Source organism: Hordeum vulgare, chromosome 6H, assembly GCF_904849725.1.
Source record: "Hordeum vulgare subsp. vulgare chromosome 6H, MorexV3_pseudomolecules_assembly, whole genome shotgun sequence".
In the NCBI taxonomy this organism is placed as follows: domain Eukaryota; kingdom Viridiplantae; phylum Streptophyta; class Magnoliopsida; order Poales; family Poaceae; genus Hordeum; species Hordeum vulgare.
Genome location: NC_058523.1, coordinates 97,383,562 through 97,527,740, shown reverse-complemented (window position 1 = coordinate 97,527,740; position 144,179 = coordinate 97,383,562). Strand labels below are relative to the sequence as shown.

Sequence of the window (144,179 nt, the reverse complement as noted above, 5' to 3'; positions counted from 1 at the left end):
AGTAACCATAGACGCATGTTTACTCAAGACCTTAAGATCATTGACGTTTCTGTCCACACAAGCACTTAAATGACTAAGCATACGAGCATTCTGTTCCAATTGTCTGCTAACATAATCATTGAAACTTTGTTGTTTAGCAACAAAGTTATAAAATTCATCCACGCATAAGCTAGCAGGTTTATCTAAAGGAATATCACTCTCATTGAATCTACGAAGAGAATTTACCTCTACTACCTGTATTGGGTTATCAAGACCATGGATCTCTTCGATAGGTGGTAGATTTTTGACATCTTCAGATTTAATGCCTTTCTCTTTCATAGATTTCTTAGCTTCTTGCATGTCTTCAGGACTGAGGAATAGAATACCTCTTTTCTTGGGAGTTGGCTTCGGAGGTGGTTCGGGAATAGTCCAAGCATTCTCATTGCACAAGATATTATTCAATAGGACTTCAGCTTGTTCTACAGTTCGTTCCCTAAGAACACAACCGGCACAACTATCTAGGTGGTCTTTAGAAGCATCGGTTAGTCCATTATATAAGATACCAAGTATTTCATTCTTCTCAAGAGGGTGATCAGGCAAAGCATTCAGCAGCTCGACGAGCCTCCACCAAGCTTGTGGGAGACTCTCTTCTTCAACTTGCGCAAAGTTGTATATTTCCTACAAGGCAGCTTGCTTCTTATGGGAAGGGAAATATTTCTCAAAGAAGTAGTAGATCATATCCTCGGGGCTACACACACAACCAGGAGCAAGAGAAGTGAACCAGGTCCTAGCATCATCCTTTAGCGAGAAATGAAACAGCTTAAGGATATAGTAGTGGCGGATCTTTTCCTCACTCGTGAATAGGGTGGCTATATCGTGCAGTTTGGTAAGATGGGCTACAACCGTTTTAGACTCATAACCGTGAAAAGGATCAGATTCGACCAGAGTGATTACCTCAGGGTCGACAGAGAATTCATAATCCTTATCGGTCACAAAGGTAGGCGAAGTAGCAAACTTCGGGTCGTATTTCATCCTAGAGTTCAGAGATTTTTCTTTCCACTTGAGCAGTAATCTCTCAACATCATAGCTATCCTAACAAGCAAGAAAGTCCTCAGCTATCTCTCCCTCCATAACATAACTCTCAGGCATATCACGCAATTCATATCTAGGAGAGCTAGTTCTAACAGGCAAAATAGCAAGTTCTACTTCAATAGTCTTAGCAGTTTCAGAAGTATCATCACATCTAGCAGCAACTCTAGCAATTTGTGCATCAAGGAATGCACCTAGTGGCAAAGCAGTATCAAGCATAGTATCATCACAAGTATCATGGATAGCAGAAGTAGCATCATCAAACACAGGCGACATATCAAGATTTCTAGCAGGAGGTGGTGTCGCAAACTTACTCATAACTGAAGGTGAATCAAGAGCAGAGCTAGATGGCAGTTCCTTACCTGTCCTTGTAGTTGAGGGCAAGACTTTAGTTCTTGGATCTTTCGGATTTCTCATAGTTACCAGCAGACTTAAATCCCAAGTGACTCAGAGAATATTGCTAAGCTTCCCCGACAACGGCACCAGAAAATAGTCTTGATAACCCACAAGTATAGGGGATCGCAACAATTTTCGAGGGTAGAGTATTCAACCCAAATTTATTGATTCGACACAAGGGGAATCCAAAGAATATTCTCAAGTATTAGCAGTTGAGTTGTCAATTCAACCACACCTGAAAGATTTAGTATCTGCAGCAATGTATCAATAGCAAGGTAGTATGATAGCAGCAGTAGCAACAGTAACCAGTAGCAGCAAAGTGGCAGCAGTAGTAGCATAGTAGCAACAGAGTAACAGTAGCAGGAGTGACAGCAGTAGCGGCAAAGTAACGTAGCAAGGACCAGTAGGAATAACTCGTAGGCATTGGATCCGTGATGGATGATTATACCAGATGCTATTCATCATGCAACAGTTATAACACGGAGAGATAAGTAACTAGCTCCAGTTCGTCAATGTAATGTAGGCATGTATTCCATATGTAGTCATACGTGCTTAGGGAAAAGAACTTGCATGCCATCTATTGTCCATCCCTCCCGTGGCAGCGGGGTCCTAATGGAAACTACGGGATATTAAGGTTCTCCTTTTAATAAAGAACCGGGCCAACGCATTAACACTTAGTGAATACATGAACTCCCCATATTATGGTCATCTCCGGGAGTGGTTCCGGCTATTGTAACTCCAGGGTTGCCGGGTCATAACACATAGTAGGTGACTACAACTTGCAAGATAGGATCAATAACACACATATATTGGCGACAACATAATAGGTTTAGATCTGAAATCATGGCATTCGGTCCCTAGTGACAAGCATTAAGCATGGCAAAGTAGTAGCAACATCAATCTCAGAACATAGTGGATACTAGGAATCAATCCCCGTCAAAACTAACTCGATTACATGATAGATCTCATCCAACCCATCACCGTCCAGCAAGCCTACGATGAGATTACTCACGAACGGTGAAGAGAATCATGGAATTGGCAATGAAGGAAGGTTGGTGATGACGATGGCGACGATCTCCCCTCTCCGGAGCCCAGAACGGACTCCATATCTGCCCTCCATAGGAAGAACATGAGGTGGCGGCGCCTCCGTATCGTAAAACGCGATGAACTCTTTCCTTGATTTTTTTTCGTATGAAAGGGACTAAATAGAGCTGAGATTGGAGGCAGTGGAGCTTCGTGGGCCCCACAAGCCTGCCAGGCACGGCCAGGGGGGACCGCGCCTGGTGGGCTTATGGGCTCATAGCTCGACCCCTCCGGTTGATTCTTGTGCCAGTATTTGTAATATATTCCACAAAAAATCCCCGTAAATTTCCATGTCATTCTGAGAACTTTTATTTCTGCGCAAAAACAACACCATGGCAATTCTGCGGAAAATAGCGTTAGTCCGCGTTAGTTCCATTCAAATCATGCAAATTAGAGTCCAAAACAAGGGCAAAAGAGTTTGGAAAAGTAGATACGACGGAGACGTATCACTATGGTGTGGCAAAAAAGGCTTTCCTAGCGTGGTAGCCCTACGCCACCAATATCGCGCCATTCTTAAAAAATACTGGTGGCATTGGGTCCTACGTTAGGTTATTCTATATGCTGATGGCGTTCCACGTAGGAAATGCCACCATTATAACCGTTCACCTAGTAGCGTTGAATGTACATTGAACGCGAGGAATGTTTTGTATAGCCAAAAAAATCCCAGCACATAACATTTATCATTTAGCATTGCACACGAGCAACTAGTCTAATAATAAAATGCATTCGAGTTAATAATAAGTGCCAAACTCACTAGTAGGTATTAATGATAATCCTCACAAACACGAGCGTAGTTAATAAGGAGTTCATTTTGCACGAGCAAACTAACATACTTAAAGGAAGTCGATAATGATCATCATCCTTAAGACAACATGTCCAACCCGGAGATTATTGCTAGCAAAAAAGTTGCTCCACCCAGCCACACTGGATATAGTGCGCTCATTTGTGTGTAGTGTATGAGCATAGGTTGTGACGGAGCCACTTGTTGGAAGGCGTAGTCCAACAATTAAATACTAAACATAATTAAATACTCAAAATTAGAACCGTTAACAATAATCATGTCCAAAATATAAAATTAATTTTTTTCTATTTTCTAACTAGTATATATAATATTTAAATACTTAAAATACTAGTTTAAGTGGAAATATAATGTCTTGCGTTCAACAATGTGGCACGCCAGCACTAATTAATTATCTACGGCGTGCACAGAAATGCGACGCCACCACTATATTTCAGGTGGTGAGTACAGGTGGGCCAACAGATTTGTAGTGTGTCCAAAAATATCCACGCCGGCACTTACCGCTTACAGTTAGCGTACGAATTTAGCCGACGACGGTGGTATTTGAAAAAAAAGTGATGGCGTTGTACGAAAATGGTGCGCCACCAACAATAGTTGTGGCTAGCCATTTCTCCATTAGTGGCAATGACATGGACGACATCACCAAAAAATGGCACGATATTGCAAGGAAATAGATCTTGAAGAGAAGGATGATAGCCGCAAGGTCTGATGGCTTCGGTGCTGATATCTACACACGCTTCTATTCTTGTAGACTATGTTGGGCCTCGAAGGGCAGAGGTTTGTAGGACAGCAGCAATTTCCCTCAAGTGGATGACCTAAGGTTTATCGAACTCAGGGAAGTAGAGGTTGAAGATGGTCTCTCTCAAGCAACCCTACAATTGAGATACAAGAAGTCTCTTGTGTCCCCAACACACCTAATACAATTGTCAGTTGTATAGGTGCACTAGTTCGGTGAAGAGATGTTAAAAGACAAGTGATATGGATGGTAAAACAAGGTATTGTAAATCTGAAATAAAAATGGCAACAAGAAAACATGAAACAAAACTAAAAGTAAACGGTGTTCAATGCTGGAAAACAAGGCCTAGGCTTCATACTTTCACTAGTGGCCACTCCCAACAACATTAACATATCTAATCACATGCTATTTTCACTAAAACATGCAATGGAGACGTACTCGGAGGTCATTTCTTTGTGATCAAGAGAGGACGAGAATTATGTAGGGCTACAAAAGCACACCTCGGAGTTCGTAGTTCTCATCTATGGATTTCCCAATGTCACCTCGGCAATCCAAAGAGAGTACCATAATCACCACAACGTATCTCAAGGATAGTAAAAAGAAAAGCACCAAGAGACTCTCAATCTTCAATCAATTCACAAAGAGGAAATCACTCATGAAAATATTCTTCTAATACATGTCCAATAGACCGTTATCACCATGGTCTCGGAGATTATACTAGATAAGATCAAGTGAGTACATCAATCCAATACTATAAGAAGGGGAAACATCATGGGATCACCCTAGGTTAACATAGCCTATGATCACAATCAAGACCACATCATGGGAGAGAGAGATAACCACATAGCTACACGTAGAGTCCACAGCCCCGAGGGAGACTACTCACACATGGCCATGGTGAGCAAGAGATTGATGGAGAGGTGCAGCCTGGAGAGGAGATGGCGGCCGACGGCAGCCACTGCGGCGGCCACAACCCTTGGGGGCGGCGGCCCTTGGCCCTCCTTCTTCCTTGGAAATGGTGCTGGTATGTAGGTGGTTCTCCACCCCAAGGCGGCTGCGTGGGAGGAGGAAATCTCGTAGCTCTTGGTGCCTCTAGAGAAATCAGGTTTTTCCTCTCCTTATATGAGTTGGGACGATCATCCTTGGCCCTCCGATGGATGTCCCTTTAATCCAACGGATCTTTGGCACCTCTAGAACCTTCATAAGAACCCCTCTCATCCCTAATGAGGTCCCCAAGTCGTGGCTTGGCCGAATCCATCTAATATGGTAAGTGTTGGACTCAATCACGTCACCGATTCTCGTAATCGTGTAATCAGATATTTGTCCTCCAGTTAAATGGGCTTTCTTGGAGTGTCCTCACTCCAACTGAGCCGAATTGTATGTCTAGAATTATCAGAATAAAATTACCCACAACTTTCGAATCTATTATTTTTCCGTTTGACGTCATATTCAAGGCGAAAACAGACGATATCTAAACTTTGTAGGGTGGACAGATTTCAGGAAAGTCACAGTCCCACTACAACAAGGTTTTCTCTTCTATTTTTGATAGTTCCTACACATCAAAGTGTAAAACAAGATCATTGTTCACTTTTGCAACTATTAGTAGGTTACTGCAAATAAATCATAAACTTAATATAAAAACAATTATCAAAAGCATAAAAGTAGCATGAAACCATAGAAAATTATAGATATGTTTTGGACGTATCAGGTGCCCGCGGGGGAACGGGTGGCGATGGTGGAGAGTGATGATGTTGACGATAATGGTCATGGATGTGATGGTAGCTTCGTTGACAGTAGTGGAGATATATTACGATGAGGAAAATGGTGGTTTCTTTTGCATGACTGTTTTTTGCGTCATGGTTGAAAACTATGGTTAATTCATGCTCAAATTATGTTTAGGTGTTTAAATTTGAATTGTCAAATTTGATTTATTTTTTTTGGTTTGCAGGCTGGTGCGGGCTTCAGAAAAACAAAGCGAATAGTCTATTTTACAGTTCTGCGATACGGGGTTTGTTCGGCCGCACCCCGCACCAGCCTACAAAACACGTTTTTAGCGAACTCTAAACGCATTATAAGGGTTCACGATATAAGGGGTCTGCTAGAATTGCTCTTAGATCAACTCTAGCAGATACAATATATTGGTCTTTGTCTAGAATGTAAAATAATCGCTCATATAATTATAAGGTGCCGAGAGTTTCGAACATGTATCGTATATCTGCCCGACTTGTAAAAAAGTTTAGCAGGAGCTTTCAAAATCGGCCCACAGTCGCTAAATCTCCCGTTTCCCCTCTTCTTTTGGAGATAAATACACACACAGTCACTTAAGTTGTCACGGAAGCACGATACGGTCACTGAACTTTGAAATACGCTCGTTAAGGTCACTGAATATGATTTGACGTGAAAATATGATCACTAGCACGTATGCGGTCGGTAGACCTCTAGTTTGACCGACTATTGACCGCCACATTGTGCTCTCTGATTTGACCACTTTTGCATGGAGGAGTTTTCTATAAAAAATCCGAAATCCCCAATTCCCTCAAATCTCTAACACTCACTACTTCGCTCCACTCTCCTTCCTAACCACCTTGCTCTGCTCCCCCACCACCGTCGCCGCCATCGAATCCGCTAGAGATCCACCATCGTCGGAAGTTCCTTCCCCTCTGGTGGTCACGTCTGCGGCAAGCTCCTCCTCCTCTGCTATCCGCCGCCGGGCGCTGGCGCTTCCTCTGGTCCGCTGCCCTTCCTACAAGGAGAAGGTGCGCATGAACATATCCACCACTGAGAAGCACGACGGGTGGGTCTTCTACAAATGCAAGAAGGATGGGGTTAGTGGTTCTCTTCGATATATTTACGTTTTATGGTTGGTTCTTGGGTTTTGGATCTAAAAATTGGAGTTTTTTTACCTTGGCATCTGCACTGGTTTTGTTTGGGTAGGTGAATTGCGATTTCTGGCACTGGGAATTGGAGTACGTGCAATAACTCATTGACAAGCACTATCTCGTCGGCGATGCTACTGTGGATGCTATTGGAGCGGCGGAGGAATGAAGGAAGGAACTTCTCAAAGCGCAAGAGCTTACCTGCATGAATGGCTCAACTAGATAGAGGAAGACTCTGAAAAATGAGAGTGCAAATGGGCTGACAAGGCAGCAAGCTGTTGCACTCATGACCCTTGGGAGAGAGCTGTGACCCTCATGAAGATGCTTGTTGGTGTTGTGTGCTGCTAGGTTGTGATGCATTGGTATTGATCATGTTCAAGATGTGAAGTTGGTGTTGATGGTGAAGATCTGCTATGTTGATGCTGAAGGAGTGAAGATGATGAAGTATCTCTTTTGGGAAATGTTGTTCTGTCAGTCAGTCCTTGTGGTGTTAGTAGTACTTGTAGTGAGTTTGGTTAAATGTGGTGTTAGTAGCACTTGTAATGGTGTCAATGATGTAGTGGCAATGCTATGTTGAACCTTGGAAGCTATGGTTTATCAATGAGACTATTTATCAATCTGCATTTCTTATATTTACTTTGGAATGCCAGTACTGACTAAAATAAAACATTGCATAATAAGAAGAATCCAACACATGATCTTCAAAGTACATGACCACTATATTTGAAACCATCCACCAACAGAGTTTTTAGGAAAAATAGTAACATGGCACCATACATGATCATTGCTGCACAACAGATAACATGATCATGGCAACGACTTGAAGATATCAAATATTGATGTTTTTGCAGCCTTTTTTGGACAATCTCCTTGATTCTGCTTGATTTCTTTCTTTCTCCTTGATTCTCCCTGCTTAGCTCCTTTGCACTCTTTGTAGCAGCTTTCATCCTTTGCTTCTTTTTTTGCAGCAGCAAACTTTTTCTCCTCTTCTTTCCTTGCAGCAAGTAGCTTCTATTCCTCTTCTTTTCTTGCAGTAGCTTGTTTCTTTTCCTATTCCCTTTTTGAAGCAACAATCTCTTCTCTTCCTCCTTCTTCTGAGAAGATGCTTCCCTTAGAGCTCTCTTTTCTTCCTCCTTTTTAGCAGCAACTTTCCCCTCTACTTCTTGCTTTGCCTTGTTCTCCGCAGCTATTGTTTTCATTGTTTCTTGGATGATTTGTTTGGTCTCAGCTTAAGCTCTCTTGTTTACTTCTGCTTCTTCTTTCCTTTTGGTAGCTCTCTCCAATGTAGCCAATCTTCTTCTCTCTGCTAGTTCTCCTTTCTTCTGTGCTACCTCATGTCTCTTCCTTGCTATGTTTTCAGCTTTCTTTAATTCCTCTTCTCTGCTAGATGCAAGAATTGTCTGCTTCCTCTGCTCTAGTTCCATATATTTTTCTTCATTGCCTTCAGCTTATGTGCTAACTCACCTGGCCTGATGGTGCTTGAGCTTGCCTGGCTTCCTTGGCTAGCATGAGCCTGGTTGAGCATCTCTGGGGAAGCAGTGAGAAAAATTGAAGATGGTAATGGCCTTTGTTCAACAACCCTTGGTGTTTGCATCTGCAAAAGTGTCAAACATGCACTAAATATGTCAAACATGGACTACACATGGACTAACTAAGCAGTAGTAATGCACTAACTTGTACCTGGGCAATCAAGTTGTCCACCAGTACATCTTCAACCACTGCAGAAGATTCTTGTTGTGTTAGGACTGGATGATCTTGAGTTGATGGAGCTGTGGGTGACACATTGGAAGCATTGCCTTCATCTGTGGAAGCAGCATTGCCTACATCTGGAGCTGGCACATTGGAATCAACATTACCTACATCTGGAGCTGGCACATTGGAAGTAGCATTGCCTACATCTAGAGCTAGCACATTGGAAGCAACATTTGCACTTGGTGGTGGAAGTCCAACCTTCAAGTACTGACAGCCCTTCTTGTTGTGATCTCCCTCGCCACAGTAAGAACAGTGCATAATGACACCATGCCTTGTGATTTTCTTCCCTCCTCTTCTATGGTCAACCTCTCGAGGTGCTTGCCTCATTGTAGTGGAAAGCCTTCCAACATGCTTCTAGTAGAAAAGTGGCAAGATTGGGGGCCCACAAATGTCCTCCCATTCTCCCAAAGACCTGCCCAACATGGAACATTGGCCTATGAAGATGCTCTGCTCTGAAAGATTAGAATTTTAGCTGCAACTCTTCATCATCAGAATCATGTGCCCACAAATCTTCACCCTCACACAAGTCTTCATCAGAGTTGTATATCTGTTTTCCTTTGTATAGATTGTTAGGCTTTGCTTTCTCTTTCCCTTTGTCAGCTACTTTGTCATTTGATTTCCTATCCTCTTTATGCTCAGGTTCATCCACATCAACATTATCTGCATACAGATCATCATCACCAACTCCTATCTCATTGTCACTATCCACAAGTGCACCAGGGTCATAGTCCTCATCATCAGAATCACTTGATGCTTCATGTTCCTGTTCTGGCATTTGTTGACTGGATTGCACAACATCTGGTTCTTCCACATCCACTTGATTAGGAGCAACTGGTTGTGCTGGTGCCCTCCTCACAAACTCAAACTAGTTGACATCCACATCTAGATCAACATCAGGATAGACAATTTGTATAGGAATAGGAGGCACTATTTCTGACTGAACTCCCTGTCCATGCTCTGTTTCTGATTGTACTCCTTGTTGTACTTCTGCATTCTCTGCTTTTATATGCACTCTACTTGCTGGGATGATAACTGGAGGTAGATTAGCTCTGGGATGGTTGACAACATCATCATCTGACACATTAACATTGTAGCTATCATCATGATCCAAGTAAATCCTAAAACAGTGGTGTCCAATATCAAGAAATTGCATCATTCTTTCTGTCTGTTCATCATTACTGATTGCCCTCACACCATTTGTGCCAAGTGTAAGAATGGGGACACAATAGAAGACCCTAATCCTACCTTCCATCTCATAACCAATTTCCTCAACAAGACTCTCAATCATAATAGGTGACCAGGTGACCTTTTCCAGATTATCATACCAAATGACATGGCCATTAACATAAGAACGGTTCCTGCCATGCCCAAGAAAAAAATCCACCATGGTTGATTTCCACAGAGAAATTTGGGCTTTTACGACCTGATACAGCAACACAATTACAACATGCGTCAGGATCGACCAAACCATGAATTTGTTTAACCCCCTAACACCCTAAGCCCCAATGCCACTAACCCCAAATCCTCTGTCAAAACCCTAGTACAACAGGTCCAACCTACCAACTAGAACATCTATACGTGACAATGCAGCCCTAAAAGGAGGGTCTTTTCAGATCAAAATACAAAAAAGCAAAGAAATAGAGGGCGGATACTTACTATATACATGGGGTGGTGCCCCTTCTGCGCGACGAATAGGGGCCATCGGCGAGGCTTCCGACAAGCGACGAACATGCGAGGTGGCAGCGCCTTGCTTACTGCGGGCGAAACTAGCGAATCAACTCCCCTCCGTCGCCGATGATCGCCGGGGCGGCGTCGCCTATACAGCCTCTCCCTTTCTACAATCGAAGACGAAGAGGCGACACGAGTGGAGGAGAGGCGAATGGGCGAAATTGGAGACAGGAGGGTGTTTTACACAAATATCGACAGAAACGCCCCATTGGCTCGACTTCTGGCGCGACAAGCGGTCAACAGGTGGTCTACCGACAGCATACATGCTACAGTTACCATATTTTCTTGTCAAATCGTATTTAGTGACTGTAACGAGCATATTTCAAAGTTGAGTGACCCTATCGTGCTTCCGTGACAACTCATGTGGTCGTGGGTGTATTTATCTCCTTGTTTTCTCGCTGCCCTATCGTACCCGTGACTTGGCAGGAGAGAAATTTCCATGTTGATCCCCCCGCATCATCACCTCCGCGAATCCGTTCGGTCCCGAGCCGTCTCACCTCGCCGCCCTCCCCAATCGAGGCCAATAGCGCAAGTCGTCGTCCTCATATCCCCGCCTATAACTGCGAGGTTATAATTTCTCTTCTAGGATCTCCTGAGCGCGTGGTGTTTTCTGGATTTCCATCGGTTGCTGCTACATGGGTCTCAAGTATAGCATCGCCGTGACTGAAATATGGGCGTATAGGCGTACACTGACGCCCATCAGCAGCCAGCAGGCCGAAACAGCACACCGCGCTGCATCCTGCGGCCTGCTAATCTCCGGCGAACTTGTCCTGTTGATCGAATACGTGTGCGAGAACAGATCTCAATCCTGGTGAGTACTAGCGTGAAGATAACTTCGAGCCCATGACTGTTCCTGCGAAACTGAGCGAAAGTGTTGTTCGGCCTTGAGCATCGCCTTGAATCCTCGGAGCTGGGTATGGGAAGAATACTACATATGTCGCATACAGCTATAGAGATGCCATGTTAAAATTTTGAAAGAAGCAAAGTTTGGTAGAGTTTTTCTTTCTCCCTCTTTGCTGAATTAAATTGTTTGATGCGTTCTTGCAATGTGGAATTACTTTCAACTTTTTTGTGGTAAGTCATTAACAAAAAGATATACGCCATATAATTAAATCTTATGCAAAATTGGTGGCTAGTTTTGGTGGATTAGTTAGGGCTAAGGTAAAGTAAGAAAAAAGTGGGGAATACTAATATTGCAAAGGAATCCACACGGAGTGATGGATCAAATGGATGGTACTCCTAAACAATTCGTATAGAAAAAAGTCCACGATTCCTATTGTATACTGCTTGTAGTATGTTGTACAAGAAAAACGTATTCAAACATGCACAAAGTTTATATTGAGAAAAATTTACAAAGTTGAAATTGCAATATTTTCATGTTCATACTTACGTGCTTCAGATTTTAGTTTTGCCCCAGTCCGCCGAAATCTGAGGACCGGCCGTGGGTAACCGCGTTGTCCATGGAGGTGTGGTTGCTGCCGCACTAACTTGTGCAGACCTATTGACGCCGCCACACTCCTCCAGTCGCCTCCTCCATCCCCTTGAGTATACGGCCAAAGACGCAAGTGAAGCCCCCGAAAAAGAAGGAAGCGGCAACGCAAGGACTACCACCTCCCCCACCCACTCCGGCTGGTAATGTGCCACACGATCCCATCGATTCCACTGACTCCTGCAACATGCTCAATCAAATACGGAAGAGGTAAAAATTTCCTTTGCTTCGGTCAAATTCGATTGAACTTTGCTTTGGTTTCTTATTATTGTGGCTGCAAGAATTTATACCTACCCCGTTGATACATCATATAACGAGTTGTTGGAGGAGAACACTACGAATTTGAGTGCTCCACTTGATGTTTTTGAACCGGTCTTGCATCGTGATGTTGATCCAAACACATAGATTGAGGAGGTGGATGACGGCGATGATGAAGTGCATGAGCTTGAGGAGGAACAGTTTGACACAAGACAAGCCAAATTTGGGAAAATGGCTCGCAATTGCACTAAGGTGGAGGACGCTTGCTTGATTCGAGCATGGGGGAGTGTGTCTCTCAATGCGATAATGGGCATAGATGAAAACGACAAGAAGTATTGGCAACTCATCGAAGGCAAATATCACAAGCTCGTGTCGCATCCCTCGGGCCAATACAATCTTGATGGATAACGATCAAAAATCCATTTAGCCATTGGAGTGGGTGCTTGGAACAAGTGAGAAATGCTCCTCCTAGGGGATGCACGATGGTGTTTGTTGTGTATCCCCGGCAACGGCGCCAGGAATACTTCTGCTACTGCAACAAAAGACCTTCCAACGGCGCCAAAAATAGGAGTGTTGCTTGATACTCCTCAGCAACGACACCAGGAATCCTTCAGCTGCGGCTACGCCTTAAGGGACTTCCTAGACAAGTATGCAAAGGATTTCCCCCGTGGCCTTGGAGCCTTGCGTTGGTGTTCCCTCGAAGCGGAAAGGGTGATGTAGCGTAGCGGTGGTAAGTATTTCCCTCAGTTTGAGAACCAAGGTATCAATCCAGCGGAAGAGTATCTCAAGATCATGCTCAAACACAAAAGCTTGCACCCAACGCTATGAAGGGGTTGTCAATCCCTTATAGATTGTTTGCCAAGTGAGAACTGAAAGCAACAAAGTAACAAAGGAAAGGAAAAGCGGAGGTGTAAACGATGGATGTGAATAGACCCGGGGGCCGTAGTGTTTACTAGTGGCTTCTCTCATGAAAGCAAGTAGACGGTGGGTGAACAAATTACTGTCGAGCAATTGATAGAACTGTGGAGAGTCGTGACGATATCTATGCAATCATTATTTCTATAGGCATCACGTCCGAAACAAGTAGATCGATACTGTCTGCATCTACTACTATTACTCCACACGTCGACCGCTATCTAGCATGCATCTAGTGTATTAAGTCCATAAGAACAGAGTAACGCCATAAGCAAGATGACATGATGTAGAGGGATAATCTCAAACCAATAATAAAAACCCATCTTTTTACCCTTGATGGCAACTGCTTGATGTGTGCCTTGCTGCCCCTACTGTCACTGGGAAAGGTCACCACATGGCAGAACCCAAAACCAAGCACTCCTCCCATTGCAAGAATCATAGATCTAGTTGGCCAAACAAAACCCAAGACTCAGAGAGACTTACAAGGATATCAAATCATGCATATAAGAAATCAGCAAACACTCAAATATATATCATAGATAATATGATCACAAGTCCACAATTCATCGGATCTCGACAAACACACCGCCAAAGAAGATTACATCGGATAAATCTCCATGAAGATCATGGAGAACTTTGTATTGAAGATCCGAGAGAGAGAAGAAGCCATCTAGCTACCAACTACGGACCTGTAGGTCTGAAGTGAACTACTCACGAGTCATTGGAGGGGCGATGATGATGATGAAGAAGCCCTCCACCTCAAAAGTCCCCTTTGGCAGGGCGCCGGGAAGGGTCTCCAGATGAGATCTCGCAGAAACGGAATCTTGCGGCAGCGGAAAAGTATTTTCGAGGCTCCCCTGATTTTTTGCGGTATATTTGGGAATATATATGCACAAAACCTAGGTCAGGAGGCGTCAGGGAAGCCACAAGCTTGCCCACCACCGCCTCCCCCCCTGGTGGCGTGGTGCAAGCTTGTGGGCTCCCTGGGGCCCACCTGGCTTGGCCCAAAGGCTCCCTGGTCTTCTTTCGTTCGGGAAAAAATCATTTCGGGGATTTTATTCCAGTTAGACTCCGTTCCAAAATCAGATCTGAAAAGAGTCAAAACACGAAAAACAGGAACTGGCACTTAGCACTGAATCAATAAGTTAGTTCCCAAAAAGTTATAAAAAGGTACATAAAACATACAAAGAAGACAAGATAACAGCGTGAAACCATCAAAAATTATAGATACGTTTGAGACGTATCACACGCTCGACAAATACGTGAGTTAGTTTTGTTGGAATTTCAGAAATGTTGATGACTAGTTGAACTCACCGCAGCATATTTTCCAATTGTAGGATCGCATTGCCAATGACTTGTTCAAGTAAAGGCTGGGTTTCAAAGGTAGGTACTTCACACATGAACATTGTTGACTATTTCTCAAGGATAATGAAAAATGGAGTTTGAGGGACAAGGAAGCTCCTCCAAAGAAAGTTTCTCTTGTAAACATGGAAGACGATGAAGCTAGTGATGATGCACCAAAGGGGATAAGAAACAAGGGCAAGCCGGATGAAAATAGGGAGGAGAAAGATAGGGTGAAGAGGTCACTCGATGCCATTTCTCTGAGGGGGGGGGGAATTGGTGACGTGGTGAAGCTTATAGAAACTTTTTTGGCCAAGCATTTGGACACCAAGGTTGAATTTGCCGAGAAGAAAGACAAACACAAAGATGAAAATTGGGCGAGGATAGGTGCCTTCGAGGAGCGCAAGATCACTCTAGGGGAGCAAATGAGGAGGATGAGAAGACCATCGAGCAGGACCGCTTCATGATGATTAATCCATTGGTCAAGGTTGTGATGACGAGAATTTTGGAGATGGAAAGAATGGAGATCATGTACCGGAGGAGGATGAGGATTTAAAATCTTATGGCCGGTGGTGGTTTTGCTTTCGATGATGTTGGTGGAGGAGGTTTGGAGGTAGTTTTGGAGGAGGTTTTTCATTCGTGAATTGGGGCGCTTTGGAGGTGGTGTTGCTGGGGTTTTCGATGGTTGTATTGATGGTTTAGCCGATGATGATGGTGGTGATGCTCCAGTCGGTGGTGGTGATGCATTGGCCAACGGTGATGATGTTGTTGATGCTTCGACCATCCCAAATGATGATGAAGATGGTGCTCGTTATGCTATGACTAGTGGTGGTGGTCGCGATCTTGGCAACAATGATATTACTTGATTTGATCATGTCTGAATGTGCTTTAATCATGTTTTATTTTGTTTGATTGTACATTCATAGGGATAAACTTGCAACCTCTTGATATTATGAATGATTTTGGATAAGAACCGTGGTGGCATCCCTATTCTATATGAATTTCATGCATCAATTTGAATTATAGATCATGTCTAGAGTTTCTCTTACGGGAGCAGCCTCAAGGTTCTCAAAAATTGTCAAAGAGAGTGAATTTCAGTTTTAACCTCCACCGCTTGTGGGCTTGCAAGACATATTTTTACACCATTTTTGCATGGGTAGCATCTCAATATCACCTTTGGACATCGAATCACAGGGCGAGACATGGCCTTCAAGATAGCACCTCCATGTGCTACACCTGCATGTAGAAGGAGGACAACGTTGATCACATTCTGGTTCAATGTGCTTACGCACACGAGGTTTGGCATTTTTTCTTTCAGGCATTACAAGTGAATGTCAATGAGCCCAATATGACAAGCTCCTTCATTGATTGGTGGATGCTGAACAATGATAGATTTTGACGGACTAAGAGGCTCGGATTGGTGATTGGGATTGGGATTCCGACTCGGCAGATTTTAGATGACATCAAAGATTGGAACAATATATTGTTGGAGGGGAGGGGTTAATTAGATTTGTGAGTGAGTAGTCTTTATATACACGTTGGTTGGTGTACCTAGAAGGACGTTCACATCTTTGTTAGATCTCTTGTAAAATTTTGTGATTCCTTCTGTATAGAAACTAAGGTACGCCATTGGGGTACTCTCCTAGAAAATTTACACCATTTGAACAATGGTGTTCAAGATCACCATAGGTGCATCATGATTCATGGAAACATTGCCTCCCATTGAAGGACATGGCTAGAAAGTCCGAGATAAATCTAGATAAAAATGAGCACCAAAACCAAGTCTAAAATTTATCAAGGTGGAGTGGTTCCACCACAAGGAACCTAGCCAACTAAACTATACACAATTCATGAAAATTTACCACCTTTAACCATTTTCCTCATTCGTTATTTGGGGCTTGAAAGTTTGAGTGTACAAAAGAAGTCCAAATATCCCCGAGGTTTCACCAATTGACTACTTAACCCCCTCAACTATAAACAAAGTGTTTACCCCATAAACTTCACAATATAGGGAAAATCATCCTTGAGTCTATTTTAGGTGGTTTTTATAGGTGGCATTCCCTGCAATCAGAGAAAAAGCAGTCAATAGCCACATTTGATTGGGAGAGATATGAATTTGTTCAAAACATCATTTGCCCCGCCTGCCAATTTGCACTATGTCATAGCCGACTACTTCAGGGGGACCCATCATGCAACTTTGGTTACGTCATTTAAGGGCTAGCATAAGAATATGTACTTCCATCTCAAACATGACTCGAATGATGAAAAAAGTTGGTAAATTTAAAAAAATCATCAAAATTGATAAAAAAAAAGTTCACGCATTTAGAAAAAATAGAAAAAGCAAAAGGAAGAAGAAAAAGGGAGAAAAAGATGAAAGTAAATAGAAAAGTAAATAATAATAATAATAATAAAATGATCAAACTATTCACATTGGGTTTGTTGCTTGGCTCGTAGCTAAACTAGACGAGGATGTCGTGTGCGCCTGTTAGGAAACTACGAACACTATGAAGGTATGATAGTGGTTGGGATCATGATCGTTACTGTCACCGAGTTGTAGAGGAAGAAGAATGTGTCTATGTAGATCATACTTGGAGTCCCTCGAACCTTAGATGGACGATCCCGCGAATCGCCCACGAATAGTCCCTTGAACCAAAGACTGAAAGCACGACCTATTTACTTGGTTGCAAGTGTGCAGCCTTCATGTTTCGGTAACGCTTAATCGTCGGAGAATTAGAGGGAGGAGATTAGAATCACACTGGACTTCTAATTATGAGTATGAGAGGATCTATATGTATCTCTAATTAGATCAACTCCGATCAACTAAAACTAAAACTAGAGGAAACTAGAGGAGGCTCCAAACTTGTATTTCAAAGGGGCCAAATCCTCTAGTATATATAGGTTGGTGGACAGGGGAGGCGCACCACAAAGGGGGGATGTTCCCCTTCCCCTTTGGTCGGCCAAGGAGGGGGATTTCCCCTCCAATTCGGCCTCCCTCCCTCTCTTCGATGAGGAGAGGGGCCGCCTCCACTATTGGGCCCTTATGGCCCAATTCCTCTTCCACCACATAGTGTTTTAAGCCCGTGATGATATTAAATTAAATATAAAAGCCTGTTGAATATTTTATTAGACTTTTATTATTAATTTAACATCTCACGAAATATTTTGCACCTATATACTCCCTCCTTTCCTAAATATAAGTCTTTTTAGAGATTCTACTAGAGGATTACATACGGATGTATATAGACATACTCTGGAGTGTAGATTCATTCATTTTGCTTTGTATGTAGTCATCTAGTGGAATTTCTTCAAAGACTTATATTGAGGAATGGAGGGAGTATTATTTATCGGTAATACCCGGTATTACCCGATAGTGTGTGAAACCCTTCTCGTGAACCCGAAACATTTCTAGATCCTATCAAAACAATTTCGAATATTAATGGAACAATTTCATTAATATGTTCTCATTACTCCCATCCCATTAACACTTTACATACTCTGTTACGTTAAGCTTGTGGTCCCGTAGATTTGGTAACTCATAGACATGAACGAAACTCCTTCGTTCAAGGACCGATAGCAAAATCGTGGACATCCATATCGACCCGTGTGATCACAAGAATGATATTGGAGTGAACCTTTGGTTATCATGTGATATTCCTTTTGCTTCATGATACTTTACAAAATACGAGATGCATTGGTATCCTTTTGAGTCATCTACATGCTCACTATATCATTGTACTCATTACTATTTTTGTTCTTCTTTCTGGTTCATGTGTTCACGCATCCACATGACATGGTCACTTGTGTGTGGACAGATGATGACGGATAACATCACACCGAGAGGGTCCTAAGAATATCTCTCCATCATCGGAGGAGCAAATCTCACTCTTGAGCTATCTAGTCCCTTGTCAAACTTCTCGATGAACATGTAAGTTGATCACCTAGTTACAGATGATGTTTGAGCAACCCCAAAGCTCATCATACAATAAGAAGTGACTACAATACACTCATGGTCTAAAGAACATCAAACACACGTTAACATTCTATGCTACAACAATTGATTTCAAACGATATTACCTCAGAATCTAACAAACAAGCTTGGACCGATTCAATATGATCGTTGTTCTAATGTCATAGTTTCAATGTTGTTTTAGGATCATCATTACACTTAATGATATCCTAAAATTCGGAAAATTGATCATCAACAACACTTGAGCTAGACTTAGAGGCAAGACTAGGAACCTTATTTTACCGTTTATCATTCCACACGTGCAGATGCGTTTTTCATTTAATCATGTATTCCAGTATCATATCAGCTACAGTATAAAATATAAACTCTTCATTATAAATATGTAAATATAATAATCTAATATTATTGTCTCTACGGTAAATTTCCAACAACGCCAAATAGGGAAATACACTCTAAGAGGCGAAATATCACATTTGACGCTCTCTACATTTACCCTCACGTAACACATGGAGTGACAACACTAAGCGAAAGGTTGGGCCATGCCATGTAATAATAACGAGTTGATCACATGTTTTTGAAACCTTCCATCACTGGTTTCTAACAGTTTTGAGAACCTTCTAGAAGGATCTTAAACCGTTTTTTGGACTGGTTTCTTGGTTTTTTTTCTGTTACTCTTTTTTTGATTTTGTTTCTTTAATTTATGTATTTTTTTCAAAATTTCCCAACTTTCGAAAATTTCTTCATGATTTTAGAATATGTTTGCAATTTTTCTTACAATATTCATGTTTTCAAATTTTGTTCGTTAATTTAAAACATGCGCCCATTTCCAAATTAGTTTGCAAATTTAAAAAAAATGCTCGTGTTTTCTGATTTTGTTCTGCACTTTTTTAAATTTTAAAAAAAATGTCCTTGTTTCAAAAAAAATGTAAGTTTCAAAAATTATTCATACATTTTTGAAAAATCTTTGTATTTTTTATGGAGTTTCAATAAATATTCACACATTTTTCAACAAGTTTGTGGTTTCAATTTTTTTTTGAAGAGTATGAAAAAATTCTCCCATTTTTCAAAATTGTTCGTGTATCCAAAAAGTGTTTTGGTATTTCTAAAATGATCCCGTTTGCAAAAAAAAAATGTTTGTGTTTTCAATATTATGTCAGAGTTTCAAAAAATTTCCCCATTTTCGAGAATTGTTTGAATTTTTTGAAATGTTCTAAGTTTCCCAAATTTTCTTCACAATTTCGAAAAGTGTTAGGGTTTCATACAACATTCTGATTTTTCATAAATAACGGTCTGCGTTCAAAATTTTGAAAACGTTGGGATGTACGTTTGGTCTGGTTCTTAATTATTTGCGGTGCTTGAGAAATCAGGTATCTTGCTAGCTCAAGTGGTAGCAGTACTTCTTGGGTTTGAACCTCGAGAGCGCATCCGTACTAATATAAATGGGACGCGGCTAGCGAGCGCCAGTGCGCCCGTTTGCTGTAGCGGGGGCACTCTCAAAAGGTTCACCACGCGTCCCTGATGACAGCCAAAAAGAAAGCATGTGTATTTTTTTAGATTTATAAAAAAAATGCCATGACTTTTGATTCGAGTGTCGGAATTTAGATCCGTTTTTACTATTACGTTTCTCGCGATGGGTTCTATAAAAATAGATTCCATATGGATAGGTTTCCGCAAACTTTTTTTGAATAACTTTAGATGATATTGGGGCAACTTTAGTGGTATAGAAAAATAACTTATTTTTTGCCCTAGTTGGACTACATATTTGGTTCATTTTTTGTAAAAATAAGAAAATCACACAAAACATAAGGCACATTTAGTGCTACGTACAAGTAATTGCATGTGGTTGATGCCTAATTGCCTATAAATACTATGAAATTACCAAACATTGATGTCTAGTTGCTTATTAATGATGACCAGTTGCGTGTGGTTGATGCTCTGTTGCCTACAAATACTATGAAATTGCTTAATTTTTATGCTCAGTTGCCTATTAGTAATGATTAATTGGCTACTATGGATGTTCAGTTGCCTACCATGCATGCCCAACTACCTGCTATTCGTAAATAGTTGCCATAATTGCACTCGAGTATCACAAAAAAGTTAGCAACTTTTAGTGTGTTTTTGCGCAACTCGAGTGCATTCAACAAGCAACTTACGTGTATACACACGATGCAATTCATTTAGCATTAAAGTTTCTTCTATTTAGCATTAAGGTTGCCTCATCTAGCATCGAAGTTGCTTATGAAAAAATTCTTCAAAACATATTCATATGGGATCTCGTTTTGAAGAGTTCGTCACGAGGAACGCAACGATGAAAACATATTATAATTTCGACACACGGTTTAGCTTTTTGAATTTTTTTATAGAGAAATTAATGCACATCCAACGTATGAGGAGTCGAGCATACACATCCAACTCATAATTTAGTCATTTCACTTTGAAGATAACCGACGACATCTACCATGTGATTGCTAAAGGGTGAAGTTAGTTAACCTTATAGTAATGGTAGATAACTTTGAAGGAATTTTCGTTGATAGACGATCATACTATGCACACTAATAAGGAGTTGCTTTTTTTAGTAGTAAAGTTGTCTCAATATCATCACAAATTTGCTCAAAACAAAGTTTGTCGAAACCTATGCATATAGGATCTAGTTTTAAAGTACTCATCACGACAAACATAATGGTGAAAAGGGATTTGAAATTCGACGTTAGAGACAAAAGTTATGGACTTTAGAAAAATTTAAAGCCCCAAATAAATGCATGTGCGTGAAATCGAAGATGAGTCCGCATGATCGGATGGCTACAACGCGTGGGATGTGAAATAGTGCAGCTACACTTTTAATTATTTGAGATATAAATGAGCCAATTTGTTGCCTCCTTTCTCCTAGCCTCGACGGTCATGTAGGCCCATGCTACCACCGGTCCCACTTACAGATACTGCTTCAGCCTCCGCATTAAACCCTAATCCATCCATGTCGTCGCAAAATACCTCTCCCGCTAATCCCTTTCTCTCTCTTCCCAAAATTTCGGCCGCGATGGTGAGCTCGCGACCTCAGGAACAAACTGAAGTCCTCTTGATCCCTCCTCGCCTCACCCCACCATGGTATGTCTTCGTCTCTGTATCCCTTCACTGACATTTCCATGGTTGTTAAGTTCGCGCAAAGGATTCGTTGTGCGGATGCTAATTCAGTCGGGGAAATCGTGCGTGATGTGCAGCTGCAGTTCGTGATCTAGCCATCCAATGTTGATATATGTGATGGGCCTTAGGCCCATGAGACAATTTCAGAAATCTTTAAGGGCCCATGTAGGTGGTGGCATGACAAGGGGTGGTGGGAAGTTTAGTCCCACCTTGCTAGTGGAGGCCTTTAAAAGGTTCTCTCTTCTACACACTATTGTACCATGAGAAGAGAAGAGGCCCTCGCGCACTCCTCCTCCGCCGCCCGCCTCGCCACACCACGCCTCGTCCCGATGCGATGCGGGTTGCAGGAATGAGCCGAGCCGAGCTCATACCTACGCGCTTATTTTTGCCGGTCAGGAACGGAGAGTATGTAACGAACACGTCACGATCTGAGAGGTCGGATCATGGTCTGTTCCTGACTCAGACATGGGTCGAGCCCACGCCTCTCCACCCGGTCGCCTCTATAAGCAGGGCTAACGCCAACCCTAGCTGTCACGGGATCAGATCGCCTCTGCCTCACGCGCTCGTTCCTTTTGTGTTGCTGCCGTCCGCGACTCCGTCCCATTCACCACGTACACGGTTGACAGGAGAGTAGGCCTCCGATACCCTGCCTCTGAGGATCATGTGCGGGAGAGGGGCGATTAGGTTTTTGGGGAGCGATCACGCGACTGCTCGCCTCCGTCCATCTGCTTTGTCTACGTCCCTGTCGTCCTCATCATCACTATGGCTGCACCAACCGAAGTTGACCGTCACGCCTACGAGAAGGCCGAAGCCGAGAAGAAGGCGGCACAGGATGATGCCGCCGCAATCGCTGCTACTACGACCAACTGGCCGATCAGAGGGAATAACTCGCTTATCCCGTTCCTGTTTATTTTAGCTCTAGTAGTACTACATATATGCGTAGATATTCCTGCTATATGCATAGTAGTTGCTAGTCTGCTCCGTAATCACCATGTCATGAATCTAGTCAATGCCATGTTAGTAACTATTTCGTGGATTAATCTAGTCGGAAAATTTCTTATTTACTCACAAATCCAAAAACTTAATTTTTGTAGGAATTTTTGGAGTAGTGATTTTGCCGCTACACTGAAGCCGGATAAGTTCACCGGTACTTATTTCAAGCGTTCGCAAGCAAGAACCACCTTATGGCTCACGGCTATGAACATGCTCTAGGTAGCCGGTATCACTCCTATGGGAACGCTCAATCCTGACCAGGAGAAGACGTTCAAGGAGGCCACCGTCTTCTTTCTTGGAGCAGCTTTAAGCGTGATCGGAGATAAGCTGGCTGATGCATATTTACATGTGCATGTTGCCAAAGAGTTGTGGGAGGCGCTCGAATCTAAATTCGGGGCCACCCATGCTGTGGGAGAGATGTATGTTATGGAGCAGTTCCATGATTACAAAATGGTTGAGAACCGTTCTGTATTGGAACAAGCTCATGAGATAATATGCATTGCTAAAGAACTTGAGGTTCTGAAGTACGATTTACCAGGAAAATTTGTCCCGGGGTGTATAATTGCTAAGCTCCCTACTTCCTGGAGGAACTTTGCTACCACTCTGCAATATCACAGGCGTGAATTCTCAATTGAGGATATCATGGGCCATCTGAGTGTTGAGCAGAACTTCACAGAGAAACGGTCGAAGGTCCTTCTATTGCCAACAAGATACATCAGAGGAACTTCAATTCCCACAAGCCCAAGGGGAAGAATTTTGTCCAACAGAATACTGACTTTAAGGCGAAGGGTTAGAAGACCTTCAAGAAGAACAAGAAGGGAGATGGTTGCTTCAACTGTGGTTCTGTGGAACATTGGGCCAGTAAGTGCCCAAACAAGTACAAGAAGCCAGGGAAGAACTCCAAGTCTGCCAATATGATTGTGAGCAATAATGAAAATGGTGCATTTGGGTACGGTAATTTGTTTACTGTATTTTCGGTTTGTCAATCTACCGATTGGTGGGTGTACACAAGTGCAAATATTCATGTGTGTGCTGACATCTCATTGTTTTCTTCTTACCAGGTCACAAGCCGAGGGTACGTATTGATGGAGAATGGCGACAGTGCTTCTGTTCTTGGTATTGGCACGGTTGATCTGAAGTTTACTCCGGGAAGGGTCGTGCAGCTGAAGAACGTGCAACATTTCCCCGCCATCAAGAAGAATCATGTTAGTGGCTCCCTTCTGTGGAGAGAAGGGTTTATGTTGGTCTTCCAGTGTAATAAAGTAGTTGTTATGAAATATGGACTATTTGTTGGAAAAGGTTATGAATACGGAGGTCTGTTTTGCCTTTCCCTCGTAGATTTTTGTAATAAAGTCGAGAACAATATTCATTCGAGTGTTAATGAATCTGAAGTTTGGCATTCATGTCTTTGTCACATAAGTTTTCGTGTTATGTCGTGGCTAGAAAAACTGACTTTAATCCCGAGTTTCACTTTAGCCAAAGGCTCTAAGTGTCATTTGTGTGTGCAAGCAAAGCAACCTCGCAAGCCTCACAAGGCTGCAGAGGAGAGACATTTGGCGCCATTAGAACTCATACATTCTGATCTTTATGAGATGAATGGTGTGTTGACTAAAGATGGAAAGAAATATTTCATGACATTAATAGATGATTCCACTAGATATTGCTATGTGTATCTATTAAATACTAAAGATGAGGCTCTACACTACTTTAAAATCTATAAGGCAGAAGTTGAGAATCGGCTTGAAAAGAAAATTAAACGAGTCGGGTCTGATCGTGGTGGAGAGTACTTCTCAAATGAATTTGATTCTTTTCGTGTGGAACACGGCATTATTCATGAGAGGACGCCTCCCTATTCGCCCTAGTCAAACGGGGTTGCCTAGCGGAAAAATCGTACTCTGACTGATTTGGTTAACGTCATGTTAGATACATCGGGTTTATCCAAGGCATGGTGGGGGAGGCTATATTGACTATGTGTCATGTCCTAAATAAGGTTCCTACAAAAGATAATGAGGTCACTCCCTATGAAGAGTAGTCAAAGATAAGGACGACGCTCTCGTACATACGTACTTGGGGTTGCTTGGTGAAAGTCAACGTGTCAATCCCCAAAAAAGCGTATGCTTGGACCAAACACCGTGGACTGCGTTAATTTGGGTTACACTAAGAATAGCGTTCGCTATAGATTTCTAGTAGTGAAATCTGAGGTAACTCATGTGAAGGTTGGTACAATTATGGAGTTGATGGATGCTACATTCTTTGGGGATATTTTTCACATGAGAGATATGCAAATCACTTCTAGACAGGAATCTGAGGAAACTCCTGAGCCTGCCATTTCTATGGAATATTATGAACAAACACATGGGAAATATCGTGAGGACGATGATGAGGAAACCCTTGGTAGCGGTAAGATACAAAGGACTACAAAGACCTTTGGTGATGATTTCTCTGTATACCTCGTGGATGATAATCCCACTTCTATTTCATAAGCGTATGCAACTCCAGATGTTGATTACTCGAAAGGTGTGATCCATAGCAAGATGAATTCCATCATGGTTAATGGGACATGGGAAATCACTGATCGTCCCTATGGTTGCAAACCATTGGGATGCAAGTGGGTGTTCAAAAGGAAGCTTAGGCCCGATGGTACGATTGAAAAGTACAAGCACTACAGGAATCAGCTTCTTTGCCGTCTTCCATCACAGACGGCAAAGACAGTATCCCGGACGGCAAAGACATTACCGCAGACGGCAAAGATTCTCACGGCCGGCAAAATTTCTGCGTCAGCCTATGACGGCATAGGACCTTCTTTGCCGTCTGCCCAGGCAAAGCGGACAGCAAAGCTCTTTGCCGTCAGCTTTCCTCAGGAGCAGTCGGCAAAGTGCTCGAGACGGCAGGCGACAGGCGTTGCCTCCGTTAGGGGTTAACGAAGGCTTTGTCGTCTGCCTCCCCGTCCATCTTTGTCGTCTGCCTCCCCGTCCACCTTTGCCGTCTGCCTTCTCTTCCCCTCCCCTCCACCTCCATCTTTGTCGTCTGCCTGCCCGTCCACCTTTGCCGTCTGCCAGCTCCTCCCCTCCCCCCTCTCTCCACTCTTTGTCGTCTGCCTCCTCCTCCCCCTCCCCTGTTCCCTCTTCTCTGCCGTCTGCCCACCCTGGAGGCTGACGGCAAAGAGACTACATAGACACCCCAGAATGCACAGCTGGGTGCCATGTGGCACCTTTGCCGTCTGCCAGCTGATGGCACGGGTCTTTGCGATCAGCTGGCAGACGGCAAAGAGACCATATAGTTCCTGCTTTTTTTGTTTTATATTATTTCACAACACACACACACACACACACACACACATATATATATATATATATATATATATATATATATTTGACATCACATTTATATAATTCACCACACATATATGATATATAGTTCACCACACATATACTTGCCAACACATATATATAGTTCACCACACATATATGATTCACTAATGTACATCCCCATATATCCAAAGAACCAACATACCAAGTATTGCACTGTTTATCCATATATGCATATACATATAGTTCGACATTGTTCATCAACTCAAATGAAAACTAGATGATATACATATAAAGTTCATCCATCGACATTGTTCAACTCCATGAATGCCAGCTTCCATGCATGTAGTATATCCAATCTGCAAAAATGTGAATAAGAAAGTTAGAACAAGAACAAAATATGATGTTTTTAAGCTAATTATGTCATTTTAGCGGAAAACAAGCTAAGTATATGTGTTGTGAACTATATATCATTTGTGGGAGCTAAATTACCTAATTATGTCTTCTTTGGAGCTAAATGGGCTAATTATGTCATTGTTGGGTTAATTAAAGCAAGGACAATATGAAAGAGGAGAAGAAAGAGGAGGAGGAGGAGAAGAAGAAGAAATCAAGAAGAAGGAGGAGGAGAAGGAGAAGGAGGAGGAGGAGGAGAAGGATAGAAGGTCCTTGGCCTTCTCCTCCTCCTCCTCCTCCTCCTTCTCCTTCTTCTCTTCTTATTCTTCTTCTTCTTCTTCTTCTTCTTTCTTTTCATTTTGCCTATTTCTTCTCCTCTTCTCCTCTTGTTGGAGCTAAATTACCTAAGTATGTCTTTTTTGAGCTAAATGGGCTAATTATCCCATTTTAGAGGAAAACAAGCAAAGTATATAATATTAATGAGCTAACCAAGGTTCTTATGCCATTTTGAGATTATTATGGCATTTTGGAGCTAAATGGGCTAATTATGTCATTGTTGGGTTAATTAAAGAAAGGATAATATGAAAGAGGAGAAGAAAGAGGAGGAGGAGGAGAAGAAGAAGAAATCAAGAAGAAGCAGGAGGAGGAGGAGGAGAAGGATAGAAGGTCCTTGGCCTTCTCCTCCTCCTCTTCCTCCTCCTCCTCCTTCTCCTTCTTCTCTTCTTCTTCTTCTTCTTCTTTCTTTTCATTTTGCCTATTTCTTCTCCTCTTCTCCTCTTGTTGGAGCTAAATTACCTAATTATGTCTTTTTTGAGCTAAATGGGCTAATTATGTCATTTTAGAGGAAAACAAGCTAAGTATATAATATTCGTGAGCTAACCAAGGTTCTTATGCCATTTTGAGCTTATTATGGCATTTTGGAGCTAAATGGGCTAATAATGTCATTGTTGGGTTAATTAAAGCAAGGATAATATGAAAGAGGAGAAGAAAGAGGAGGAGGAGTAGAAGAAGAAGAAATCAAGAAGAAGGAGGAGGAGGAGGAGGAGAAGGATAGAAGGTCCTTGGCCTTCTCCTCCTCCTCCTCCTCCTTCTCCTTCTTCACTTCTTCTTCTTCTTCTTCTTCTTTCTTTTCATTTTGCCTATTTCTTCTCCTCTTCTCCTCTTGTTGGAGCTAAATTACCTAATTATGTCTTTTTTGAGCTAAATGGGCTAATTATCCCATTTTAGAGGAAAAACAAGCTAATTATATAATATTAATGAGCTAACCAAGGTTCTTATGCCATTTTGAGCTTATTATTGCATTTTGGAGCTAAATGGGCTAATTATGTCATTGTTGGGTTAATTAAAGCAAGGATAATATGAAAGAGGAGAAGAAAGAGGAGGAGGAGAAGAAGAAGGAGAAATCAAGAAGAAGGAGGACGAGAAGGAGAAGGAGGAGGAGGAGAAGGATAGAAGGTCCTTGGCCTTCTCCTCCTCCTCCTCCTCCTCCTCCTCCTCCTCCTCCTCCTCCTTCTCCTTCTCTTCTTCTTCTTCTTCTTCTTCTTCTTTCTTTTCATTTTGCCTATTTCTTCTCCTCTTCTCCTCTTGTTGGAGCTAAATTACGTAATTATGTATTTTTCAGCTAAATGGGCTAATTGTGTCATTTTAGAGGAAAACAAGCTAAGTATATAATATTCGTGAGCTAACCAAGGTTCTTATGCCATTTTGAGCTTATTATGGCATTTTGGAGCTAAATGGGCTAATTATGTCATTGTTGGGTTAATTAAAGCAAGGATAATATGAAAGAGGAGACGAAAGAGGAGGAGGAGGAGAAGAAGAAGAAATCAAGAAGAAGGAGGAGGAGGAGGAGGAGGAGAAGGATAGAAGGTCCTTGGCCTTCTCCTCCTCCTCCTCCTCCTCCTCCTCCTCCTCCTCCTCCTCCTCCTTCTCCTTCTTCTCTTCTTCTTCTTCTTCTTCTTCTTATTTCTTTTCTTTTTGCCTATTTCTTCTCCTCTTCTCCTCTTGTTGGAGCTAAATTACCTAATTATGTCTTAGTTGAGCTAAATGGGCTAATTATCCCATTTTAGAGGAAAAACAAGCTAATTATATAATATTAATGAGATAACGAAGGTTCTTATGCCATTTTGAGCTTATTATTGCATTTTCGAGCTAAATGGGCTAATTATGTCATTGTTGGGTTAATTAAAGCCAGGATAATATGAAAGAGGAGAAGAAAGAGGAGGAGGAGGAGAAGAAGAAGAAATCAAGAAGAAGGAGGAGGAGAAGGAGAAGGAGGAGGAGGAGAAGGATAGAAGGTCCTTGGCCTTCTCCTCCTCCTCCTCCTCCTCCTCCTCCTCCTCCTCCTCCTTCTCCTACTTCTCTTCTTCTTCTTCTTCTTCTTTCTTTTCATTTTGCCTATTTCTGCTCCTCTTCTCCTCTTGTTGGAGTTAAATTACCTAATTATGTCTTTTTTGAGCTAAATGGGCTAATTTTGTCATTTTAGAGGAAAACAAGCTAAGTATATAATATTCGTGAGCTAACCAAGGTTCTTATGCCATTTTGAGCTTATTATGGCATTTTGGAGCTAAATGGGCTAATTATGTCATGGTTGGGTTAATTAAAGCAAGGATAATAGGGAAGAGGAGACGAAAGAGGAGGAGGAGGAGAAGAAGAAGAAATCAAGAAGAAGGAGGAGGAGAAGGAGGAGGAGGAGGAGAGGAGAAGGATAGAAGGTCCTTGGCCTTCTCCTCCGCCTCCTCCTCCTCCTCCTCCTCCTTCTCCTTCTTCTCTTCTTCTTCTTTCTTTTCATTTTGCCTATTTCTTCTCCTCTTCTCCTCTTGTTGGAGCTAAATTACCTAATTATGTCTTTTTTGAGCTAAATGGGCTAATTATCCCATTTTAGAGGAAAACAAGCTAATTATATAATATTAATGAGATAACCAAGGTTCTTATGCTATTTTGAGCTTATTATTGCATTTTGGAGCTAAATGGGCTAATTATGTCATTGTTGGGTTAATTAAAGCAAGGATAATATGAAAGAGGAGAAGAAAGAGGAGGAGGAGGAGGAGAAGAAGAAATCAAGAAGAAGGAGGAGGAGAAGGAGAAGCTGGAGGAGGAGAAGGATAGAAGGTCCTTGGCCTTCTCCTCCTCCTCCTCCTCCTCCTCCTTCTTCTCTTCTTCTTCTTCTTCTTCTTTCTTTTCATTTTGCCTCTTTCTTCTCCTCTTCTCCTCTTGTTGGAGGTAAATTACCTAATTATGTCTTTTTTGAGCTAAATGGGCTAATTAGGTCATTTTAGAGGAAAACAAGCTAAGTATATAATATTTGTGAGCTAACCAAGGTTCTTATGCCATTTTGAGCTTATTATGGCATTTTGGAGCTAAATGGGCTAATTTTGTCATTGTTGGGTTAATTAAAGCAAGGATAATATGAAAGAGGAGACGAAAGAGGAGGAGGAGGAAAAGAAGAAGAAATCAAGAAGAAATAGGAGGAGAAGGAGGAGGAGGAGAGGAGAAGGATAGAAGGTCCTTGGCCTTCTCCTCCTCCTCCTCCTCCTCCTCCTTCTCCTTCTTCTCTTCTTCTTCTTCTTCTTCTTATTTCTTTTCATTTTGCGTATTTCTTCTCCTCTTCTCCTCTTGTTGGAGCTAAATTACCTAATTATGTCTTTTTGAGCTAAATGGGCTAATTATCCCATTTTAGAGTAAAAACAAGCTAAGTATATAATATTAATGAGCTAACCAAGGTTCTTATGCCATTTTGAGCTTATTATTGCATTTTGGAGCTAAATGGGCTAATTATGTCATTGTTGGGTTAATTAAAGCAAGGATAATATGAAAGAGGAGAAGAAAGAGGAGGAGGAGGAGAAGAAGAAGAAAGCAAGAAGAAGGAGGAGGAGAAGGAGAAGGAGGAGGAGGAGAAGGATAGAAGGTCCTTGGCCTTCTCCTCCTCCTCCTCCTCCTCCTCCTCCTTCTCCTTCTTCTCTTCTTCTTCTTCTTCTTCTTCTTCTTCTTCTTTCTTTTCATTTTGCCTATTTCTTCTCCTCTTCTCCTCTTGTTGGAGCTAAATTACCTAATTATGTCTTTTTTGAGCTAAATGGGCTAATTATCCCATTTTAGAGGAAAAACAAGCTAATTATATAATATTAATGAGCTAACCAAGGTTGTTATGCCATTTTGAGCTTATTATTGCATTTTGGAGCTAAATGGGCTAATTATGTCATTGTTGGGTTAATTAAAGCAAGGATAATATGAAAGAGGAGAAGAAAGAGGAGGAGGAGAAGAAGAAGGAGAAATCAAGAAGAAGGAGGACGAGAAGGAGAAGGAGGAGGAGGAGAAGGATAGAAGGTCCTTGGCCTTCTCCTCCTCCTCCTCCTCCTCCTCCTCCTCCTCCTCCTCCTCCTCCTTCTCCTTCTCTTCTTCTTCTTCTTCTTCTTCTTCTTTCTTTTCATTTTGCCTATTTCTTCTCCTCTTCTCCTCTTGTTGGAGCTAAATTACGTAATTATGTATTTTTCAGCTAAATGGGCTAATTGTGTCATTTTAGAGGAAAACAAGCTAAGTATATAATATTCGTGAGCTAACCAAGGTTCTTATGCCATTTTGAGCTTATTATGGCATTTTGGAGCTAAATGGGCTAATTATGTCATTGTTGGGTTAATTAAAGCAAGGATAATATGAAAGAGGAGACGAAAGAGGAGGAGGAGGAGAAGAAGAAGAAATCAAGAAGAAGGAGGAGGAGGAGGAGGAGGAGAAGGATAGAAGGTCCTTGGCCTTCTCCTCCTCCTCCTCCTCCTCCTCCTCCTCCTCCTCCTCCTCCTTCTCCTTCTTCTCTTCTTCTTCTTCTTCTTCTTCTTCTTATTTCTTTTCTTTTTGCCTATTTCTTCTCCTCTTCTCCTCTTGTTGGAGCTAAATTACCTAATTATGTCTTAATTGAGCTAAATGGGCTAATAATCCCATTTTAGAGGAAAAACAAGCTAATTATATAATATTAATGAGATAACGAAGGTTCTTATGCCATTTTGAGCTTATTATTGCATTTTCGAGCTAAATGGGCTAATTATGTCATTGTTGGGTTAATTAAAGCCAGGATAATATGAAAGAGGAGAAGAAAGAGGAGGAGGAGGAGAAGAAGAAGAAATCAAGAAGAAGGAGGAGGAGAAGGAGAAGGAGGAGGAGGAGAAGGATAGAAGGTCCTTGGCCTTCTCCTCCTCCTCCTCCTCCTCCTCCTCCTCCTCCTCCTCCTTCTCCTACTTCTCTTCTTCTTCTTCTTCTTCTTTCTTTTCATTTTGCCTATTTCTGCTCCTCTTCTCCTCTTGTTGGAGTTAAATTACCTAATTATGTCTTTTTTGAGCTAAATGGGCTAATTATGTCATTTTAGAGGAAAACAAGCTAAGTATATAATATTCGTGAGCTAACCAAGGTTCTTATGCCATTTTGAGCTTATTATGGCATTTTGGAGCTAAATGGGCGAATTATGTCATGGTTGGGTTAATTAAAGCAAGGATAATAGGAAAGAGGAGACGAAAGAGGAGGAGGAGGAGAAGAAGAAGAAATCAAGAAGAAGGAGGAGGAGAAGGAGGAGGAGGAGGAGAGGAGAAGGATAGAAGGTCCTTGGCCTTCTCCTCCTCCTCCTCCTCCTCCTCCTCCTCCTTCTCCTTCTTCTCTTCTTCTTCTTTCTTTTCATTTTGCCTATTTCTTCTCCTCTTCTCCTCTTGTTGGAGCTAAATTACCTAATTATGTCTTTTTTGAGCTAAATGGGCTAATTATCCCATTTTAGAGGAAAACAAGCTAATTATATAATATTAATGAGATAACCAAGGTTCTTATGCTATTTTGAGCTTATTATTGCATTTTGGAGCTAAATGGGCTAATTATGTCATTGTTGGGTTAATTAAAGCAAGGATAATATGAAAGAGGAGAAGAAAGAGGAGGAGGAGGAGGAGAAGAAGAAATCAAGAAGAAGGAGGAGGAGAAGGAGAAGCTGGAGGAGGAGAAGGATAGAAGGTCCTTGGCCTTCTCCTCCTCCTCCTCCTCCTCCTCCTTCTTCTCTTCTTCTTCTTCTTCTTCTTTCTTTTCATTTTGCCTCTTTCTTCTCCTCTTCTCCTCTTGTTGGAGGTAAATTACCTAATTATGTCTTTTTTGAGCTAAATGGGCTAATTATGTCATTTTAGAGGAAAACAAGCTAAGTATATAATATTTGTGAGCTAACCAAGGTTCTTATGCCATTTTGAGCTTATTATGGCATTTTGGAGCTAAATGGGCTAATTATGTCATTGTTGGGTTAATTAAAGCAAGGATAATATGAAAGAGGAGACGAAAGAGGAGGAGGAGGAAAAGAAGAAGAAATCAAGAAGAAATAGGAGGAGAAGGAGGAGGAGGAGAGGAGAAGGATAGAAGGTCCTTGGCCTTCTCCTCCTCCTCCTCCTCCTCCTCCTTCTCCTTCTTCTCTTCTTCTTCTTCTTCTTCTTATTTATTTTCATTTTGCTTATTTCTTCTCCTCTTCTCCTCTTGTTGGAGCTAAATTACCTAATTATGTCTTTTTGAGCTAAATGGGCTAATTATCCCATTTTAGAGTAAAAACAAGCTAAGTATATAATATTAATGAGCTAACCAAGGTTCTTATGCCATTTTGAGCTTATTATTGCATTTTGGAGCTAAATGGGCTAATTATGTCATTGTTGGGTTAATTAAAGCAAGGATAATATGAAAGAGGAGAAGAAAGAGGAGGAGGAGGAGAAGAAGAAGAAAGCAAGAAGAAGGAGGAGGAGAAGGAGAAGGAGGAGGAGGAGAAGGATAGAAGGTCCTTGGCCTTCTCCTCCTCCTCCTCCTCCTCCTCCTCCTTCTCCTTCTTCTCTTCTTCTTCTTCTTCTTCTTCTTCTTCTTTCTTTTCATTTTGCCTATTTCTTCTCCTCTTCTCCTCTTGTTGGAGCTAAATTACCTAATTATGTCTTTTTTGAGCTAAATGGGCTAATTATCCCATTTTAGAGGAAAACTAGCTAAGTATATAATATTAATGAGCTAACCAAGGTTCTTATGCCATTTTGAGCTTATTATGGTATTTTGGAGCTAAATGGGATAATTATGTCATTGTTGGGTTAATTAAAGCAAGGATAATATGAAAGAGGAGAAGAAAGAGCAGGAGGAGGAGAAGAAGAAGAAATCAAGAAGAAGAAGGAGGAGGAGGAGGAGGAGGAGGAGGAGAAGGATAGAAGGTCCTTGGCCTTCTCGTCCTCCTCCTCCTCCTCCTCCTCCTCCTTCTCCTTCTTGTCTTCTTCTTCTTCTTCTTCTTCTTCTTCTTCTTTCTTTTCATTTTGCCTATTTCTTCTCCTCTTGTTGGAGCTAAATTACCTAATTATGTCTTTTTTGAGCTAACCAAGGTTCTTATGCCATTTTGAGCTTATTATGGTATTTTGGAGCTAAATGGACTAATTATGTCATTGTTGGGGAAATTAAAGCAAGGATAGTATGAAAGAGGAGAAGAAAGAGGAGGAGGAGGAGAAGAAGAAGAAATCAAGGAGGAGAAGGAGGAGAAGGAGGAGGAGGAGAAGGACTAGAAAGTCCTTGGCCTTCTCCTCCTTCTCCTCCTCCTCCTCCTCCTCCTCCTTCTCCTCCTTCTCCTTCTTCTCTTCTTCTTCTTATTATTTATTTTCATTTTTCCTATTTCTTCTCCTCTTGTTGGAGCTAAATTACCTAATTATGTCTTCTTGGAGCTAAATGGGCTAATTATCTCATTTTAGAGGAAAACAAGCTAAGTTTGGAGGAGAAACTTACCGTAGTGGTCATCAAGGAGGAGAAACACCACGGTTGCTCACGCCGGCTTCGTTTGGAGACGGTTGCCCTGGAGAAGGGTCGTGCGATGCCGCTCGGGAGTTATTCTGCAGAAAAGATATTTTGCAATGTCTCAGTTAGCATGATGACACTCAATTATTAATACTAGTTTATAATGAAACTCACCGTGCCAATCGAAGAGAAGACGGGCATCGGCGGAGGGACTTGACCGCTCTTCTTGCACATACCCTGAAGAGTGGGTCGTATTAGTTAGTATTGAAACACACATTACACACATGATTTGGCTAATGTGAAAAAAACATACCACAAAAAGCTCGTAAAGGGCCCGTTGACCCGCCTCATTCCGGGCCCTCTCCTCCTCAAGCAATCGTGCCGTGGTGTGGTCCCTCTCATCAAGAGCAGCCTGGCTTGAAAATCTCTCTTTCTCAAGAGCAGCCTGGTTTGCCGCTCTCTCTTTCTGAAGAGCAGCCTGAAAAACCATTCCTAGTTACCACAGTAATGATCTATGGTGACACACATAATGAAATGGATGAAAGTGTTCTTAGTCCGTACAACTAACCTCGATGGCAAGTTCGACTGGCCGTGGACAAGGCGTTATCTCAGGACATCTGCTCGACTGGCGCGCCTTGATCTCCGGAAGAGTGAGTGGACAACATATTATCCCATCTCCAATGGCTATCGAGCCATGGGGCCTCCCGCCACCAGATATCATCACCAGCTCTGGATCCAAAGATTCCTGGCTAGGGTTAAAGTCATCCCCTTTCGTAGCCTTCCCCGCGTCCCTGTATGCCACGAGCTTCTGGTGGGATGATATGTTGGTGAAGTTACTGGGATCATCCAGGTCAGACTCAGAGAATGCCTTCGCCTTCTTGTACGAGGCAGTATGGGCCATGCTATAAAGGTCGTACAAGTGTGGCATCTCAGTCTTATTGTGATGCGCCTAAAAGAGCGGAACAAAATATTAGCATCAAGAATGAATTGCATGAATCATGAAGCAAATCACATACCCAGTTTCGTCCAAACTGAAGTAAGTTGGCGCTGCCTTGATGGTGTGGCACACCAACCATTTTGGCTACGCCGATCCTTCGCATTCTCGTGGACGGCTCGTCAGCTGCCTGTGCACCACTCATCAACCAACGCCTCCCAACAATCCATCTTATCCGCACACCATCTCGGGGGCACCTGTAAGTTATTAGAAAGAATTTCCACCGCTACGCCTATGAATGGAATCAAGAAAACTACGTAGAAGGACTTAAGAATAGGTAATTACCTTCATGTATTGCTCCTTCTTCAGAAACTTTCCGCGGCAATCCTTCTTCTCCTTCTTAATACCACGCATGGCGTAGTAATCTCGAATAGCCTGCGGCCGAGCCTCGTGGCGCAAGTTCTATAGTAACCGCCTACACTTGACCTCGAGAACCCTGGCCGCCTCCTCCTCATATCCATCCTCACACCTATAGAAGGTCTGCAATCAAACGTGAAAACACCGATTAGTACAATAATTAGCTACATTGTTAATTTTAGATTCTGTAAAAGGATAATTTACCCAAAAGCTCTTGATCACCATCTCGGCCCTCGTGTGGCACAAGACACCATCTATAATCTCCTCCGGTGGGGCCTGTGCAGCCTGGTAGTGCTCCCAGGTAAGTCCTAGTGTAGGAACCTGACCCTCACCAGGCAACGTGACAAACCCTGGGAAATTTGTCCGGCAAAGCACACAAAGGACGGAGTTCGGCCTGCGGACTCCAAGAGGGTGTACCCATCCCCAGCAGTATGATAAGGTCAGCGCATTAGATATTTGAACAAACTTGAAGGCAAAAGCTAAAAAAAGGGTAAATGTACTTACCTATCTCCTTCAGGTTTAATCACCGGCCTCTGCTCGTGGGTAGCCGGGGCGACCGGGAGATGTGTACTACCACGCTTGTACACAGTGGCCCCGTCCACCTGCACATTGCCCTCACTATCCGTAAGCTCATCCCCGCCATCCCCGCCCCCTGAGCCACCCGGACCCTCGGTCCAATCCGGCAACTCGGTACGATCCGGCCAAGGCTCCCATCCAGGCCTCTCCACGTCGGGTGAAGCCTCCGGAACCGTAGTCTCCTCGGGCTTCTCCTGGGCCGAATGCACCTCGACCCGAGGCTGCTCCTGGACCGGAGTCTCATGGGACGAATGCCCGTGAACACCAGGCTCCTGGACCGGAGTCCCCGTAGCCTCCTCCGCAAAAGGGTCGACCATACTAGTCCTATGCTCGGGTGAATGAGCTGGTGGTGGTGGCGAGGACGGCTGAACAGTCCTCCTGGATCTTCCGCGGCCACCACCTCTCCCTGTACCCTTCCCCTTCTTCCCTACCCGACCAGCACCTCTCCCAGTGGGCAATGACGCCGACGAAGAAGAACCCACGGGTGGTGTCGAAAGACTGTCTGCCAAGGTTCTACGGAGAGATAGGGGTGGAAGGGAAGTACCACCCCTCGTGCGGGGCGCCTGGGAAGAAACCGTAGAGCGCTCTGGACCCGCGCCCACCATCTTTCAACACCTGCCATGATAAAGATTAAAAGAAATTAGTACAACATAAAAAAATTGAATGACTGACATGAATAATAATATGTACATGAATAATAAAGATTAAAATATATATAATTTAAGTTGTGAATCTTACAAACTAATAATCATCATCAATAAATGCATCATCATCATCACTATCACGCATGTCTTCATGAATGACGTGCTCATCGGGTTCAACGGCGTGAAGTTGTGAAAGGCCTTCCTTTAATCGTTGAAGCATTGACAGGTCATCCGCATCAGTAACCTCTACGAGTTGCAGGTCTTCTGGTTCCGGCTCAGGGCTGGAGTCGGATTCATTGTCGCTGTCTACTTCCATGTTCTTGGATGAAGCACGGCGGTTCATGAAATGTTTCTTGGAAAGACGTGTTTCTTGGAAGAATTCTCCATCATATGTGTCTGGGGTAATGTGAGGTTCATAATCCTGTTCATTTGGGAGAGGTGGTCTGACATGTGGCGGCACTTCATAAACAACATACCAACCTTCCAGATTCTTATCCGTTTGGCATGCCCACGGTAGATAGAAAACTTGGGTCGCCTGTTGAGCTGTAATATAGACATCGGGAACATCTAAATGGGTGTTTGGATTGATTTCGACTAGTCCTATATGTTCATGAGTCCTTCTAGTTTTTTTTGGCTGGAACCAATAACATTTGAAGACTACGACGTTCGGTGGGTTTTCACCATAGAATTCAAGTTCATAAATTGCTTCAACTCTTCCATAATACTCGATAACACCTTCGCCGATAGCAGAGACACCACAATTTGTAGATTTCCGGTCGGGCATAGATAGCTCTTTGCCAAAGGTACGAAAGAGATACCCGTTGATGTTGTATTTCTCAAATGAACGGACCTTATAGTCAAAACCATTAGCGACGTGTCTCAATTCGGCATCCATAGACTCTGAATTAGCCTACAAGTTTAATACGAAACGGTTGTTGCATTAGCCGCAAGTTAGACCAAGAATGAAATGGTCCATTATTGATAATTACCGTTTGTTTGAACCAAGAGATGAAACCGGGATAGCCGCCTCCTGTCTTTGACAGAAGCTCATACTCTTCGACGGAATCATTTTCGATCACCGCTCCATCCAAGAATTTGACGACGTAACGGCTGTTTGAAATATCCGAGAATAAGAGCAGTTCAAATGAATTAGAAGTTACGGGAAAATGTGCCGAGAACTCACTCGATGTACGGCCGCACTTCTGTTAGGTTGTTGAAGATATACAACGAAATGTTCCGCCATTCTTCGATATCCAACGTTATTGGTTTCGAAGCACCGGCTGGTGCGAGCTTCCCTTTGAATAGGCTGAGGTTGGACCCACCTTTTTTAGGGTCTCCATCATTGTGCCGAGGCTCCGGATTATGCAAATGATGATTTTTGGCTTCGTAGTGTGCTGTCACAAAGTTTGCCACCTCCTCAGTAATGAATACCTCAACCATCGATGCTTCAATTCTACGCTTATTTTTACATTTAGCTCGAAGGGTCTTCTGCATCCTCTCAGTTGCATAGTACCAATGATCTTGCACGGGCCCACCCAATCTTGCCTCGGTCGGTAGATGTAAAATGAAATGATGCATTGGATTAAAGAAGCCCGGTGGAAAGATCTTCTCTAACTTGCACAGCAACTCCGGTGCAAACTCCTCCATGTCTTCTACGACGCCAGGCGACAATTCTTTCGCACAAAGAACACGGAAGAAATAGCTCAGCTCCGCCAGTATAAGCCATTCATCCTCAGGAATAAAGCCACGTAACATCACCGACATTACCCGCTCTAGCCATATGTGCCAATCATGACTCTTGAGACCAAAGATTTTAATTTTTCAAGACTCGCTCCCCTCTTTAGATTCGCTGCATACCCATCGGGGAACATAAAGTGCATTTTGACCCACAAGAAAATTTCCCTCATAGCTGGCCTTCCAAGATTGAACCAGGCCTTTGGCTTCGACCACTTCTGCTTTCCTTTGCCTTCTCGCATGTTTTGTAACGGTCTATGACATAGTGTCTCTTGATCGACTCTAGCCTTAATATTATCCTTTGTCTTCCCATCTATGTCAAACAATGTACCAAAAATAGCCTCTCCGATATTCTTTTCAGTGTGCATCATGTCGATATTGTGTGGAAGAAGGAGGTCTTTGAAGTAAGGCAGATCCCAGAAGCATGGCTTGTGAGTCCATGCGTGTTTTGAATTATACCCCTTGAAATACCCTGGACGCTCTAGATCAGGCTCGAGGGTGTTTAACTGATCCAGGATGTGTTGGCCTGTGAACGCAGGTGGTGCCAAGTTTTTGACAATTTACCTTTGGTAAAGTTCTTCTTGTCTTTTCTGAACTGATGGTCAGGATCGAGGAACTGTCTATGCAAGTCAAAGCAAGAATACTTCCGACCCTCCTGCAACCAATGAAACTGAAGAGCTGCCTTGCATTGGGGGCACGGGAACCTTCCATGCACACACCATCCAGAGAATAGCGCATACGCTGGCAAGTCATGCATAGAGTACATGTACCACACATGGATTTTGAAGTTTTCTTTTCTAGCGGCATCGTATGTCTTGACCACATTTTCCCAAGCTTCTTCCAATTCATCCTTAAGCGGTTGCAGGTACACATTCATATTCTTCCTCGGATAATTGGGCCCTGGAATTATCAACGTCAGAAATATGTTCTTTCTTTGCATAATCTTCCCGGGGGGGGAGATTGAGTGGAATGACAAATACAGGCCAACAACTGTATTGGGTTGCCGTCATGCTGAAGGGATTAAAACCATCCGTGGCGGCGCAGACTCGAGGATTCCTTGGATGTGCCGTTTATCCTGGTGCAATCCATCGAAATGTTTCCACGCTTCCCCATCGGATGTGTGTACCATCATGTTATGCCCATCCGCATCTAGTTCGGTTCTTTTGCCCAATTTGTGCCATGTCATCTGTCTGGCTGTCTCTTCGACCATGAAAAGACGTTGAACTCTTGGTACGATTGGCATATACCGAAGAACACTAACTGCGATTTTGGTCTGCCTCTTCTCACCCATACCGTTGTCTACCACAAGATACCTGCAAGACTCGCAATTGGGACAATAGTCCAAGTGTGCATACTCCTTCCTAAATAAGACACATCCTTTCTCACATGCATCTATCTTCTCATAGGGCATCTTAAGTACACGAAGTATTTTGTCTGACTGGTACAGGTTTGCAGGCATGACATGGCCTTTGGGTAGGAAACGTCCAAATAATGTCATCATCGCGTCGTAGCATTCTCTTCCCAAGTTGTACTGAGCCTTCAGAGCCATTACTTGTGCAATTGCATCCAGCTGACAGAGCTCAGTGTGCTCATGGAGAGGACATTTTGAAGACTCCAACATTTCATAAAAGGCCTTTGCAGATTCCTCCATCTCATCTTCTGAGTCCCGAGCATCATCAAAGTCTTGCACCATGTCTTCGATCCCGGTACCATGCTCGTCCGTGCGACGACGGACCACCTCAGCTCTTGTGCGTTGTATAGACTCACCATGAAATGTCCACACCGTATAATTAGTCTTTAAACCCCTCCTCTGCAGGTGTTTAATCATTACAGCCTCTGTCGTCTTTTTATAGTTGTCGCATCCAGGACAGGGGCAATAGTTTCTTTCCTGGCCATTTGCGAATAAAGCTTTCACAAATTCCTTTGTTTTTAAAAACCATTCTTTCGTCATCTCTTTCTGACTAGGGTGACCGGTATACATCCACGCACGATCACTCATCTTGCGTAGCTACTAAAGACAGAAGAAATATATTATTCCAATTATGTCATTTTAGAGGAAAACAAGCTAAGTATATAATATTCGTGAGCTAACCAAGGTTCTTATGCCATTTTGAGGTTATTATGGCATTTTGGAGCTAAATGGACTAATTATGTCATTGTTGCGGGAATTAAAGCAAGGATAATATGAAAGAGGAGAAGAAAGAGGACGAGGAGGAGAAGAAGAAGAAATGAAGAAGGAGGAGAAGGAGGATGGGGAGGAGGAGGAGAAGGACTAGAAGGTCCTTGGCCTTCTCCTCCTCGTCCTCCTCGTCCTCGTCCTCCTTCTCCTTCTTCTCTTCTTCTTCTTCTCTTCTTCTTCTTCTTCTTTCTTTTCATTTTGCTTATTTCTTCTCCTCTTCTCCTCTTGCTGGAGCTAAATTACCTAATTATGTCTTTTTGAGCTAAATGGGCTAATTATCCCATTTTAGAGGAAAACTAGCTAAGTATATAATATTAATGAGCTAACCAAGGTTCTTATGCCATTTTGAGCTTATTATGGTATTTTGGAGCTAAATGGGCTAGTAATGTCATTGTTGGGTTAATTAAAGCAAGGATAATATGAAAGAGGAGAAGAAAGAGGAGGAGGAGGAGAAGAAGAAGAAATCAAGAAGGAGGAGGAGAAGGAGAAGGAGGAGGAGGAGAAGGATAGAAGGTCCTTGGCCTTCTCCTCCTCCTCCTCCTCCTCCTTCTCCTCCTTCTCCTTCTTCTCTTCTTCTTCTTCTTCTTCTTTCTTTTCATTTTGCCTATTTCTTCTCCTCTTCTCCTCTTCTCCTCTTGTTGGAGCTAAATTACCTAATTATGTCTTTTTTGAGCTAAATGGGCTAATTATCCCATTTTAGAGAAAAAAAAATAAGTATATAATATTAATGAGCTAACCAAGGTTCTTATGCCATTTTGAGCTTATTATGGTATTTTAGAGCTAAATGGCCTAATTATGTCATTGTTGGGTTAATAAAAGCAAGGATAATATGAAAGAGGAGAAGAAAGAGGAGGAGGAGGAGGAGAAGAAGAAATCAAGAGGAAGGAGGAGGAGGAGAAGGAGGATGAGGAGAAGGATAGAAGGTCCTTGGCCTTCTCCTCCTCCTCCTCCTCCTCCTCCTTCTCCTTCTTCTCTCCTTCTTCTTCTTCTTCTTCTTTGTTTTAATTTTGCCTATTTCTTCGCCTCTTCTCCTCTTGTTGGAGCTAAATTACCTAATTATGTATTTTTTGAGCTAAATGGGCTAATTATGCCATTTTAGAGGAAAACAAGCTAAGTATATAATATTAATGAGCTAACCAAGGTTCTTATGCCATTTTGAGCTTATTATGGCATTTTGGAGCTACATGGGCTAATTATGTCATTGTTGGGTTAATTAAAGTAAGGATAATATGAAAGAGGAGAAGAAAGAGGAGGAGGAGGAGAAGAAGAAGAAATCAAGAAGAAGGAGGAGGAGAAGGAGCAGGAGGAGGAGGAGAAGGATAGAAGGTCCTTGGCCTTCTCCTCCTCCTCCTCCTCCTCGTCCTCCTCGTCCTCCTCCTCCTTCTCCTTCTTCTCTTCTTCTTCTTCTTCTTCTTCTTCTTCTTCTTCTTTCTTTTCATTTTGCCTATTTCTTCTCCTCTTCTCCTCTTGTTGGAGCTAAATTACCTAATTATGTCTTTTTGAGCTAAATGGGCTAATTATCCCATTTTAGAGGAAAACTAGCTAAGTATATAATATTAATGAGCTAACCAAGGTTCTTATGCAATTTTGAGCTTATTATGGTATTTAGTAGCTAAATGGGCTAGTAATGTCATTGTTGGGTTAATTAAATCAAGGATAATATGAAAGAGGAGAAGAAAGAGGAGGAGGAGGAGAAGAAGAAGAAATCAAGAAGAAGGAGGAGGAGAAGGAGAAGGAGGAGGAGGAGAAGGATAGAAGTTCCTTGGCCTTCTCCTCCTCCTCCTCCTCCTCCTTCTCTTTCTTCTCTTCTTCTTCTTCTTCTTCTTGCTTTTCATTTTGCCTATTTCTTCTCCTCTTCTCCTCCTGTTGGAGCTAAATTACCTAATTATGTCTTTTTTGAGCTAAATGGGCTAATTATCCCATTTTAGAGAAAAACGAAATAATTATATAATATTAATGAGCTAACCAAGGTTCTTATGCCATTTTGAGCTTATTATGGTATTATGGAGCTAAATGGCCTAATTATGTCATTGTTGGGTTAATAAAAGCAACGATAATATGAAAGAGGAGAATAAAGAGGAGGAGGAGGAGGAGGAGAAGAAATCAGGAAGAAGGAGGAGGAGGAGGAGAAGGAGGAGGAGGAGAAGGATAGAAGGTCCTTGGCCTTCTCCTCCTCCTCCTCCTCCTCCTTCTCCTTCTTCTCTTCTTCTTCTTCTTCTTCTTCTTCTTTCTTTTCATTTTGCCTATTTCTTCTCCTCTTCTCCTCTTGTTGGAGCTAAATTACCTAATTATGTCTTTTTTGAGCTAAATGGGCTAATTATGCCATTTTAGAGGAAAACAAGCTAAGTATATAATATTAATGAGCTAACCAAGGTTCTTATGCCATTTTGAGCTTATTATGGCATTTTGGAGCTAAATGGGCTAATTATGTCATTGTTGGGTTAATTAAAGCAAGGATAATATGAAAGAGGAGAAGAAAGAGGAGGAGGAGGAGAAGAAGAAGAAATCAAGAAGAAGGAGGAGGAGAAGGAGCAGGAGCAGGAGGAAAAGGATAGAAGGTCCTTGGCCTTCTCCTCCTCCTCCTCTTCCTCCTCCTTCTCCTTCTTCTCTTCTTCTTCTTCTTCTTCTTCTTTCTTTTCATTTTGCCTATTTCTTCTCCTCTTCTCCTCTTGTTGGAGCTAAATTACCTAATTATGTCTTTTTTGAGCTAAATGGGCTAATTATCCCATTTTAGAGTAAAACTAGCTAAGTATATAATATTAATAAGCTAACCAAGGTTCTCATGCCATTTTGAGCTTATTATGGTATTTTGGAGCTAAATGGGCTAATTATGTCATTGTTGGGTTACTTAAAGCAAGGATAATATGAAAGAGGAGAAGAAAGAGGAGGAGGAGGAGAAGAAGAAGAAATTAAGAAGAAGGAGGAGTAGGAGAAGGATAGAAGGTCCTTGGCCTTCTCCTCCTCCTCCTCCTCCTCCTCCTCCTTCTCCTTCTTCTCTTCTTCTTCTTCTTCTTCTTCTTCTTCTTTCTTTTCATTTTGCATATTTCTTCTCCTCTTCTCCTCTTGTTGGAGCTAAATTACCTAACTATGTATTTTTTGAGCTAAATGGGCTAATTATCCCATTTTAGAGGAAAACAAGCTAAGTATATAATATTAATGAGCTAAACAAGGTTCTTATGCCATTTTGAGCTTATTATGGCATTTTGGAGCTAAATGGGCTAATTATGTCATTGTTGGGTTAATTAAAGCAAGGATAATATGAAAGAGGAGAAGAAAGAGGAGGAGGAGGAGAAGAAGAAGAAATCAAGAAGAAGGAGGAGGAGAAGGAGAAGGAGGAGGAGGAGAAGGATAGAAGGTCCTTGGCCTTCTCCTCCTCCTCGTCCTCCTCGTCCTCCTCCTCGTCCTCCTCCTTCTCCTTCTTCTCTTCTTCTTCTTCTTCTTCTTCTTCTTCTTCTTTCTTTTCATTTTGCCTATTTCTTCTCCTCTTCTCCTCTTGTTGGAGCTAAATTACCTAACTATGTATTTTTTGAGCTAAATGGGCTAATTATCCCATTTTAGAGGAAAACAAGCTAAGTATATAATATTAATGAGCTAACCAAGGTTCTTATGCCATTTTGAGCTTATTATGGCATTTTGGAGCTAAATGGGCTAATTATGTCATTGTTGGGTTAATTAAAGCAAGGATAATTTGAAAGAGGAGAAGAAAGAGGAGGAGGAGGAGAAGAAGAAGAAATCAAGAAGAAGGAGGAGGAGGAGAAGGAGGAGGAGGAGAAGCATAGAAGGTCCTTGGCCTTCTCCTCCTCCTCGTCCTCCTCGTCCTCCTCCTCCTCCTCCTCCTTCTCCTTCTTCTCTTCTTCTTCTTCTTCTTCTTCTTCTTTCTTTTCATTTTGCCTATTTATTCTCCTCTTCTCCTCTTGTTGGAGCTAAATTACCTAACTATGTATTTTTTTGAGCTAAATGGGATAATTATCCCATTTTAGAGGAAAACAAGCTAAGTATATAATATTAATGAGCTAACCAAGGTTCTTATGCCATTTTGAGCTTATTATGGCATTTTGGAGCTAAATGGGCTAATTATGTCATTGTTGGGTTAATTAAAGCAAGGATAATTTGAAAGAGGAGAAGAAAGAGGAGGAGGAGGAGAAGAAGAAGAAAGCAAGAAGAAGGAGGAGGAGAAGGAGAAGGAGGAGGAGGAGAAGGATAGAAGGTCCTTGGCCTTCTCCTCCTCCTCCTCCTCCTCGTCCTCCTCGTCCTCCTCCTCCTTCTCCTTCTTCTCTTCTTCTTCTTCTTCTTCTTCTTCTTCTTTCTTTTCATTTTGCCTATTTCTTCTCCTCTTCTCCTCTTGTTGGAGCTAAATTACCTAATTATGTCTTTTTTGAGCTAAATGGGCTAATTATCCCATTTTAGAGGAAAACAAGCTAAGTATATAATATTAATGACCTAACCAAGGTTCTTATGCATTTTGAGCTTATTATGGTATTTTGGAGCTAAATGGGCTAATTATGTCATTGTTGGGTTAATTAAAGCAAGGATAATATGAAAGAGGAGAAGAATGGCCATTTTTTAGCTAAATGGGCTAATTATCTCATTGTTGGGGAAAATAAGGTAAGGAGAATAAGATAGAGGAGAAGAAAGAGGAGGAGGAGAAGAAGAAGAAGAAATCAAGAAGAAGGAGAAGGAGGAGGAGGAAAAGAAGGAGGAGAAGAAGGAGAAGGAGGAGAAGGTATTCTTCTTCTCTTCTTCATCTCTTCTTCTTTTTTTCTTCTTTTCTTCTTCTCCTTCTTATTTTTGTCTTCTCCTCCTCCTCCTCTTCTTATTCTTCTTCTTCTTCTCCTCCTCCTCTTCTCCTCTTTTCCTCCTCCTCCTCTTCTTCTTATTCCTATTCTTTCTATTAAGCTAACTAACTAACTAACCTAACTAACGAAGCTAACTAAACCTATCGCTAAACCTAGATAGCACTAAAAAGGAAAAAAATAAAAAAAAAGAATCTACCACTAAGTAACTAAAAAATAATCTAGCTACCACTAAATAACAAAACAATATCTACCACTAAACTACCTACTAAATCTACTAATTAACTAACTAAATCTACCAACTAACTAAACTACCACTAAAACTACTAATTCACTAACCTACCAACTAAACTATATATGCCACAACAACTACAATAACAACAACTACAATAAGAAGAACAACGACTACAACAACAATAAAAAATCATGCCGGTAGTTATAATCTAATTCCAAAAAACTAAATACCAAACAATAAAAAATCAAAAAATAAAGAACAAGGGGGCGGGGGTGGATGGGCTTACCGGCAGTGGGGCGGCGGGGGCGGCGTCGAGGCCTGCGGGGCAGTGGCTGGGCCGGCGGTGGGGCTGCGGGGGCGGCACCAGGGGCGCCGGGGGTGGGGCAGCGGGGGCGCACCACGGGCACCACGGGGCGCCGGCGGTGGGGGCTTCAGGGGCGGCACCAGGGGGAGCCGGGGGGGTTGTGGGCCTTCGGGGGCGGCACCAGGGGCACCGGGGCGGCACCGGGGGTGGCCGGGCGACAGTGGTGGCAGCGTTGGGCGTCGGGGGAGGAGAGAGAGAGGGAGGTGCCGTTTGAGAGAGAGAGAGAGGGCCATTGTGGGGGCGGGACAACCGTTAGTAGATTCAGGACCTTTGCCGTCTGCTGGCGGACGGCAAAGGTGTCTATACTATTTGCCGTCTGCCTCTGGCATCTTTGTCGTCTGCCAGCAGACGGCAAAGAAGGGAGTAGGTTGACCTAAGGTTCCCCCGGCCAGATGAGCTTCTTTGCCGTCTGCTGGCCCCTTCTTTGCCGTCTGCGGCAGACGACAAAGAGTTGACTGCTGGCAAAGACCTTCTTTGCCATCAGCCAGTTCTTTGCCGTCGGTTTTGCTGAAGCTGATGGCAAAGAGTGTCTTTGCCGTCCGCTAGCAGACGGCAAAGAACACGCAGACGGCAAAATCTCTGATTCCAGTAGTGAAGGCTAGGTTTGTGGCCAGGGGCTATGCCTAGAAAGAAGAAGAAGATTTCTTTGATACTTATTCACATGTGGCCAGACTGACCACCATTCGAGTACTACTCTCGTTGGCGGCCTCGCATGATCTTCTCGTTCATCAAATGGACGTTAAGACGGCTTTCCTGAAAGGAGAGCTAAACGAAAAAATCTATGTGCAACAGCCAGATGGCCTTGTGATAGATGGTTAGGAAGGAAAGGTACGGTGTGTAAGTTGTTGAAATCTTTATATGGTCTTAGACAAGCACATAAGCAATGGCATGAGAAGTTTAATACAACTCTGACATGTGTTGGCTTCGTTGTTAATGAAGCTGACAAATGTGTATACTATCTCCATGGTGGGAGCGAAGGAGTTATATTGTGTTGGTATCTTGATGGCATACTGATATTTGGAACCAACCTCAAAGTGGTTGAGGAGGTTAAGTCTTTTCTGTCTGAGAACTTTGAGATGAAGGACCTTGGGGTGGCTGATATTATATTGAACATCAAGCTTTTCAGAGATGATGAGGGTGGGATTACACTTCTGCAATCCCACTATGTTGATAAGATTTTGAGTTGCTTTGGATATTCAGACTGCAAAATTTCTCAAACACCATCTGATTCTAGTGTGCTGATTCAAATGTTCAAAGGCACAACTATGGATCAATTGAGATTCTCTCAAATTATTGGTTCACTTATGTATCTAGCTAGCGTAACAAGGTGTCACATCGCGTTTGCTATGAGAAAACTGAGACGGTTTGTTGCTAATCCAGACGGTGTTCATTGGTGTGCTTTTGAACGAATTATTCGATACCTGAAACGTACTATCAACCACAGACTTCACCATACGGGATACCCGTCGGTACTTGAAGGGTATAGTGATGCGAATTGGATCTCTGATGCTGATGAGACGAAGGCCCCTACAGGGTATATGTTTACTCTTGGAGGTGGTGTTGTTCCCTAGAAGTCTTGCAAGCAACCGATCTTAACGAGATCGACAATGGAAGCATAATTAACAGCATTAGACACATCTGGTGTCGAAGCAGAATTTCTTCGAGATCTTTTGATGGACTTGCCTGTGGTTGAGAAGCCGGTTCCGGCTATCCTTATGAACTACGATAATCAGACAGTTATTGTCAAAGTGAAGAGTTGAAAGGAGAACCTGAAGTCCAACAAACATATAAGAATGTGATTGAAGTCTGTTAGACGTTTGGGAAACTCCGGAGTGATAGTGTTGGATTACATCCAAACGACTAAGAATCTGGCACATCCCTTTACTAAAGGGCTATCACGTGTTGTGATAGATGGTGCATCAAGGGAGATGGATACGAGACCCACATGAGTTTCCATGGCAGTAACCCAACCTATATGACCGGAGATCCCGTGAAGTAGGACCTGGGAAAACAAGCCAGTGGTGAACTAAGGAGAGTAACTTTACTAACCCACTTCGTTGGAGATGCAATACTCTAGGACATTGTATGGTAGGATGACTACTGTCTTAATGTGTTCTAAAGCTTATGTGTAAGCAAGATGTTGTCCGATAGAGTGATCTTTGGAGAAACACACCTATATGAGCCCGACTGCTGGTCACAGTCTATAAGATTGCGGTGATCTCTAGTAAACTCGTGAATAGGCAACGAGTGTGACTAATAAGCTCCACCCGAGGGGCCAGCCTTCGATAGTCTAGTACTAGTAAGACTTGTGGTGAAGCTTCTTTATGCCAAACTGACAATTCAAGGCATAGTCCATTGTGCAGTTGTAAAGGAGTGTAGCTGCTTGCTCTAGGTGAAGCTCAATCTTAACAGGTCTTCACTGAAATGCTGGTATATCAAAACAGTGTTTGGAACGAAAGAATGCAATGTGCCTTTGAGATCTGGTGGGGGATTGTTGAAATCTGTGACGGGCATGTAGGTGGTGGCATGACAAGGGGTTGTGGAAGTTTAGTCCCACCTTGCTATTGGAGGGGGAGTTGGATCCCTTTATAAGGGTCTCTCTTCTACATGCTATTGGAGCATGAGAAGAAAGGGGCGCTCACGCACTCCTCCTTCGCCGCCCGCCTCGCCATGCCTCGTCACGATGCGATGACGGTTGCAGGAATGAGCCGAGCCGAGCTGATACCTATGCGCTTATTTTTGCCGGTCAGGAACGGAGAGTACGTAATGGGACTCTGCCTCACGCGCTCGTTCCTTTTGCTGCTGCTACCGACGGGTATTCCTTACCATTCACCGCGTACACGGTCGACGGGAGAGCAGGCCTCCGAAACCCTGCCTCTCCGGATCATGTACGGGAGATGGGCGATTAGGTTTTTGGGGAGCGATCACACAACTGCTCGCCTCCGTCCGTCTGCTTCATCTACGACCACTTCGCCCTCGTCGTCGCCATGGCTTCACCAACCGAAGCCTACCGTATCGACCGCGAGAAGACCGAAGCCGAGAAGAAGGCAGTAGAGGATGCTGCCGCCGCCACCGTTGCTATTACGGCCTACTGGCCGTTTAGAGGGTATAACTCGTTTATCCCGTTCCTATTTACTTTAGCTCTAGTAGTACTACCTATATGCATAGATATTCCTGATATATGCGTAGTACTTGCTAGTCTGCTCCGTAATCAGTATGTCATGAATCTAGTCAATGCCATGTTAGTAATTGTTTCGTGGACTAATTTATTCTGAAAATTGCCTATTTACTCAGCATCTAGGGTGTTCTGCTATTTGTATGGAACTGTTGCAGTGGCCTATGATGAATTGTAGCTCTGCGATTTTAGGTGCCTAGAGATTGGAATTGTAACCTGGTGCTTTTAAATTTTTTTAACAGATGAATTGGTAGAGAGATTTCAAGTTAGTAATGGAGGAACGACTACTGTGGTTTGTAGGTGATGATCTTAGTGGTGCCCAGTTTGTGTATGTGTTTCAAATGATTTGGGTGGTCATATTTGGAGGGGTTAACTCTGTTTTCCGTCCACAAACATTCCCAAGAGTTACAGTTTTTATCATGGTAAACAAAGGAATTCCTCCCTCCCCTCCAGTGACGCGCCCGCGCGCACCGAGTGGAACCCTAGCTGCATCTCCCTTCACATCCCCTCCCTCCGCTCCTCCCTGCCGCTGTCGTTGCGCGCCCTCGGGCAAAGCCCGGTGGGCTCGGCGGAGGCGGGATCCTTTTTCCCCTCTGCTTGTGGGACTCCAGTGCGGGGCAGACTCCTCGGGTGGCGACACTAGGAGGCCGCGAGGGGCAGCGGCGTGGTGGCGGGCTGGCGGGGAGGTCGGGTGGCTCTGGTCGTGGGCGGCGACGCGGGGAGGTCCGGCGTGGTCCCTCCCGGTGTCACGGAGGCTTCGTGATGGCTCGACTGATCTGCCTGCGGCGGAGCCAACTTCTCCGACATCTGCCCATCTGCTTTTAGACCGTCTTGAACTTCGTCCCTTTTCCGTGTTGCCAGGGCGCTATTCCATCAAAGGGTTGGCCCTCTCCCAGTTGCGGTTCATCGCTTGTCTCGCGTCCCGTGTAGCAGGACTGATCTCGTCTCGCGCAAGTGCTGCAGGACAGAGCTTGTCTTGTGCACGGTGCAACTGGACTGGGCTCGTCTTGCGCGCGGTGTTGTAGGACCGACCTCGTCTCGCGCTTGGGTCTGCAGGATAGGTCGATGGAGGCAAGCGGTGGTCGGCTTATCGGGTCTCAACGATGGGGGTATCCCAGGGGTGCGAAAGGTGGGACCTTTTCGCCCGTATCTTTGGTGAGGGTGTGTCAGGTTGCGTTGGAGGTGGTGGCAAGGTCTTGGATGCCGAGGCGGTGGCTCTGGTGGTGATAGCGTGGTGCTCTTGGGCAGAGTCGTGGATTGGTGCTGCCTGGGGGCCATAGCCGTGTGGGCGGCCTGGTAGCCGGGGTGTGGCGTCCGATGCTGGTGAGTGTTGGCCGGGGTGAAAACTTGATCCATCTTTGGACGGACCGGTGGCGGCGTAGCTCGTTCCCTTCTTGAAGGCGTCGTCACGGCTCTCATTGTCCGTCGTGTAGCTACAGGGGAAACTCCGATCCTCATGTCGGGCGGTGACGACATTCTGATGTCGTAATCTTCCTAAATACACCTCCTTGGAGCACAAGGTTCATCTTATGTGGCTTCATCTCTTCGTGGTCGCGTGTTCATGGTTGAGAACTCCGCTTGCTCTTGGAGTATTAGGATTAGTGTTGTTGTGCTCAACGCCTATGTATCCTGCCTTGGATGTGTGCATGTGTTGTGGTGGCGTGAGTCTATACGGGATGGTCGATGTTGGTTGCTTTATTTATAAAGCGGGGCGAAAGCCTTTTCGGGTAATTTAAACACCTTTGCCATTCACACTTGCATCTTATAGGGAAACAGAGGGAGGCTAAGATTTAACTTGAACTCATTTGACATTCCTGTTGTTTACTGGCTGAGAATGAGAATGCCGCATTGGCAGATTTTGAAAGAATTCCCAGTATGGTGCTCTAGTTAGTTACATATTGTGTGCTCAAACGCATTTCCACTCTAGTTTCAGTTGTCATCGCAAAGACACATAACAAGTTTTGGCATGAAACTAGTTAAACTCAAGTTGGGATACACTTCTTCTTCAGTACAAACCCCCGAATACAATGACGGCTGAGATTAAACGATACATCTTGATAACAAAGGGCACGATGGTCTTTTCCCCCATTCTGGTGTACACATGTCAGCCTTACGGGCGCTAGAGGACGGACTGGCGACGTATAGGTACCGGGGGATACGCCTCGTATCCGCGTCCACCTGACGTGACGTGGCGTATCCACGTCGGCCTGACGGCGGTCGCGCCGGATCTGGATCAACCCGTCGCTTCCCGAGGCCACCGCCATTAATCACGGACTCTGTCGTCAATTCGCCGCCTCCCGATGCGATGTCGTGTGTTCATGAGGCCGCCGCCATTAATCACCGACCGCGTCGTCAGCACCCTGTCGTGTTGTTCCCTGACGCTGCCGCCTATGACCCATCGCTTCGCTGTCTCCCGAGGCGACGCCGTTAATGGTGACCGCGTCGTCAGCGCCCCATCGCAACGTTTCCTGACGCCGTGGCCAATGGCCCGTTGGTTCGCCGACTCCTGAGGCGACGCTGCCTATGGACCGCCGGTCCGTCGCACCCCCGAGGCCACGCATTCACTCCGGGGGAGTAACGCCATCCAACTACCCCATCGCCTCCCCTTCCGCCGGTGGGCTATATTTAGCCGGTGTCCCGTGGCACGTCGACACACCTGTCGCTCTCTTCTCCTCTTCCCTGCCCTCCGTCGTCCTGTGGCAGATCCGGCGCCAGTGGTGCGCCGGAGAGCAACTGGCGGCTTAGCCTCGACATGCCGCTGATGGAGGAGCTTCACAGCTACGGCCTCCTCGTCCCGCCGGGGTGCCACGTGCTGCAGCAACAAAAGTCATTCCCTGGCGCTTAGGAATCCTTCTTGTTACTTCTCTGGTTTGCGTCGGTTTTTCCCTTGAAGAGGAAAGGGTGATGCAGCACAGGAGCAGTAAGTATTTCCCTCAGTTTGAGAACCAAGGTATCGATCCAGAAGGAGGGCCTCGTCAAGTCCAAAGTACGTGCGCAAACACAAACAAACTTGCACCCAACGCTTCAAAGGGGTTGTCAATCCCTTCAAGATTGTTTGCAAAGTGAGATCTGACGGCGGAAAGTGCAACGAAGTAAAAAAGTGTAAGGCTGAAAATATGGTGTGGAGTAGACCGTGGGGGCCATAGTGTTCACTAGAGGCTTCTCTCATAATAGCAAATATCATGGTGGGTGAACAAATTACTGTCGAGCAATTGATAGAACCACGCAAAGTCATGACGATATCTAAGCCAATGATTATACATAAAGGCATCACGTCCGAGACTAGTAGACCGATACTTTCTGCATCTACTACTATTACTCCACACATTGACCGCTATCCAACATTCATCTAGTGTATTGAGTTCATGACGAACAGAGTAACGCCTTAAGCAAGATGACATGATGTTGAGGGATAATCTCAAACCAATGATGAAAATCCCATCTTTTCACCCTTGATGGCAATAACACGATGCGTGCCTCGCTACCCCTTCTGTCACTGGGTAAGGTCACCGCACGGTATGAACCCAAAACCAAGCACTTCTCCCATTGCAAGAATCATAGATCTAGTTGGCCAAACAAAACCCACAACTCGCGGAGAATTACAAGGATATGAAATCATGCATAAGAGAAATCAGAAGAAACTCAAATAAGATTCATAGATAATCTGATCATATATCCATAATTCATCAGATCTCGACAAACACACCGCAAAATAAGATTACATTGGATAGATCTCCATGAAGATCATGGAGAACTTTGTATTGAAGATCCAAGAGAGAGAAGAAGCCATCTACTTACTAGCTATGGACCCGTAGGTCTATGGTGAACTACTCACGCATCATCAGAGAGGTCATGGTGTTGATAAAGAAGCTCTCCGTGTCCGAATCTCCCCTCCGGCAGGGCACTAGAATGTGCCCCAGATGGGATCTTGCGAAGACAAAAGCTTGCGGCGGTGGAAAAGTGATTGCGATGATCTCCTGATTTTTTTGGGATTTTTAGGGAATATATAGGCGCAACCCCTAGGTCAGGGGACGCTCAGGGGGCCCACAAGCCTGGATGGCGCGACCTCCCCCCTGCCCGCAGGGTGGGGGCTTGTGGGGTCCCTGGGGCTCCCCTGCCTTGGCTCCCAAGCTCCCCGATCTTCTTCAGTTCCAGAAAAAATCTTTTCGGGGATTTTCTTCCGTTTGGACTCCGTTTCAAAATCTCCTCTTAAAGGGGTCAAAAACATGGAAAAAATAGGAACTGGCACTTGGCACTGAGTTAATAAGTTAGCAAGTGCTTGGGAGTCACACCAAGCACTTTAAGATCTTCGTGATTCTCATCACGAGAACACGCCTTTTTAAGCCATTCATGTCTAGCACGAATTTGCGTGGTCCTTTCTTGGCTCTCAATCATGGAAACACGCATAGCTTTCAAAGTTTCATCCATGTTGATTTTGGTAGGAGCACATCTAACTTCCAAAGCATCAACATCACTAGACATTCTATCAACGCTCTTAGCTAAATCGTCAATTTTGAGTAGCTTTTCCTCTATGGACGCATTGAAAATATTTTGAGAGTTGATGAACAATTTGATATTACTCTCTAGATCAAAGGGTAATCTATTGTAATTTCCATGAGTATTGTTGTAGGAGTTGCCCAAATTATTAGAGTTACTAGAAAAAGGCCTAGGAACATAGTTTCCTCTAAAAGCGTTGTTGTCGCCAAAGTTATTCCTACCAACAAAATTAATGTCCAAGCTAGCGTTGCTACTCTCAATCAAAGAAGACAAAGGAATATCATTAGGATCCAAAGGAGCACATCTACTAGCAAACAAATTCATTAACTCGTCCATCTTAGCACTTAACGAGTTAATTTCTTCTATAGCATGTACCTTCTTACTAGTAGGTGACCATTCAGTGTGCCACTGAGAGTAGTTCGTCATGATGCTGTCTAAGAGCTTTGTGGCTTCTCCTAACGTGATTTCCATGAACGTTCCACCTGAGGCGGAGTTCAAGATATTTCTAGAAGCGAACTTCAAGCCAGCGTAAAAGATTTGAATAATCATCCAAAGGCTCAAGCCATGAGCGGGACAGTTTCTAATCATTAATTTCATTCTCTTCCAAGCTTGTGCAACATGTTCATGATCAAGTTGCTTGAAATTCATGATATCATTATGGAGAGAGATGATCTTAGCCGGCAGAAAATACTTGGATATATAAGCATCTTTGCACTTATCCCAAGAATCGATACTATTTTTGGGCAAAGAAGAAAACCAAGTTTTTGCGCGATCTTGCAACGAGAAAGGAAAAAAGCTTCAATTTAATCACGTCATTATCCAAATCTTTTTTCTTTTGCATATCGCAAAGCTCAATGAAGGTATTGAGATGGGATGCGTCATCTTCACTAGGAATGCTAGAGAATTTCTCTTTCATAACAAGATTCAGCAAAGCGGCATTGATTTCGTATGACTCCGCACTAGTGGCGGGAGCAATCGGAGTACTAATAATATCATTATTATTAGTATTCGAGAATTCACAAAGTTTGGTGTTTTCATTCATGGTGACTTCAGCACACAAGCAACAAAGAGCAGGCAAGAAAGAAAAGGGCGAACAAAAAGGCAAACGAAAAAGGCAAATTGGTGAAGTGGGGGAGAGGAAAATGAGAGGCAACTGGCAAACAAAGTAAATGCAATAGATGAGTTTGCGACACCTACTTGGATGAGTTCTTGACTTGATCTTCCTCCCCGGCAACGGCGCCAGAAATTCTTCTGCTGTGGCAACAAAAGTCCTTCCCTGGCGCTTAGGAATTCTTCTTGTTACTTCTGTGGTTTGCGTCAGTTTTTCCCTTGAAGTGCAAAGGGTGATGCAGCACAGGAGCAGTAAGTATTTCCCTCAGTTTGAGAACCAAGCTATCGATCCAGAAGGAGGGCCTCGTCAAGTACAAAGTAAGTGCGCAAACACAAACAAACTTGCACCCAACGCTTCAAAGGGGTTGTCAATCCCTTCAAGATTGTTTGCAAAGTGAGATCTGACGGCGGAAACTGCAACAAACTAAAAAGTGTAAGGCTGAAAATATGGTGTGGAGTAGACCCTGGGGGCAATACTGTTCACTAGAGGCTTCTCTCATAATAGAAAATGTCACGGTGGGTGAACAAATTACTGTCGAGCAATTGATAGAACCGCGCAAAGTCATGACGATATCTAAGGCAATGATCATACATATAGGCATCACGTCCGAGACAAGTAGACCGATACTTTCTGCATCTACTACTATTACTCCACACATCGACCGCTATCCAGCATGCATCTAGTGTATTGAGTTCATGACGAACAGAGTAACGCCTTAAGCAAGATGACATGATGTAGAGGGATAATCTCAAACCAATGATGAAAACCCCATCTATTTACCCTTGATAGCAACAACATGATGCGTGCCTCGCTACCCCTTCTACCACTGGGTGAGGTCACCGCACGATATGAACCCAAAACCAAGCACTTCTTCCATTGAAAGAATCATAGATCTAGTTGGCCAAACAAAACCCACAACTCGAAGAGAATTACAAGGATATGAAATCATGCATAAGAGAGATCAGAAGAAACTCAAATAAGATTCATAGATAATCTGATCATAAATCCAGAATTCATCGGATCTCGACAAACACACCGCAAAAGAAAATTACATCGGATAGATCTGCATGAAGATCATGGGGAACTTTGTATTGAAGATCCAAGAGAGAGACGAAGCCATCTAGTTACTAGCTATGGACCCGTAGGTCTATGGTGAACTACTCACGCATCATCGCAGAGGTAATGGTGTTGATGAAGAAGTCCTCCGTGTCTGAGTCTCCCCTCCGGCAGGGCACCAGAACGTGCCCCAGATGGGATCTTGCGGAGACAGAAGCTTGTGGCGGTGGAATACTGATTGGGATGATCTCCTGATTTTTTTGGGATTTTTAGGGAATTTATAGGCGCAACCCCTAGGTCAGGGGTTGCTCAGGGGGCCCACAAGCCTGGATGGCGCGGCCTCCCCCTGGCCGCGGGGTCGGGGCTTGTGGGGCCCCTCGGGCTCCCCTGCCTTAGCTCCCAAGCTCCCCGATCTTCTTCCGTTCCAGAAAAATCTTTTCGGGGATTTTCTTCCGTTTGGACTCAGTTTCAAAATCTCCTCTGCAAGGGGTCAAAAACATGGAAAAAACAGGAACTGGCACTTGGCACTGAGTTAATAAGTTAGTCCCAAAAAATAAATAAAAGGCATTCAAAACATCCAAAGTTTGAAAAGATAATAGCATGAAACCATCAAAAATTATAGATACGTTGGAGACGTATCGCCGCCTCGCGAAACCGTGAAAGGTGAGTAAGGACGGCTTCCCGACGCTCGGCGACCCCGCGACACCGGAGGAGCTACGAACCCGTCCCGGCGGCCGTCACAACATCCGTGGCCGCCACGCTATCTGGGACGGGAAAAGCTACCACGACGTCATCACCCGACACCGGCAGGCGGCGGCGGCGACAGGCAACGCCAGCGGCATCCAACGCCGCCATCGGGCGCCAATACCCCACCCCCCCCCCCCCCCCGCTAGCGGCCCTGGTGATGGCCCCGCCGGAGTACAAACTCCCACCGGAGCAGTTCATTCTCCGCGAGGACGGCGACCCTGACGATTCGCCGGGGCTACTCGTCGCCCTGCGGGCCTCTCAGGCGACGACGGCCATGGCGGCGAGGGAAGAGGCGAAGATCGTGGCGGCCATCCAGGCAGCAACGGCGTTGGCGGCAAACCCGCAACCCGTCGGCGAGGACAACGACGTCGAGATCGACTTGGATGGCTCGGCAACAGTTCCGACGACGACGACGACGCGGGCGAGGACGGCGCGTTGGAGGGGCCGGGCGTCGTCAACCTCGACTATTCCGATTAGACTAGTTTTAGTTTTAGTACTATTTAATTAAATTTCACTTTTAGTTTTTAATGCTTAATTAAAGTTGTGTTATGTTCGAATGTAATCGCGAATGAACTATGAAATTATATCGAAGTTTTTATTATGAATCTAAATTAAGTGTTCTTATTATTATTGGTTCGAAATATTTAAATTTGTTTAGATATGTTAAAAAATATATATACACAGTTTATAGAAATGGAGAAAATCTAAAAATGAAGAGCCTACAATTATTTTTTAAATATGATCAGTCTATAAAAATGAAAAACAATTATATGAACAGCTTATAAAAATGGATGCTTGCATGAAATTGACCCAACTTTTTCCGGCACTTGAGAATGCACATAAAATGATGCCACGAAAAATTTCGACGAAATCGAAGACCAAACGCACGTTGCGTCACGTCCGGCATCTGTTTTTGCCTGTTTTTGAATGGAAATTCAAAGGAAAAGCACGGTTGTCAGAAAATTCTCAAATTTCACGTGCCGCCTTGTGAAGTTCATTAGGAAGCGTGTAAAAAATTGGAAATTTTTCATGAAGGGGAGTTGCAAGATCGCGTTGTAACACCCCTTCCGTCCATACCGACGCCGATGGGTTGCACATGATGTACATGGATGCATGCATGAAATTTAACCAACTTTTGCCGGCACCTGAGAATGCACATGCAATGATGCCACGCAAAATTTTGACGAAATCGGAGACCAAACGCACGTTGCGTCACGTCCGGCATCTGTTTTTTCCCGTTTTTGAATGGAAATTCAAAGAAAAAGCACGGATTGTCACAAAATTCTAAAATTTGACGTGTCGCCTTGTGAAGTTCCTTAGGAAGCATGGAAAAAATTGGAAAAATTTAATGAAGGGGAGTTGCAAGATCGCGTTGTAACACCCCTTCCGTCCATACCGACGTCGATGGGTTGCACATGAAGTACATGGATGCATACATGAAATTTACCCAACTTTTGCAGGCACCTGAAATTGCACATGTAATGATGCCATTCAAAATTTTGACGAAATCGGAGACCAAACGCACGTTGCGTCACGTCCGGCATATGTTTTTGCCTATTTTTGAATGGAAATTCAAAGAAAAAGCGCGGATTGTCAGAAAATTCTAAAATTTGACGTGCCGCCTTTTGAAGTTCATTGGCAAGCGTGGAAATTTTTTTGAGAAAATTTCATGAAGGGGAGTTGCAAGATCGCGTTGTAACACCCGTTCTGTCCATACCGGCGCTGATGGGTTGCACATGATGTACATGGATGCATCCATGAAATTTACCCAATTTTTGTCGACACCTCAGAATGCACATGCAATGATTTCACACAAAATTTCGATGAAATCGGAGACCAAACGTATGTTGCGTCACGTCCGGCATCTGTTTTTGAATGGAAATTCAAAGAAAAAACACGGATTGTCAGAAAATTCTAAAATTTGACGTGCCGCCTTGTGAAGTTCATTAGAAAGTGTGGAAAAAAATTAGAAAAATTTCATGAAGGGGAGTCGCATGATCGCGTTGTAACACCCCTTCCGTCCATACCGACGCCGATGGGTTGCCCATGATGTACATGGATACATGCATGAAATTTACCCAACTTTTGTCGTGAGAATGCACATGCAATGATGCCACGCAAAATTTTGATGAAATCGGTGATCAAACGCACGTTGCCTCACGTCCAACATCTATTTTTGAATGGAAATTCGAAGAAAAGGCACGGTTTGTCAGAAAAATCTAAAATTTGACGTGCCGCCTTGTGAAATTCATTAGGAAGTGTGGAAAAAAATTGGAAATTTTCATGAAGGGGAACTGCAAGATCGCGTTGTAACATCCCTTCTGTCCATACCGAGGCCGATGGGTTGCACATGATGTACAGGGATGTGTGCATGAAATTTAACCAACTTTTGCCGACATCTAAGAATGCACATGCAACGATGCCACACAAAATATCAACGAAATCACAGACCAAACGCACGTTGCGTCACGTCCGACATTTATTTTTGCTATTTTTGTATAGAAATTAAAAGAGAAAGCACGATTGTCAGAAAATTCTAAAATTTGATGTGTCGCCTTGTGAATTTCATTAGGAAGCGTGGAAAAAATTTGGAAAAAATTCATGAAGGGGAGTTGCAAGATCGCGTTGTAACACCCCTTCTGTCCATACCGACGCCGATGGGTTGCACATGATGTACATGGATGCATGCATGAAATTTATCCAAGTTTTGCCGGCACGTGAGAATGCACATGCAATGATGCCACGCAAAATTTCGACAAAATCAGAGACCAAACACACGTTGTGCCACGTCCGGCATCTGTTTTTGCCTGTTTTTGAATGAAAATTCGAAGAAAAAGCACGGATTGTCAGAAAATTCTAAAAGTTGACGTTCTGCCTTGTGAAGTTCACTAGGAAGCGTGGAAAAAGTTGGAAAACTTTTATGAAGGGAGTTGCAAGATCGCGTTGTAACACCCCTTCCATCCATACCGACGTCGATGGGTTGCACATGATGTACATGGATGCATGCATGAAATTTACCCAACTTTTGCCGACACCTGAGAATGCACATACAATAATGACATACAAAATATCGACAAAACCGGAGAGCAAACGCACATTGTGTCACGTCCGACGTCTGTTTTTGCCTGTTTTTTAATGGAAATTCAAATAAAAAGCATGGACTGTCAGAAAATTCAAAAATATGACGTGCCGCCTTGTGAAGTTCATTAGAAAGCGTGGATAAAAATTGGAAAAATTTCATGAAGGGGAGTTGCAAGATCGCGTTCTAACACCCCTTCCGTCCATACCGACGCCGATGGGTTGCACATGATGTACATAGATGAATGCATGAAATTTACCCAACTTTTGCCGACACCTCAGAATGCACATGCAATGACGCCACGCAAAATTTCAATGAAATCGGAGACCAAACGCACGTTGCGTCATGTCCGACATCTGTTTTTGCCTGTTTTTTAATGGAAATTCAAAGAAAAAGTACGGAATGTCAGAAAATTCTAAAATTTTACGTGTTGCCTTGTGAAGTTCATTAGGAAGCGTGGTAAAAAATTGGAAAAAAAATCATGAAGTGGAATTGTATGATCGCGTTGTAACACCCCTTCCGTCCATACCAACGTCGATGGGTTGCACATGATGTACATGGATGCATGCATGAAATTTACCCAACTTTTGCCGGCACCTGAGAATGCACATGCAATGATGCCACGCAAAATTTCGACCACATCGGAGACCAAACGCATGTTGCGTCACGTCCGGCATCTGTTTTTGCCTGTATTTGAATGGAAATTCAACGAAAAAGGACGGATTGTCAGAAAATTCTAAAATTTGACGTGCCGCCTTGTGAAGTTTATTAGGAACCGTGAAAAAAATTGGAAAAATTTAATGAAGGGGAGTTGCAAGATCGCCTTGTAATACACATCCCGTCCGTAGAGACGTCGATGGGTTGCACATGATGTACATGGATGCATGCATGAAATTTATCTAACTTTTGCCGGCACCTGAGAATGCACATGCAATAATGCCACGCAAAATTTCGACGAAATCGGAGATCAAACGCACGTTGTGTCACGTCCGACATTTGTTTTTGCCTGTTTTTTAATGGAAATTTAAAAATAAGCAAGGTTTGTTAGAAAATTCTAAAATTTGACGTGTCGCCTTGTGAAGTTCATTAGGAAGCGTGGAAAAAAATTGGAAAAATTTCGTGAAGTGGAGTTGCAAGATCGCATTGTAACACCCCTTTCGTCCATACCGACGCCGATGGGTTGCACACGATGTACATGGATGCATGCATGAAATTTACCCAACTTCTGCCGGCACCTCAGAATGCACATCCTATGATGCCATGCAAAATTTCGACAAAATCGGAAACCAAACGCACGTTGCCTCACGTCCGGCATCTGTTTTTGCCTATTTTGAATGGAAATTCAAAGAAAAAGCATGGATTGTCAGAAAATTCTAAAATTTGACGTGCCGCCTTGTGAAGTTCATTAGGAATTGTGAAAAAATTGGAAAATTTTTTTCCTTATTATGGGAAAAATTTGTCACGTCGCCATATTGTTTTTATTAAGTTTCCTTTTTAATATGGAAAAAAATACAACTGACGTCGCCATATTGTTTTCCCACGACGATGGGATTAGTGACGTGCATGCCCTAGCCCTACCCCGACGTGATCCCGCCGCCGCTCTACACTCCCCCTTCGCCTCACCCCCGACGTGTTCTCGCCGCTGTCGTCCAGCCCCGTCGCCCTCCATCCATCCCGACGCCGGTGTGATCTGTCACCCCGTGCGCCATCACAACTTCGTCGTCGTGGCCTTCACCGTCCGTGCGTCGCCGCGGCCTTCACCATCAGTCCATCGCAGTGGCCTTCACCGTCCGTTCGTGCGTCGCCGCGGTCTTGACCGTCCGTCCGTGCATCGTCGCGGCCTTCATCGTCCGTCCGTCGTCGACCTTTACCGTCCGTCCGCCGTTGGCCTTCACCGTCCGTCCGTCCGTCCGTCATCGGACTTCTAATTGGGTAACTATGTTTATAATGTTTTCATGTTATTATTGAAATATCAAATAAGTTGCATTGTACGTGATAAATTTTTGAAATTATGAAGGATGGATATCGACGGTGTGATTCGATGTTCAGTTGAGAAGTGGGTTAGCCTTGTTGACAAACTTTCAGCTATGAAACGGATTTGCAAGGCATGTTACAAATGTCATCCATTAAGATGCGTGAATTTTTACTTCACTTTTTGCTCCAAGGCTACAATCTTCATAATAAAAATTGATGGTTCAAGAGTCATCTGGGAGTAAATGCCTTATTTGAATAGGGTTGATGATGTGTTCTCTATCTTTGGATTGAAAAATCAAGGAGTTGATGTAGTTGGTTTTCTTAGAACGGAAGGACAAAAATCTATGAAAAGAATACCAACTAATATTTTGGATACAAAAAGGGTAAGATCATGATTGATGATCTTATCAATAAAATTGTGAAGAATGAAAACATAGATGATGACTTTGTCCGGATGACGTTTCTAGTTTTGTTGGGAACAGTAATCGCACCTGTGTCCCATGAATATATTCCGAAGGAGTATTATGCCTTAGTTAAGGACAAAGGGATGATAAGTAAGTTCAACTGGAACAAGTTTACTTTGAAGTTCTTTCTTTCGGAGATTGAAAAGGTTCTAGAGGATGGTCGTGTTACGGAATGGCCACATGGGAACCTTGCCCTTTTCCAGGTATGTATTATTCAAATTATTACTTACGTATTGTCAAATATATGTTATTCAAATATATTTGGTGTATTGCAGTATGCATATTGGGAGAAAGTATAACCAATTATAGGTACAAAATATGATCCGTTGTCACTTATGAGCCCCTTGATGAGGAACTCGACGAAACCTCTCGTGGAGAAAAGAGACAAATACGACTATGATTATGGTCCTGGTGTTGGAATGGTACTCCATATTCTCTAAATTTATCTTTTATTGTTACATTTCCATGGTTCAATTTATTGTCTAAATTTTATGTATAATTATCGCTCTCTAATTATTGTTCTTGTAGATTGATGACAATATTACATATGAGTATAGGGTGAAAAAAATTGCTCAAGAACAAGCTTAAAAAATTCAAAAATCAAGTACTAAAAAAATCTATTGTTAGTGGAAAGAAGAAAGAGAGCAACACATCAGAGGCTTCCGTGAGCAATGTTATGGACCGCATTTGGCATGAGCTGAAGGAAATACGCAAGGACATGCGTCGTTGCGAGAGTTATGCGCATGGGTAACGGTGCAACATATTTTTACTATCGTGCATAATGTATTTCATTGACTTACATAAATCTCATGAATAAATGTTTTTTAGAGGATGATTGAAAAAATGAACAAAACCGGTGTGTTCTATAGAACCAGTAACATGGAAGAAGAAGAAGAGAATCTATATGATGATATTAATGAATCTACAAATGATGGTGCATTTGGTCATAAGGAGTTTGTTTATCAGTCTGATATGGACGACTCTCGCACACCTTCTCAAGGTAAAATTAATAAACAAAAGGACGATGACAGCGGTCATGGGAATTCTCATGGTAAGATACCTTATTATTGCACTCCAGATTATCTGAATAGTTTCAAGGATGATTGGAGTGATCCTATCAAAGGACCCAACGTATCTGATGAGAAGGCGGTCACATCTTTAGATACAAATGAAATTTCATCACATGGATCGGGTCATTATAACGGAGTAGATGAGCAAGTGGAAAAGGGGCTTGGCAAACGTAAATGCACCGCATCAAGAGCCGTAAAGTCTCTTTTTGTTGTTGTTAAGCCCATCAAGCGTGCAAAACATTCTGCCAAAGCGAGTAAGATTGTTAGGAATCAATATTTTTTCATAAAACAAAGTTTATTATAGAGTTACTTTTACTAATTTTGATTTGTGATTTGCAGAACTGTTTAATAAAGAAGATGTTAAGAAAACTAGTGCTGACGTCGATGTGATCAAAGCGGGTGTTATGTTCTTATGGGCATGTGAGCGCTGAAAGAAACATAGAGCTACAGAAATTTTCAATGGTGGTGTGACCGACGCTTTGACTGCAGAGAGAGCTTGTCAGATTCTGAACAAACCAATGGATAAGCGGCGATGTAAGTTATTTATATTTTTAACATTATATTTCACAACAAAGTGCAATCATTACATTTGTTATATTATTTTCAGGTTATCAATGCATACTCATCTTTTTTATTGGGGGAAGTTAAAGACGAACGTTAAATAATACCGACTTGGAGGGTGAAGTGGCTGCTTGAATATAGAAAGGATAAGCAATGTGATGGTAATGAGTATGAAAGAGTGTCAAATTTTAATGAACCCGTAAATAGGTGTCTCAACGAGTATTTCAAAGGACCTAAGGTATGTTTCATTGGTTGTAATGTATACAAATAATGCACTAGTATAACAAATGCTGCATTGATCTGGTTAATATTCTCTTTTTTCTTTATGCAGGCTTATATGGCTCTTAACAAGGATAACACCCATTGGGTTACGGTCGTCATGCATAAGGAAAAGGAAGAGTTCTAGGTTCTAGACTTGTTGATGGGAGAAGAACTTGACAGTACAATTAGAAAACCCGTTGAGGACTTGGTAGGTTTTAATACCACTAGTAGAAAACAGGGCTATCGTTTGACCCTGGACAGCCCATTAGTCCTGGTTCTTCAAGACCCGGGACCAATGGGGGGTATTAGACCCAGTTCGCGAGCCCAGGGGGCCGGCCGGGGCCTCCTCGGCATTGGCCCCGTTTCGCGTGGAACCATTTGTCCCAGTTCGAGCCACGAACCGGGACCAATGGTCCTCGCTGCTGGCCCACAACCTTTAGTCCCGGTTCATGCCACGAACCGGGACAAATAACTTGCCTACATATATACCCACCGCTGCGGCAGAGCACTCCACAGTGCTCTGTTTTTGTCGAGCCGGCGAGGGGAGGGCATTTGGGTGCTCTAGTTCACCTCCTATGCACATGAGGTGTTCGATGAAATGACCGAGCCACACTAGTTAAGCTTTCTCCTCCCGAAACTCGACCTCCGAGCTCCATTTTCGATGAGACTTGTCTAGATTTAGCGGTCCGTCACGCACCGTCCCCGCCCCGTCTTCACCGTCGTCGATCGCTCGCGCCGATCTCGTCGCCGGCACCACCGTGGTAAGCCTCTTGTTCTTATCTTCTTTCTGAAAGAAAAAAATTCTGACTTCAGATAGATACTTGTCTAATTTTCTTACTTTTATTATTCCTTGTTATTATATAGTGCGATGGTTTTGGTATCCGCCCCCGTCGGCCCTCGTCCTGTCTATGATTCAGATGTGGTATATATTATCTTTTCATAACTATTTGGTTCGTTTATTGTTTATGACAATTATGATGACCAACGTGACATATATTTTTAATCTAGGAGGTATATGAACCAGAAATTCCAACCCACCTAGAAATTCTTCTTGAGAAGTTAACTTTGGTTGAAAAAGAAAACAAATACTTGAAGGAATAATTGAAAATAATTGAGGGTAAGAATATGGAAATCGAGTTGCATGTTGCCGAGGTCATTGACGATCGCAAGATGAAGATCGATGTGATGCGGTTGAAGATGGATGCAATGCGCTTGAAGATGGATGAAATGCGCTTGAAGATTAGGAATATTAGAAAATATGCCATTGATAAAGAGGCTTGGTATCATTATGTTGTTGGGTCAATTGTTACCTTACTTGCGATTTTGATCGCATTTGTTGTTGCATTTAAATGTTTTACATAGTTGTATGTTGTTTTATGAGAGAACTTTATGTATTTATTTTTCAATAATAACATTTGATCACTATTGTGCTTTGGTTTTAATGTGATGATGAACTTGTATTAATTTGGCCATTTCTCTATTCATTTTGTTCTGCAATGGTTTTTTGATATATACTTAATTTCAAAATAGAGATGAACCGCCAATGGATGTACGGTGACCGACGCACTTTGGAGTACATTACGAACCGGGACTAATGCCCGAGTCGAAAAGGGTTGTAAATTGATGATGTCGCTTTGAATGGTGCATTTTGAACACAGAAAAACTATGGAGTTCAAATAAGTTCAAAAAAATGAAATCCCTTTGTAACGAACGAGTTTCCGTATGAAACCCTGATACTTCGAAAGAGATTGTCCGTTTTGTACACGAAGTACATCCAGTTTTTGCCGTAACCCTCTCAACTTTCTCGCACATGCTATGTGGGTGAAATGATGATACCATGCCAACTTGGAACCTTTTTAGAGTTCATTTCAAATGCTTTTCAATTTCATGGTCTTATAGCTCATAATAATCAGTAAATGCATGAAAAATAACAAATGAAGTCAGAAAGGGTTGTAAATTGATGATGTGGCTTTGAATGCTGCATTTTGAACATAGAAAAACTATGGAGTTCAAAAAAATGAAATCCCTTTGTAACAAACGAGTTTCCATATGAAACCCTGATACTTCGAAAGAGATTGTCCGTTTTGTACACGAAGTGCATCCAGTTTTTGCCGTAACCCTCTCAACTTTCTCGCACATGCTATGTGGGTGAAATGATGATACCATGCCAACTTGGAACCTTTTCAGAGTTCATTTCAAATGCTTTTCAATTTCATGGTCTTATAGCTCAAAATAATCAATAAATGCATGAAAAATAACAAATGAAGTCAGAAAGGGTTGTAAATTGATGATGTGGCTTTGCATGGTGCATTTTGAACACAGAAAAACTATGGAGTTCAAATAAGTTCAAAAAAATGAAATCCCTTTGTAACAGACGAGTTTCCGTATGAAACCCTCATACTTCGATAGAGATTGTCCGTTTTGTACACGAAGTGCATCCAGTTTTTGCCATAACCCTCTCAACTTTCTCTCACATGCTATGTGGGTGAAATGATGATACCATGCCAACTTGGAACCTTTTTAGAGTTCATTTCAAATGCTTTTCAATTTCATGGTCTTATAGCTCAAAATAATCAGTAAATGCATGAAAAATAACAAAAGAAGTCAGAAAGGGTTGTAAATTGATGATGTGGCTTTGAATGGTGCATTTTGAACACAGAAAAACTATGGAGTTCAAATAAGTTCAAAAAAATGAAATCCCTTTGTAACAGACGAGTTTCCGTATGAAACCCTGATACTTCGAAACAGATTGTCCGTTTTGTACACGAAGTGCATCCAAATTTCGCCGTAACCCTCTCAACTTTCTCGCACATGCTATGTGGGTGAAATGATGATACCGTGCCAACTTGGAACCTTTTCAGAGTTCATTTCAAATGCTTTTCAATTTCATTGTCTTATAGCTCAAAATAATCAGTAAATGCATGGAAAATAAAAAATGAATTTAGAAAGGGTTGTAAATTGATGATGTGGCTTTGAATGGTGCATTTTGAACACAGAAAAACTATGGAGTTCAAATAAGTTCAAAAAAATGAAATCCCTTTGTAACAGACGAGTTTCCGTATGGAACCCTCATACTTCGAAAGAGATTGTCCGTTTTGTACACGAAGTGCATCCAGTTTTTGCCGTAACCCTCTCAACTTTCTCGCACATGCTATGTGGGTGAAATGATGATACCATGCCAACTTGGAACCTTTTCGGAGTTTGTTTCAAATGCTTTTCAATTTCAAGGTCTTATAGCTCATAATAATCAGTAAATGCATGAAAAATAACAAATGAAGTCACAAAGGGTTGTAAATTGATGATGTGGCTTTGAATGGTGCATTTTGAACACAGAAAAACTATGAAGTTCAAATAAGTTCAAAAAAATGAAATCCCTTTGTAACAGACGAGTTTCCGTTTGAAACCCTCATACTTCGAAAGAGATTGTCCGTTTTGTACATGAAGTGTATCCAGTTTTTGCCGTAACCCTCTCCACTTTCTCGCACATGCTATGTACGTGGGTGAAATGATGATACCATGCCAACTTGGAACCTTTTCAGAGTTCATTTCAAATGCTTTTCGATTTCATGGTCTTATAGCTCAAAATAATCAGTAAATGCATGAGAAATAACAAATAAAGTTAGAAAGGGTTGTAAATTGATGATGTGGCTTTGAATGGTGCATTCTGAACACAAAAAACTATGGACTTCAAACAAGTTTAAAAAAATGAAATCCCTTTGTAACAGATGAGTTTCCGTATGAAACCCTGATACTTCGAAAGAGATTGTCCGTTTTGTACACGAAGTGCATCCAGTTTTTGTCGTAACCCTCTCAACTTTCTCGCACATGCTATGTGGGTGAAATGATGATACCATGCCAACTTGGAACCTTTTCATAGTTAATTTGAAATGCTTTTCAATTTCATGGTCTTATAGCTCATAATAATCAGTAAATGCATGCAAAAATAACAAATGAAGTCTGAAAGGGTTGTAAATTGATGATGTGGCTTTGAATGGTGCATTTTGAACACAGAAAAACTATGGAGTTCAAATAAGTTCAAAAAATGAAATCCGTTTGTAACAGACGAGTTTCCGTATGAAACCCTGATACTTCAAAAGAGATTGTCTGTTTTGTACACGAAGTGCATCCAGTTTTTGCCGTAACCCTCTCAACTTTCTCGCACATCCTATGTGGGTGAAATGATGATACCATGCCAACTTGGAACCTTTGCAGAGTTCATTTGAAATGCTTTTCAATTTCATGGTCTTATAGCTCAAAATAATCAGTAAATGCATGAAAAATAACAAATGAAGTCAGAAAGGGTTGTAAAGTGATGATGTGGCATTGAATGGTGCATTTTGAACACAGAAAAACTATGGAGTTCAAATAAGTTCAAAAAAATGAAATCCCTTTGTAACAGACGAGTTTCCGTTTGAAACCCTGATACTTCGAAATAGATTGTCCGTTTTGTACACGAAGTGCATCCCGTTTTTGCCGTAACCCTCTCAACTTTCTCGCACATTCTATGTGGGTGAAATGATGATACCATGCCAACTTGGAACCTTTTCAGAGTTCATTTCAAATGCTTTTCAATTTCCTGGTCTTATAGCTCAAAATAATCAGTAAATACATGAAAAATAACAAATGAAGTCAGAAAGGGTTGTAAATTGGTGATGTGGCTTTGAATGGTGCATTTTGAACACAGAAAAACGATGGAGTTCAAATAAGTTCAAAAAATGAAATCCCCTTTGTAACAGACGAGTTTCCGTTTGAAACCCTGATACTTCGAAACAGATTGTCCGTTTTGTACACGAAGTGCATCCAGTTTTTGCCGTAACCCTCTCAACTTTCTTGCACAAGCTATGTGGGTGAAATGATGATACCATCCCAACTTGGAACCTTTTCAGAGTTCATTTCAAATGCTTTTCAATTTCATGGTCTTATAGCTCAAAATAATCAGTAAATGCATGAAAAATAACAAATAAAGTTAGAAAGGGTTGTAAATTGATGATGTGGCTTTTAATGGTGCATTTTGAACACATAAAAATTATGGAGTTCAAATAAGTTCAAAAAAATGAAATCCCTTTGTAACAGATGAGTTTCCGTATGAAACCCTCATACTTCGAAAGAGATTGTCCGGTTTGTACACGAAGTGCATCCAGTTTTTGTCATAACCCTCTCAACTTTCTCGCACATGCTATATGGGTGAAATGATCATACCATGCCAACTTGGAACCTTTTCATAGTTCATTTGAAATGCTTTTCAATTTCATGGTCTTATAGCTCATAATAATCAGTAAATGCATGCAAAATAACAAATGAAGTCCGAAAGGGTTGTAAATTGATGATGTGGCTTTGAATGGTGCATTTTGAACACAGAAAAACTATGGAGTTCAAATAAGCTCAAAAAATGAAATCCCTTTGTAAGAGACGAGTTTCCGTATGAAACCCTGATACTTCGAAAGAGATTGTCTGTTTTGTACACGAAGTGCATCCAGTTTTTGCCGTAACCCTCTCAACTTTCTCGCACATCCTATGTGGGTGAAATGATGATACCATGCCAACTTGGAACCTTTGCAGAGTTCATTTGAAATGCTTTTCAATTTCATGGTCTTATAGCTCAAAATAATCAGTAAATCCATGAAAAATAACAAATAAAGTCAGAAAGGGTTGTAAATTGATGATGTGGCTTTGAATGGTGCATTTTGAACACAGAAAAACTATGGAGTTCAAATAAGTTCAAAAAAATGAAATCCCTTTGTAACAGACGAGTTTCCGTATGAAACCCTCATACTTCGAAAGAGATTTTCTGTTTTGTACACGAAGTGCATCCAGTTTTTGCCGTAACCCTCTCAACTTTCTCGCACATGCTATGTGGGTGAAATGATGATACCATGCCAACTTGGAACCTTTTCAGTGTTCATTTCAAATGCTTTTCAATTTCATGTACTTATAGCTCAAAATAATCAGTAAATGCATGAAAAATAACAAATGAAGTCAGAAAGGGTTGTAAATTGATGATGTGGCTTTGAATGGTGCATTTTGAACACACAAAAACTATGGAGTTCAAGTAAGTTCGAAAAAAATGAAATCCCTTTGTAACAGACGAGTTTCCGTATGAACCCTGATACTTCGAAAGAGATTGTCTGTTTTGTACACGAAGTGGATCCAGTTTTTGCCGTAACCCTCTCAACTTTCTCACACATGCTATGTGGGTGAAATCATGATACCATGCCAACTTGGAACCTTTTCAGAGTTCATTTCAAATGCTTTTCAATTTCCTGGTCTTATAGCTCAAAATAATCAGTAAATGCATGAAAAATAACAAATGAAGTCAGAAAGGGTTGTAAATTGATGATGTGGCTTTGAATGGTGCATTTTGAATACAAAAAAACTATAGAGTTCAAATAATTTCAAAAAAATGAAATCCCTTTGTAATAGACGAGTTTCCGTATGAAACCGTGATACTTCGAAAGAGATTGTCCGTTTTGTACACAAAGTGCATCCAGTTTTTGCCGTAACCCTCTCAACTTTCTCGCACATGCTATGTGGGTGAAATGATGATACCATGCCAGCTTGGAAACTTTTCAGAGTTCATTTCAAATGCTTTTCAATTTCATGGTCTTATAGCTCAAAATTATCATTAAATGCATGAAAAATAACAAATGAAGTCAGAAAGGGTTGTAAATTGATGATGTGGCTTTGAATGGTGCATTTTGAACACAGAAAAACTATGGAGTTCAAATAACTTCAAAAATATGAAATCCCTTTGTAACAGACGAGTTTCCGGGACTAAAGATCCAGCGAAACCACGTGGCGTGACGCGCAAACACGTTGCGTGCCACATATGTTATTAGTCCTGGTTCACGACAAAAACCGGGACTAAAGATCCAGCGAAACCACGTGGCGTGCCGCGCAAACACGTGGCATGCCGCATATGTTATTAGTCCCGGTTTTAGATACGAACCGGGACTAAAGGATTGCCTATATAAACCCTCCCCCTCCCACCCTCTCCTGTGTTTTTGGGCGTTGAGGTGTGAGCATGCATGCCATGCTCTTGCCACTCTAGCTCATGCATATGAGAGAAGAAGAATGCCGGCTGTTGTTATGGGGGTCGCTCTTCCTTCTTCTCCTTGTGCTAGATATTTGTTATGCATTACGAGAAGAAGGAATAGCGGCCATCATCGACGGTCGAAAAATCAGGTGAGGGAGTGTCCACCATATATGAGAGAAACTTTAATAGCAAAAATAATTGTCATAAAATAAAATTAATAAGTAATTTTAAACAAAATAAAATAAAATAAATAAGTATTTTGTTGTAAGTAGAAACAAAACAAAATAAGCTAACTAGCACTTTGAATTTAAGTAGAAACAAAACAAAATAAACAAAAGATAAAATAATCAGTAAATGCAACTAAAATTATCAAAGTATTTTCTGTTTAAAATCATTAAAAGCAAAAAATAATTTTCATAAAGAACTTTTTTTGTTAGAAACTTTAATGGCAAAAAGAATTATCATAAAATAAAATAAATAAGTAATTAGAAACAAAAAAAATAAAAAAAAGTAAGTATTTTGTTGTAAGGAGAAACAAAACAAAATAAGCTAACTAAAAAATAAACAAAACAAAAATAAAGCAAAAAAACAAAACAAAAATAATGGAAAAAAATTAAAAAAAAGATGTTCCTCTCCACGTTGCAGCTGCGGCGGAGCTTATAAATAGGCTCGGAAGCCCTTCGCTTGGCGAGGTGGGACTAAACATTCAACCGCACCACGACTGTGGCAGGCAACCGGTACCAATGCAAAAAAGAAATAAAATAAATAAAGAAAAAAGAAAACAAAAAAATGGGGAAAATAAAAAATTTGCCACCAACTGGGCACCACGGCCGCAATACGACTAGAAACCCATCCATGGGCCAGGATTCAGGGCCGCAGTAGGCCCAGAAGGCCCATCACGCAAAGCATTAACAAGTAGGCTCGTAAGCCTGCAGTGGAGAGGAGCTCGAGAGGGGTGCGGCACTGGGGCTTATAAACCACTGCGCACCCTCTCAACTAGTGAGGTGGGACTAAACTTTGGCCGCGATGCGGGCAGCACAGGGCCTTTGGTACCGGTTCGTGGCACCAACCGGTACCAATGCCCACCCTTTAGTCCCGGTTGGTGCCACCAACCAGAAGCGGCGGGTTGGTGCCACCAACCGGAAGCGACGGCCTTTGGTCCCGGTTGGTGGCACCAACCGGGACTAAAGGGGGCATTGGTACCGGTTGGTGCCACGAACCGGTACCAATGGCTTTGCTATATAAGCTAGCATTTGTGAAAATTTTGTCAGTTTCTTTGATTTCTCCGACGACGCCGCCAGGCTGCCCGAGCTCGCCGTCGTCGCCCCTGCCCCCGACCACGCCGCCGTTGCCTGGCCCGACCACGCCGTCGTCGCCCCTGCCCCCCAACCACGCCGCGCGACCTCGCTGTGCCTTTACCGCGCCCCTACCCACCCCGTCGACGCTGTCGCCGCCCTTTGTTCCGTCGATCGCCATCGCCCCTGCCCCGACCACGCCGCCGTCGACCCTGCCCCAACCACGCCACCGTCGCCCCTACCCCGCCACGCCGCCATCGCCGCCCTCTACATCGACGCCGACGCCGTGCCTCTCCTTGGTCAGGCCGGCGCCGCCCACCGTGTCCTCTCCTTTGTTCATATAAATGATGATTTGTTTTTTGCATTTTTATAAAAATGTATATATGTATGTATGTTCTCTGTGCATATAAAAGTTAGATTTTTAGTACATTTGGGTACATTTTAGGTTAGTTTTATCTATATATGTTCTCTGATTTAGTACATTTTAGGTTAGTTTCATTTTTAGAAAAGTTTTATATATTTAGAAAAAGAAGGAAGAGAAGGAAGAAGGAAGAAGAAGAAAAAGTTTTATATATGCAAAAGTTACATTTTTAGAAAAGTATTATATATAGCTAGGAAGATAACGAAGAAGAAGAAAAAGAATGAGAGGAGAAAAAGGAAAATAAGAAGAGGAAGAAAGGAGAAGAAGAGGAGAGGAAGAAGATGAGAAATAAATAAGAAGAGGAAAAAAGAAGAAAAAGAAGAGAATTTCTATTTTTTTTTCTTCTTTCTCCTCTATTCCTTTCTTCTTCTCCTTTTTTTCTTCTTTTTTTTCTTCGATTGCTTCTCTTCTATTCCTTTCTTCTTCTCCTCTTTTTATTTCTTCTTTTGTCTTCTTATTTTTCATCGGGTATGTCGTTGTCGATATACCCCCTCCAGATCGAACTTCAACACGAGGGGGGGTACCGATATACCCCCTCCCCGATAACATTATTTTCCCATGTATATGTATGTCGCGTCGTTGTCGATATAATCCCCTCCCGGATAACTTCGACATGAGGGGCGGTCGATATATATACCCACTCTCGACCGTGATAACTTATACCACGGGAGCACCCCCCTCGGCCCTCTCGCTCAACCAAAACTCTCGAGGACACCCAAACCCTAGAGAAAAAATGATGTTGGTCTCCTACCCCCTCCCGCCGCGCCCCTACCCGACAAACTCTCTCGAGGCCACCCAAATTTACCAAGTTAAAAGAGCGTTGTCGTCGAGGCCACCCCAAACCCTTGAAGCGTTGTGTCGAGGCCACCCCAAAACCCTTGAAGCGTTGTCTAGGCCACACCAAACCCTAGAGAAGCAGCGTCGAGGCCACTAACATGATTCCTTATTGTGATTAGCTAGCTAGTTCCACGTTTGCCACTAATATATATCCATATGTACCATGTTTGAATAATAATTGACATGTTGTAAATATTTGCAGAAACTATGGATCAATCCCGAGACGAAGAGGAAGAAGCTATGTTGGGGGAGATAATCGTACAAGGAAGTGATGTCATTGCGTCGTTTCTCAGAGACAGCGATGGTCTAGAAAGATCGGGTGAAGAAGAGGGCCATGTTCATGATGATCTGGAAGGATCGGGTGAAGAAGAGGGTGTTCAAGATGATCTGGAAGGATCGGGTGAAGAAGAGGGCGTTCATGACGGCTCCGTTGACCGAACCAAGTCGGGCCAGGTATATATATATTAGTTAAGCCCGTGCTGACTAGTTAATTGATGCATTCATTGTTTTCATATGTACACATATTAATTAACTCTCGTCTTTCTTATTTTTTCTCTAGCCCTCCGGATCGACCTCAACTTCGGTAAAGAAACGAGGCCCGAAGAAAAAGTTGCGCTCGGATGAAAGGTTTGAGATCACAGCAATCGCGCGCGATGGCAAGCCGATTGAACCCATCCGGACAAGGGATGCATTTTGTGCTCAGTACGGGGTTCTTGTTAGGGAAATGATCCCGATCAGTATCCAGCAATGGTTAAAGCCAAAGAAGGAAGACCCCGAGGTGCCGACGACTTATGTCTCCGATAAACAGAAAGAAGATCTTTGCACAACGATTAAGGAAAATTTCACCCTACCTCCAGAGGAGGATCCAGAGAAGCCGGTTAAAGAGGAATTGATCAAGTCTCATGCTCTTAAGAAGATGGCAGAACTATTCAGGAGGTGGTAGAATGAGCTGAAAACGTTTGTCGACAAAGAAGAGACACCAGAATTCACCGGCCGGTTTGAGAAGATCAGAGATCAATGGCCCGCATTTGTGGCCCACAAGACATCGAAAAAGAGTAAGAAGATGTGAGCGACAAACAAGAAAAATGCTGCGAAGAAGAAGCATCACCATCGCACGGGGTCAGGTGGTTACCTCAATGCCCGACCTTTGTGGGACAAGGCTGAGAATAACCTGATTGCTAAAGGGGTCGAACCAGAGACATTGAGATGGCCAGACCATTGCCGGACTTGGTTCTTCAGGGTTAGCGGAACCTTGGACCCTGTATCAGGGGAGTGCGTTTGGACGGAAGAGCAACTGCGAATACCCGTCAGGAAGCTTCAGCACTATATCACCGCAGCACAGGAAGGGGCGTTAATTCCAGACAGAGAGAATGACGAGCTCACAATGGCCCTCGGGAATCCTGAGCACCCTGGACGGACACGAGGCACGCCAGGCTCCCTTCCGTGGAAGGCTGGGTTTCCGTACGCAGGAGGTTACAAAACCCAGTAGAGGAGGAAGAAAGCGGAGCATAGCCAACTGCAGGCGCTGCACGAAAGGGTACAAGGGCTAGAGGAACGAGAAGCAGATCGTAGCAAACGACCCGCCGAAGCTTCCCCTGAAGCTACCCCGCCATCTCAGCAGAGAAGCAGCGTGGCTTCCACCGAGCAGACTCAGCAGCTGGAGCCTGTCTTCACGTGCTACCCCGTGGATGCTATCACAGAGTCTCAATATTGCCACCTTATGACGCAATGGATGACATTCAAAGTCAAGGCGGCTCTTGCCTCTGTTATACCTAATGAACCTGGCTCAACCTACCACGGCCAGCCGATTCCAAAAGGATATGCTAGGGTGATGGTGGATCAAATAACGAAAGGATTTGAGGACCTTGAGCTTGACCACCCTACGGGTGAAGGGGAGATTCGGCTGGGTTCTTCTTTGAGGACTCCATGCCTATGGCGGAAGGAGTTCATCCACCTTCCGAACTGAACGCCTCCGCCTCCTCCTCCTCCTCCGGCGAGTCAGGGCCCGCCTCCTCCTCCACCTCCTCCGGCGAGTGATCAGGGCACTCAGCCTCCTTCTCCGACGTGTGATGGCACTCCGCCTCCTTCTCCGCCTGCGCTGGCGCGCCCGAGCAGCCAGCTGCCTCCTCCTTCTCTGCCTCGTCAACAAGGGCTGAAGAGACCCGCCGCCGCTCCGGCTCCTCCGGCACGTAGTCCTTCTCCTCCACCTCGTAAGAAAGGAAAGACAGTCGCAGTCGCTACGTCTGCTCCGACATGTAGCAGTACAGCCAGAGGCAGGCAATACAAATACGGTCCTTCTCTGAAGCCTCTAGAGAAGTTACCATACGAGAGGAGCCCGGAGGAAAACGAGAAGATCGTGGAAGCCAAAGTGAAGAACTTCTTTGAAGGGGTGAAAGCAAAAAAACATCCACCTCCGGAGGAGAAGATAGATCCGGTAAAAGCAAAGCGTACTCTGGCTGCCCTGAAGAAACCACCAAAGTCTCCGACGAAAGGCAACTATGAGCGCATTATTACAAAGTCATTTATCGAAGTGCAGCGTTCGGGACGTACTGTCAGTGATCAAAGGTTAGCAGAACGACGAGCTGGGAAAAAAGTGGCCCAGCTCGGCGAACAAGTGAACCAATCATTCCCCCCGCTCAAGGTGTCTAGCGATATCGCCGCTAATCATCCGGAGATCTTGTTGCCCGGTACCAATCATGAAGTTTACCTGCCCGATGATGCACATTTTGATTTATTGGAGGTGGACGAACACAAATACGTGTACGGGAAGCCTCTCGTGAAAGATGAATGATCTCTAACAACGATGATGTGAAGATTCCATGATTGGTACATGAAAACTTGCAAAGAGTCTGGGGGAGTAATATTTTGGCGCTGGGAGTTAGAAAGGAGCATGACCTCGTTGGACTTGAACTGTTGATGGTTCCATTTGAGGAGTTCTTCCCGTTTTACAATCTAAAGGCCCTCGATAAATTAATGATCACTTGTTACTGCCTGTAAGTAGTACTACTTCTTTCATTAAGTCTCTATATATAGGTCAGCTCTTTCATTGCATGTATTTTTAATTATCCTCACTATATTATATGCAGATTGAAGATCGTCGAATTGAAGAAAAGACAAATCGGTGATATTGGGTTCATTAACACAAATCTCGTAGATGCATTTATGATTAAATCTCAGGCCAAAGATACCGAGGCCAATCTGCTACAATCGTTTGTATTGAATCAAAACAAAGCTATAATACTCTTCCCTTACGAATTCCAGTGAGTGTTACTGTCTTGTGCATATTCGGTTTCCCTTATTAGTCAAGGTTATAGTAATGTAATTGATGAGTTATGCATGCGTGCGCAGCTTCCACTATATTCTCCTAGAGATTAAGCTTGAGCAGGGACTAGTAACCGTCTTAGACTCGAGACGAAAAGATCCCAACGAGTATGCGGACATGACTGGAATTCTAGAGAATTAAGTTAAATCGATCATTATCGCACCATATCGGCAACTTTGTTCATTTCCTGATATCAAGTAATTGTTTTGTTTGTCTGACAGGGTTTGGAAAAAATTCACCACAAAAACTCCGGGATTGCCGAAGAAGCTGCAATTTAGACACCCGAAAGTAAGTACTATAGTAGCATGTTCCACGCATCTCCTAGTGATTCAAGCGCTAGTTTCATCAAAACCATTTAGCATGCTTGCTAACTATCAGTTTGATTGACCTATATTTCTTGTAAAGTGGTTGTGGCAGGAACCAGGGAATGATTACTATGGATACTACATTTGCGAGTTCATCCGCCACGTGACCTGTGAGCGGGGCTACTCTGACAAACAATATGACGTGCGTAAATAATAATATTCACAATTTTATTTTATTACCATCATTTGTGTTCAGTTTCATTTATTCATATATATGTATTGACCCCCTTCTTCAAATTAGATATATCGAATGCGGAATGAACTCCTACCAGCAGATCGTATGCGAGGAATTCAAGAGGAATTGGCGGCATTCTTTCTTGACCACGTAATCGCTAAAGACGGAGAATACCATGTGAACCCTAACGAGTTGAATTCTAATTAGGAGATTATATTGTAAGAGATAATTATATTGTATATATGTAGCCAGTAGCGTCGGATAGATATACGAGAACTTGTTGTTCGACCAATCTCTCAGAGAAGGAGAGGTGGTCGATATCACTTCTCTTTGTATGCATATGTTCATGACGATCTTCTGTTTCCTTCATTTGCTTACTAGCTAGCGTGTCTAGTCCTCTCTATACGTATAGTATGCAGCGTCGACCAAGCATGGAGATAAGAGAGGGCACTTATCTCTATTCATTAGCTAGCTAACACAATATATGAAACACCTAAATTAACCCCCCAAAACCCCCAACCCCCCCCCCTTTCAAAAAAAACCATCACCTGAAATGCGGACGCGTGGATGCCTTTTGGTCCCGATTGGTGTCAGCAACTGAGACTAAAGGCCCCCCTGCCCGGGCTCGCCGCATCGGCCACGTGGAGGCCCATCTGTCTCGGTTCATGTAAGAACCGGGACTAAAGGCCAAGGGTATTAGTAACGACCTTTCAGTTCCGGTTCCGAAACCGGGATAGAAGGCCCTTACGAAGCGGGACAAAAGGCCCTTTTTCTACTAGTGTACATATTTGCATTGCGAAACCATCACGTGTTTACATTATTTATTGAAAGTTTCTTGCGTTCTTATTGTTATTTTTAGATAAGAGAAATTAGAGCAGATATTGCAGAAGCAAATGCAACCGGATTTGTGCAGTATCTGGATGTATCCACAAGGCCTATTAAAACCTACGACACGCCTCAACAAGAAGATGGGTGAGTATGTAGTTGAATATAATGTTGATGTATTATATGTGTCTGATGCATAATTATATATTGTTAATTACATGCATCAGGAACTCATGTGGATTATTTGTTCTTCATTGCTTTAAAAATTAGAATGAAGATACATGGGATCGATCTTTTTCATAGGTACAAAACTATAATACTAGTACTCTTTACTATGAACACTTATAGTGGACTAAAATGATTTGAGTGTTGTTTTGCAGAGATCAGTTGATGATGCGAGGGAGCTAATGATAGCACAAATTATTTTTTCTTTAAAGAATATACTTGGGGAAATTAAAAACAAAGTTATTAGGATTACAAGGAGGAAGAAATAGATGACCTCAAAGGAGATTCATGCATGTTTGAGTTTACTACAGGACTAGATTATTTTGTAAGAGACATATAAATTGTCCACATATATTTTATGATATTTTGTGTTTAAAGATTTTATACGTAATGGTAATTCCATTTTCTTAGTAATATATAAATATTATGTTGTTGTTGAAAATTCTATAAAATTTGCTATGTTGTCGGTGCATGCCGTCCGCCGCGCCGACGAGGGTCAACTGCGCCCGCGTGGCGTCGGTGCATGCAGTCGACGCGATGTTTTTGCACGACAGAACTGACAGGGGTCAACTGCTCCCGCGTGGCGTCGGTGCATGCAGTCGCTGTCGGGGGGCAACTGTGCGTGTGACGTCGGTGCTTGCTATCGACCCGGCGTTTTTTGCACGGTAGACATAGCGCCGTCATGGCATCGGTGCATGCAGTCGTTGTCGGGGGACAACTGCTCCCGCGTGATGTCGGTGCATGCAGTCGACGCGACGTTTTTTTTGCACGACATACATAGCGTATTATGTTGTTGTTGAAAATTCTATAAAATTTGCTATGTTGTCGGTGCATGCCGTCCGCCGCGCCGACGAGGGTCAACTGCGCCCGCGTGGCGTCGGTGCATGCAGTCGACGCGATGTTTTTGCACGACAGAACTGACAGGGGTCAACTGCTCCCGCGTGGCGTCGGTGCATGAAGTCGCTGTCGGGGGGCAACTGCGCGTGTGACGTCGGTGCTTGCTATCGACCCGGCGTTTTTTGCACGGTAGACATAGCGCCGTCATGGCATCGGTGCATGCAGTCGATGTCGGGGGACAACTGCTCCCGCGTGATGTCGGTGCATGCAGTCGACGCGACGTTTTTTTTGCACGACATACATAGCGCCATCATGGCGTCCGTGCATGCAGTCGATGTCGGGGGTCAACTGCTCCGTCGGTGCACGCGACGTTTTTAGTCTCACCCCACCGGCCCAAGGTCGCGACGGCTTGTTTATATACCCCGTCAGCTGAAGTTCTGTGCACATGGCCGTCACTCTGTCGCGACGCACTAACCTTCGTCAGTACATACTTTTTGCATTTAAAAATAGCACAATCGACGTCGTCTGAAGTGCACATAGTATTGTCTTAAATAACATGAACAACATATTGTCTTAAATAACATGAAAAACATATACATATTGTCTTAAATAACATGAAAAACATATACATATTGTCTTATGTAACACAATAGTATTACACATATAAAAAAAATCTCAAGATTGCAATAACACCGCTTCTGTCTTCAACCACAGTTACTGCATGAAATAAGTTATAGATTATAAGAATAATTACCGAAACAAAACAACAAAAGTAAAATAAACAAAGGAAAACACATATTAATATGTATTCTGGATTTTGGTTGCAGGTAGCCTTGTAATGACCTGGAAGTCTGCATAGTCTACATAGAGGGCCACTTTTCTCATCAAATGATTTTGGTCTTTCATTTATGGCCACCTTGGGACCATTCTTACCATGACCTCTACTATTGTGCTTAGGTTCCCCTTTGGTGGACACCTTCACTGGATCACGAATAAGAATATGATTCTGCTTAGGCTGAAATTCATCATTACTCACAAAGCTTTGCTGGCTAGGTTCTTCATTATCCAAGATGTCCTTACTCGCTATAATTTCTTCCATTGCTGCCAGCATCTTGTCGAATAAAAATGGGTTATGACATGCGATATGAGAAACTTCTTCAGATACACTGCTCAACTTACTATATCTAGTTCTGGCCTCAGTACCCGTCCAACACCATGAAAACAGATCGCTGGTGTGGTTCACGGGCAATCCAGATCTTACTTTCTTTGTAAACCATCGCAGGATACAACACTTAGGTATTGCAGGTAAGTTGAGTCCATTCAAAACATGAAGAATATGTTTGCAAGGAAGGCCTTTGCGAGTCATACTTGGACAACTAGACTTTATAGTTTCTGCGGAGTTACCTGGTGCGTAGTCCAGAGTAAACCTATTATCCCGGTTATTTTTCTAAGAAACCACGAATCTGTGACTGTCTGCTCCTCTTAATCTATCAATTACCTCAAGCTGATGTACCTTCTTTAAATCTTCCTGCAAGATGTAAAAGTTTGCCTTCATGAATGCTTTGGCAGCAAACACCTTAATGGTCTTACACTGAGTCACTACTACTGGTAGAGTCTGTGAGGCCACGCAATCGTCATGCGATTCATTCTCGCGCAGGCGCATGATGCAATTCTCATAGTGTACAATCATGTCAACAATTTTCATACCGTAGTCCAGATGTAGGTGCAGGCATGAGTTCAGACTCTCGTTCCTCTCATTACTCCGCATACCAAGAAATAACCCACCAGACAAATATGATGCAACCCAAAGCTTCTTCTTCTTGTACATCCTATGGAGCCATGTTTTTGTTTTCTCCGTCTGCCATTTCTGAACAAACGCGACCCATCTCTCCTCAAAAACTGTATGTGTGGTGGCGTAGTACAAGAGTGGCCTGAATTCCTTCAATGACTTGTGGTGGAGGTATTTCTGCATGTTCTTTTCAATATGCCATGAACATAGATGATGTCACACGTCAGGAAGCACCTTCCTGATAGCCCTTATCATCGCTGCATCTCCATCAGTAATTACAGACTGGGGCTTCTTCTGACAATGAGCTTTCAAAAACGTCTCTAGCAGCCAAACATACGTACCTTCAGTCTCATCTGAAACAATGGCGCATGCAAATACCGTAGTGCAACGGTGATTGTCGATACCAACAAAAGGGATAAATGGCATTCCATACCTATTCATCTTGTACGTACTGTCGAACACAGTGACATCACCATAGTCAAGATAATCCCGACGTGAGTGTGAATCACACCAGAACAAGTTGTTCAGCCTACCTTCAGCGTCAACAGTATTCTCAAAGAAGAAATATGGATCCCTGTCCTTTCTAGCCAACATGATTCCTATAGCAGTGTCAGCATCACCCTGGGCAAGCAGTTTTATCTTCTCCTTGTATCACATATTATACAACTTCCTCCTTCCAAACCCTGTCTTAGCATACGAACCGTACCTGCTGACAAAGCTATCAAAAATAATGTGCTTTCTTATCCCAGCTCCTGCCATAGCTAATATCTCTGCTTTCTAAATTCCTTTGATCACATTGTGAGACCGGAGTAAAGGGACTTCGTCCGGTTTTGCAAGAACATGGTTGTGATCATCGAAGAAACTGCTGACATACCAAAGTCCACTCTTTCTATCAAGCTTCACTTTTAAATGGGCTTCACAGAAGCATCGACTCTCCGGTCTCAGTCTGCGGGTCCGGCCTTCCATGGTTAAAAATTTTGCCTGTCGTTTTCCTGCCATTGAACAGAGATACCTCCTCATGCGTAAAAAAATTTCAGAACCTTTAGGAAATCTTTTCAAGTCCCTCCTGATACTGAATCCACGATCTTTCGCGTACTGGTTGTAGAACATGTATGCCTTTCCTTCTGACCTGAATGTCTTGGCCTTGACTTCCCAATGCCTATCCAATGTCTCTTGCTGATATTCATCATAGCCGATGTCAAGGTCAAACTCAAGATCGCCAACATGCTCATCGTTCCCATTAGAACCATCAACACTCCCCTGCAAAATAAGACATATCACCATGTTCGTCAGTCTGTTGCTATGTTTTCAGTTTTCATGACTAATTTGAACATGTACTACAACTTACTTCACTCATATTTCCTTCATTAGATGCATTGTCATCATCCTCATCATTATCATCATCCTCATCATTATCATCATCCTCATTATTGTCATCATCCTCATCATTGTCATCATGTAAAGTTCTCGCCTCACTGTCACCATCGGTATTTCTCTGTGCAGATTCAAAAGTGTAAGTGGTAATACAATTTGTATGCTAGTAATTATACAACATATTCGAAACATACCTGGGTTCCACTTTCAGCATAAGATTGTTCATCTATATCGTAATCGTCATTATCATCATTGACATGCACCTATTTAAATTCAATAGCAACTGTAAGTGTTAATGTAATAGCTTATATTTTCATTATTTATAATCAGCGTACACAACACTTACATTACCACTATATGATTCATCATGACTCATATAGTTGTGTCCGAGTGATTTATCTGCACTCAATGATGAAGATTCAGCCTCACTACTAGAGTCATCGTCAGCATATTCGATGTCTTGCTCTAACAATAAACCTTTCAATAGGTGTTGTATCAATGTCACAATAAACACTAATACAATGAAATCATGAAAAATCGTATGGATTAAATGAAAAAAACTTACTGTCCGTCGTCGAAGGGTTGACCGACATCGTTCGTTGTGCTCGGCGTTGATGCACCGGTGGCTGCAACGTCGTCGTTTGAAGATGGATACGCCGCGTCGGTCACTGCAACCGCCAGCGTCGAAGCGGAGGGAGGGGGTCACGTCGCCGGTGGAGATGTGTGGGGTGGCGTACCGGCGGCGGCGGAGGTGTGTGTGGTTGCGTAACGGCGCCGGAGACGGCAGTGGAGACGACGCGTAGTGTAGTCGCGGCAGCGGCGGAGATAATGGGGGAGTCACGTCGGCGGCGGAGACGGCGGTGGAGACGACGCATGGTGGACTCGCGGCGTTGACGGAGACGTGCGGGGGTGGAGCCACGTCGGCGCCGGAGACGGTGGTGCAGACGACGAGTGGTGGACTCGCGGCGGCGACGACAGAGACGTGCGTGGTGAAGATAGGGTTTTATCTTTTTTTTTCCAAACCAACCGCCGACGCGTGGACTGGCGTGGCGTACGTACGACGGGCGGGCGGACGGGACGACGGATACTGTATACAATGTGTAATGACCATACTACCCTTATACGGAGGTTGTGTTGTACTGAAGTCTCTTCTCGTTGGGATATAGTAGTGTAAGTCAATAATAGTTTGCAGTTAATACCTTTTCTATTTAGTTGATGTGAGTTCTGCTTTTGGCAGGGTGTAGGAACAATTCTTAATGTGTTGATTATTAAGATGTTCAACTTTCTGTTATACAGTTTCCACTTAGTTGTACTACCTCCATTCCTAAATATAAGTCTTTTAAGCGATTTCATTGTGTGTCTACATATGAAGCAAAATGATTGAATGTACGCTCTAAAGTATGTCTATATACATCCGTATATAGTTCATTAGTAAAATCTCTACAAAGACTTATATTTAGGAACGGAGGGAGTAGTTGTTTTGTGGAGTTGCATCACAGGTTATTGCACGAAATTAGTTATACTTATACCAACTTGGAATGTTGCTACTGTGACAGGGAATTTAATTCAATGTTGTTGTGCAATTATGTCAAGTATGTACTCAGCTAAATCTGATTTGCCTTGCTAGTCGAAGAGAAAAACCAGGGAGCCTAAGGAGGAGAATGTTACTCTTGGACCCGCTGTCCGTGAAGGGGAGCATGTCTGGGAGTTGCTCATATCTTTGCATCATTCAATGACACATTCATCGTATGTACTTTTTTGCCTATTACATGTTGTATATATGGTCATCACCCTCATGAGTTGTTTGGTTTGTTACTGGTTTTAGCCTCCATCTGCAGCACGTCACTGACTTGTCCGGGGGAGAGACCCTTGTTCGTATCACTGGTATGCTCCGTACTTCAATTTTCTTTTCGTGATTTAGTTATATTTTTATGGTTTAAAAATAAATTTTATTGTCCCCTAATGAATGCAGGCTGTCAAGACTGATCGTGACGAGTCATCGCCATATGCAGCGATGCTCGCCTCTCAAGATGTTGCGACGCGTTGCAAGGTTTGTATGGGCTTTCATTGGACTATTTTGTGTTTGGGTTCCTACATCCAGGATTCTGATATAATTTCAGCTTCCGCTTCCAGGAGCTTGGCATCACTGCTTTGCACATTAAGCTCCGTGCCACTTTGCAGAAGACGTGACCCCCGTTCCAACTGACAGGCACAGCACTCGCAGAAAGGGTGGTAGGAGAGGAAGGAGGCTGTAGATAGATGGCATTCTTTGTCATAGTCTCTTGTGGCCGTCATCAAGAATTTGCCGTTTGAATAGCCTTATATATCCTATATGTAGTCGCCCATCAGTTTACTCCGACTTCAGAATTTTTGACTGCCAGTTAATTCAGAGCTGCGCTTCGCCTCAGAACATCTCTGGTCGTGTATTTATGCGAAGGTATTCTAGTCCGCACATGCCTTATTATGGTTTCTGATAATATGTTTGGCTCTTATTAGTAATATACTTATCTAATAATATGTTGTGCTGGAATGCCAATGCTAAGTGCTGTCTCATTTAGGAACCATCATATTGGATTTGTCATTGACCATAACGGAACAGGATCAGAGCAGGGAGAGAGTACAAATATTCTCCTGGCTTTAAGAAAAAAGAGTAGTGAAAGATAGCTCTGCAAAGCAGCACTAGAAAGCAAGCATGGCGTATCCAAACCACGCCGCGAACGAGCCGGCGAGGCCTGCCACCGTGAGGCCGGCGCCGCTGGCGGCACCAGGAGGCGCGCCCTTGGCTGGCGTCGAGCTGCTCGCCGCGCCGGCCGGAGCATTGGGCGTTGCCGGGGAGTTTGGCGGTGCGCCACCCGAGGGATCAGACGGCGGGGTCGTTGCTGCGGGCGAGCCCTGGGTCGGCGTGGGCGCGCCCTTGGCGGCGGCGGCGGCGGCGGCGACCATGACGATGAGCTTCTCGTTGGCGCGGCAGTTGGCGTCGACGCCGCTGATGAAGAAGAAGGCGCCGGCGCGGTCGAGGTCGAAGACGGTGTTGCCGTCGGTGAACTGCTTGTCGTAGGTGTTGGTGTTGCAGGCGTTGTAGTCGGCCGGCGCCACCAGCAGCACGGAGTCCTTGTCCTTGGGGTACACGAACACTGCACGAAAGGCATGCACCAACCACACACGCGCACACACACGTCAAAATCACGACGTCACCAAAACGCAGATGAAAGGAAAGGTGGTCGTGCGGTTACGTACCGAGCTGGTCGCCGACCTGGAAGGTGGTCTTCTCGGCCCAGGTGTTGTAGGACTCGGCGCCGGCGCCGGGCACGCCCCACCCGTTGTCGCCGCCGACGTTGTACTGCGCCGCGCCGGCCACCGCCGCCATCAGGGCGACGCAGGCGAGCAGCGCTACCGGGCCACAAGATCTATGGCTCGACATTGCTGGCTACAAAGTACAAACTGCACTGCTCTCGATGCTTGTATTGGGTCGACTGTCGAGAGATCGATGGGTACGTATTTGTAGCCGTAGGCACATGCATGCCGCGTACGTGAGCTGATGGAGCAGGCTGGCTTTACACGCTGTGGGGGGTGCCTTGCTTTTGGCCGTCGCCTCAAGCTACGTACAGTACGTAGAGGAGGCATGCACGTGCCTGTGGTATATGTCTCCTTTTTCGTGCTCTGTGCCACCCCATTTGAGACTGCCTGCGTGCGTGCGCGTGCCTTTCGAATCGATGCTTTGCCGGTTGCGCCCGGAATATCGGCGTCGTGGCTTAGCTTGTGAACGTTGGGATCCACGCGACGTGATAGCTGGCTGGTGCCGTTGGTCGGTTCAGGTGCAACGGTTTGTAGTTTTGTACCCTAGGTTTTCTTATGGTGGCTTCGTGAGTAGGAGAAGATCGCCGCACATCTACACATGACACATCGATCAACCATCTCCGAACCAACCTGTAGTTGCGGTGGTATCTTCAGCCTATCGGGATTCAAATTTTAATGCTTGCATTTATTTCAAGATTTTTAGTAATGTGCGAAACAAAACGTTTTCGTCGATGACGAGATGCCTATGATGACTTCATAAATCTTAAGATAACATGGGGGTCTTTCGAAGATACTCATAAAGGCAAGATAAGGGTATATGCATGTGTGTATTAACGCTTCCATTTGTATCATATTAATATAAAGATCAATCAACTATCCACGACCCCAATAGGTAAGCTGTCTACACTCTTCAATTTGGAATTTGAAAGAAGAATAACACGTAATAAGAGGTATATTGACTATTTATTCCTTTTCCCACCATTTTTAAACTGAAAGGAATGCCTTTCTTTTTCACATGTCAATTGTGTTTTCATGTTTGTTTTTGCTTTTCGACTCCCTCTTGCCAAATCTTAATTGCCTACTGTTTGAAAAAAAGTTGTCAGCGACTATAATTGCACACCATTAAATTTAAAATCCCATACTGTTTGTGCAACTTCAGTTATATGTTACTATAAAATTATGTCTTTGAGTTTGAAAAGCAATGACTTGAAAATAAGAATAATATGGTGTTGACCGCCTTCCCCTTTCGCTGCCGCCAGGGCCCATCTCCCATGAAAAACCCGCATATTGGCGGGAGGCCATGATCATGGTGGACGCGTTGGAGGGTTGCTATGGGACATCATATATGTTGTTTGCTTGAGCGGCGGCCTAGGTCATGCGGTGTGTGACGACATCATTTGGTGAATTCGAGCATCCAACAGCGGCCAGAGGGATCCAACATTACTATCTTCATCGGTGGCCCGGTCCAGCTGGATGAGCAGAGAAGGGGCCAACGATGCATGGTTCTAGATGATAGCGATCAACATAAGACCTTGATCTGTCGTACATCGGCATGGGTGATTTTTTAAGGATTAATTTAAGGACACTTCATGTTTTGTTTGGGGTGGAGAATTGGCGATGTTGTCTCGGGATAGGAATAACATTCTTTTCGTCTACTCCCGTTCCGTTGGTTTGTTCTTCGCCAATGGAAGGAGTGTGGAGTTGTGTTTCTAATGGATCTTTTGGGGTTCAGTTGGTTTAGCTTTTTGGTGCATCCAGTTAGATTCGGTTGACTACTGTGGTCTTCGAAATTTCTACATGCCTTTATTGGCGGATTTATTTTTTCTGGTGGCGATTTGCTTCGCACACTGCGACCGCTGGCGTCTCTGGGTCTACATCGAGGATTTCTCGGTCGCTGCTTTGGTAAGTGTTGATTCAATCACATCTTATTCCTTTATTAGTAGGATGCACTCACATGTCTTCTCGGGAGATCCACTCACTAGTAGAAAAAGGGGCTTTAGTCTCCTCCAACCGGGACAAAGTTATTGGGACTAATGCTCATTACTTTTAATCCCAGTTGGCTTACGAATCGGGACTAAATGAGCTCCACGTGGCCACCCTGGGGCACCCAGGCAGGAGCACCTTTAGTCCCAGTTGGTAGCACCAACCGGGACCAAAATGCAGCCATGCGTTAGCAGCTCGCAGGCCCTGGTTTTTTTTAAAGGGGGGGTTACGGGTTTTTGAGAGTTTTATTAGGGGTTTCATATTGTGTTATCTAGCTACAACATATAGAGAGAAGTGATATCTCTTTCTCCGTGCTTGGTCGACGGTAGCTACTATACATATAGAGAGAACTCGAGGCTCGCTAGTAAGCAAATAAAAGAATCATTAATTACACAACATCGTGATGAACATATATAGAGAGAAGTGACCTCTGTTTCTTCGTGCTTGGTCGAATAACTCGATGCTACTACATATAGTACACGATCATGCATATATACAATATATAACAACTCTTGCGATCCCTAACTAAATAATATATATCCACCAAAATCGGTATGGAAATCCTAATGATATTCCCCGTCTGATGGTATGACATGCTCAACAAAGAATTTCGCCAACTCCTATTGAATTGCTCATATGCGATCAGTTTGTAGGAGTGTGTCCCGCTTCCGCGCGATCTAATTTAAAGAAGGGAGTCAATAAGTATATGTATGAATGAAACTCAACACAGTTAAATGGAAATAAAATAAAAATGTGAATATTGTTTACGTACTTCAAGTTCTTTAAAACACCTGCCCTTCTCACAGGTCGTCTGGTGAATCAACTCGTAAACGAAGAATCCACATAAATTATTTCCGGATTCCTGCCTCAAGCAGTACTTTAAGAGAATAGAGTTCAGACAAAATAATAATCAAGCACGATAATGGTATTGAAACTAGAATGAATGACAGATGCGTGGAACTAGCTAATACTACTTACTCTGGAGAAGGAAAATCGCAGCTCCTTATTCCATTCACTTTAGCTTTCTTGGTGAACTTTTTCCAAACCCTGCACGGCAAAGAAAATGATTACTTGATATCAGGAAATGAAAGAAAGTTATCGATATGGTGCGATAATGATTGAACTTACTTATGGAGCATTTCAGCAATCGGCGCCAAGTGTGCAGGCTCTTTACGTAGCTAGTCCAAAACAATTACTACTCCCTCGTCAACCCTAATGATTAGCAGAAGAAAGTGAAACATGCGCACGCATAACTCATCAGTTACACTTATAACCTCGAGTAAGCGAAACAGAATGTGCAGAACACAACTAGGTAGTAACGACACTCACCTGAAGTTGTAAGGAAATAGTATTTCCCTTCTTTCATGTTGTGGAAGTAACACATTTAGCAAGTTGTTCTCTGTATCGATGGGATTCATGCATACGTTATGTGCATTTATAGCATCTGGGTTAGTGAACCCAATGTCATATATTTGTCCTCATTTGCATTCGAGGATCTTCAATCTGCACAATATAGTCAGAATAATTACACATACAAGAATGAAGGAGCTAAGCTAGAGACTTAATTATAGAAATAATACTTAGAGACAATAGCAACTCACGATCATTTTATCGAGGGCGTCTTGATTGTAGAACTGAAATAATTCGTCAAATTGAATGTACAACAACCCGGTTCCATTGTAAAAGTCTCATCTTTAAATCCCACGTAGATATTGTTAGTCCCATCCTTGCATGCATTCAAGTAAAATTATGTAGTCTTCGCATCATTGTTGATAGTTCGTCAACTGCTCAGATTTGACGAGAGGCTTCCCGTGCTCGTATTTAATGGCTACTATTGGGGCAATTTCGTACTGTACATCTTCGCTTACGAAATCAGCAGCAATGAAACCAGGATAATTAGCGGCCACTACCCCCGGATCAACATTAGCGACATCGGTAAACACCTTGAGCGGGGGGCACGATTACTTCTCCTATTCGCCGAGCTGGGGAATTGTTTTCCTATGTCTCGAATAACTAATACTTGAGCTTTTCTACTACTTCGCTTTCTCATATGTCTTTTCAATAGTTCGCTCATAGTGTGATGGCAGCGGAAGCAGTACCGTTGGTGGTTCCTGAAGGGCATCCAGACAACGCTTCACTTTTACCGGATCAAGTTTCTCCTTTGGAGGTGGACTTCCGCTGCAAGTTGTTCCTTATGATAGGCAGCCATGATATTCGCGTTTTCCTCGACAGTGTTCTCATATGGTAACTTTGGAAGAGCCTTGAGGCTTGGACCATATTTGAATCTCTTCCTGCCTATTGTACTGCTAGCCGTCGAAGCGGCAGCGACTCTCTTCCGCGGTTTCTTAGGCATCGGAGGAGGTGGAGTGGGCTCACTTGCCGGAGGAGGCGAAGGAGGAGGAGTGGGTTCACTTGCCGGAGGAGGCGGCAGAGGAGGAGTGGGCTCACTTGCTGGATGAGGCGAAGGAGGCGGAATGAGCTCACTTGCCGGAGGAGGCGGAGGAGGAGGCGTCTAGTGCGGAAGCTTGATGTAATCCTTTCTCCATAGACATGTAGGACTTAAAGCATCACCCAGATGAATCTCCCCTTCACCTGTAGGGTAGTCAAGCTCCAACTCCTCAAATCCCTTCATTATTTCATCCACCGTCACAATAGCATAGCCATGTGGAATCGGACGGCTATGGAAAGTTTCCTCAGCTCGAGGAGGTAGAAAAGAGCCGAGCGTCGCGTTCAAGGTCAGGTTCTGGCATTTTTCCATTAGCACACAATGTTCAGCCTCGGTGATACTATCCACGGGGTAGCGAGGACCCAGGAAATCAGGCTGAACGAGCTCCGTGGAGGCTTCTCCGCTAAGATGGTGGTGCAGCTTATGTGGCAGCGTCCAAGGAAGGATCTTCGTGCAGCTGAGGTGGTTGGTCGGTAGCTCGCTGGCTCTCAAGTTCCTCTAGTTTTGCTAATCTTGCACTGACCTTCTGCATTCCGGTTGCTTCCTCTTTTCTCTTTCTATGTCGGCTTCTACAACTGTAATGCCCCAAGAGTGTAACTTGCCATATTTGGAACCTTCTGTATGTGGGTCCATCTTGTCATTTCCATGAGAGATCAATGCATGTGGTATTTCATGTGCTCATGTCTTGTTTGCCTTTGCATGCATGCATCCTTTCATTCCATGCCTCTTGTGTTTGTTGTTCATGTGGCCAATGTATATGGTGTGACATGTGATGATGATGTGTGTAGTGATGTGGGTTGTTGTTTGGAAGTAGGTTCAACTATGTTGGCTTGCACTAGGTTTCAAAACTTCTTCCTCTCTTTTATCTCAAGCTCAAGTTTCACTTGCTCCCTCCCTGTTTCAAAAATGCCCATGCTTTAGTATGAATTGTGGTGGATGTGATGCTATGTATTTATTGTTTTGAAACTATGTTTTTGTGGTGCAAATATTCACAAAACAGATCAATTAAATTCTATTTTGTAAATTTTTCTATGCTCCAAAAATTCCCTTTTATATTTTATTTAAATAGGTCATAATTCCTTATGACCAGGGGCATTTTTGTTTTATTTTTAGCTTCAACAGATTTGCCTATGCATTTGTTTTGCCTCTGTTTAATTTTTAATTAGAAAAACCCAGTGGGTTTTTCTTTTCTCTATCTGGCGCCTTCAAGTGGGCTTTCTCCCACTGGCCGACCCAACTCCTCCTCACGCGCAGCCCCTCCCTGTAGACGGCGTCCTCCTTCCTCCTCCTTTCGTCAGTTCGTCAGAGACAGAGGTAGCGCGACAGGCATCAGCGCCGTCTCACGGACGTTGAGGCTGCGCGTCCCTGGCCTCCTCCTCCTCCTCCTATAAAGAACCTTGGCGTCCGTGCAAGGCCTAGGGTTCCTCCCTAGCCGCCGCTACTCTTTCCCCATCTCCTCCTCCCTCTTCCTCGCCGGCAGCAGGTAAGTGAGCGAGCTCCTCCGCCATGGCCGTGACTTGAGGAGGTCCTCGCCGTCGCTGTCGTGCCCCTACGTCCTCTCCAATCCTTCAGCGAGCACGCGGGACCTCCAGGGAACCCGTTCCCGCAGCTAGGAGGAGCAGATCTGCACTGCTTCCCCTACCTCGACGACGGCCTGCTTCCTCTCCGTCGATCCCCTTTGCCACGGCTTCTTCCGCTTCTTCCTCTACCTCCTCTCCGGCAGGCACGACATCCTCGTCCAGTGGGTGAGCTATCATCTTCCTCCCCCTTCCCTGTCGCCAGATCGTGAGTAGGAGCCCGTAGCCGCGTCGTGTTCTTCCCTCTGTCGCCGGCGCCGCAGCGCGTAGTGGAGCCGTAGCAGTAGGCCTTCCCGTGGCGCATTTAGAGTAGAAATGGAACCCTGGGAGCCCCTTCTCCCTTCCATCGACAAGCCGCGGTTCAATTTGGTGTAGAACGCCGACATGGTGCTTCCCCTGTTCCGGCCACCGTCGGGCAGAGGAAAGACCTGAGGGGTTGCTCAATAGAGCTACCTCCTCTACTCTGTAAAGATCCGAGCACATAGCAGAGTGGTAGATGGGTTTTGTTGCTTCAGCGGTCGTGGGTTCGAAACCCCGTGGCTCCACCCTTTTTGTTGTGTTATTTCGGTACAGTAGCTTCAGCAGAAGGCATACCCTGCCCCCTTCCTTGTTTCTGTCGAGTGATACGTCCATTTTGCATCATGCTTTCATGTTGATATTTATCACTTTATGGACTGTTATTATACTTTGTGGAACCTTACTTATGCCTTTTCTCTCTTATTTTGCAAGGTTTATTTGAAGAGAGAGAATACGGCAGCTGCAATTCTGGACTGGAAAAAGGAGCAAGTCTGAGTCCTCTATTCTGCGCAACTCCAAATGCCCTGAAAATCAACGTGGATTTTTTTTTTGGATTTTATAAAAAATACTGGGCGAAAGAAGTGTGAGAGGGAGCAACCAGGGGCCCACAAGCCTGGTTGCCGCGGCCAACCCCCCTGGCCGCGGCAACAGGGCTTGTGGGCACCCTGGTGGCCCACTAGCCCCCCCCCTCTTTTGCTATATGAAGGGTTTCATCCGGAAAAAAGTTCAAGGTGGAGCTTTTTCGTGGATTCTCCACCGCCACGAGGCAGAACTTGAGAAGATCCAATCTAGAGCTCCGGCAGGACGATCCTGCTGGGGAAACTTCCCTCTCGAAGGGGGAAATCGTCGCCATCGTCATCACCAACACTCCTCTCATCGGAGGGGAGGCATCTCCATCAACATCTTCATCAGCACCATCTCCTCTCCAAACCCTAGTTCATCTCTTGTAACCAATCTCCGTCTCGCGACTCCGATTGGTACTTGTAAGGTTGCTAGTAGTGTTGATTACTCTTTGTAGTTGATGCTAGTTGGATTACTTGGTGGAAAAGTTTATGTTGAGATCCTTGATGCTATTCATTACACCTCTGATCATGATTATCATTATGCTTTGTGAGTAGTTACTTTTGTTCCTCAGGACATGGGATAAGTCATGCTAATAATAGTCATGTGAATTTGGTATTCATTCGGTATTTTGATATGTTGTATGTTGTTTTTCCTCTAGTGGTGTTATGTGAATGTCGACTACATAACACTTCACCATATTTGGGCCTAGAGAAAGGAATTGGGGAGTAGTAAGTAGATGATGGGTTGCTGGAGTGACAGAAGCTTAAACCCCAGTCTATGTGTTGCTTCATAAGGGGCTGATTTGGATCCACTAGTTTAATGCTATGGTTAGACGTTGTCTTAATTCTTCTTTCGTAGTTGCGGATGCTTGCGAGAGGGGTTAATCATAAGTGGGATGCTTTTCCAAGTAAGGGCAGTACCGAAGCGCCGGTCCACCCACATATCAAACTATCAAAGTAACGAACGCGAATCATATCAACATGATGAAACTACCATGACAGAAATTCCCGTGTGTCCTCAGGAGCGTTTTTCCTCTTATAAGACTTTGTTCAGGCTTGTCCCTTGCTACAAAAGGGATTGGGCCACTTGCTGCACCGTTGCTACTACTTGTTACTTTTCGCTTGCTATGTTTCACCTCACTACACCATCACTTGTTACCGCTACTTTCAGTGCTTGCAGTTATTACCTTGCTAAAAACCGTTTATCAGAGCCTTCTCCTCCTCGTTGGGTTCGACACTCTTACTTATCGAAAGGACTACGATTGATCCCCTATACTTGTGGGTCATCATCGAGCCAGTGCAGACTAGCCCAGTGGTGCTAGTTGTTGGGGGTGATCCAGGGGGTCTTGGGTTCGATTCCCCCCCCCCCCCCCAAGCCTTTTATTCTTTTGCCTATTTTCCTTTTGATGTTTCATTTGTATGCTATGATAGTTTTTTTGGTGTGCTAGTAAATCATGGTGGTATTTCTTTGCCTCCCAACCAGTAGGTTGTCCCTAGTATTTTGCTAGCATGTGTAGGTATTTGAGTGCAAGTGTATGTGTGAGCTAGCTCATGCATGTGTGTGTGTTAGTATGTGAGTGTGCACTAGATGTAGATTGTGCACATGGTGTTGCTATTTTATGTGTGGTGCAAGCACCCACATGTTTGTGGAGGTGATGTTGAGGTGTGCTTGTGTGGTGCAAGCACCCAAGTGGTGTGTATTTGTGCAAGTGTGTGAGTGAGTATGTGTGTGGGTCCCCCCCACATACTTTGTGGTAGTTTTAGGTGGTCATGTGTAGATTATGAGTGTGTGTTCATGTGTGTGTGTGACACCCACGTGCCCAAGGCATGGCATAGCCTTAGTGAGCACTTGTGTGCAAGCATGTAAGTGTGTGAGTTAGTGATATGTATGTGAGTGTGTGTATGCTTGAGGCATGTGTGTGTGAATGGTGATGTGCTATGGAACACATACATGAGGTCTAAACCCTCATGTAACCATTGGATTTGTGGGTGTGTGCAAATGCATGTGTAGGTGATGATCTAGTGAGAAGCACATGTGATATAGCACTATTTACCTCTATGTGATTCCATGTATATTTTCTTCCTAGCTTTGTGCCCATTTGTTCTATGCAAGTACCTAGGTATTATATATGTTTTTGGGGTAGAATCATCCTAGGAATCCATTGGTGAAATCATATTCCACTTCGGAACACTTTCTGAGAATGTCATATTTCTGTTTTGTTCAATGTTTAGAGCTTGGTTCCAGGTGATGTGATGAGCCCAAGAGGTTGATTCCTTGTTGTGGCAGTAGAGGGTGAACCCCTCTACAGCATGGTGGTGTTGTTTCATGCTTAGGAGTTAACATGTGCAAGTTGTGCTTAGTCAAAGTAGGCATGTGGCTGAAAATTTCAGCTTGGTGAAAATCTGTGATTTTCACTAAGTCTGAGAAACTGCTGTTATTTTCTTTCCTTGTATTCGTGCTTGCAAAAGTTCAAGTATTCGGAATCAGCCCTTGCAATCAACTGGAAAGTTGTAGCTTTTATGTTTGTCTACCTCTCTGTCAATTTTCATCCCATTTGGCTTCTTGTAGATATTGTTTTGGGTGCTGTCAAAATGCTTCAGAGCATAAACAGCTAGTGAGAATCTGAGAATTTCACTAAGTCCCTGAAAACTGATATTTTTGTCCAAGTTAGCAGCTGTAGAACTTTCTGTGTGAAACTCCTTTGTATTATCTTTTTGCTCATGCTTGTAGAGCTTCTGAATAGCTTCTGCCACATATCTTATTTGGCACCTTTATGTGGCTGTAGGTGCTTTGCATGTGGTTCTCAAACTTCTATGATGATATTTAGGACAGAATGTATAGTTTTGATGTTTTGCTGCTTGTGAGTGCATAGATGATGGTGTGGTGAGTTTCCTTGCACCACCTCATCCATACTTGTTTGTTTTATGATATGGCAACCTGGGAATACCAGAAGTATGCCATGGGAGTGTGTTTGTGATGAATTTGATCCGTAGGACTCCATTTCTTGTTTCGTTGTTTCCGGTTGATCCGTAGCTCCGTTCATGACGTTCTTTATACGTTTTTGCATCATTTTCATGTGATGCATCTGTTCATGACATGTTCATGCATGTCAAGATAGCTTAGAGTGCAGTTCTGTCCAGAAGTTTGTAGTCTCTTCTCTTGCATGTGCAAGTGACTAGAATAGAGATGCATGTTCATTTTCATCTCATGCATCATGTGCATGTTGTTGGAATTATGCCCTAGAGGCAATAATAAATAAAGTTATTATTATAATTCCTGTATCAAGATAATCGTTTATTATCCATGCTATAATTGTATTGAATGAAGACTTATATACTTGTGTGGATACATAGACAAAACACTGTCCCTAGCAAGCCTCTAGTTGGCTAGCCAGTTGATCAACGATAGTCAGTGTCTTCTGATTATGAACAAGGTGTGGTTGCTTGATAACTGGATCACGTCATTAGGAGAATCACGTGATGGACTAGACCCAAACTAATAGACGTAGCATGTTGATCGTGTCATTTTATTGCTACTGTTTTCTGCGTGTCAAGTATTTATTCCTATGACCATGAGATCATATAACTTACTAACACCGGATGAATACTTTGTGTGTATCAAACGTCGCAACGTAACTGGGTGACTATAAAGATGCTCTACAGGTATCTCCGAAGGTGTTCGTTAAGTTAGTATGGATCAAGACTGGGATTTGTCACTCCGTGTGACGGAGAGGTATCTCCGGGCCCACTCGGTAATACAACATCACACACAAGCCTTGCAAGCAATGTGACTTAGTGTAAGTTGCGGGATCTTGTATTACGGAACGAGTAAAGAGACTTGCCGGTAAACGAGATTGAAATAGGTATACGGATACTGACGATCGAATCTCGGGCAAGTAACATACCGAAGGACAAAGGGAATGACATACGGGATTATACGAATCCTTGGCACTGAGGTTCAAACGATAAGATCTTCGTAGAATATGTAGGATCCAATATAGGCATCCAGGTCCCGCTATTGGATATTGACCGAGGAGTCTCTCGGGTCATGTCTACATAGTTCTCGAACCCGCAGGGTTTGCACACTTAAGGTTCGACGTTGTTTTATGCGTATTTGAGTTATATGGTTGGTTACTCAATGTTGTTCGGAGTCCCGGATGAGATCATGGACGTCACGAGGGTTTCCGGAATGATCCAGAAATGAAGATTGATATATAGGATGACCTCATTTGATTACCGGAAGGTTTTCGGAGTTACCGGGAATGTACCGGGAATGACGAATGGGTTCCGGGAGTTCACCGGGGGGGCCACCCACCCCGGGGAGGCCCATAGGTGTTGGGGGTGCCGCACCAGCCCTTAGTGGGCTGGTGGGACAGCCCAAAAGGGACCTATGCGCATTGGGAAGAAAATCAAAGAGAAAAAGAAAAGAAAAGGAGGAGGTGGGAAAGGGAAGAAGGACTCCACCTTCCAAACCAAGTAGGACTCGGTTTGGGAGGGGAATCCTTCCCCCCTTGGCTCAGCCGACCCCTTGGGGGTTCTTGGACCCCAAGGCAAGGCTCCCCCCTCTCCCTCCTATATATAGTGGGGTTTTAGGGCTGATTTGAGACAACTTTTGCCACGGCAGCCCGACCACATATCTCCACGGTTTTACCTCTTGATCGCGTTTCTGCGGAGCTCGGGCGGAGCCTTGCTGAGATGAGATCATCACCAACCTCCGGAGCGCCTTCACGCTGCCGGAGAACTCTTCTACCTCTCCGTCTCTCTTGCTGGATCAAGAAGGCCAAGATCATCGTCGAGCTGTACTTGTGCTGAACGCGGAGGTGCCGTCCGTTTGGCACTAGATCGTGGGACTGATCGCGGGATAGTTCGCGGGGCGGATCGAGGGACGTGAGGACGTTCCACTACATCAACCGCGTTCACTAACGCTTCTGCTGTACGGTCTACAAGGGTACGTAGATCAACCATACCCTCTCGTAGATGGACATCACCATGATAGGTCTTCGTGCGCGTAGGAAAATTTTTGTTTCCCATGCGACGTTCCCCAACAGTGGCATCATGAGCTAGGTTCATGCGTAGATGTCTTCTCGAGTAGAACACAAAAGTTTTTGTGGGCGGAGATGTGCGTTTTGCTGCCCTCCTTAGTCTTTTCTTGATTCCGCGGTATTGTTGGATCGAAGCGGCTCGGACCGACATTACTCGTACGCTTACGAGAGACTGGTTTCATCGCTACGAGTAACTCCGTTGCTCAAAGATGACTGGCGGGTGTCAGTTTCTCCAACTTTAGTTGAATCGGATTTGACCGAGGAGGTCCTTGGATGAGGTTAAATAACAACTCATATATCTTCGTTGTGGTGTTTGCGTAAGTAAGATGCGATCCTACTAGATACCCATGGTCACCACGTAAAACATGCAACAACAAAATTAGAGGACGTCTAACTTGTTTTTGCAGGGTATGCTTGTGATGTGATATGGCCAACGATGTGATGTGATATATTGGATGTATGAGATGATCATGTTGTAATAGAAAATATCGACTTGCACGTCGATGGTACGGCAACCGGCAGGAGCCATAGGGTTGTCTTTATAACTAACGTTTGTGCTTGCAGATGCGTTTACTATTTTGCTAGGATGTAGCTTTAGTAGTAATAGCATGAGTAGCACGACAACCCCGATGGCTACACGTTGATGGAGATCATGGTGTGGCGCCGGTGACAAGAAGATCGTGCCGGTGCTTTGGTGATGGAGATCAAGAAGTACGTGATGATGGCCATATCATGTCACTTATGAATTGCATGTGATGTTAATCCTTTTATGCACCTTATTTTGCTTAGAACGACGGTAGCATTATGAGGTGATCTCTCACTAAAATTTCAAGACGAAATTGTGTTCTCCCCGACTGTGCACCGTTGCTACAGTTCGTCATTTCGAGACACCACATGATGATCGGGTGTGATAGACTCAATGTTCACATACAACGGGTGCAAAACAGTTGCGCACACGGAACACTCGGGTTAAGCTTGATGAGCCTAGCATGTGCAGACATGGCCTCGGAACACATGAGACCGAAAGGTCGATCATGAATCATATAGATGATATGATTAGCATAGGGATGCTTACCACTGAAACTATACTCAACTCACGTGATGATCGGACTTGAGCTAGTGTAAGTGGATCATGAACCACTCAAATGACTAGAGAGATGTACTTTTTGTTTGGGAGTTTAGCGAGTAATTTGATTAAGTTAAACTCTAATTATCTTGAACATAGTCTAAGTCCACTTTGAATATATTTGTGTTGTAGATCATGGCTCACGCGAGAGTCACCCTGAATTTTAATACGTTCCTAGAGAAAGCTAAGTTGGAAGATGATGGAAGAAACTTCGTAGACTGGGCTCGTAATCTTAAGCTAATCTTACAAGCTGGGAAGAAGGATTATGTCCTTAATGCTGCGCTAGGAGATGAACCACCCTCTACGGTTGATCAGGATGTTAAGAACGCTTGGTTAGCACGTAAGGAGGACTACTCAGTAGTTGAATGTGCAGTCTTGTATGGCTTAGAACCGGGACTTCAACGTCGCTTTGAGCGTCATGGAGCATTTGAGATGTTCCAGGAGTTCAAGTTTATCTTTCAGAAGAACGCCCGGATCGAGAGGTATGAGACCTCCGATAAATTCTATGCTTGCAAGATGGAGGAGAACTCGTTTGTCAGTGAACATGTGCTCAAAATGTCTGGGTACTCAAACCGTCTAGCTGAGCTGGGGATTGAACTCCCGCAAGAAGCTATCACTGACAGAATCCTTCAATCACTGCCGCCAAGCTATAAAGGCTTTGTGTTGAACTACAACATGCAAGGGATGAATAAGTCTCCCGGCGAGTTGTTTGCGATGCTGAAAGTCGCAGAGTCTAAACTCCGTAAAGAGCATCAAGTGTTGATGGTGAATAAGACCACTAGTTTCAAGAGAAATGGCAAAGTCAAGAAGCATAATTCAAAGAAGAGCGGCAAGCCTGTTGCCAATCCGACGAAGAAACCCAAAGCTGGACCTAAGCCAGAAACAGAGTGTTACTATTGCAAGGGTATGGGTCACTGGAAGCGCAATTGCCCCAAGTATGTGGCTGATAAGAAGGCGTCCAAAGAAAAATCAGGTATATTTGATATACATGTTATTGATGTGTACTTAACCGGCTCTCGTAGTAGTGCCTGGGTATTCGATACCGGTTCTGTTGCTCATATTTGCAACTCGAAACAGGAACTGCGGAATAGACGAAGGCTGGCTAAAGATGAAGTGACGATGCGCGTAGGAAATGGTTCCAAGGTTGATGCAATCGCCGTCGGCACAGTTTCACTTCAGTTACCATCAGGATTAGTTATGAACTTGAATCATTGTTATTTAGTGCATGCGTTGAGCATGAACATTATATCTGGATCTTGTTTATTGCGAGACGGTTACTCTTTTAAGACAGAGAATAATGGTTGTTCTATTTCTATGAGTAACATCTTTTATGGTCATGCACCCAATGTGAGAGGATTGTTCATATTTAATCTTGATAGTGATACACACATACATAACATTGAGACCAAAAGAGTTAGAGTTAACAATGATAGCGCCACATTTTTGTGGCACTGCCGCTTAGGTCATATTGGTGTAAAGCGCATGAAGAAACTCCATACCGATGGACTTTTGGAGTCACTTGACTTTGATTCACTTGACACGTGCGAACCATGACTCATGGGCAAGATGACTAAGACTCCGTTCTCCGGAACAATGGAGCGTGCAAGTGACTTGTTGGAAATCATACATACCGATGTGTGTGGTCCGATGAGCGTGGAGGCACGCGGCGGATATCGTTATTTTCTCACCTTCACTGACGATTTGAGTAGATATGGTTATGTCTACTTAATAAAGCACAAGTCTGAAACATTTGAAAAGTTCAAGCAATTTCAGAGTGAAGTTGAAAATCATCGTAACAAGAAGATCAAGTTCCTACGGTCTGATCGTGGGGGTGAATATCTGAGTTTCGAGTTTGGTGCTCACTTAAGACAATGTGGAATTGTTTCACAGTTGACACCGCGTGGAACACCACAGCGTAATGGTGTGTCCGAACGTCGTAATCGTACTTTATTAGAGATGGTGCCATCTATGATGTCTCTTACCGATTTGCCATTATCATTTTGGGGTTATTCATTAGAAACAGCTGCATTCACTTTAAATAGGGCACCATCAAAATCCGTTGAGACGACACCATACGGACTGTGGTATGGCAAAAGGCCAAAGTTGTCGTTTCTTAAAGTTTGGGTATGTGATGCTTATGTCAAAAAGCTTCAGCCTGAAAAGCTGGAACCCAAAGCGGAAAGGTGCATCTTCATAGGTTACCCAAAAGAGACAGTTGGGTACACCTTCTATCTCAAATCCAAGGGCAAAGTGTTTGTTGCAAAAAACGGAGCTTTTCTCGAGAAGGAGTTTCTCTCGAGAGAATTGAGTGGGAGGAAGATAGAACTTGACGAGGTTGTCGAACCTCTCATTCCTCTGGATGGTGGCGCAGGGCAAGGCGAAACCTCTGTCGTTGCGAGCCGGTTGAGGAGGAAGTTAATGATGATGATCATGAAACTCCGGTTCAAGTTTCTGTCGAACCACGCAGGTCGACGAGACCACGTGCTGCTCCAGAGTGGTACGGTAATCCCGTCTTGTCAATCATGTTGTTAGACAACAATGAACCTGCAAATTATGAAGAAGCAATGGTGGGCCCAGATTCCAACAAATGGCTAGAAGCCATGAAGTCCGAGATAGGATCCATGTATGAGAACAAAGTGTGGACTTTGGAGGTACTACCTGAGGGCCGCAAGGCTATTCAGAACAAATGGATCTTTAAGAGGAAGACGGACGCTGACGGCAATGTGACCGTTTATAAAGCTCGACTTGTGGCAAAGGGTTTTTCACAAGTTCAAGGAGTTGACTACGATGAGACATTCTCACCCGTAGCGATGCTTAAGTCCGTCAGAATCATGTTAGCAATAGCTGCATTTTTCGATTATGAAATCTGGCAGATGGATGTCAAAACGGTGTTCCTTAACGGATTCCTTAAGGAAGAGTTGTATATGATGCAACCCGAAGGTTTTGTCGATCCTAAGAATGGTAGCAAGGTGTGCAAGCTCCAGCGATCCATTTATGGACTGGTGCAAGCATCTCGGAGTTGGAACAAGCGCTTTCATGAGGTGATCAAAGCATTTGGGTTTATACAAGTGGTTGGAGAATCTTGTATTTACAGGAAAGTGAGTGGGAGCTCTGTGGCGTTTCTAATATTATATGTGGATGATATATTGCTGATTGGAAACAATATAGAGTTCTTGGAGAGCGTAAAGGATTACTTGAATAAAAGTTTCTCTATGAAGGACCTAGGAGAAGCTACTTACATTCTAGGCATTAAGATCTACAGGGATAGATCAAAACGCCTGATAGGACTTTCACAAAGCACATACCTTCATAAAGTTTTGATGAGGTTCAAAATGGAACAGTCCAAGAAAGGGTTCTTGCCAGTTTTACAAGGTACGAGATTGAGTAAGACTCAGTGCCCAGCAACTGATGAAGATAGAGAGCATATGCGCTCCGTCCCCTATGCTTCAGCCATAGGTTCTATCATGTGTGCAATGTTGTGCACTAGACCGGACGTTAGCCTGGCCATAAGTATGGTAGGTAGGTTCCAGAGTAATCCAGGAGTGGATCACTGGACGACGGTCAAGAATATCCTGAAGTACCTGAAAAGGACTAAGGAGATGTTTCTCGTGTATGGAGGTGACGAAGAGCTCGCCGTAAAAGGTTACGTCGATGCAAGCTTTGACACAGATCCGGACGACTCTAAGTCACAAACCGGATACGTATTTATTCTTAATGGGGGTGCGGGAAGCTGGGGCAGTTCCAAGCAGAGCGTCGTAGCAGATTCTACATGTGAAGCGGAGTACATGGCTGCCTCGGAGGCGGATAAGGAGGGTGTCTGGATGAAGCAGTTCATGACGGATCTTGGAGTGGTGCCAAGCGCACTGAATCCAATAACCTTGTTCTGTGACAACACGGGTGCCATTGCCCTAGCAAAGGAACCACGGTTTCACAAGAAGTCCAGACATATCAAACGACGCTTCAACCTCATCCGCGACTACGTCGAAGGGGAGGACGTAAATATATGCAAAGTGCACACGGATCTGAATGTAGCAGACCCGCTGACTAAACCTCTTCCACGCGCAAAACATGATCAACACCAGAACTGTATGGGTGTTAGATTTATTACAATGTAATTCACATGATGATGTGAGGGCTAGATTATTGACTCTAGTGCAAGTGGGAGACTGTTGGAATTATGCCCTAGAGGCAATAATAAATAAAGTTATTATTATAATTCCTGTATCAAGATAATCGTTTATTATCCATGCTATAATTGTATTGAATGAAGACTTATATACATGTGTGGATACATAGACAAAACACTGTCCCTAGCAAGCCTCTAGTTGGCTAGCCAGTTGATCAACGATAGTCAGTGTCTTCTGATTATGAACAAGGTGTTGTTGCTTGATAACTGGATCACGTCATTAGGAGAATCACGTGATGGACTAGACCCAAACTAATAGACATAGCATGTTGATCGTGTCATTTTATTGCTACTGTTTTCTGCGTGTCAAGTATTTATTCCTATGACCATGAGATCATATAACTTACTAACACCGGATGAATACTTGTGTGTATCAAACGTCGCAATGTAACTGGGTGACTATAAAGATGCTCTACAGGTATCTCCGAAGGTGTTCGTTATGTTAGTATGGATCAAGACTGGGATTTGTCACTCCGTGTGACGGAGAGGTATCTCGGGGCCCACTCGGTAATACAACATCACACACAAGCCTTGCAAGCAATGTGACTTAGTGTAAGTTGCGGGATCTTGTATTACGGAACGAGTAAAGAGACTTGCCGGTAAACGAGATTGAAATAGGTATACGGATACTGACGATCGAATCTCGGGCAAGTAACATACCGAAGGACAAAGGGAATGACATACGGGATTATATGAATCCTTGGCACTGAGGTTCAAACGATAAGATCTTCGTAGAATATGTAGGATCCAATATGGGCATCCAGATCCCGCTATTGGATATTGACCGAGGAGTCTCTCGGGTCATGTCTACATAGTTCTCGAACCCACAGGGTCTGCACACTTAAGGTTCGACGTTGTTTTATGCATATTTGAGTTATATGGTTGGTTACCGAATGTTGTTCGGAGTCCCGGATGAGATCACGGACGTCACGAGGGTTTCCGGAATGTTCCGGAAATGAAGATTGATATATAGGATGACCTCATTTGATTACCGGAAGGTTTTCGGAGTTACCGGGAATGTACCGGGAATGACGAATGGGTTCCGGGAGTTCACCGGGGGCCACCCACCCCGGGGAAGCCCATAGGTGTTGGGGGTGCCGCACCAGCCCTTAGTGGGCTGGTGGGACAGCCCCAAAGGGGCCAATGCGCATTGGGAAGAAAATCAAAGAGAAAAAGAAAAAAAAGGAGGAGGTGGGAAAGGGAAGAAGGACTCCACCTTCCAAACCAAGTAGGACTCGGTTTGGGAGGGGAATCCTTCCCCTCTTGGCTCGGCCGATCCCTTGGGGGTTCTTGGACCCCAAGGCAAGGCTCCCCCCTCTCCCTCCTATATATAGTGGGGTTTTAGGGATGATTTGAGACAACTTTTGCCACGGCAGCCCGACCACATATCTCCACGGTTTTACCTCTAGATCGCGTTTCTGCGGAGCTCGGGGCGGAGCCCTGCTGAGACGAGATCATCACCAACCTCCGGAGCGCCATAACGCTGCCGGAGAACTCTTCTACCTCTCCGTCTCTCTTGCTGGATCAAGAAGGCCGAGATCATCGTCGGGCTGTACTTGTGCTGAACGCGGAGGTGCCGTCCGTTTGGCACTAGATCGTGGGACTGATCGCGGGATAGTTCGCGGGGCGGATCGAGGGACATGAGGACGTTCCACTACATCAACCGCGTTCACTAACGCTTCTGCTGTACGGTCTACAAGGGTACGTAGATCAACCATCCCCTCTCGTAGATGGACATCACCATGATAGGTCTTCGTGCGCGTAGGAAAATTTTTGTTTCCCATGCGACGTTCCCCAACACATGTTGCATCTTGTTGTGTTGTTTTTCATTGGATGCTATTTTTATGTTGGGTAGCATCGGGATCTGAGAGCAAGTACGTGGATCTGGGAGAGTACGTGCAGGACGAACAAGAGCAGTTCCAAGCTGAGGACATTACACGCAAGATGACATGACCTTGATACCATCTCTAGACTTGTTATGCTTAGATTCACGTTTCCTTCGTCATTTGCTCGCTGCCTACCACTGAAATAATTGCCTCCTGATATTGCCATGAAACCCAAACACTTTCCCCTCTTAGCACATATTGAATGGCTAAGTAGGCTTGCTCAGCTTCTAATGTTAGCGTTGCTAGTTGCAGGTGCTTTTGTCTCATGTGATAACATGAGTCTGATATCATTATGTTAAATCTGTTATTTAATTAATGCACCTATATACTTGGCAAATAACGGAAGGCCTAGCCTTTTGTCAGGTGTTTTGTTCCGTTATTGTCGCCATAGTTTCCGGCTACCGGTGTTTGATTCCATAACTGATCGCTCCTAACACGTTCGGAGTTGTCATGGGGACCCCTTGATAAATCATGTAGTGTTAAGACTTGTCCGGCAGGACCCAACATTGGTGTTAATTTGCTAATCACTTAATAATAATATGCATAGGGAATAGCTACCCGAGGAATTAATCAACAACCCGGGCCAGTGCTCCTCATGAGTGTTGGTCCAAATTGAGCAGACTATGGGGCCACCACAGGGCCACCTGAGATTTGGTATAACCCGTAGTGTGACTCATCCGTCGTGTCCTAAGACTGAGATACGCGGCTCTTATTAGGGTCGACGACACGACGGGAGGTCCTGCTAGTCTTGTCTTACCTTAGCGATATATCTTGCGTATAGAAATCCCGGTGAAGCTTTGGTTCTCCCTAGAGTTGAGGTTTTCCTCTAAGGAATCTGACGAGATCATGAGATTCGTGATAGAGGATTACTTTGCGGCCCGTGATCGTTTGTGATGGACTAGTTGGAGCACCCCTGGAGGGTTTAATCTTTCGGAAAGCCGTGCCCGCGGTTATGTGGCAACTTCGAATATTTGTTAACATCCTGTTATAGATAACTTGAACCTAATCTAATAAAATTGCCAACTGTGTGCGTAACCGTGACTGTCCCGTTCGAAGACCTCTCTTCGATCGGGAACACGGTGGGGTTATGATTGATGTAAGTCGGTGTTCAGGATCACTTAGTGATCAGCTAGTTTTTGCCCGCTAGCGTAGACGACCATCAATAACTTGTTCTACGTAAGTTGGCCACCATAAATGCTTAGGATGCTGCAACCTAAACACTGAACCTCCCTTACCTAATAACTTGACTAGTTCTGGCACCGAGGTCATAGATTGCTGAGTCCCTGTGGCTCACAGATTACTTCAACACACCAACAGGTACAGGTATGCCGGACACAGGTGACCCCGATGGCACGAAGCTGGTGTGGCAGTACAATGAGGAGAACGATCGCATGTACGTGAACTATCCAGAAGATTGAGGCGTGGTCGTGATCGTGGGCAAGCATGCAGGGTAGCATAGCCTTTTTTCTCATGTTATGTAGTCCGTAGCGGAACTACCTTGTCCGAATAAATGTGTGATGTGAACTCTGATATTATCTATGAGATGGAAAACGATTCCCTATTTGTCATTCTATTATTATGTATGTGCTATGTTATCGTGCTTGCGAAACGCTTCTTTCCATTTTGGGGCCTCGTTCCCTAAATCGGAAAGGACCGCATCTTAGTCGTTACAATAACCATCGCTACCGAGAAACCCATGCACCCACGGAACGGAGCCTGGTGTGCCTCGTGTTCGTCCAGGTTGTTCAGGATTCCCGAGGGCCTCTGTCAGCTCATCCTTCTCTTTGTCGGGAATGAACGTCCCTTCCTGCGCTGTCTTGATTGCCTCGTGAAGCTTGGTAAGCGTATTGCAAGTTGTTCGTTCATCCAAACACACTTCCCTGATTCTGGGTCCAAAGTCCCTCCAACCCCGAAGAACCAAGTCGTTGACCGATCTCGCCAGTGCAATGTCGCTGGTTGGACCCCTTTATCAAGAAGGTCTTGCTCAACTTTGTCCCACAACGGTAGGGCTTTGTTGTACCCACCTGACCCCATGGTATGGTGATACTTCTTCAATGTAGCATTCGCTTGTTTGTCGCCGACCTTTGCTTACCCTTGTTCGATTTCTTGTAGGCCACAAATGCTGGCCAGTGATCTCTGATCTTCTCATATTGACCGGTGAACTTTGGAGTCTCGTCTTTCTGGACAAACTTTGTGTTCAAATGTTTCCTCCAGTTCTTCAATAGTTCTGCCATCTTCTTTAGAGAAAACGCCTTGACCTTTTGCTCTATAACTGCGTTATTCGGATCCTCCTCTAGTGGTAGGCTGAAATTTGTCATCAATGAGGTCAAAAGAATATATTTCAGTCTATCATGGACATAAGAAACTTCAGGGTCCTTCTTCTTATTTCATTTGTGGATGTACAAATGTGTCCTTGGACCGCTTGGGAGCAATCGGTTGGCCATTTCCTGCGACTTGTGCGGTCGTGAACCTTTCATCGTGGCGCAACCTTTTCTTTGGTCCTCGTCTCTTTACGAGAGTTTGGCTCGACCCGGAGGGTTAAAATAAGAAAGAAGTGCGTTACCAAAACATATAATGAATCAAGTCAGCATAGGATTAATATATATATATATATATACTTTGCCGGACTTTTCAACAGTTAAGGCTCCCTCCTCTGTTCAATTACAGGAGCCGTCATCATGATCTACTTCCTCCGCCATTATTCGGTCACCGGAGCCGTCATGACATCCTTCCTCCTCCATTGTTGGATCATCAGAGCCGTCATCCTATCCTTGTTCACCATCATGTCGTTGAGAAACGACAAGGGATCACGTCCGTCGCGGATTATATCCCCCAACACCTCTTCTTGTTCCTAGTCTCTATCCATGATTTCTGCAAATATTACAACATGGCAATATACAAACATGAGAAATGGATATTAGCGTGGCATTGATAGTTGGTCGGGCGAGCGGACCGCCTCCCTCTCATGCATGTAAGACGTCCCCCCTCATGTCGAAGTTATCAGGGAGGGGGTAGATCAACAACGACGCTCTTTCTTCTAGGGTTTGGGTGTCCTCGATATATAGTTGGTCGGGCGAGCAAACCACCTCTCTCTCATGCATGCATCGTTGACGTCAAGAACAAATTCTATGCAAATTTAATATTTTTGAAATGCTTGGATTGTAATTTCTTATCTACGAGTAACCTTTACTCCCTGGCTAGGAACACGATTCAGAATCATAACGGATCTTCACAACCTTTAAGGGATTTAACAAAATGGTGCCATTCTAGATGTGCAAAAAATGGTCCATATTTTTCGTGATCTCATCTACCCTTCTATATGTCATGTTGTCTACTATCAAAGGATTCAAGAAAACCATGACTTCATCATTAGCCAGAAGTAGCAAGCGCATGATGATACGAAGCTCTCCAAAGTTGTTTTGGAACAGAGTCCTCGATAGGATAATTAGCTTTTTGGTATGAAGTTCAGAAAGAGCCTTCCGAGTATCGCTTTTTGGAAGGCCTTTTATGAACTTCGTACCAAAAAGCAAATTATCCTATCAGGAACTCCGTTCCAGAACAACTTTGGAGAGCTTCGTACCATCATGCACCTGTTACTTCCAGCTAAGGATGAAGCCATGGATTTCTTCAATAGTTTAACACAAGACAACATGACATATAGATGCTAGATAGGGTACGTAGCTGAGATCAGAATTTTTTTGGATCAACTTGTGCACATCCATAATGGGGGCATTTTTTATAAATTCCTTATTAAAGAATAATCATCCATCCGACGACCGCCGGGGACTCCTCACCGGCCATCGTCGGGTCTCCTCCTACGACCATCGGGGACTCCTCACCGGCGATCGTCGGGGACTCCTATGGCTGGTCATATTTTTCTGATCTATTTTCATATATAAATTATTTTCATTGGATTTACGGTTAGTTTTCTACGAATTTCTATGAACAAAAAAAATCATCATATCAATATTTTCTATATACATACATACATACACATACATATATATCTACATTATATATCAACAAAAAAATTAATAAACAAAAATATTAATTCTGTGAACATAAAAAAGTCTACGAACCAAAAAATCATCATATCAATATTTTCATCCATCCATACATACATACATATACATCTACATCATATATGAACAAAAAAAATACATAAACATAATTAATAAACAAAAAAATGGACAGCGGGCCGGGGCGGTGGCGTCTCACAGCGGGGGCGGCGAGGGATCGGGGAGGAGGGAGAGGGCGTGGGATCGGGGGCGGCAACGGCGATGGCGATGGCGGGGGCGGGGCAGGGGCGCGGGATCGGGGTGCGGCAACGGCGAAAGCGGCGGTGGGGGTGTGGGTTAGGGGGCGGTACAGGGGCGCGGGCTCGAGGACGACAACGGCGATGGCGATGGCAGGGCAGGGCGCGACGATGGCGTTCGGGTAGAGCGCAGCAAGGGGAGGGGGCGACGGCGTCGGGGCAGCCTGGTGGCGTCGAGGTGCTCGGCGTCGTCGCAGGAAACTGCAGATGAACTCTAAAAATTTCCTAAGTGCTGCTTATATACCCAGAGCATTGGTCCTGGTTGCTGGCTCCAACTGGGACTAAAGCCCCACTAGTCCCTGTTGGAGCCACCAACCGGGACTAAAGTTCCTTTTCAGCAGCCGAAAGGGCGGGAAGCAAAGGGCTTTAGTCCCGGTTGGTGGCTCCAATCGGGAGTAAAGGGGGAGCTTTAGTCCCAGTTTTAGCCACCAACTCGGACTAAAGCTCCTTTTCAACAGCCGAAAGGGCGGGAAGCAAAGGGCTTTAGTCCCGGTTGGTGGCTCCAACAACGATTAAAGGGGGGGGCTTTAGTCCCGGTTAGAACCACCAACCGGGACTAAATGGCTCTTCGTGGCGGTGGCGCGGGGTGGTGGGAGTTTAGTCCCACCTCGCTAGTTGAGAGGAGAAGAGAGTGGTTTATAACTGCGGTTGCGCCAACCCTCTCGAGCTCCTCTCATATGCAGGTCTACGGGCCTAAACTAACTTTGTGTGCATGTGGGACTACTGGGCCTTTTGCGGGCCTCCATCCTCGCTCAACTATTGTGTAGGGTTTCTAGTCGTATGCAGGTCGTGATGGCCTAGTAGGTGGCATATTTTTTTTTCATTTGTTACGTTTTAATTTTTTTATTTTTTGCATTTTGTTATCTTTAGTTATATAATTTTAGTTGCATCAATTTTAATTAATTTTAGTTGCATAAATATTATACAATTTTAGTTGCATAAGTTTTATTTTTTATTGATTATTTTTAGTTGATTGTTATTAGAGTTTTAAAAAAATACTTTACGAAAATTTCTATTAAAGTGTGTAAGAAAAAATACTTTAGGAAAATTCTTTTTGCTATTATTTTTTTTAACAAATAGATACTTTGATAATTTTAGTTAATATTATTTTTATTCTTTTTATTGATTCTTTTTGGTTGATTCGTATTAGAGTTTTTTTAAGTACTTTATGAAAATTTCTATTAAAGTTTGTAACAAAAAATACTTTATGAAAATTCTTTTTACTATTAAAGTATTTAACAAATAAATACATTGATAATTTTAGTTAATATTATTTTGATTCGTTTTAGTTGATTCTTTTTGCTATTGAAGAATATCATATTTAATTGATTCTTTTTAGTTCATTCTTTTTGCTATTAGAGTTTTATACAAACTTTTTTGTTCATTCTTTTTGCTATTAGAGTTTTATAATTCATTCCTTTTGCTATTAGTTCATCCTTTGAGCTAAGATAAATTACCTGAGATTGGAAAGCAATACAAATGAACTCTTAAAAGGTTGAACGTTGGCATGGTATCATCATTTCACCCACCAACCATGTGCTAAAAGTTGAGAGGGTTACGGCAAAAACTGGATGCACTTTGTGTACAAAATGGACAATCTCTTTCGAAGTATCAGGGTTTCGGACGAAAACTCATATGTTACAACGGGATTTCATTTTTTTAACTTATTTCAACTCCAGACTTTTTGTGTGTTCAACATGCACCATTCAAAGCCACATCATCAATTTTCAACCATGTCTCGCTTCATTTGGTATTTTCATGCATTTACTAATTTTTTGGAGCTAAATGACCCTAAAATTGAAAAGCAGTACAAATGAACTCTGAAAAGGTTGAAAGTTGACATGGTATCATCATTTCACCCACATAGCATGTGCTAAAAAGTTGAGTGGGTTATAGCAAAAACTGGATGCACTTCATGTACAAAATGGACAATCTCTTTCGACTCCAGACTTCATTTAATTTGTTATTTCATTTCTTTGTTTAATCAAATCCACATCAGAGCCATCATCAGAATAGTTGTGGAGAGAAAGTCTTCACTTTTTCTTCGCGTGTGCCCCTTGCTTATTGCACCGTAACCATGGATAATCTTCATCGCTTAATAGGATGCTTGGGTCAACCTTCACTTTGAAGGGAGGAATTTCATGAAACTTTTCATAATTTTCATACATGTCTGTTTTGCTCTCCACTCCCACAATGTCTCTTTTCCCTGAAAGAACTATGTGGAGCTTTGTCTCATCGTATGATGTAATCGCTTCCTTATGTTTTTTTCTCGGCCTTGTAGACATGTCCTTCACATAGAAAACCTGCATCACATCATTGGCTAGGATGAACGGTTCGTCTGTGTACCCAAGATTGTTCAGATCCACTATAGTCATTCCGTACTGTGGGTCTACCTATACCCCGCCTCCTGACAGATTGACACATTTGCACCGAAATAAAGGGACCCTAAAATCATGTCCATAATGAAGTTCCCATATGTCCACTATGTAACCTTAATATGTGTCCTTTCCCATATTGGTGTTTGCTGCATCAAAGCGGACACCACTATTTTGGTTGGTGCTCTTTTGATCTTGGGCGATCGTGTAAAATGTATTTCCATTTATCTCGTACCATTTGTAAGTCAATACAGTCGAGGATGGTCCCCTGGCCAACGAGTACATCTCATCTTCAATAGTGTTGTCACCCATGAGATGTGTTTGCAGCCAACTGCCGAAAGTCTTGATGTGTTCACGTGTAATCGAGTCGTCACACTGCTCCGGGTGTTTGGAGCGCAGAATATTCTTTTGTTCATTGACATACGGGGTCACGAAGGTAGAATTTTGTAGAACTGTGTAGTGTGCTTGAGTGAGAGAATGCCCTTCCATACAAATTATTGAGTCCGCTCCTAGCGTGCCTTTTACAGTTAGTCTCCCCTCATACCGCGATTGAGGGAGACCAATCTTCTTAAGGTCAGGAATGAAGTCAACACAAAATCCAATGACCTCCTCTGTTTGATGGCCCGTGGAGATGCTTCCTTCTGGCCCAGCACGGTTACGAGCATATTTATTTAAGACTCCCATGAACCTCTCAAAGGGGAACATATTGTGTAGAAATACAGGGCCCAGAATGCCAATCTCGTCTACTAGATGAAATAGGACATGCGTCATGATATTGAAGAAGGATAGTGGGAACACCAGCTCAAAACTGACAAGACATTGCACCAAATCACTCTTTAACCTTGGTATGATTTTTCGATCGATTATCTTCTGAGAGATTGTATTGAGGAATGCACAAAGCTTCACAATGGATAATCCAATATTTTTCGGTAGAAGCCCCCTCAATGCAACCAAAAGCAGTTGCGTCATAATCACGTGGCAGTCATGAGACTTTAGGTTCTAGAACTTTTTCTCTGCCATTTTTATTATCCCCTTTATATTGGATGAGAAGCCACACGGGACCTTCATACTGAGCAGGCATGCAAAGAAGATTTCCTTCTCTTCTTTGGTAAGGGCGTAGCTGGCAGGACCTTCATACTGCTTTGTTGGTCCTCCTATGCCTCTGGTGTATCTTTTGTCTTCCCATACACACCCAAGAAGCCTAGCAGGTTCACACAAACATTCTTCGTCACATGCATGACGTCGATTAAAGAGCGGACCTCTAGATCTTTCCAATAGGATAGGTCCCAAAATATAGATTTCTTTTTCCACATGGGTGCACGTCCATCAGTGTCATTCGGGACAGATTGTCCACCGGGACCCTTTCCAAAGATTACTTGTAAATCATTGACCATAACAAGTATGTGATCACCAGTACGGCGGGCAGGCTTCATCCGGTGATCTGCCTCACCTTTGAAATGCTTGCTTTTCTTTCGATATTGATGGTTGGTACGAAGAAATCAACGGTGTCCCAGATACACATTATTCCTGCATTTGTCCAAATATATACTTTCGGTGTCATCTAAACAATGCGCGCATGCGTGGTATCCCTTGTCTGGCTGTCCTGAAAGGTTACTGAGAGCAGGCCAATCATTGATGGTTACAAACAGCAACGCGTGTAGGTCAAATTCCTGCTGTTTGTGCTCATTCCACACATGTACTCCTTTTCCATTCCACAGCTATAAAATTTCTTCAACTAATGGCCATAGGTAAACATAAATGTCGTTGCCGGGTTGCTTAGGGCCTTGGATGAGCACTGGCATCATAATGAACTTCCGCTTCATGCACAACCAAGGAGGAAGGTTATAGATACATAGAGTCACGAGCCAGGTGCTATGATTGCTGCTCTGCTCCCCAAAAGGATTAATGCCATTTGCACTTAAACCAAACCATACGTTCCTTGGGTCACCAGCAAAGTACACCCACATTTTCTCGATTTTTCTCCACTATGACCCATCAGCGGGTGCTCTCAACTTCCCGTCTTTCTTATGGTCTTCCTTGTTCCATCGCATGAACTTGGCATGCTTTTTGTTTCTGAACAAATGTTTCAACCATGGTATTATAGGACCATACCACATCACCTTTGCAGGAAACCTCTTCCTGGGGCGCTCGCCCTCAACATCACCAGGGTCATCTCCTCTAATCTTATACCGCAATGCACCGCATATCGGGCATGCGTTCAAATCCTCGTACTCACAGCGGTAGAGGATGCAGTCATTTGGGCACATGTATCTTCTGCACCTCCAATCCTAGAGGGCAGAGAACCTTCTTTGCTTCGTATGTACTATCAGGCAATTCGTTATCCTTTGGAAGCTTCGTCTTCATTATTTTCAGTAGCTTCCCAAATTCCTTGTCAGGTAGACCATTCTCTGCCTTCCATTGCAGCAATTCCAGAGTCGTACCGAGCTTTGTGTTGTCATCTTTGCAATTTGGGTACAACCCTTTTTTGTGATCCTTTAACATGCGCTCGAACTTCAACTTCTCCCTTTCACTTTTGCATTCTCTCTGTGCATCGACAATGACCCGGCGAAGATCATCATCGGGTACATCGTCTGGTGCCTCTTGATCTAAAGCTTCCCCCGTTGCATTATCACCGTATTTAGGGAACATAGGATCCGGATAGTTGTCATCATCCTCTTCTTCTTCATTGTCTTCCATCATAATCTCTCTTTCTCCGTGCTTGGTCCAAACATAATAGTGGGACATGAAACCCTTCTCAAGCACGTGGATGGGAAGGGTTTTTGGGGAAGAGTAATCCTTCATATTCTCATAATTAACACATGGACAATACATAAAACCATTTTGCTTGGTTGCCTCGGCCACACCGAGAAAATTATCGAGGCCCGTAATGTACTTCGAAGTGCGTCGGTCACCGTACATCCATTGGCGGTTCATCTGTATTATGAAATTAAGTATATCAAAAACCATTATAGAACATCACGAATAGAGAAATGACAACTATCAACTATCTATAGTAGTGATCAAATGTTATTACTGCAAAAATAAATACATAAAGTTCATTTATCGTTCTCATAAAACAACATACAACTATGTAAAACATTTAAATGCAACAACAAATGCGATCAAAATCACAACTAAGGTAACAATTGACCCAACAACATAATGATACCAAGCCTCTTTATCAATGGCATATTTTCTAATATTCCTAATCTTCAAGCGCATTGCATCCATCTTCAAGTGCATTGCATCCATCTTCAACCACATTGCATCCATCTTGATCTTGTGATCATCGACGACAACGGCTACATGCAACTCCAGTTCCATATTCTTCTCCTCAATTATTTTCAATTTTTTCTTCAAGTAATTGTTTTCTTTTTCAACTAAATTTAACCTCTCGACAAGAGGGTCGGTTATTTCCAGTTCACATACATCCTAGATAAAAACATCCATGTCACGTTGGTCGGCATAATTGTCATAAACACTAAATGAAAGAAATAGTTATAAAAGAAAATATACCATGTCCGAATCATAGGCCGGAGGAGGGCCGACATGGGTGGATACCAAAACCATCACACTACAAAAAATAATAAAAGTAAGTAATTTATACAAGCATCTATCTAAATCATACAAGTAAGATTTTTTTATTTTAAAAATAAGATAAGAACAAGAAGCTCACCATGGTGGTGCCGGCGACGAGATCGGCGCGGGCGGTCGATGATGCTGAGGACGGGAATGGGATGGCACCCTACACATGTGCAGACTCTAAGAAGTTAATTTGAGCTCAGATATTGCATCTAAATCGATAGAACTCCCACATACACTCCTACACTAAAACCCACAAACCACTCTACTTCTAGAGCATTTGAAATGAGCTAAACTATCAGTGAGAGATGAAAGGATGAAGTAGCTAACCTTTTAGAACACTTGTGTAGTTGGTGCACCGCCAAACCTAGACAAATCTTGAGGAAAATGGAGCTTGGAGGTCGAGCTTGGAGAGGAGAAAGCTTAAGTGTGGCTCGGGCATGCACACCTCGACCAAAAAACAAAGGAGAGGATGGGCAGGGCGAGGGCATATATAGGCATCTCTTTGGTCCCAGTTGGTGGCCAGAACCGGGAGAGAAGACTAACCTTTAGTCCCGGTTCCAGCCACCAACCGGTACTAAAGGTGCTGCACCAAGAGCCAGGACCATTGGTCCCGATTCTTGTCTCGAACTGGGACCAAAGGGGTCAGACGAACCGGGACCCTCGCCCGGCCGGCGCCCTGGCCTCACGAACCGGGACTAAAGCACCCATTGGTGTAGGTTCATAATAGAACCGGGAATAAAACCCTTTTCTCGGCTAGACCAAAGCCATGTTTTCTACTAGTGACTACCATAAAAAAATCAATCAAAAAATATCTCCAGCAGCCCCAACTGATTCACTACCATACAAGACAATCTATTTATATGCACTTTTTTGAAATTGAACTGAAACTTTATTCATTAGCAATAACCGTTATATCATTTGTGAGAAGCATTACAATTTCATTTAGAGGTTCCTCAAACCAATCACTGACTAAAGAAAATCTAGCTCGTCTAGCAAGCTCATGCGCTACTTTATTTGCTTCTCTATTACGGTGTTCGAATCTAGTAATAATAAAATCACATGCATCATGAAAACAATCATCAAATATTGTCGCGGCCACACTCGTCAATTGTCCTCCCTCTTGCATGGTCTCAATCACCTCCATGTTATCTGAGTTAATAATAAGGCGATTACATCTCGCCCTTTATGCCAAAGTTATGCCAAATTTTAGGGCTAAGGCTTCCACCATGAAAACGTCCGCGCAGTAGTCAATCTTCCCATTCCCTCCAGTGATAAACATGTTGTTGTCATCTCTTATAACCGCTTCCATCGAACCTCTCAGCAGGTCATCATCAAAAGAAGCGTCAACGTTAAGTTTTGCAAAACCCCTAGGAGGACAAAACCATCCCCCTTTTTCATAGCAGCCTTGGGGAAGATGTGATACTTGTGATCTGCGTTGGGTTTTTCGTGAAGAGGAACGGGTGATGCATCACAGTATAAATAAATATTTCCCTCAGTGAAAACCAAGGTTATTGAACCAATATGAGTAACACACACACACACCCGTCTTCAGCGACTCCACACAAAGAAGAAAACACTTGCACCCAATACGGGCAAGAGGGTTGTCAATCCACTTGGACTCGTTATTTGCAAGCAAATGAAGTTTGTAGATGATAGTTGATAATTGCAAAATAAATAAAAAGTAAATAAAGGCAGCGAGGTAATTGTAGCCTTTGTAAATATACAAGCAAATAGACCCCGGGGCCATAGTTTTCCCTAGTGCATCTCTCGTGTAGTAAGCATATTGTGGGTATAAAAATTACTCTTGGATAATTGATAGAAAAGTGCATACTTATGTGATATTCACGGGAATGATCTTGCGTATATAGGCATGATACGTCTCAAACGTATCTATAATTTTTGATGGTTTCACGTTGTTATCTTGTCAACTTTGGATGTTTTGTTTACCTTTTATATCTTTTTTGGAACTAACTTATTAACACAGTGCCAAGTGCCAGTTCCTGTTTTTTCTGTGTTTTTGACTCTTTCCAGATCTGATTTTGGAACGGAGTCCAAACGGAATAAAATCCCCGAAATAAATTTTTCCAGAACGGAAGAAGATCGGGAGGCTTGAGGGCAGAGCAAGTGGGCCCATAGGGGGGCCACAAGCCCTGTTGCCGCGGCCAGGGGGGAGGCCGCGGCAACCAAGCTTGTGGCCCCCCTGGCGCTCCCCTGATCTAGGTCTTTGGCCTATAAATTCCCTAAAAATCCAGAAAAAATCAGGGCATCCACGAAAAGACTTTTCCGCTGCCGCAAGCTTCCGTTTCCGCGAGATCTCATCTGGAGACCCTTCTCAGTGCCCTGCCGGAGGGGACTTTGGAGTTGGAGGGCTTCTTCATCAACATCATCTCCCCTCCAATGACTCGTGAGTAGTTCACTTCAGACCTACGGGTCCGTAGTTAGTAGCTAGATGGCTTCTTCTCTCTCTTGGATCTTCAATAAAAAGTTCTCCATGATCTTCATGGAGATCTATCCAATGTAATCTTCTTTGGCGGTGTGTTTGTCGAGATCCGATGAATTGTGGATTTGTGATCAGATTATCTATGATATATATTTGAGTCTTTGCTGATTTCTTATATGCATGATTTGATATCCTTGTAAGTCTCTCCGAGTCTTGGTTTTGTTTGGCGAACTAGATCTATGTGTCTTGCAATGGGAGTAGTGCTTGGTTTTGGGTTCATACCGTGTGGTGACCTTTCCCAGTGACAGAAGGGGCAGCAAGGCACGCATCATGTTGTTGCCATCAAGGGTAACAAGATGGGCTTTTATTGTAGATATGAGATTGTCCATCTACATCATGTCATCTTGCTTAAGGCGTTACTCTGTTCTCATGAACTTAATACACTAGATGCATGTTCGATAGCGGTCGACGTGTGGAGTAATAGTAGTAGATGCAGAAAGTATCGGTCTACTTGTTTTGGACGTGATACCTATAGATATAATCATTGCCATAGATAACGTCACGACTTTGCGTGGTTCTATCAATTGCTCGACAGTAATTCGTTCACCCACCGTCTACTTGCTTTCATGAGAGAATCCACTAGTGAACACTACGGACCCCGGGTCTATTCACACCTATCGTTTGCACTTTCACTTTTACTTTGCTTTGTTACTTTGTTGCTTTCAGTTCTCACTTGGCAAACAAATCTATAAGGGATTGACAACCCCTTCATAGCGTTGGGAGCAAGCTCTTTGTGTTTGTGCATGTACTTGTGATATTCCTTCACTGGATCGATACCTTGGTTCTCAAAACTGAGGGAAATACTTACCGTCGCTGTGCTACATCACCCTTTCCGCTTCGAGGGAACACCAACGCAAGGCTCCAAGGCCACGGGAGAATCCTTTGCATATTTGCCAAGGAAGTCCCTAAAGGCGTAGCCATAGCAGAAGGATTCCTGGTGCCGTTGCTGAGGAGTATCAAGACAAGAATAGTCTCCCATCGGTACGCTTGTTTCTGGCGCCGTTGGAAGGTCTTTTGTTGCAGTAGCAGAAGTATTTCCGGCGCCGTTGTTGGGGACGGAGAGATCTATCCAAGTAGGTCTCACAAACTCATCTCTTGCATTTACTTTTTTTGCGAGTTGCCTCTCGTTTTCCTCTCCCCCACTTCACATTTGCCGTTTTCATTTGCCTTTCTCCTTTGCCGTTTTCTTTTGCCTTTTTCTTTTGCCTTTTTGCCGGTTTTCTTGTTTGCTTGTGTGCTTGTTTGTTTGTTGAAGTCATCATGGATGAAAACACCAAACTTTGCGACTTCTCGAGTACCAATAATAATGATTTTATTAGTACTCCGATTGCTCCCGCCACTAGTGCGGAATCGTATGAAATCAACGCAGCTTTGCTGAATCTTGTTATGAAAGAGCAATTCTCTAGCCTTCCTAGTGAAGATGCCGCATCCGATCTCAATACCTTCATTGAGCTTTGCGATATGCAAAATAAAAGAGATGTGGATAATGACGTGATTAAGTTGAAGTTTTTTCCTTTCTCGTTGCGAGATCGCGCAAAAACTTGGTTTTCTTCTTTGCCTAAAAATAGTATCGATTCTTGGGATAAGTGCAAAGATGCTTACATATCCAAGTATTTTCCGCCGGCTAAGATTATCTCCTTACGTAACGATATCATGAATTTCAAGCAACTTGATCATGAACACGTTGCACAATCTTGGGAGAGGATGAAGTTAACGATTAGAAATTGTCCCGCTCATGGCTTGAGTTTGTGGATGATTATACAAATCTTTTACGCTGGCTTGAATTTTGCCTCTCGCAATACCTTGGACTCCGCCTGAGGTGGAACGTTCATGGAAATCACGTTAGGAGATGCTACAGAACTCCTAGACAATATCAGGACCAACTACTTTGAGTGGCAAACTGAAAGGTCACCTGCTAGCAAAAAGGTACATGCTATAGAAGAAATTAACTCGCTTAGTGCTAAGATGGGCGAGTTGATGAATTTGGTTGCTAGTAGAAACACTCCTTTAGATCCTAATGGCATCCCACTATCTTCCTTCATTTAGAGTAGCAACGCTAGTTTGGACGTTAATTTTGTTGGTAGGAACAATTTTGGCAACAACAATGCTTTTAGAGGAAACTGTGTTCCTAGGCCTTTTCCTAGTAACTCCTCTAACAATTATGACAATCCCTACAACAACACTTATGGAAATCACAACAAATTACCCTCTGATTTAGAGAGTAATATCAAAGAGTTCATCAACTCTCAAAAGATTTTCAATGCGTCCATAGAGGAAAAACTACTCAAAATTGACGATTTGGCTAAGAGCGTTGATAGGATGTCTTGTGATATTGATGCTTTGAATGTTAGATGTGCTCCTCCCAAGGTCAACTTGGATGAAACTTTGAAAGCTATGCGTGTCTCCATGAATGAGAGCAAAGAGAGAACCGCCCAAATTCGCGCTAGGCATGAATGGTTTAAAAGGGTGCGTTCTAGTGATGCAAATCACGAAGATCTTAATGTGCTTGGTGTGACTCCTCTTGAATCTTTGTTTTCGCGTGCCAAACCTATTGATGAAGGGGCTGGATATGAATCCACTTTGGTTGAAAAATGCCCCAATGATTCGGAGTCCACCTATCTTGATGATAAAGGTGTGGAGAGTGGAGTAGAAGAAATCAAAATTTTGGGTAGTAATGAAACTCCCACTTTGAATTTCAAGGAATTCAATTATGATAGTTGCTCCTTGTTTGAATTCATTTCTTTGATGCAATCCATTGCAAACTCTCCAAATGCTTATGGACAAAGCAAAGCCTTTACCGCGCATATCGTAGATGCTATGATGAAATCTCTTAAAGAGAAGCTCGAACTAGAAGTCTCTATACCTAGAAAACTTCATGATGAGTGGGAACCTACTACCAAAATCAAGATAAAAAACTATGACTGCAATGCTTTGCGTGATTTGGGTGCTAGTGTTTCCGCGATTCCAAGGTCTTTATGTGATATTCTTGGTTTTCATGAGATTGAAGAGTGTTCTCTTAATTTGCATCTTGCGGATTCTACTGTCAAGAAACCCATGGGAAGGATCGATGATGTTCTTATTGTTGAAAATAAGAACTATGTACCCGTGGATTTCATTGTACTTGATATAGATTGCAATCCTTCATGTCCCATTATTCTTGGTAGACCTTTCCTAAGGACTATTGGTGCTATCATCGATATGAAGGAAGGGAATATTAGATTTCACTTTCCCTAAAGAAGGGCATGGAGCATTTTCCTAGAAAGAAAATAAGATTGCCTTATGAATCCATGATGAGGGCTACTTATGGTTTGAGCACCAAATATGACTATATGTGATTCCATCACCTTTTGCCTAGCTAAGGGCGTTAAACAATAGTGCTTGTTGGGAGGCAACCCAACGAATCTATCCTTTTTCTTTCTGTTTTGTGTTTTCCACACTTTCATAATTCTGTTATGATAGTGTTTTTTGTGTTTCGTCTTGCGTTTGTGCCAAGCAAAACCGTTATGATTAGTCTTGGGGATGATCATTTGGTCATGCTGGAAAAGACAGAAACTTTCTGCTCACAAAAAGAATTTTCATTTTTTTCTGTAAGAGCTTTTGAGTTGATTCTTTTTGCTGCTGATTGCTATGAAAATTCTTCATACTGTAGTAATTTTTCAGAATTTTTGAAGTATGAGAAGTATACGAAGTATACATATTGTTACAGACTGGTCTGTTGTTAACAGATTCTGTTTTTGTTGTGTTGGTTGCTTATTTTGATGAAACTATGGATAGTATTGGGGGGTATTAGCCATGTAAGATTGAAAATACAGTAACCCAACATCAAAATAATTAGAATTTAAGTTTGCTACAGTACCTAAGGAAGTGGTGGTTTGCTTTCTTATACTAATGTTATCACGAGTTTCTGTTTAAGTTTCGTGTTGTGAAGTTTTCAAGTTTTGGGTGAAGTTCTTATGGACAAAAAGATAAAGAGTGGCAAGAGCTCAAGCTTGGGGATGCCCAAGTCATCCCAAGATGATTCAAGGATGCCATAAAAGCCTAAGCTTGGGGATGCCCCGGGAAGGCATCCCCTCTTTCGTCCTCAATCCATCGGTAACGTTACTTGGGGCTATATTTTTATTCACCACATGTTATGTGTTTTGCTTGGAGCGTCTTGTATCGTAGGAGTCTTTTATTTTTGTTGTGTCACAATCATCCTTGCTGCACACCTAGAGAGAGAGACATGCACTCACCATGATTTTGTCGAGCTTCAGTTATATCCTTTGGTAGACAATTCAGCTCACATGTGCTTCACTTATATCTTTTGAGCTAGTTGATTTTGCTCTTTGTGCTTCACTTATATCTTTTAGAGCACGGCGGTGAATGGCTTGGTAGTTTATCTATGTTTTGAAAGTAGTCTCAAAAGGGGTAGTTATCTAAAGGGATATGAAAACTTCCACCTTCATGTGCATTGAATAGTTAGAGAAGTTTGATTCATCTCAACTAGTTTTGAGTTATGGTTATGGTAATATTGAAGTTATATTAGTAAGGTGTTGTGGATCTAGAAATACTTGTGTTGAAGTTAGTGATTCCCGTAGCATGCACGTATGGTGAACCGCTATGTGATGAAGTCTGAGCATGATTAGTCTATTGATTGTCATCCTTTGTGTGGCGGTCAGGATCGCGCGATGGTTTATACCTACCAACCCTTCCCCTAGGAGTATGTGTTGAATGCTTTGTTTCGATTACTAATAAAACTTTTGCAACATTCACCTTCCACCATCACTATCTTCTTTACTGCCGTGCAACTTTCATCGGTGCACAAAACCCACCATTAGCCTCCCTCAAACCAGCCACCATACCTACCTACTATGGCTTTTTCAAAGTCTTTTCGAGATATATTGCCATGCAACTACCACCATGACATGTGCCACCAATTCTACATTTCCATTGCATGATCGTAAGATAGCTAGCATGATGTTTCCATTGATGTCTATGCCATGCTAGATCATTGTCACGGTACACTACCGAAGGCATTCCATATAGAGTCATTATTGTTCTAAGTTTTGAGTTGTAAGTGTGATGATCATCATTCATGGAGCATTGTCCCATGTGAGGAAATAAAAGAGGCCAAATATGCCCACCAAAAAAAAAGAGGCCAAAGAGCCCACCACAAAAAAATATGAGAGAAAAAGAGAGAAGGGACAATGCTACCACCTTTCCACACTTGTGCATATTAAGCACCATGATCTTCATGATTGAGAGTCTCTCGTTCTGTCACCACCATATAGTTAGTGGGAAATTTTCATTATATAACTTGGCTTGTATATTCCAATGATAGGCTTCCTCGGAATTGCCTTAGGTCTTCGTGAGCAAGCAAGTTGGATGCGCACCCACTAGTTTTCTTTAAGAGCTTTCACTTACTCTTAGCTCTAGTGCATCATTTGTATGGCAATCCCTACTCATTCACATTGATATCTATTGATGAGCATCTCCACAGCTCATTGATATGCCTAGTTAATGTGACCATCTTCTCCTTTATTCCCTTGCAACCTCCACCACACTCCACACCACTTATAGTGCTAAAACCATGGCTCACGCTCATGTATTGCGTGAGAGTTGAAAAAGTTTGAGAAAGTAAAGGTGTGAAAACAATTACTTGGCCAATACCGGGGTTGTGCATGATTTAAATTCGTTGTGCAATGATGATAGAGCATAGCCAGACTATATGATTTTGTAGGGATAACTTTCTTTTGGCCTTGTTATTTCGAAAGTTCATGATTACCTTGCTAGTTTGCTTGAATTATTATTGTCTCCACGTCAATAGCAAACTATTGTTTTGAATCTAATGGATCTGAACATTCACGTCACATAAGAGGAGTTACAAAGGACATCTATGCTAGGTAGCATGAAAGCATCAAAAATTCATTCTTTATCACTTCCCTACTCGAGAACGGGAACGAGTTAAGCTTGGGGATGCTTGATACGTCTCAAATGTATGTATAATTTTTGATGGTTTCGTGCTGTTATCTTGTCAACTTTGGTTGTTTTGTTTACCTTTTATATCTTTTTTGGGACTAACTTATTAACTCAGTGCCAAGTGTCAGTTCCTGTTTTTCTGTGTTTTTGACTCTTTTCAGATATGATTTTGGAACGGAGTCCAAACGGAATAAAATCCCCGAAATAATTTTTTCCAGAACAGAAGAAGATTAGGAGGCTTGAGGGCCAAGCAAGTGGGCCCACAGGAGGCCCACAAGCCCTGTTGCCACGGCCAGGGGGAGGTCGCGACAACCAAGCTTGTTCCCCCCTGGCGCTCCCCTACCCTAGGTCTTTGGCCTATAAATTCCCTAAAAATCCAGAAAAAATCAGGGCATCCACGAAAACACTTTTCCGCCGCCGCAAGCTTCCGTTTCCGCGAGATCTCATCTGGAGACCCTTCCCGGTGCCCTATCGGAGGGGACTTTGGAGTTGGAGGGCTTCTTCATCAACATCATTGCCCCTCCAATGACTCGTGAGAAGTTCACTTCAGAACTACGGGTCCGTAGTTAGTAGCTAGATGGCTTCTTCTCTCTCTTGGATCTTCAATAAAAAGTTCTCCATGATCTTCATGGAGATCTATCCGATGTAATCCTCTTTGGCGGTGTGTTTATCGAGATTCGATGAATTGTGGATTTGTGATCAGATTATCTATGATATATATTTGGGTCTTTGCTTATTTCTTATATGCATGATTTGATATCCTTGTAAGTCTCTCCGAGTCTTGGGTTTTGTTTGGCCAACTAGATCTATGATTCTTGCAATGGGACAAGTGCTTGGTTTTGGGTTCACACCGTGTGGTGACCTTTCCCAGTGACAGAAGGGGCAACAAGGCACGCATCGTGGTGTTGCCATCAAGGGTAACAAGATGGGCTTTTATCATAGATATGGGATTGTCCATCTACAGCATGTCATCTTTCTTAAGGCGATACTCTGTTCTCATGAACTTAATACACTAGATGCATGCTGGATAGCGGTCGACGTGTGGAGTAATAGTAGTAGATGCAGAAAGTATCGGTCTACTTGTTTTGGACGTGATGCCTATAGATATAATCATTGCCATAGATAACGTCACGACTTTGCGCGGTTATATCAATTGCTCACAGTAATTCGTTCACCCACCGTCTACTTGCTTTCATGAGAGAAGCCACTAGTGAACACTACGGCCCTCGGGTCTATTCACACCTATCGTTTCCACTTTCGCTTTTACTTTGCTTTGTTACTTTGTTGCTTTTAGTTCTCACTTGGGAAACAAATCTATAAGGGATTGACAACCCCTTCATAGCGTTGGGAGCAAGCTCTTTGTGTTTGTGCACGTACTTGTGATATTCCTTCACTGGATCGATACCTTGGTTCTCAAAACTGAGGGAAATACTTACCACCGCTATGCTACATCACCCTTTCTGCTTCGAGGGAACACCAATGCAAGGCTCCAAGGCCACGGGGGAATCCTTTGCATATTTTCCAAGGAAGTCCCTAAAGGCGTAGCCGTAGTAGAAGGATTCCTGGTGCCGTTGCTGAGGAGTATCAAGACAAGAATAGTCTCCCGTCGGCAGGCTTGTTTCTGGCGTCCTTGGAAGGTCTTTTGTTGCAGTAGCAAGGCATCACGTCCATAAGGAAATAGGCCGACTCCTGCGTGCACCTATTACTATTACTTCACCCATCAACACTAGCAAACATGAATCTAGAGTATTAAGTAAGACACAATAATGCTTGGAGAACAATGACATGTTGTAGACAAAAAGAACTTAATTAATATGAATTAACCCCATAGTTTTATCCTTAGTAGCAAAAATACAAAGACGTGTCTTGCCCCTACTATGTCACTCGGATATAGAGCACCACCAGATTAAACCCACTACAGTGCACCCCCTCCCCCCAAAGAAATATTAATCTAGTTGGCCAAACTAAATCAATAGATGATCAGAGAGATTTATCAAGGTATAATAATCATGCAAATAAGAATCAAATATAGAATTCAGAGAAGACTCAAATCTTTTGTCATGAATAATGTGAACATAAACCCACAATTCATCGTATCCCAACAAACGCACCGCATAAAAGAGTTACATCGGATAGATCAAAACGAAGATGTGATGATCATTGTATTGAAGATCGAGAAAGAGAGAGATAGCCATCTAAGTACTATCTATGGACCTGTAGGTCTATGGTGAACTACTCACACATCACCATGGGAGCAGCAAGGTTGATGTAGAGGCCCTCCGTGATGGATACCCCCTCCGGCAAGGCATGGAAACATGGCTTCAGATGGACACACGACGGAACACAGACTTGTGGTGGTGGAAAAATTATTTCGTGAGGCTCCCTAGGGTTTTTGGGATATTTAGGAATTTATAGGCCAGAGAGGGACGTCGGGAGACGCCACGAGGGGCCAACACACATTAGGGCGCGGTCACCCCCTGGGCGCGCCGTGTTGTCTGTTGCCTCTCTCATGCAGCCTCCGGTCTCCTCCCAATGCTTCCACGTCTTCTTTTGGTCCAAAAAAATTGTCAAAAAGTTTTGTGGCAATTTGACTTCATTTGGTACTGTAAACCTGAAAAGCCAAAAACATGTAGAAAACAACAACTGGAACTGGGCATTGGGTTAATAGGTTAGTGCTTAAAAATAATATTAATTGGTAAATAAACACCCAAAAACTATCCTAGAATGATACTATTATAGCATGGAATAATAAAAAATTATAGATACATTGGAGACATATGAGCATCCACAAACTTAATTCCTACTCGTCCTCCAGTAGGTAAATGAGAAAAACAAAATTTCTGATGTGATATGCTACCCACCATGTAATCTATTGCAGGTTTGATCATTGAGAAATGATGAATTAATAAGCATAAATGTAGTAATATTTATAAACATAAATAACATATAATCATAAAGTTTCAAAATATACAATCCTTAAAGAATGTTTACCACCTATTCATGTTATTATATTAGCATGGCATGTCTCCATCTTCACCACATAAATACAAATGTCAAGCACCATGGTGTCAAGTTAGGCAACTGGATCGTACTTTTTAACGCGCTTCAACTTTGTATTAGTCATGCATATGAGCGTCAACCATGGATATAGCATAACGGTGGAATAGAATATGGTGGTAGCTTTCAAAGGGGTAAAAATGAAGAAGGAAGTATCGCATCAACTAGCCGTACCAACGGATTGTGGAGATGCCCATCAATAGATATCAATGCAAGGAGTAGGGATTGCCATGCAACGAATGCACTAGAGCTATAAATATATGAAAGCTCAACTGAAGCTAAGTGATGTGCATCCAACTTGCTTGCTCATGAAGACCTCAGGCATTTGAGGAAGCCCGTCATCTGAATATACAATCCAAGTTCTATAATGAAAAATTCCACTAGCATATGGAAGTGACCAAACATGAGACTCTCTATATGAAGAACATGATGTCACTTTGAGGCACAAGTGTGAAAAAAGAGGCAGTAGCACTATCCCTTTTCTCTTTTATCTCATTAATTTCTTTTTTTCCTATTTTTTTCTCTTTCTTTCTTTTTTCCTTTTTTTCTTTTTTCTTCTTATATTTTTGTTCGAAGTCTCATCCCGACTTGTGGGGAAATCATTGTCTCCATCATCCTTTCCTCACTCAGACAGTGCCCTAATAATGATTAGCATCATACTTTATTTACTTACAACTCAATATGAAAAAGTATAGCATGACTCCTATTGGGATAACCTTTGGAATCATTACAATCCTCGTATCATTCCATCCTATTGGGATAGATCAAGTGTTGATTGCTTGCAAAACCTCCTAAATTAAGTCATCCTCAAGCATGGGCCAAAACCTTTTATAAAAAATGGCATGAAGTCCATCTGGCCCAAGAGCTTTTTAGTCCCCAATATCGAATAATGCCTTACGGACATCTTCAACAATATAAGGGGCAATCAGATCATTGTTCATTTTCGTCGACACTTTCTTTTGGACACGGGACAACACTTGTTGATTCGGGTGTTGAACTTCTCAAGTGAAGAGCTTAGAAAAATAATCAGTAATGTGATCCTTCAATTGCTTCTCTTTTCTCCAAATCCTGCAATCATCTAGTATTTTTTTATATTATTTCTCTTTTCCGGGCCGTAGATGCATTATGGAAGAAAGCGTATTGTGATCCCTGTGCATCAACCAGTTTGCACGACCTCTTTGTAGCCAGAAGATTTCCTCTCGATCCCAAAGGTTTTGAATTAACACAATAATTTCCTTCTCGCGTCCACAGGATTCTGTACTCAAAGGGTCACGCCTATGTTTTTCTAACTCCTTTTTTAATTTACTAATCCTTCGCTATGGGCTTTTGAAAAATTTCCTATCCCAAGAATGCAGATCATCATGCACAACTCTTGTGTGATCAGCAAGTGAAGGGCCAATACCTGCTCGCTTTGCTCTTTCCCAAGAAGCTTTAACAATTTCTATGACTGTCTCTTCCTTTAACCACCTAGCTTCAAAAAATTTCACACGCCCCTCAGGTCGCTTGAAGATATTATCATCCAAATACAACTTACGGACGAGGGGATGATGGTCAGAATGAACGTGTTCATTTCGCTCAACCTGCATCTCCCTCCATCCCATATGCTTGACATGACAACAAAACCAGGGGGAAACCGACCCACTACAACTTACGGACGCAATCCGTCCTCCCCTCAATTTCCTCTATAAACTGGATTTATTTCTTTAAGGTTAATCAAGTCTTTGTTTTTTTACAGAAAAAGAGGTGGGTTGGTAGAGGAGGAGGAATTATTTAAGGGTAAACTGAATTTACAATACCGTCTAATGTACATAAGTACTCTATATAGGGAAATGTGTATACTCAGTCACAATGCATAGACAATTAGCTATTTAGCCTAGTGTAAAAAATAAGTTGGGGTCAACTGAAAATCCCAGCCGGAATGGGAAAATCATGATAGACCATTTTTTGTGCAACTAAGGGCGTGCTTGGATGAGTGGCCCGCACCTGGCTCGGACCCGCCATGCAAATTTGAGTATGATTGGTTTCCTGCACGGTGTGCTCAGCCTGGCCCGATCTATGCAAAAGGAGCCCGCTCAGGCAGGCCCGTGGTTGCATCCACGCCTCATTAGATTTCTACAATTTTTGTTTATGATTTGTTATCGCAAGATTATCGTTAGGTACAGTCTTGTAGTATATTTCTTTGGGTTTTGCAGGATCTGTGAGATCCCTAGGAGAGTTGGTAGGATGTAAAGTTCAAGTTGTTATTGTCGTCATTCGTAGATTTAATTAGTACGTGCAGTCTGATTGTTTCATGTTTAATTCCATCTCATTAAACACATCTTTTATTGGAAGAAAAAGGTTCACATAACTAAACTCAAATGCAGTCTATCAAACATCATATGTTGTCTATAGCATCTCTCATGCATTAATATCATACTATCCATCAAACACACATCTTGGTTCATATTTTCATCAGCTCAATCAGGTCACGCTCACCCACGTTCCTTCATGCGATGCAGCATGTAGCCACCGAGGCAACCAAACACCCCAAAATCGCGTTGAACCCCGATGTCCGTAAAAAAAGGTGCTATTTGTCCGGGACTTTGAAAGTGAAATCATTCCCTTAATCATATTTTAATATTGTTGACAACATACATATAGGAAACTAATCATCCTCATCAAGTGTATCTCAGGTTTTGCTCCCAATAGAGTGTTGTGTGGATCGTGACTATCATGTCCAGGATGCTTAAGAAAGAAGAAACAAGACGAAGTGTTCTATCATTTTATTTATCATTCTTGAGTATAGGGATCCGGCACTATTAAGAGGGGATCACTGGGTCTCGCAAGAAACTTGCTCAAAACTCTAAATACCTTCTGCTCTTGTCCGGACGACTGGTGGTTCTCGGATGTCCGTACGCGAGATGACCGATGTCCTCCGGAAAGACGGAACCAACCAACAGATCTGAATCCTTGGATTTCCAGTTCCCCTGGTCATCCGAGCTCCGGACGTCCGGGTACGGTCGGTAATCCATAGCCACTCACTAGAACCAAATTGTCGGATTTCCGACCCCTTACGGACGACCGTGCCCCGGACGATCGACGTCCTCCGGACGTCCGCATATTGTTCACTATTTCTGCCAGATGATGTGCTGACTTGATCCTTCCTGTTTCTTCGGATGATCGACCCCTGTTGGGCGTCCGACCCTTCATGGTTGTCCGGTTGACCGTGAACTGCCGGGCGTCCGGCAAGTGCACAACATAAGTGGCTCCAAAGGCCATTTTTATATCACCACTATATATAGTCTTCTCCCACCTCGTGTGGGGGTTGTCCAACAGAGTGAAAAGATTCCAAGAACAACTTTATCTCTCACTCCCATTTGTCTACACCAAATCCTAGATCCCAAGTGCATCTGTGAGTTCCTTTGAGTGTTGTTCCAATCAAAAGATAGATCGTCTCCCTCTCCTCCTCTCAACCAAAGCTATTTGTGATTTGAGCAAGTTTTGAGCAGTTCCCGTGATCTTGTTACTCTTGGAGGTTGGAATCAAACCTTTGTGATTTCCCCCAGAAAGTTTGTGAGGGTTTGGAGGCCACCTCTAAGGCTTACCACTAGTGGTTGAGAAACGCCTTCATGGTGTCATCTCAAGGAGAGAGTAGGGTGAGCCTTCATGGTGTTGGTGTGCCTTCGTGGTAACATCCACCTCTCTAAACGGTGACGTAGCTTCCATCGAAGGAAGTGAACATCGACATACATCCTCGTCTCTCGGAGTTACGATTATCCCTAACCCTAACTCCCTACTTGTTACTTGTCTTTGAGTACTTACTTGTCCTTTATTATCTCCTACTTGTTGTCGTGCTTGGTACACATAGCTTAGCATTCATACTTTTCAATTGTTAGGCTCACTTTCATATTTCGCAATATTGCCTAAAATTGCTAAGTAACGATTAAAATTTGTAATTGTACCTATTCACCCCCACCCTCTAGGTCCATCTCGATCCCTTTCAATTGGTATCACAACCTCGTGTTCTATTCTTGTGGCTTAACCTCCCTAGAGCGAGATGAACCCCGATGGGACTCCTCGTGTTGCAGATCCAAAGGATAAGGGCACGGCTTTTACGGAAATCAAGTCCTTCACTTCTGAGGATCTAGAATGGGCTCTTGCTAAGCAAAAGGAGGAGCATGATGCTTCTCTTGAGGCCTTGGTCCAAATGAGATTAGCCACATTATCCACGATGGTGGCATCACCTCCAGGTGGTGCGGCCTCGAGGCCAACTGTGCCTATTCCTTCACTTGGCCAACAACCTCTTAGCAATGATCAAACTAGTGTTCCATGGCTTTATGCTAGACCTCAAGTTGAGAAACCTAAGTACAATCCTGGTGGAAAACCTCCCTTGCTTGATGACAGTTCTGACTTTGCTTTGTTGAGAGTCGGTATGCAACATCATCTTAGGTACGCCAATGATGAAATGTTGGACATTCTGGAGCATGGCTACCACCCTGTCGACCCAAAGAATCTCACTCCAAGAGAAACTTATGACAAGCATCTCAACGACACCGCAATCATGTGCATAAGAAAAGGAATGAATGATAAGCAACGAAGACCTTACATACACATCACAAGTGCCAAGGAATTATGGGACAACATTGTAAGGACCAATACCGGTACCTCCACCCTCCAGCTTTCTCAGTATGAAATTTCCAAGGGCTAATTGCAAAACTTTTGTATGGAAAAAGGTGAATCTCCCAAGAAGCTCCTAGAGTGTCTCAGGACTCTCACCGTCGAAATTGAGTCATGTGACTGTGACAAGACACAAGATGGATTCAACTTGACTAAGAGATTTCTCGTGGACAAGCTACTTCATGCTCTTGCTCCATATCATCACCAAATGGTGTAGGACATAAGACAACATCATGGGTTCAAGGAAATGACTCCCGATGACATCATATCAACTTTCCAACTATTCAAAGAGTCAAAGGTGAATGCTACAAAACATCTTCCCATGCATGGTACCTCAACATCAAAGATCAATCTTGATTTGAAGGCCAAGCATGTATGTGAGGAAGAGCAAAGTGAAGAAGAAGAAGATGATGATGAAGATGGTGATGATATTGACTCCGATGAGATCCCTTCATATGAACACATTGCCCTCTTTTTCAAGAAGTTTAGCGCGGTAAAATTCAAGGGAAGATTCCAGAAGAAGAAAGTGAGAAAATGCTACAACTGTGAGGAAACCAACCACTTCTCCAAAGATTGTCCTTATAAGAAGAGAGAACATAAATCAAGGTTTCCCAAGATCTTTTCAAACAAGAAGTTACCAAATCCTATGAACTCCAAGATCAAGAGGAGAGATGGGAAAACAATGGTTGCTCATGAAGAATCTGATCCAGATGATGTTGGTGGGGTTGCCCAAGTAGCTCAAGATTCACAAAACACCTTGAGGTTAGTCAACAAGAGTGGTGGTGTTGTTACCTACAACTATATGAAAGACTACAAGGGCAACGCTCACAAGTGCTTAATGGCAAAGGTCGTCATGGAAGATGGAGAGGACCAAAATTCTCCTGACAAGGTCAAGGTAACCCCACGCTCAAATCCCCCTCTTGTATCGTCTACTCCTTGTGATGAGTATCTTGATGCGGAGAATAAGTATGATGATGACGATATAGATGATCCTATGCTTGCTAAACTGAATAAGTTCATGTCCTCCCTTAAAGGAAAGAATCTCACTATGTTTCATATGCTTATGTAGATGGTGAGTAAGCACACCAATACCATTAAGGAACTTGAAACCCTCGTCATCGAGGAAAAGAAAAAGTACAAAATCCTTGAGCGGAAAGTCCAATATGAGGAAGGATGAAATGATGAACTATGCTTAAAAATTGGTGCGAACATTGATCATCATGCTAAAAATCTTGCCTCCTTGCAAAAGGCCAAGAACTCGTGCAAGGAGTTAATAAATGATAAAAGTAAACTTGTGGAATCTCATGCTTCTCTCTCTAAGGATTGTGAGCTTCTATTTGTGTCCCTCAAGACTCAGGAAGAGGAGCTCACTCTTCTTACAAAGAGCTTTGAGACTCTCAAACTTACTTATCTTGAAACTCTAGTCAAGGTTTACTCCTCACCTATTATCAATGTTGATGCTTGTACTACTAACTCTAGTGGTGACCTAGGATCTATTCTTGAGGAAAACCGTTTTCTAAAGGCACAACTCGAGAGAGGACTCATGACATGTGCTCAAGGATAAAATAACCTTAATGACAAGTGCACCACCCCTCTCAAAGAAACATTTTTACGAGAAGGGCACAAGGAGAAAGGTAAGGTTGTGAGTGGGAAGTCCACTAGGGGCATGCCCACTCTCAACAATCCAAAAGAGTTCATGTCTCCATCCTATGTACTTCGTAAAACAAAGGATGGAGAGGTTTATGCCAAATTTGTTGGTCCTCGTAATGCATTACGGTTCTATGTTATTTGGGTCCCTAAGACCCTTGTGACTAACTTGAGAGGTCCCATTGCAAAATGGGCTCCTATAACCAAGTCATAAATTGTGTGTAGGTTGCTTTCTCTGGTGGAGTCAAATGGGTGGTCGATAGTGGATGCACTAGCCATATGACTGGAGATAGCAAATTGCTTTTTGATTTCATGGAAGCTATTCAACCATTTATGAGCATTGTGTTCAGTGGAGGATCAAAAGGACAGGTACTCGGGTTGGGCAAGGTGGCTATCACAAATGACATGTCTCTTGCAAATGTCATGCTTGTCCAATCCCTTCAATACCATTTGCTTTTTGTTTGCCAATTGGCTTCCATTGGTTATGATACACTATTTGGACTAACGGATGTGAAAGTCTTTAAGAGAGATACTCTCAAAGTGGCTTTTGTTGGAAAATTGGATGGCAACCTTTACATGGTTGATTTCTTGAAAGAGAGCACATTCCATGCAACTTGTCTAATGGCCAAGGCCGACAAGGGGTGGCTATGGCATCGCCGGCTAGCCCATGTCGGCATGAGAAATCTTCGAAATCTCTTAAAGGGTAATCACATCCTTGGACTAACCAATGTATCTTTTGAGAAAGATCGTGTGTGTAGTGCATGGATAGCCGGGAAGCAACATCAATTAAAGTACCCACCCAAGAATATTGTATCTACTTCAAGGACTTTGGAGCTCCTTCATGTGGATCTTTTTGGGCCTCCGTCATGGGATAGTCCTGGTGAGAAAAAGTATGGACTTGTCATAGTTGATGATTACTCAAGATATACATGGGTGTTTTTCCTCAAGTACAAGGACGAGACGAAGATCACCTTCATTGATTTTGCCAAGCAAGCCCAACGCAAGTTTGACAAAGAAATCTTGGCAATAAGAAGTGATAATGGCTCCGAGTTCAAGAACTACACCTTGGAAGACTTTCTTAGTGATGAGGGGATTGAGCATCAATATTCCGCACCCTGCACTCCTCAACAAAATGGTGTAGCCGAGAGGATGAACCGTACACTTGTGGAAATGGCAAGGTCCATGTTGGATGAATACAAGTCACCACATAGTTTTTGGGCTAAGGCTGCCAACACAGCATGACATGCATCAAATCGGCTCTTCCTCCGCCCGTTATTGGAGAAGACTCCATATGAGCTCCTAACCGGGAACAAGCCAAATGTCAAGTACTTCCGTGTATTCGGGTGCAAGTGTTTCATCCTCAACAAGAGGGAATGGTTAGGAATATTTCAATCCAAAACAATTGAGGGTATATTTGGTGGTTATGGATCAAACTCTCATGCCTATAGAGTCTACAACAAATCCAATGGATGTGTTGTAATAACTTGTGACGTGATGTTTGATGAATTAATGGCTCCCATGGGGAGCAAGTTGATCTATGTGATGTAGGTGAAGAAGATCCCTCTCAAGATATTTTGGCCATGGGTGTTGGTGCTCTTCTTCCAATGGAGCAAGTACCTCATGATGATGATGATGAAGATGGAAGTTTCTCTCATCCTCAAGTCACTTTAACACCCATACCTCCACAAGATCCTAGTGCTCAAACTATGTCCGTTGTTCAGGATCAACAAGGAGAACACGTCCCTCACCATCATCACACTCAAGAACAAGATCATCACCAAGAGCAAGAACAAGAAAATGCAATCATTGATGATGAACCTCAACAAATGCAACATGAAGAAGAAGATGTTCCACCACACATTAATGATCCATATGTTGAGGATGTAAATGATGGAAATGAATTTAAACCCCGTGAAACCCTGACCTCCATCATGCCACGACTGGTCGGTCGTGTCTTGTTGATCAATTTATTAGCGGCATACCGGAAGGTAGAGTCACTCGTAAACAATTGACAAACTTTTGTGCTCATGTTTCGTTTGCCTCTAGTGTTGAGCCACTCAAGGTACAAGATGCATTGAGGGACAATGATTGGCTCGTTGCTATGCAAGAAGAGTTGAACAGTTTTAAGTGCAACAAAGTATGGTCATTAGTCAAAAGACCAACTAAGGAACACAATGTCATTGGAACAAAATGGATTTTTAAGCACAAGCAAGATGATAATGGCATAATCATTCGCAACAAGGCAAGGTTAGTGGCACAAGGGTACACCCAAGTTGAAGGTTTGGACTTTGGTGAGACCTTTGGTCCCGTTGCTCGTCTTGAGTCTATTCGCATCTTACTGGTTTATGTTGCTTTCAATGGTTTTATGTTACATCAAATGGATGTGAAGAGTGCTTTTCTTAACGGTTCCCTACAAGAAGAAGTATATGTATCACAACCACTTGGGTTTGTTGACCCCGATCACAAAGACTATGTGTATAAACTTCACAAGGCTTTGTATGGCCTCAAACAAGCACCGCGTGCTTGGTATGATCATCTTAAGAAGTTTCTACTCGATGATGGTTTTGTGAGAGGGGTGATCGATCCTACTCTTTTTACTAATAGTGATAAAGGTGATTTTATCTTATGCCAAATCTATGTGGATGACATCATTTTTTGGTTCTCCTAACATTCATTTGTGCAAGAAGTTTGCGGCCTCCATGACCAAGACCTTTGAAATGTCACTCAATACGGACTTGAAGTTCTTTCTCGGATTTCAAATACAACAATTTCGAGAAGGAATTTTCTTGTCTCAAACAAAATACCTCTAGGATATTCTAGAGAAGTTTTACATGACAAATGCTAAACCATGTAAGACACCCATGCCCACAAAACTTGTTCTCACTAAAGACACCAACGGTATTCCTTTTGACCCCTCTATTTACCGCTCTATGATTGGTTCATTGCTTTATCTTTGTGCATCTAGACCATACTTCATGTTAAGTGTAGGAATATGTGCAATTCAAGCTTCCCCTAGGGAAAGTCATCATAAGGCGGTTAAGCATATTCTAAGATACCTTGTTCACACCCCAACGTTGGGTTTATGGTACCCCAAGGATGCAAAGTTTGACCTCATTGGGTACACAGATGCGGATTGCACCGGTGACAAAGTAGGACGGAAGTCTACTTCCGGTGCATGTCAGATTCTTGGACGCTCCTTGGAAAGTTGGTCCTCGAAGAAGCAGAATTGTGTCTCCCTCTCCACTGTCGAAGCTGAATACATTGCAACTTCAAGTTGTGCAACTCAATTGCTATAGATGAGGCGAACTTTGAAGGATTATGGTATCACCTATAGAAATGTGCCTCTTTTATGCGATAATGAAAGTGCCATCAAGATTGTTGAGAACCCTATTGATCACCCTCGCACAAAACACATTGATATTAGGTATCACTTCTTGAGAGATCATGTGCAAAAGGGTGGCATTGACATTGCTCATGTCGGTACAGATATGCAACTGGCACACATCTTTACCAAACCATTGGATGAAGTAAGGTTTTGTCAACTTAGGCGTGAACTTGGTATCTTGGAGCTTGATAACCTTATGTGAAATCTTGTACACCTGCATACACTTACTCCATTTCTTGAACATTGTTAGAGTTCTTTAGCTAGAGTCAAACATGGTGGCTTAAAACACAATCTTGGGTGTTACATATGTTAGGCTATCCTCCATCATCTCATTGTCATGGATGTCACCGAAAACTAAAAATTCTCCCTGATTGCCTTTGTCTCCTGGTTGTCCCTCTCGGATGTACGACGTTTCTCGGTCTTACGACCCCTCAGTGACGTTCGAACGTCCGACGCGCCTCGGTTGTCCGAAGTTTTGGCCCCCCATATAAAATCTGGAGGCCCTCGGGTCTGGGAATGACCTAACTCCCTGCGTCGTCTCCCCTTTTCGGTCTCCTCCTCCTTGCGCCACCAGGCTCCCTTCGGCTACTTCTTTGGCCGGAGCTCCTCCCTTCTTTCGTCCCGAGGTAAACCTCCCCCTTCCCTCTCTTTTCCACCAACTCCTTCCTCGTGATTTTGCTCTCGATGTTCAAAATGCATCAGATTCAACTTCTTAGGTGTTTCTCAAACGTGGTTGTAGGGGATTTGGTATGCCGAAGATCAAGCACTCCACGCGCAAGAACCCTGTGGGTTCGTCCTCTCGTGCCTCCCATGGTGCAGGGTCCGATGACTCCCAAGAACGGGCTTGTCCTCCCAAGCACGCCGCCAAGCATCCGGTTCGTGGAACCATTTCATCTTCGGAGGATTCCGACTACGAAGAAAATATGGAGTATGAAGAACGGGCTGAATTTGTTGGGGTTCGCAAGAATTTTCGAAAGCCCACTACTCGGAGGCCATCATACATGCCTTCTCCGCCTCCGGATCAACCTCAAAGTGATGCTCGCCGCATCTCTCTTGAGACCCTCCCTCTCTTGGTCACGTGATAAAGGATTTCACCAAAGTTCCTAAATGTGCCCATCTTAAGTTTCGTCGCGACACTGATCAATTCTCTGTTGATTCCATGGACTCTCGTTTTTGCACAAATGTTCAGGCAAACATTTTCTCCACTGTCATTGTTCCCAAAGGTCTGTCTGTTCATCACTATATTGACTTAGTACATATTCGCACTCATCTTGCGAAATATCCGGGTGCCATTAATCTCATTGAGTCTTCTGGTCTTGCTGCACCATTTGCTTTTAAACATGACTTCAATCATGCTCCCATTCATCAGTTCTATGACACTTGTTTCTTTGGTCTGGATAAAACCATCACTTGGATGACTTTTGACACCGAGCTCTCACACTCTTATGCTCAGCTTGTCGCCGCTCTTGGATTTCTTGAAACCGGTTTAAAAATCCATAAGAGTGATCCAAATCATGCACCTAGAGCCATTGAAGCATGTGGCTATCTGTTAAAAAGCAATGATGATCTTGATGAAGAGGAAAAGGGCAAGGATCTCAATCAAGTTTCTATTTGGAGGTCTCCTTTCTTCATTATTTTTCAGTGTGTCATTCGCACCATCTATCCCAAGATGTGTGATAGGGGAACTTGTAGCGTATATTGCATCGATCTCATGACTCACCTTAATGAACATCCTAAAGGGAACATCAATGTTCCTCATTTTTTATGGCATGTGACTCGCCTCGCTAGTTTGCAATACAAGCGAGCCTTTCCTCATGCACCGTTTATTTAGGCTCTCATTGAGCTTGTGGCCCCCTTTTCCATTGCTCGAACTCATGTGCATCACAAATGGTCCATTCCCCCTAACATGGCGGATGATTGGGCTCCCAAGAAATCCTCATCCGCTCCTGCTCGACGGGCTGCTGCTCAGTCTTGTTCTATCTCATCTGGCTCAGCCTCTTTTGGTCACTTTGCTCATTTTCTTAGGAAAGCCCAGTTTGCCATGATGAAGGCTTTGACTTTTGAGTGTTCACAAAACCACAATGTAGTCATCCGCATGACCTCTTCTAAGAATGCTCTAAACGCTCGTCTGAGAGACTCTGGAGCAAGCGATGTGAGTAAGGATGAGGGTCTTCCTACAGCTCCTCCTTTCGACTTTGGTTTTCCTTCTGGCCCCGAGTGGGCTGATTTCCTTGACGAGGCAGGTGGCAGTGGCACCGATGGTGATGATGATGATGATGACAGTGATCTCTGAGTGTGTGGTTGCTTTTCCTGGTCGTTCCCTTTTTAGTACTTGATGTCAAATGGGCAGGAGATTATCTTAGTATTCGACTTGTTAGACCCTTTTATGATATGCTATCCTTCATGTAATGCTATTTATGGATGATGAATCATTATGCCTTATATGAGTGATGTTATGGATGATGAATCATTATGCCTTATATGAGTGATATGTTATCATGAGACATTCTAATTCCGTATTGATCTATATGATATTTTCCATGCACTCATTATCAACTAAGGGGGAGCTCCCGACCATACTTATTTTACTATGCATATAATAAGAGGGAGCTCTATAAAAATCTCGCATAAGATACATAAGCCTACTTTACTTTTGAGAGCTATATGTATGTTGTCATCAACTACCAAAAAGGGGGAGATTGAATGTGCAATCATGCCCTTAATCATATCTTGATTTTGTTGAAAACATACATCTAGGAACCTAGTTATCTTCATCAAGTGTATCTCGGGTTTTGATCCCAAGAGAGTGTTGTGTGGATCATGACTGTCGTGTCCATGATGCTTAAGAACGAAGAAACAAGACGAAGTGTTCTATCATTTTACTTATCATTCTTGAGTATAGGGATCCCGCACTATTAAGAGGGGATCACCGGGTCTCGCAAGAAACTTGCTCAAAAATCTAAATACCTCTTGTTCTGCTCTTGTCCGGACGACCGGTGGTTACCGGATGTCTGGACGCAGGATGATCGATGTCCTCTGGAAACCCGGAGCCGGCCAACAGATCCAAATCCTTGGATTTTCAGTCCCACCGGTCGTCCGAGGTCCAGACGTCCGGGTACGGTCGCTAATCCGTAGCCACTCACCACAACCAAATTGTCAGATTTCCGACCCCTTCTGGACGACCGTGCCCCAGACGGACAACGTCCTCTAGACGTCCGTATGCTGTTTACTATTTCCACCAGATGATGTGCTGACCTGCTCCTTCCTGTTTCTTTGGACGACTGACCCCTGTCGGATATCCGACCCTTCGTGGCTGTCCGGACGACCGTGAACTACCGGACGCCCGGAAACTACACATCATAAGTGGCTCCAACTGCCATTTTTCTATCAACACTATATATAGTCTTCTCCCACCTCGTGTGGGGGTTGTCCAACACAGTGAAAAGATTCCAAGAACACCTTTCTCTCTCACTCCCATTTGTCTACACCAAGTCCTAGATCTGAAGTGCATATGTGAGTTCCTTTGAGTGACATTCCAATCAAAAGATAGACCGTCTCCCTCTCCTCCTCTCAACTAAAGCTACTTGTGATTTGAGCAAGTTTTGAGCAGTTCTCATGATCTTGTTACTCTTGGAGGTTGGAGACTCCTAGGCGGTAGGAGATCTTCGGTGAGGAATCAAACCTTTGTGATTTCCCCCGAAAAGATTGTGAGGATTTGGAGGCCACCTCAAAGGCTTACCACTCGTGGTTGAGAAACGTCTTCGTAGTGTTGTCTCAAGGAGAGAATAGGGTGAGCCTTCATAGCGTTGGTGTGCCTTCGTGGTAACATCCACCTCTCTAAACGGTGATGTAGCTTCCCTCCAAGGAAGTGAACATCGGCATACATCCTCGTCTCTCGGAGTTGCGGCTACCCCTAACCATCACTGCCTACTTGTTACTTGTCTTTGAGTACTTACTTGTGCTTTATTATCTCCTACTTGTTGTCGTGCTTGGTACACATAGCTTAGCCTTCATCCTTGCAATTGTTAGGCTCACTTTCATATTCCGCAATATTGCCTAAAATTGCTAAGTAACGATTGAAATTTATAATTGTACCTATTCACCCCCCCTAGGTCCATCTCGATCCCATTCACGCTTGACACCCCGGCTGCATTCCATGGGCGCATGTAGTGCGGTCCACCCATAAGTACATTTTTTATGTTTTTCTAATGATCTCAACATTTGCATTTGCTTTAATGGTTTTGAAATTTAGTTTAAAATAATGTTATTTATTGTCAAAAATAAATATCTCATGTACTAATATGATTGTTTATGTATCAAAAAAGAACCATTCAAGTACTAGAAAAAGTTTCTATACGTGAAAACAATGTTCATATATTTTAATAAATATGCTTGTCGTATGAAGAAATTTTATTTGTTTGACAGGAAATGTAATGTCTTATTCAAATAAAATCTATGTATCACAAAAAAAGGGAATTTTGAAAGTAAAGTAATACTAAATAAAAAGACAAGATATTTTCATGTATCTAAGAAGTAATGATCCTGTGCCTAAAGTAATGTTTAGATATATAAACAATTTCTCATATTGTTCGCGTGCTTTGAAAATTATTCTTTGATAAAAATTAGAAAAGCGGTATATACAATATAAAAAGGGTACCAATTAAATACGAATTAACATACTGAAAGCAGAAAATACTAAAATGGAAAGAATAATATTGAAATAATAATAAAACTAGAAAAAAGAAACAACAAAAAGAAAATAAATAACCTCTTTTTTTGCTGCAGGACATGCACATCTGTAGTCGGGTGTTACCGTGGCTGAGCTTGAGCTAAATTTAAGAGGTGGGCGTGACATTTTTCGGAAAAAATGGCGCTTTAGGTGGTCGTAACATGACGGCAAAATTAGTAGGAAATGAGGCGCTAATCTCTAGTTGACTCACTAGTTGGACTCGACCTTATGGGTGATGCCCTTACTAGTGGTAAATGTACATATTTCGATTAGTGTTCATGTTTTGGAAAAGAATGATTACGTATTTAAAGAGTGTTCATGCATATTTTTGCAGAAAAAAAGAGTGTTCATGCATGCTATAAAATATTGATGTATTTTATCAAAAATAACTATAAAAGCAAAATTTGGGGAAAATAATAGGAAAAAAAGAAAAGGACAATAAAACAGTGATGTCTTTTCATATATAGGACTTGGAAAACATATTTACCTCACGACTCTAACATATCTGGTAAATAAAGTAAGTGAAAACAAATATTCACAGATATATAAAACGGTCATAGTTTTCACTAAATTTTCTATATGTGAAAAGAATGTGTGGATGTGCTGCAAGGAATAAAATGTTCAGACATATGAAAATAAATATTTTTTAATTCCTTGCCTATATGAAATAAATGTATATGCATGTCCAATGGATGTTCATATTTAAAAAAAAAATAACAATCACATGTTGAAAAAGTGTGTTCATGCAACTCATAAAAATACTCCTCTATTTTGTGCAAAATAACAAAGTTGTTGGGCCCAATCCATATGGCAGTACCATGCACAAATTCGTTGATCTTTTTCTTTAACATAATACAAGTGCACACGTTCGTATATACATACATGTATTTATTTCTATAAACTCATGTGTACACAATATCCATATGAGTATCTTTATAAAAGACTTAAGATTATTTTTTATGATAATACGTTTCTTATTCATATCATAAAGATTAAATTACAAGTCACGTAAAAATCGATGTGACAAAACTAAAAATATAGTAGAACATCACTCAGCTTGACTCCAACATCTGTCAACTGTCTCCGTCACCATCATAGCAGCCACCAAAGAAAAAATGACGGATCACCTCCACATCCGAGCTCGACGCGGGTCCATCATTAATATACAACTTTGCAGACCTTTAAGGTGGCTCATCAAAGATTAAACCTTTGTCGTTGAACGAATTAGGCCAGGGTAACGCCCCAGACAAGCCATCGAATTCCAGATCTGTCACCCCACGATAACTAAGACGCCGAAGGAGGAAACCATACCTGCGATCCATCAACCACGAACCCAACACACGTTCTGTCTTCCAGATGTCGTCGACGCAGACCACAATCTGCATCCGCTCCTGGACTACCTCCCAAGCTCCGTGCCGATGCTGGAGCAGACATTGTCGCAATGGCGGAGCCCGAGGACACAAGTCCACCACGAGGATGTCGTCACCGTCACGATATCCGCGCATGAATAGACTTGTTACCAAATCCATCACCGACCATAAAGACGATTGCCTCATCGGGGAAGAATCTGGAGCTTCTTTATCCAGCATCACCGTCGCCGCCGCCGAAGCCATGACGTTGGCGATCCAAAAACCTAAGCTACCAGGACCCTAAAATCTAAAGCAAAAAACGATCCGCACGCACAGGATCCGGCGACTCCCCTCACTACCGACAAACCAAAAGGTCGCCAGCAAAGGAGATCTGCCAGAAAAACGGGGCCGGAAATTGGCTCTCTTGGCGACGGCTGCTAGGGTTTTTGTCGCTAGGCAAAACCCGCCCGCACAGCCCCGATGAGAGAAGATGCAAACCATAAAAGACTTGAGACTGATGAAGTCTTTATATGTTTCTACGACGTGGCTAGAGAGTGCAGCAGCGCTCGGTCGCGGTAGCGGGCGCACTTGAAGACAACCAAAAAGAAAAACCACGTGCATTTGTTAGTGTTTCAAAAAAATTAAAAAGTCATAACTTTTGAACCAAACGTTAGAATGACGACCCGTTTTTACGGTTGTGTTTCTTACGACGAGCTCTTCAAAACTGGTTCCCATACTGATAGGTTTCGACGAACTTTTTTTTGAGCAACTTTGTGTGCTAGATGAGGCAACTTTAGTGCTATAAGCAAGCAACTCCTTCCCCCCCCCTTAGTATGACTATCCATGAGCGAAGTATTCTTCTAAGTTGGTTACCATGACTAACTATTGACTAACTATTGACTAGATTCACCTCTAAAAGCTTTACACAATTGATTTTCTATAAATACTATGAAATTTCTCAATTTTGATACCGAGTTGCCTACAAAATACTATGAAATTGCTCAATTTTGATGCTCATTTGCCTATTACTGATGATCAATTGCCTACGGTTGATGTTGAGTTGCGTGCCATTAATGCCCACTTGCTTGCTATTTATGAACAATTGTCATAATTGCACTCGAGTATCACAAAAAGTTAGCAACTTTTAGTGTGTTGTTTGCGCAATTTCAGTGCATTCAACAAGCAACTCATGTGTATATACACGATGCAAATTCATCTAGCATCAAAGTTGCTTCTGTTTAGCACTAAAATTGCCACGTCTACCATCGAAGTTTTTTTTGAAAGAAAAAAATCTTTAAACATATTCATATGGGATCTCGTTTTGAAGAGTTCGTCACGAGGAACCCAACGGTGAAAACATATCATAATTCCGACACACGGTTCGATAGTTATAGCTTTTTGAATTTTTTCATACAGGAATTAATGGACATCCAACTAATGTGGATCCAAGTATGCACATTCGATGCCTAATTTAACCATTTCAGTTTAAAAATAGCTAATCACATTTGCCATGTGGTTGTTAAAGGGTCAAGTTATTTAACATTCTAGTCATGATAGATAATTTTAATAAAAAATTCGTTGATAGACTATCATACTATGCACATTAATAAGAAGTTCCTTTTCTTTAGCACTAAAGTTTCCTAAATATCATCCCAAAGTTGCTAAAAAAAAGTTTGTCAAAATCTATCCATATGGCATCTAGTTTTGAAGAGCTCGTCGTAAGAAACACATCCGTGAAAACAGATCGTCGTTCTCATGCTCGGTTCAAAAGTCATAGTATTTAGATAATAAAACAAAATGGAATAAAATGAAATGACTTGTTGTACTCTTTCGCATGAGAATGTGCTCTTTGTAGTTAC

General features: G+C 43.1%; 1 protein-coding gene and 1 pseudogene across 1 annotated transcript; one reads left to right on the top strand and one right to left on the bottom strand.

Annotated features, from left to right (window-relative positions):
* The first annotated feature begins 50,146 nt into the window (after positions 1–50,146).
* LOC123405156 lies at positions 50,147–84,616 on the top strand (annotated as a pseudogene).
* Positions 84,617–84,911: 295 nt separating this feature from the next.
* LOC123403957 (early nodulin-like protein 1) lies at positions 84,912–85,908 on the bottom strand. Its single transcript, XM_045097859.1, has 2 exons — positions 85,599–85,908; positions 84,912–85,495 (listed from the first exon to the last, which is right to left on the bottom strand). Exons 1-2 carry the CDS (start codon positions 85,780–85,782, stop codon positions 85,041–85,043), a joined length of 639 nt encoding a protein of 212 aa, XP_044953794.1. The 5' UTR covers positions 85,783–85,908; the 3' UTR covers positions 84,912–85,040.
* Positions 85,909–144,179: the final 58,271 nt, after the last annotated feature.

Coding starts and splice junctions, on each gene's coding strand:
- LOC123403957 (XM_045097859.1), bottom strand. CDS start 85,782: ATGTCGAGCCATAGATCTTGTGGCCCGGTAGCGCTGCTCGCCTGCGTC. Junction 85,496..85,598: donor CCAGGTCGGCGACCAGCTCG/GTACGTAACCGC, acceptor CCTTTCGTGCAG/TGTTCGTGTACCCCAAGGAC.